Here is a 139,089-nt window from a genome sequence, read left to right as displayed (position 1 = left end):
GGAATTTCCACGTGAGGGGTTGATTTAAGCACTGTCGATAAGTTCGTTCGTGGTGGCACCTTTAGTACTAACAATTTCATAGGAAGGTTTTGGGAGAAGCCTTTGCTCAAACAGCATGTATGGGAGTATTCAACAAGCCGACAGGCGTGAGTAGCGGACAGGGTGTCTACTCACGAGTAAGCCAACTGGTGTCTACTCACGAGTAAGCTGAGCAGGGTCTACTCACGAATCAGCTGAGCGGGGTCTACTCGTGAGTAAGGCTACCAGGGTCTACTCACGAGTAAACCAACTCGCATGTATGGCAGCTGGGGTCTACTCGTGAGTCGCTGGGGGGGTTGGTCTACCCGTCTACTCTAACCTTTTAAAGGTATTTCTTACATCCATGATTTTTGCATCTGCGTAAACACAGTTCTGCGTAAACACAAAACACAAAGCCCAAAATGATCTGGGGTGCTTTTTGACCTGTTCCTGCAACCACTGAGTATTTTCACTGGTAACTAAAAGCTGAGGGGGCCTAAGACTGAAGACGTGTGTAGCATTTGAATGAAGCTCCCCCCATCTTGTTTTTTTACATTTTACACGCTTATTATCCCAGCTGATTTTCAAGTCCAGCAAAGGGGGCTTTTCTCTCTGGTGCAACATGCCTTATCTGTTCAGAAACTTCTCGTTTTATCACCACGTGTAAGCTAGCACATGGAAGTTTTTTCTATTCTTATTCAGTTGCAAAAGCAGGAGAATTTCCCTGGGATTTCCACGTGAGGGGTTGATTTAAGCAGTGTCGATAAGTTCGTTCGTGGTAGCACCTTTAGTACTAACAATTTCATAGGAAGGTTTTGGGAGAAGCCTTTGTTCAAACAGCATGTATGGGAGTATTCAACAAGCCGACAGGCGTGAGTAGCGGACAGGGTGTCTACTCACGAGTAAGCCAACTGGTGTCTACTCACGAGTAAGCTGAGCGGGGTCTACTCACGAATCAGCTGAGCGGGGTCTACTCGTGAGTAAGGCTACCAGGGTCTACTCACGAGTAAACCAACTTGCATGTATGGCAGCTGGGGTCTACTCGTGAGTCGCTGAGGGGGGTTGGTCTACCCGTCTACTCTAACCTTTTAAAGGTATTTCTTACATCCATGATTTTTGCATCTGCGTAAACACAGTTCTGCGTAAACACAAAACACAAAGCCCAAAATGATCTGGGGTGCTTTTTGACCTGTTCCTGCAACCACTGAGTATTTTCACTGGTAACTAAAAGCTGAGGGGGCCTAAGACTGAAGACGTGTGTAGCATTTGAATGAAGCTCCCCCCATCTTGTTTTTTTACATTTTACAAGCTTATTATCCAAGCTGATTTTCAAGTCCAGCAAAGGGGGCTTTTCCCTCTGGTGCAACATGCCTCATCTGTTCAGAAACTTCTCGTTTCATCTCCACGTATAAGCTTGCAAATGGAAGTTTTTCCTATTCTTATTCAGTTGCAAAAGCAGGAGAATTTCCCTGGGATTTCCACGTGAGGGGTTGATTTAAGCTTTGTCGATAAGTGCGTTCGTGGTGGCACTTTTAGAACTAACAATATCACAGGAAGATTTTGATAGAAGCCTTTCCTCAAATAGCATGGAGGGGATTATTCAACAAGCCGACAGGAGTGAGTAGCGGACAGGGTGTCTTCTTACGAGTAAGCCACCTGGGGTCTAGTCACGAGTAAGCTGAGCTGGGTCTACTCGTGAGTAAGGCTACCAGGGTCTACTCACGAGTAAACCAACTCGCATGTATGGCAGCTGGGGTCTACTCGTGAGTCGCTGAGGGGGTTGGTCTACGCGTCTACTCTAACCTTTTAAAGGTATTTCTTACATCCATGATTTTTGCATCTGCGTAAACACAGTTCTGCGTAAACACACAACACAAAGCCCAAAATGATCTGGGGTGCTTTTTGACCTGTTCCTGCAACCACTGAGTATTTTCACTGGTAACTAAAAGCTGAGGGGGCCTAAGACTGAAGACGTGTGTAGCTTTTGAATGAAGCTCCCCCCATCTTGTTTTTTTACATTTTACACGCTTATCCACGCTGATTTTTAGGTCTAGCAAAGGGGGCTTTTCTCTCTGGTGCAACATGCCTCATCTGTTCAGAAACTTCTTGTTTTATCACCACGTGTAAGCTTGCACATGGAAGTTTTTCCTATTCTTTTTCAGTTGCAAAAGCAGGAGAACTTCCCTGGGATTTCTGCGTGAGGGGTTGATTTAAGCTCTGTCGATAAGTTCGTTCGTGGTGGCACCTTTAGTACTAACAATTTCATAGGAAGGTTTTGGGAGAAGCCTTTGTTCAAACAGCATGTATGGGATTATTCAACAAGCCGACAGGCGTGAGTAGCGGACAGGGTGTCTACTCACGAGTAAGCCAACTGGGGTCTACTCACGAGTAAGCTGAGCGGGGTCTACTCATGAGTAAGCTACCCGTGGTCTTCTCACGAATCAGCTGAGCGGGGTCTACTAACGAGTAAGCCACCCGTAGTCTTCTCACCAATCAGCTGAGCGGGGTCTACTCGTGAGTAAGGGTAGCAGGGTCTACTCATGAGTAAACCAACTCGCATGTATGGCAGCTGGGGTCTACTCGTGAGTCGCTGAGGGGGTTGGTCTACCCGTCTACTCTAAAGGTATTTCTTACATCCATGTTTTTTGCCTCTGCATAAACACAAAACGCAAAGCCCAAAATGATCTGGGGTGCTTTTTGACCTGTTCCTGCAACTACTGAGTATTTTTACTGGTAACTAAAAGCTTAGGGGGCCTAAGACTGAAGACGTGTGTAGCATTTGAATGAAGCTCCCCCCATCTTGTTTTTCTAATATTTTACAAGCTTATTATCCAAGCTGATTTTTAAGTCTAGCAAAGGGGGCTTTTCTCTCTGGTGCAACATGCCTCATCTGTTCAGAAACTTCTCGTTTTATCACCACGTGTAAGCTTGCACATGGAAGTTTTTCCTATTCTTTTTCAGTTGCAAAAGCAGGAGAATTTCCCTGGGATTTCCACGTGAGGGGTTGATTTAAGCAGTGTCGATAAGTTCGTTCGTGGTAGCACCTTTAGTACTAACAATTTCATAGGAAGGTTTTGGGAGAAGCCTTTGTTCAAACAGCATGTATGGGAGTATTCAACAAGCCGACAGGCGTGAGTAGCGGACAGGGTGTCTACTCACGAGTAAGCCAACTGGTGTCTACTCACGAGTAAGCTGAGCGGGGTCTACTCACGGGTAAGCCACCCATACTCTACTCACGAATCAGCTGAGCGGGGTCTACTCATGAGTAAGGCTACCAGGATCTACTCACGAGTAAACCAACTCGCATGTATGGCAGCTGGGGTCTACTCGTGAGTCGCTGAGGGGGGGTTGGTCTACCCGTCTACTCTAACCTTTTAAAAGTATTTCTTACATCCATGATTTTTGCATCTGCGTAAACACAGTTCTGCGTAAACACAAAACACAAAGCCCAAAATGATCTGGGGTGCTTTTTGACCTGTTCCTGCAACCACTGAGTATTTTCACTGGTAACTAAAAGCTGAGGGGGCCTAAGACTGAAGACGTGTGTAGCATTTGAATGAAGCTCCCCCCATCTTGTTTTTTTACATTTTACAAGCTTATTATCCAAGCTGATTTTTAGGTCTAGCAAAGGGGGCTTTTCTCTCTGGTGCAACATGCCTCATCTGTTCAGAAACTTCTCGTTTTATCACCACGTGTAAGCTAGCACATGGAAGTTTTTTCTATTCTTATTCAGTTGCAAAAGCAGGAGAATTTCCCTGGGATTTCCACGTGAGGGGTTGATTTAAGCACTGTCGATAAGTTCGTTCGTGGTGGCACCTTTAGTACTAACAATTTCATAGGAAGGTTTTGGGAGAAGCCTTTGTTCAAACAGCATGTATGGGAGTATTCAACAAGCCGACAGGCGTGAGTAGCGGACAGGGTGTCTACTCACGAGTAAGCCAACTGGTGTCTACTCACGAGTAAGCTGAGCGGGGTCTACTCACGAATCAGCTGAGCGGGGTCTACTCATGAGTAAGGCTACTAGGGTCTACTCACGAGTAAACCAACTCACAGCTGGGGTCTACTCGTGAGTCGCTGAGGGGGGTTGGTCTACCCGTCTACTCTAACCTTTTAAAGGTATTTCTTACAGCCATGATTTTTGCATCTGTGTAAACACAGTTCTGCGTAAACACAAAACACAAAGCCCAAAATGATCTGGGGTGCTTTTTGACCTGTTCCTGCAACCACTGAGTATTTTCACTGGTAACTAAAAGCTGAGGGGGCCTAAGACTGAAGACGTGTGTAGCATTTGAATGAAGCTCCCCCCATCTTGTTTTTTTACATTTTACACGCTTATTATCCCAGCTGATTTTCAAGTCCAGCAAAGGGGGCTTTTCTCTCTGGTGCAACATGCCTTATCTGTTCAGAAACTTCTCGTTTTATCACCACGTGTAAGCTAGCACATGGAAGTTTTTTCTATTCTTATTCAGTTGCAAAAGCAGGAGAATTTCCCTGGGATTTCCACGTGAGGGGTTGATTTAAGCAGTGTCGATAAGTTCGTTCGTGGTAGCACCTTTAGTACTAACAATTTCATAGGAAGGTTTTGGGAGAAGCCTTTGTTCAAACAGCATGTATGGGAGTATTCAACAAGCCGACAGGCGTGAGTAGCGGACAGGGTGTCTACTCACGAGTAAGCCAACTGGTGTCTACTCACGAGTAAGCTGAGCGGGGTCTACTCACGGGTAAGCCACCCATACTCTACTCACGAATCAGCTGAGCGGGGTCTACTCATGAGTAAGGCTACCAGGATCTACTCACGAGTAAACCAACTCGCATGTATGGCAGCTGGGGTCTACTCGTGAGTCGCTGAGGGGGGGTTGGTCTACCCGTCTACTCTAACCTTTTAAAAGTATTTCTTACATCCATGATTTTTGCATCTGCGTAAACACAGTTCTGCGTAAACACACAACACAAAGCCCAAAATGATCTGGGGTGCTTTTTGACCTGTTCCTGCAACCACTGAGTATTTTCACTGGTAACTAAAAGCTGAGGGGGCCTAAGACTGAAGACGTGTGTAGCATTTGAATGAAGCTCCCCCCATCTTGTTTTTTTACATTTTACACGCTTATTATCCAAGCTGATTTTTAGGTCTAGCAAAGGGGGCTTTTCTCTCTGGTGCAACATGCCTTATCTGTTCAGAAACTTCTCGTTTTAGCACCACGTGTAAGCTAGCACATGGAAGTTTTTTCTATTCTTATTCAGTTGCAAAAGCAGGAGAATTTCCCTGGGATTTCCACGTGAGGGGTTGATTTAAGCACTGTCGATAAGTTCGTTCGTGGTGGCACCTTTAGTACTAACAATTTCATAGGAAGGTTTTGGGAGAAGCCTTTGCTCAAACAGCATGTATGGGAGTATTCAACAAGCCGACAGGCGTGAGTAGCGGACAGGGTGTCTACTCACGAGTAAGCTGAGCGGGGTCTACTCACGGGTAAGCCACCCATAGTCTACTCACGAATCAGCTGAGCGGGGTCTACTCACGAGTAAACCAACTCGCATGTATGGCAGCTGGGGTCTACTCGTGAGTCGCTGAGGGGGGTTGGTCTACCCGTCTACTCTAACCTTTTAAAGGTATTTCTTACATCCATGATTTTTGCATCTGCGTAAACACAGTTCTGCGTAAACACAAAACACAAAGCCCAAAATGATCTGGGGTGCTTTTTGACCTGTTCCTGCAACCACTGAGTATTTTCACTGGTAACTAAAAGCTGAGGGGGCCTAAGACTGAAGACGTGTGTAGCATTTGAATGAAGCTCCCCCCATCTTGTTTTTTTACATTTTACACGCTTATTATCCCAGCTGATTTTTAGGTCTAGCAAAGGGGGTTTTCTCTCTGGTGCAACATGCCTTATCTGTTCAGAAACTTCTCGTTTTATCACCACGTGTAAGCTAGCACATGGAAGTTTTTTCTATTCTTATTCAGTTGCAAAAGCAGGAGAATTTCCCTGGGATTTCCAAGTGAGGGGTTGATTTAAGCACTGTCGATAAGTTCGTTCGTGGTGGCACCTTTAGTACTAACAATTTCATAGGAAGGTTTTGGGAGAAGCCTTTGCTCAAACAGCATGTATGGGAGTATTCAACAAGCCGACAGGCGTGAGTAGCGGACAGGGTGTCTACTCACGAGTAAGCCAACTGGTGTCTACTCACGAGTAAGCTGAGCGGGGTCTACTCACGAATCAGCTGAGCGGGGTCTACTCGTGAGTAAGGCTACCAGGGTCTACTCACGAGTAAACCAACTCGCATGTATGGCAGCTGGGGTCTACTCGTGAGTCGCTGAGGGGGGTTGGTCTACCCGTCTACTCTAACCTTTTAAAGGTATTTCTTACAGCCATGATTTTTGCATCTGCGTAAACACAGTTCTGCGTAAACACACAACACAAAGCCCAAAATGATCTGGGGTGCTTTTTGACCTGTTCCTGCAACCACTGAGTATTTTCACTGGTAACTAAAAGCTGAGGGGGCCTAAGACTGAAGACGTGTGTAGCATTTGAATGAAGCTCCCCCCATCTTGTTTTTTTACATTTTACACGCTTATTATCCCAGCTGATTTTCAAGTCCAGCAAAGGGGGCTTTTCTCTCTGGTGCAACATGCCTTATCTGTTCAGAAACTTCTCGTTTTATCACCACGTGTAAGCTAGCACATGGGAGTTTTTTCTATTCTTATTCAGTTGCAAAAGCAGGAGAATTTCCCTGGGATTTCCACGTGAGGGGTTGATTTAAGCACTGTCGATAAGTTCGTTCGTGGTGGCAACTTTAGTACTAACAATTTCATAGGAAGGTTTTGGGAGAAGCCTTTGCTCAAACAGCATGTATGGGAGTATTCAACAAGCCGACAGGCGTGAGTAGCGGACAGGGTGTCTACTCACGAGTAAGCCAACTGGTGTCTACTCACGAGTAAGCTGAGCGGGGTCTACTCACGAATCAGCTGAGCGGGGTCTACTCGTGAGTAAGGCTACCAGGGTCTACTCACGAGTAAACCAACTCGCATGTATGGCAGCTGGGGTCTACTCGTGAGTCGCTGAGGGGGGTTGGTCTACCCGTCTACTCTAACCTTTTAAAGGTATTTCTTACAGCCATGATTTTTGCATCTGCGTAAACACAGTTCTGCGTAAACACACAACACAAAGCCCAAAATGATCTGGGGTGCTTTTTGACCTGTTCCTGCAACCACTGAGTATTTTCACTGGTAACTAAAAGCTGAGGGGGCCTAAGACTGAAGACGTGTGTAGCATTTGAATGAAGCTCCCCCCATCTTGTTTTTTTACATTTTACACGCTTATTATCCCAGCTGATTTTCAAGTCCAGCAAAGGGGGCTTTTCTCTCTGGTGCAACATGCCTTATCTGTTCAGAAACTTCTCGTTTTATCACCACGTGTAAGCTAGCACATGGAAGTTTTTTCTATTCTTATTCAGTTGCAAAAGCAGGAGAATTTCCCTGGGATTTCCACGTGAGGGGTTGATTTAAGCACTGTCGATAAGTTCGTTCGTGGTGGCAACTTTAGTACTAACAATTTCATAGGAAGGTTTTGGGAGAAGCCTTTGCTCAAACAGCATGTATGGGAGTATTCAACAAGCCGACAGGCGTGAGTAGCGGACAGGGTGTCTACTCACGAGTAAGCCAACTGGTGTCTACTCATGAGTAAGCTGAGCGGGGTCTACTCACGAATCAGCTGAGCGGGGTCTACTCGTGAGTAAGGCTACCAGGGTCTACTCACGAGTAAACCAACTCGCATGTATGGCAGCTGGGGTCTACTCGTGAGTCGCTGAGGGGGGTTGGTCTACCCGTCTACTCTAACCTTTTAAAGGTATTTCTTACATCCATGATTTTTGCATCTGCGTAAACACAGTTCTGCGTAAACACAAAACACAAAGCCCAAAATGATCTGGGGTGCTTTTTGACCTGTTCCTGCAACCACTGAGTATTTTCACTGGTAACTAAAAGCTGAGGGGGCCTAAGACTGAAGACGTGTGTAGCTTTTGAATGAAGCTCCCCCCATCTTGTTTTTTTACATTTTACACGCTTATTATCCAAGCTGATTTTTAAGTCCAGCAAAGGGGGCTTTTCCCTCTGGTGCAACATGCCTCATCTGTTCAGAAACTTCTCGTTTCATCTCCACGTATAAGCTTGCAAATGGAAGTTTTTCCTATTCTTATTCAGTTGCAAAAGCAGGAGAATTTCCCTGGGATTTCCACGTGAGGGGTTGATTTAAGCTTTGTCGATAAGTGCGTTCGTGGTGGCACTTTTAGAACTAACAATATCACAGGAAGATTTTGATAGAAGCCTTTCCTCAAATAGCATGGAGGGGATTATTCAACAAGCCGACAGGAGTGAGTAGCGGACAGGGTGTCTTCTTACGAGTAAGCCACCTGGGGTCTACTCACGAGTAAGCTGAGCTGGGTCTACTCGTGAGTAAGGCTACCAGGGTCTACTCACGAGTAAACCAACTCGCATGTATGGCAGCTGGGGTCTACTCGTGAGTCGCTGAGGGGGTTGGTCTACGCGTCTACTCTAACCTTTTAAAGGTATTTCTTACATCCATGATTTTTGCATCTGCGTAAACACAGTTCTGCGTAAACACACAACACAAAGCCCAAAATGATCTGGGGTGCTTTTTGACCTGTTCCTGCAACCACTGAGTATTTTCACTGGTAACTAAAAGCTGAGGGGGCCTAAGACTGAAGACGTGTGTAGCTTTTGAATGAAGCTCCCCCCATCTTGTTTTTTTACATTTTACACGCTTATCCACGCTGATTTTTAGGTCTAGCAAAGGGGGCTTTTCTCTCTGGTGCAACATGCCTCATCTGTTCAGAAACTTCTTGTTTTATCACCACGTGTAAGCTTGCACATGGAAGTTTTTCCTATTCTTTTTCAGTTGCAAAAGCAGGAGAACTTCCCTGGGATTTCTGCGTGAGGGGTTGATTTAAGCTCTGTCGATAAGTTCGTTCGTGGTGGCACCTTTAGTACTAACAATTTCATAGGAAGGTTTTGGGAGAAGCCTTTGTTCAAACAGCATGTATGGGATTATTCAACAAGCCGACAGGCGTGAGTAGCGGACAGGGTGTCTACTCACGAGTAAGCCAACTGGGGTCTACTCACGAGTAAGCTGAGCGGGGTCTACTCATGAGTAAGCTACCCGTGGTCTTCTCACGAATCAGCTGAGCGGGGTCTACTAACGAGTAAGCCACCCGTAGTCTTCTCACCAATCAGCTGAGCGGGGTCTACTCGTGAGTAAGGGTAGCAGGGTCTACTCATGAGTAAACCAACTCGCATGTATGGCAGCTGGGGTCTACTCGTGAGTCGCTGAGGGGGTTGGTCTACCCGTCTACTCTAAAGGTATTTCTTACATCCATGTTTTTTGCCTCTGCATAAACACAAAACGCAAAGCCCAAAATGATCTGGGGTGCTTTTTGACCTGTTCCTGCAACTACTGAGTATTTTTACTGGTAACTAAAAGCTTAGGGGGCCTAAGACTGAAGACGTGTGTAGCATTTGAATGAAGCTCCCCCCATCTTGTTTTTCTAATATTTTACAAGCTTATTATCCAAGCTGATTTTTAAGTCTAGCAAAGGGGGCTTTTCTCTCTGGTGCAACATGCCTCATCTGTTCAGAAACTTCTCGTTTTATCACCACGTGTAAGCTTGCACATGGAAGTTTTTCCTATTCTTTTTCAGTTGCAAAAGCAGGAGAATTTCCCTGGGATTTCCACTTGATTTGCACGATATTGAAGAGGCCTGCATAAAAAACAATACATTGTGGCACACATTCAAGATCCTAAGACTTCACAACAATATAAGATCAAAAGACCCAGAATTCAGCAAGTGGCTAATCACAGTAGGCAACGGAGAGACACCACACATTGAGGGATTACAAGAAAACATCATTGAGATCCCATCAAGCTTCATATGCAGAACAGATATCGTGTGAGAAATTTTCGGAGAGAAAATACAAGTGAAGAACATCCAAGACACAGCAAAAAGATCCATCCTATGCTCAAAAAACAGTGATGTGGACAGCATCAATGACCAGGTGCTCCGCATATTAGAGGGTGAACCAAGAACTTATCTCAGTTCAGACTCCATAGATGACACCACTGAGGAAGATGCCAAAAACTACCCAGCAGAATTCCTGCATGACCATACAGCCGCAGGAATGCCAAAACATACACTCACCCTGAAAGAAGGCGCGATAATAATGCTTCTAAGAAACCTAAACACAAAAAAAGGCTTATGCAATGGTACCCGCCTAATTGTCACAAACCTGGAAAAGAATATCATAATAGCACAAGTTATTACAGGCTCAGCACAGGGAGACATGGTCTTCATCTCAAGAATTGATTTGGCACCAACATGCACGGACCTGCAATTCACCTTAAGAAGACGACAATACCCTGTAAAATTAGCATTTGCAATGACAATAAACAAGTCACAAGGACAAACCCTGGAAAAGGTCGGAATCTATTTGCCTGAACCCGTGTTCAGCCACGGACAATTATATGTCGCGTTATCAAGAGTGCAAAGTTTTAAAGACGTCGTGGTCAGGGTGCTGGAAGGGCCAGAACAAGGAAGACTAATACCAGACTCAGAACAAATATTCACCAAGAATGTGGTGTATAAAGAAATACTATAAGGGCGGAGGGGAAGAAACCAAGAAAAATAAAGAATATTTATTACACAAAACATAGCCTCATAGACTCATAAGTATGTGAAAACAAAATAAGTGAGAAGAAAGAACAAAAAAAGAAAAAGAGAAAAGTAAAAAGGGGCAAGGGAGATGTAAGAGGCAAGGGAGAGGAAAGTAAACAAGGGCAAAAAGGAAAATAAACAGGGGCAAGGGAGAGAAAAGAGGTGGGGGGAAAGGGTCCAGAAAACAAAAACCAAGAGACAGTGAGGAGAAACCAGAGAGAGAGACAGACAGACAAGGAAGATCAAGAAAAACCCCAATGGAAACAAAGAAAAAAAAAAGGGGGGGGGAGGGAAGGCTAGCGCCCGTTATTATAATGGGCTTAAAAATACTAGTGAATGAATAAATAACCTTGCCTAAAAGCCAGGTTTGTTAAGGGGGTTCAGTGGGTGGGGAGTGGAAGGATCTGCAAGGAGCCTAACCCTGCTTGGGGCTGGTGTCCCAGGCAGGGTTAGGCTGGTTGTGAGAACAGCCTCATTAAATACTTCCAGAGGTAAGGTTAGTAATGTTGTTCATTTATTTAGTTTACACATGAAGCTTGCTTGACGTTTGCAAACTCATTCAGAAAATGGGCCAGATTCTCCTTAGAAAATACTGGCCTGATTCACACAATCGTCTGAATCTAGGTGTAATGTGGGTTACAGACATTCGCGGGGTGGTGTGAACCCACACCAAGGTTCTCAGATTTGGCTCAGGCCGTTGACCACCTTAGCCTGGGTTGACAGAATCGCGTCGATGTCAGTAACCCACATTAAACGTAGATTCAAATGATTGTTTGGATTAGGCCCCTGTCTTTTGGGATTAGGCGAAAGCTTTCAGTCTGCTTTCTAGGCTAGTTTTCCCATTCCTGTCCAAGACCGTTTGGCAGGAAAGATTGGGGTGAAATCTGCAGGGGAGGTCCAGTTTCTGGCCAGGAAGGAAGCTCAGGTGTTGGCCTGGCTCCTAGGAGGATGGAGGAGTCTCCTCTCTACCTGTCTGCTCTGGCTTTTGCTGCTTGAGCTGGGGTAGAGGAGTGAATGAATGAGGATTTTTTTAAACAACAGAGGCCTTTGACAGTAATTAATTCAAGCTTTAATATACTATAAGGCTATATGCATGATCATTACTGGGGTGGGAAAGCTGGTGGGGGGAGGTAGGAGTGGACCTATATTCCCCCCAGATGATCATTGATGTTTCCTCGCATACCCACACAATCTGTGCTGCTCTGGAGACTGGAACTTGTTTTCCTGGCCTCCAGGAATCCCACAATGCACCACAGAGGAGTAGAAGAGTCGGGCATTCTAGGCACCCAACTCTGTGTACGCTTGGGGCTATGTGCAGCCTGAGCACACAGATTATTGACTACGATGAGGGAGTATTAGATCTTTTGAATATATTTTTATATTGTATGTATTTGTGTGTATACTTCTTTGATTATTATGTATGTATACTCTAAATTTTGGTCTGTGATCATAAATAAACAAAACTGAAACTGAAACTGAAAGAGATGACCCCAGAGCTAAGGGCATAGCTAGGGGAGGTGGGGTCCGTGTTCTCCCCTCTCCCTGGCGGCCCCTCAGAGCGAGGGAGATAATGAAGAAAATAGGGAGGGGTGCAGCTGGGGGGCCCTCAGGAGCTGAGGGGCCCAGGGTCTTTGAACCCATCCGCTCAATTATAGGGACACCCTTGCCCTGGAACTAGGGTGAAGGGCACGCTGGCACCCTTTAACGAAGGTAAAAGCCTGGGTACAAAACCCGGTCTTGGGGGGGAGGCAGCGCCGGGATCGGCCTCAATCCTGGCCTTGCACACAAGCAGCCCTACCCAGGTAGAGCTTCCCTAATCTGGGTAGGGCTGCTCGTGTGCACAGCCCCTATGACTGTTAGACTTTGCTGTAAAGTTCCAGTCTCGTGGATGGGGAAGCGGGAAATATTTGGGGGAAATATTTACATGAGCCCTGTGACTTCATGCAGGAAGGTTGGTTCCTCCGCCATCGAACAACTTGCTTTGAGTCAGCCGCTGCTGAGGACCCAGACCTCAGTATCACCCGAGCGCCAAGAAGGAGATGGGCATCAGCAGAGCCCCAATGCCCCTGACCCCCATTTGAGAGTCAACAGAAGTCTGTTGAGCTTGCGCCCCCCCCCCCCGGAATCGGAGGGCTAGCACAAAGCTTAATTGCATCACGAGCACTTTAATGGTTACCTTGAGGTGACAGGCAATGGAAAGCATGATTAAGGACTGCCGGTCTCTGCAACCAGGACGCTGGGTTCCAAAGCTCTGCCTCCAGGGCACGCTCTCTGCCGGGTGCCATCTGTTCAGAGACCGCTGCATGCTGCAGAGTGTTCTGGGAAGTGTTTTAGAACATAAGAACAGCCCTGTGGGATCAGGCCGAGGCCCATCCACTCCAGCATCCTGCCTCCCTCAGCAGCCAATCGGGTGCACTCAGGAAGTCTGCAGGTGGGGTGACGGAGAAAACCGCCCCTCCCTTGGTGCTTCCTAGCACCTGGTGTTCAGGGCCCCCCTTCTGATCCTGATGGAGGTATATAGCTACCAATGCTAGCAGCTGCCGATAGCCTCATTCCCCATGAATTTGTCTAACCCCATTAGCTCCTCCCACCTTGGCTGTGTCTTTCCCGAACCGACTCTCAATTAAATTCATTGGTGCCCCAAATTTCTGGTATTATGAAAGAGGAAGAAACCCCCTCTCCCAGTCTATTCTCCCTTTGCCATTCATAATTTTATGAACCTATTCATGTCCTAGCCACCTAATGGCTCAGCGGGAAAGTGACTTGCCTAGCAAGCCAGAGGTTGTTGGTTCGAATCCCCACTGGTATGTTTCCCTGACTATGAGGAACACCTCTATTGGGCAGCAATGATACATGAAGGTGCTGAAAGGCATCATCTCATACTGGGTGGGAGATGGCCATGGTCAACCCCTCCTGTATTCTACCAAAGAAAAACCACAGGGCTCTGTGGGTGCCAGGAGTCGACACCGACTCAATGGCACACTTTATCTTTTATTCATGTCCTCCCTTATTCACCTTGTTGCTAAACTAAAAAGACCCCCCACGCTCCCCCTAATGGCACGCAGCGGGAAATGACTTGAATAGCAAGCCAGAGGCTGCCAGTTTGACTCCCCACTGGTGAAACACCTATATTGGGCAACGGTGATATAGGAAAGTGGTGAAAGGCATCGTCTCATACTGCGTGGGAGGTGGCAATGGTCAACCCCTCCTGTATTCTGCCAAAGAAAACCACAGGGCTCTGTGGGTGCTAGGAGTCAACACTGACTCAACGGCACACTTTACCTTTTACCTTTACTTTCCCCAGGTAGGGAAGGTCCTCCAACCCACTGATCTTTGCATGTGCCTTTCTCTGTACCTTTCCCAGCTCTGTCCCATCTGTGTTGAGATGGGCAATATGCAACTTTCGAAGCTGTCTGGCCATCTCTCTCTCTCTCCCTAGCCTGCAATAGTTAAATGGCATCATTATTTCGATTTCCTCCTTTGAGAAATGTGTGCTTTCAGTTTCCTGGGGTGTGTGGGGGATGAGGCACTTATCTACGCTTTCTAAAGTGCTTTGAGCTCTTGAGGGGGAAAACCTCGACATGAAGACAAAGGGCAGATTTTTAGTGCCAGTTGTTGTTCACAATAGCTGGAGCCGCTGCAAGAGTCCTAAGGGTTCCCATGCCCTCAGCTTGGCGTTGTGCCAACACACTGGTCACCATATTTCCTTGGTCTTGGGGAGGAGAGCTGGTCTTGTGGTAGCAAGCAGGAATGGTTCCTTTTGCTAAGCAGGGGTCCCGTGCGGCACTACGGGTAGTGTCTGTCGGAAATCTCCTCCAAGTAAAAATAGTTTACCACCCATGGGTTTGTTGTTCTCCATGATTTCCTTCATCAGTTTGTCTACTGTTGTTATTGCTTGAGTGGGTACCATCGTTGACTCATCCCAAATGATTATTCTGGCTTTTTAAATGTTATTTGCATCTTGGGAATTGAGGCGCATGTTAGACACGGAGTTTTCCAGTATTGGTACTGGCAGTTTGAATTGTGAGTGATATGTTCTGCCTCCTTGTAGAAGGTTTGCTGCTATCCCTGTGGAGGCTACAGGGAGCGCGAGTTCACTCCGGCCACGAATTGTGTTGAGTATGGTTTTGTATAAATATGTCTTTCCACTGCCTCCTGGTCCGTCAAAAAAAAAAGCAGTGGTGTTCAAGCTCATCGTTTTGGCTAGCTGTTATAATTTCTTCCATGGCTGCTCTTTGCTCATCATTGAAGGTTTCTGACATATGTTCTGCTGTTTGTTTTTCATAGGCTTGGTTGTATGTCTCTGTAAGATGCTCGGTATTATGCTTGTTGTATGTCAGGCCATAGTCTGTGCATCTCTTTCCATGGATTGTTAAAATTTTTGCAATTTCCTGGAGGGCGAGGTCACGGCATACTGTGCATTCTTTATTGTGCTGTAGATGTTTATGGACATAATCCTCGATGAGGTATTCTTCATATTTTGTAAATAGCTCCTGCATGTTTTGGAGGGATGCAAAGACACAGATGTAGGCAAAGAGTTCTCTGATTTGCGTGGGCATGTTGTATTGTGCTGCATCTTCGAGTGTGCTTTCCCACACTGTTTCATCGTTTATGAGTCCTCTCGCTTTTGCTGCTTCTTGGAAAGTTGGGTATTCAATTCCATCCACGCTTCTGAGGTTTCCATAGGATGTTGCTCCTGACACATGCAGCAGTAGGAGGCGCAGGCAATAGCGCTCCTGGTCTGTTTGCAAATTTGCAGAATACATCCTCCCAATTATTTTTTCTGCCCCACGCTGTCTAATTTTCCATGTGCTGTTGGCTTTGTCAAAGACATAATATACTGGGATGTCTGTGTATAATATGTGTCTTGCCTTCTCATCTTGTTGGTTTAATTTGAACCATGCTGTCAGTTGTGTTTCACGGCTTGCTGCTCTGTCGGTTGCTGCGCCAATGTCTTCTGGGTTGAAAATTACTGCTTGTTCGTCTGGGAGATGCACTGCCAGTCTGTGTACTGTATGGGATTGGTAATGCATCTCGAATCCATTTAGTCGCCATGCTGCCTCTGGCGCGCTGACATACCTTGCATCCATGTAGGTTGTGATCTCATCATGGTTCAAAGTGTCTGGTTCTAGGATTTCTACTTTTGCACAATCGTGGCCTTTGTATACATATTTGAATAGGTATTTGACGCTCCTGACTGATGAGCAGACTTCGACATTAATGTGGCAGTTATACCTTAGGGCCAGAAATGGATTATATGGCACAACCCATCTGTTATCTATTGCTTTTCCTCTCTGTTTTTTGCTGTTTCCGGTGTTTCTTCTTCTGTATTTTGGGTATCCGTTGATGTTTGCAATAGTCTGTTCTTGGTACTCTTTTGGGAATTCTTTTGTGCATTTTTCATTCGACATACATGGTGAATGTCGATTGTGAGTACCGCATGGACCGTGGATCATATGCTTTGTTACTATTTCATGCAGGCGTGGTGTTGTTTCGATGTTTGGGAGTTCTGCAGATACTATGTTATCGATGGATGTTTCTGTTTTTGGCTTATAGTGTTCAGTCAGGATGAGCAATATGTGGGCATGTGGCAAGCCTCTTTTTTGGAACTCTATGACATATACAATGGCTGTTGGTGGGCCAAATATATGGTTTTTGCAGATGTCATTAATTAGGGATCTAAGTTTCAGGTGGAAGACTCTTGCCACTATATCTGGTCTTGCTGCAGCAGTTTGGCCTTGTTCTAGGTTGTCTTCAATTTCATTCCACTTTGGGTTGCATGTCATTGTAATGAAGAGGTCTGGTTTTCTGTATTTTCTGACAATAGCCATGGCGTCCTGATAGTTCTGCAGCATGTTTCTTGGGCTACCTGCAAATGAGGACGGCAAAATAAATGTCTTTCCTGGAAGTTGGCCTGTTGTATTGGCTGTTTTGTTTAAGTGGTCCATCAATCATGAGTATTTTTCGACTCACAATTTTGGCTGATTGTGTCGCACGAAATTGAGTCTGTTGGCCTCTGTTTTTATATATGCATCAACCATGTATTGCTGCATAAGGCGGCCTGCATTTAGGAAGGCGTTAAAGTTGTCTCTGATGGATAGACGGTGGCCATAGTACTGCATCTGGCTGACTCGTACTCTTGGTGCACATGGTTGCTTTGTTAAATTCTTTAAGGCTTGTGGCCTAAGTTGTAAAGGTATGTCTATCCCCCAGCTTTGTTCTCCACTGGGGAATAGTAATGGGTATACCATGGGCTCTAGGTTGGGATCAAGGACTTATTCTCTGTGTAATGTTATGGTCTGGGTTGCCTGCTCTAGGTTTACAGTGAATTAGTAGGTCTCTTTCCAGTGGTGGCTCTCCGTCATTATTCTTGAATATAAATGCGACCTCATTATGCTGCGGTGCATTGTAACGTCTTTGGTCATTTTCTCGGTCTTGGACTATGGTCATGCTTACTTCCCTAAGTGCTTCGCCTGCCTGTTCTGCATCCTCCTGACATTCTGTTTCTACTTGGTGTAGCATCTTGCAAGCCTCAGCAAAGGGATTGTTTTCTGCAAAATGTGTACTTAGAGCTTGCATAAGTTGTGGGTTGATTTTTGTGTTGGATTTATTATGTAATCTTCTTTCTGCGGCCTTTGTGGGGTCTAAGATGTATAGTTGCACATATTGTCTGTCTTGGCCCTGCTGTGGGTGCAGCATGCCTGTTCGGTGGCAAATGGTGCCGTGTATTCGGAAGCAGTACGGCCCATGGCCTGGTGGTGGCACTATGTTTGCTCCCATGGAGGCAAATGCTAGGGCACTGTTTAAAGATCTGACATTCTCCATGAAGTTTTTGCTGTGTTCATGTTGTCCCGTCATTAGGTGCTGGATGAGTGTGTTGGTTTTAATAGGGGGCAGGCTTACTTTTCCCTTTGAGCAGTATTGTGTGAATTTGCGGTCTGTGGGCCTTTCTCCTTCGAAATGCTTAGCATTGCAGAATTCGCATTTCTGGTCTAGGTTTCCACATGTGTGTGATTGGATGTTGTCTTCCTGGATGTTTGCTATGTTGTTTATTGGTATTGTTGTGTTTATTGCCGCATATATTAGTTGTTGTTGTTGTTTATGTTGGCTCAGGGTGTTTTTTTCTTTCCTTTGTTTTTTTTTTTCTGTCTGCGTCTTGTTTGCGTTGTAATTGTTGCTCCTCTGGAGTCTGCTTTGCTCTCTTTTCTTTTCATCTTTGTACGTTTCTTTGATGTTCTTGTTTCCTCTCCTCCATGGTTTTATGTGCTCTTCTTTGTTTCGCTCCTGTTTTTTTTTCTTTTTCAGCTGTTCCTGGTGTTCTGTTGTCTCCCTCTCTCTTTGTTGTGTGTCTATGATTTCTTGTTTCCATCTCTTGGGTTTGGGTTCTTGGTCCTCTCTCTGTGTTATGTCATTGTTTATGATTTCTTGTTTCCGTCTCTTGGGTTTGGGTTCTTGGTCCTCTCTCTGTGTGATGTCATTGTTTTTGTTCTGCTCTAAATTTGGAAATGTGTGTGTGGCAATGTTGTTATTCATTTTCATTGTTATGTCAATTGGAGTTGTTGTGCAGTACGGGTTTTTTTCGTTTTGGTTTATTGTCTGTCGTAATTGTTGCTCTGCAGCAGTCTTCAGTCTTCTTCTTGCTCTTTCTGCTGCTGCATGTTGCTTTTGCTTTAGTTCTTGTTCCTGTGGACTCTGCTTTTCTTTTAGTGCGTTGCGTCTTTCCTTGGCTTTGTCCTGTTGGTATTGTTTTTCCTCTGTTGTTCTGGTTGCTCGTCTGTGTTTCTCTCTTGCGGCCTTTTTAGTTGTATGCTGCATCTGCTGTGCTATCATTTCTTCCTCTGTTGTTTGTTTGTTTTTGTTTGTTTGTTTTGGTTCTTGAGGTTTGACATGTATGTCCTGTTCTTGGTCTTTGTTGGCCATATTTGTTCTTTTTTTTGGGCTTGTGTGTTTCTTATATCTGGCTTATTTGTAAGTTCGCTTATTGAGTTTCTTTATGGTTCTGTAAGTTGTAGTTGTTTTTTGTATGTTTAATACGTTACTTCTTTGGCTGCTGGTTTCTGCTGTAATTGACTTTAGGGAGGTTTTCCCTTCAGAGTTATCTTTTTATTATAGGCTTGGTGTACTCAGCACAGCAGTGTCAATTTATTTCTGTTTGGTGATGGGGTTTTGTTTTTGTTTTATTTTATAATTGATTATTGTGATAGTTGGTTTTTTTTCTTGTGTTTTTTTGTGTGGCTCTGATTTATTTGGGTTGGTAGGCAGAGTCAGTTGGGATGTTGGGGTGGTATGTCTATGATATCTTTCGCCTCACCTGAGCATGTCAAGACTGCCTTTTTCTCTGTCTTGCCAGCTCTTTGGTCTTTTGTGGAGTAGGGCTCTTTTTTGGAGTTTGTAGTTTGTTTTGTCTTCTCTGATATGTTGCTCGTCTGCTTTGTGCTAAGTGCACTGAAGGAGTCCTCTGCTGATGACCGTTAGTCTGTCAGTCTGTGTGTGTGTGTGCAAATAACAGTTCCCCCCCCGCTCGTGGCTGTGAGCTGATTTTTTAATTGCGGGGGGGAAGAAACGTGGGGACCGTCAGTGGCCGTTGCTTTATCTTGTGTTTTTTTTCTGTGTAGTGTTGTGTTTGGGTTGTGTGTTGTGCTTCCTGTCACTGTTGGTTTATTTTGGTTTGTTCTGGGTGTTGGTGTAGTGCTTAATGTAACTGTTTTTGGTGCTGGTAGTTTGGGGAAGGTGAATGCTTCAAAGAAGAGTGGAGGTTGGGAAAAGAGCTCCTCTCTATGCTAGGCTGCTTCCCAGACTGTTGTAGTGGACGCAAGTGACGCAATAGGCTTCCCTCACATCCATGCTGGCAGTCTGGGCAGAGGCTTACCACAGGGAGGAGCTTTTTTTGTAAGCTCTGTAGTTTTTTGGGGGGTTTTTTTAGTTGTTGTTTTTTTTACGATCGCCGTGGGCTGCAGTGGGGTAAGTTGGGGTTGGGCAGCTGGTTGGGGGGGAGGGCGATAGGCGGGGGCGGCGCAATGAGCAAGGGCTTTTCTGGCTGCTTATTTTGGGGGGGGATGCGGGGAAGTTGTTTTTTGCCGTCTTGGAGGGTTCTGGGTGGCGCGGCAGGCCTCGTTGGCAGCTTCGCCGCCACCTCATCCAGCTTCCCCATTTTCTGCTGTATGTGCTGGCCGCCGCCATTGCCCCTGGCTTTTTTGGGGCGGCCGCCTCTGGTTGTGTTGTTCTGCTGCCGCTGTCTTGCCGTTTTCTTTCTTGTCCGGTTGCCGCTTCTTCGGGGTGGCCATTTCTGGCCGCCCAAGGTGGTTGGTGGGTGCTGTCGCTCGTTTGTCCCTTGCCGCCGCTAATGCCGCCGCTAATGCCCTTGCCGCCACTCAGGCTAATGCCTGGCTGCCAGTCTCCCTCTCCCCCGCATTCCCGGTTTCTTTGGGGCGGCCGTTTCTGGCCGCCCAAAATGGTCAGTGGCTTCTGCCGCTCGTTTGTCCCTTGCTCCACCGCCGCCTCGTCCAGTCTCCGCATTCCCGGCTTCTTCGGGGCGGCCATTTCTGGCCACCCAAGATGGTTGCCAGGTCCTGCTGTTTGTGCCTCCCTTGCTCTGTTCTGGGCGTGCGAACAGGCAGGCACGAACGCACGCTTGGTGTCCATCCACGGACGGACACCAAGCGTTTTATTAGAGAGGATTCATTCATTCATTCATTCATTCATTCGATTTCTATACCGCCCTTCCAAAAATGGCTCTCACACCCTTACCCCAGCTACCAGGTGCTGTGTTATTTCTCGGGCTGCAGGATCACAGAGACATAGATCGCCCGTCTGATGGGGGGATCCACATTGCAATACACATGCTGCACGTTGCATTGAGGGATGCCCGGAGGCCAGAATAACACGTTCAGGCCCTGGATCCCTCCGCCCTGCTCTGTGCTTCACTGAGCTGCAAGGAGCAGAAATGTCCGTGTGGGCGCGCAGGAGGCTTGATGAGAAAGGAACATTTGGTCATCTGGGGGGAAGGTCGGTTAAGTGTCGACTTCCCCCTGCACCCTCCCAGGACGATTGTGTGAAACACCCCACAGTATGGCTTTGCCACTCCTTTGCTCTCCAAAATAGTAGTTCTACTTTGTAGTAATGTGAAGGTCTGGACAAAAACGGGGGAAAGGGGACGCGGGGCTGGAAAAAACAGGGGTCCCCCCATTTTTCCAGAAAGGTTTGTGGTGTTTTTCTCTCTCCACCCCCTCAGCTCCACCCGCCCCTCCCCCCAGACTTTCATATCTCTATCCAAGCCATTGTCACAGAAGTGCTATCAAAGCTAAGTGCGCAATTTCCAGGGATTTTTTTTTGGGGGGGGGGTAAAGCAAGCCTGTTCTGGAGCTACATGCCTGATAAAGTACAGATGAGCTGATACGGAATTGCAAGAACCTTTCACGGAGTCACAACTCCAAGAACCTTCCAAGCGACCATATGTTCAAGCAATCGCTGAACAAATCTAGCTATTTGGAGCTATTTGGTGGATCTGAGCATTTCTAGGCTGTTGATTTTAAAAAAACAACAACCACACATTATCTGCCTTGGGCTCTAAATGGTGGGCTCCTCAGTTAAGCTATGGCCAAGGTGGATTTCCCAGCAAGGCTTTTGCCCATGTGGTTTAGGAGTGATTGAGGAGCCTGATAGTTATGTGTGGTTTTGCTTGCTATGCAGAGAGGAATTTTGGGGTGGGGGTGATGGCCAGGATGGTAGTCTGGAAATTGCAGTAAGAATTAAGATAATCGTTAAATCACTCCAATACAGTAAGTCTCCTATGCTGGTTGGGGTAGTGCCGGGAGAGCGGCCTTAGCCCATTCTCCCCACACACGGGCAGGGAGCTGTCCCTGAGTGGCCAGATCAGCCGCCCACACAACTGCCGGCTCCGTCACAGAACGGGCAGGGGGCAGTGGGGATCGGGGGCCAGATGTGCCTGGGTATAGATGGATGAGTGCTGAACATAACATGTGCCTTACGTGTACACAGGTGCAGTTATTCACATGTTACGTTGAACAGAGATACAGCAGGACACTTCCGATCTGCCCCATGCGTTGGAGGGGGACCTGAGCCCAGAGGCTCTCTAACCCCCGGACCTTGGAGACCTGGTCCGGTCCTCCACGGTCTGAGGGGGGGCTCCAAATGGCCAGGGCTGGGGGGCTCCAGCAGTCACACCGTACCCGCTCTACCTAAACTCCGTGCTTAAAAAAAAAAAGCATTACTGCAGCCGAGGGGTGGCTGAGGCGGGGGGGGGGGAGCCATCCTTGTCCCCTCTCCCCCAGTGGCAGAGTGATGCTGGGCCTGTCTGTTTGGGCCAGTGTCTTTTTCCAACCGCAAGGCTCCCCTTGCAGTTGAGATCATTGCAAGCCCGTGACATCATGGGCTTGCGATGATCTCTCATCGGGCTCAGTGCCACTCTGGCCCCCGCCACCACCGGGGTAGGGAGGTAGGGTTGCCATGTCCCCTGGAATTTAGGGTAGCACCCAGATTTGGGCTTCTCCCCCCAGCTGCTAAATTCCACCTGGATTTACACAGATTTCAAATGCGCTGCCCGGATGGCCCGGATTTTACTCTGGATCGGATCACATGGGAGGGCAGAGAAAGAGGGGGAAGTATAGAAATCTGAGTGGCAGCATGATTTGCATAGTATGCAAATTATATGCACAACATGCAAATTATATGCATAATATGCAAATTATGTGCACAATATGCAAATTAGGCCAGCGGATTTGGAGAACTTGAATATGGCAACCCGAGTGTGGGGGAGAGGGGAGGGCTGCTCCCCGCCCTGTGCAGCCGCCCCTCGGCCATGGTAATGATTTTTTTTTAAAAAAAAAAGCACGGAGGTTTTGCAGGGCAGGCATGCTGTAGGTACAGCCGTTTGGTCCCCAAAGGAGGTTGGGGGGGGCCTCACGTGGGGGGGCCTTTTGCGGCTGGGTGGTCTGGGTGCCCAAATTGCCTAGGTGCGCCCCTGCCTGAGCCCACATTCACTCTTAACATGAACACAGGTGTAGTCGTTCACATAAAAACATGTACAAGTATATAAGGATCTGCATACTTGTACAACGTAATGTGTGAAAAAGGCGACTGTCTTATAAACAAACTTAAAAACAAACAGAATGTCAGGAAGCCAAGTTGAATCCAGGACCACTTTCTAGCTGAACAGAAGGTTCTCAGGGTTGCTTCCTACAGAACAACATAAATTTCTTACAACCTCGGATTAAAAATCATCCATAACTGACAGAACAAGTGCAGCAACAGCCAGTCACTGTGTTAACACTTTCCCTCTAACTGGAGAGGGAGACGCACCGAAAGTGTCATTTCTTTCATTTAATTGATGCCACAAATGAAGGCTCAATGAACCCTTGTCAATCTCTTTGCGGTGACAGAATCCTCGTCAACAACTAATTGCACGATGCTTCCGAGCTCTTCTGGGGAGCTGGTGGACGATAAAGCGGCCTCTGATTCTCCTTCCTGAAGACCCCTTCCATCCGCGGCATGACTGATGGTTCTGTCACGGAAAGTCGGTAAAAAGCCGCTGATGCCGTCAGGGTCTCATACACCTGGGGAAGAAGTCAGTGGTAGGTTCTGACTCACTCTGATTCATCATTAGAAACAAGATAATACCACACAGCATTCTGCCTTTCCACACTGAACGGGCCTCAAAGCATGGTATAGGCATGGCAACATTAGCCCTCTACAGATGTGGTTTTTAAAAAAATAATTTTTTTAAAGCTCTACTCGCGTACAGCTGTCATAGGACATAGGGAGCTGCCATATACTGAGTCAGACCATTGGTCTATCTAGTTCAGTATTGTCTACACAGACTGGCAGCAGCTCTCTCCAAGGTTGCAGGGAGGAACCTCTCTCAGCTCTATCTTGGAGATGCTGCTAGGGAGGGAACTTGGAACCTAGATGCTCTTCCCAGAGCAGCTCCATCCCTGAAGGGGAATATCTTGCAGTGCTCACACTTCTAGTCTCCCATTCAAATGCAACCAGGGTGGACTCTGCATAGCTAAGGGGACAAGTCATGCTTGCAACCACAAGACCAGCGGACGTCCCACCTCCTGTTGCAGTGATCACTTCTCCTTCCTCTTCCTCCCATGCTGCTCATGGATAGGTGGTGGCCTGAAGAGGCTGACCATCACAGAAATGCCTGCCATAATGCTTATGGGGTTTGCTTCTCCAGAAAAATACCTGTAACCATGAAGACCAGGGTGAGAAAAAGATATTTCTATTTGTTACCGTATTTATCCGAATCCAAGATGAGGTCCCCCCCCCGCAGTTCTGTTGAATGGGGGGTGGGGTTCATCTTGAATTCAAAGTCCTATTTCTTTTGGGCAAATACAGGTATAACCTGCATTTAACCTTTATCTTTTAAGGCACCACCTTAAATTCAGAGTCGCCTTCTATTTGGGTAAATACTGTACAACTATATTATTAGATTATTATATTTCTGTTTGCTAATCAACAATACATTGAGAGAGAGAGAGAGAGAGAGAGAGAGAGAGAGAGAGAGAGAGAGAGAGAGAGAGAGAGAACATAGATAGTTCTGTATAGATATATAAGAATATCTTTGATATTATTTCAAGAAAAAGCTGGGAATGTTATTACCCTCATGGAAGCCTAAGCAGCACACCTGTGGGCAAGAGGGAAGTACTGGAAGACTCAGGGTAACCCATGGATGCACCAGTTTCACAAAAATCTGAAGAAAAGCCTAAGGTGGGGGACCCAAAACTGCCCCTATGGCACTCAATGGAGCGGAATGTTCACAGACTCAGAGGGGGCAGACTAATGAACAGTGGTGAGGAGCAGGGGCTTGAACAAAGAGAGTGGGCGATTTCTCAGCTTAATAATAATAATGCCACCATCACCTCTGTCTGTCTGAGAGCTGCTGTGGTGATTCCTGAGCCCTGTTCTCTGGTTCAAACCCCTCGGCGCATTAAACCAACAGCTGAGCACATTTTATGCAAGCATCAAAGACGGCTTTGAGGCTTAGCAGGGACCTGAGTGGCAAAAAGGAAGCCAGGCAACCTCAGAAGGCTCCTCCGTGGCTTCACTTATGACCTTCCATCCGACACGCAAAGCCAAGCGGCATTTCACGTATCCAACGTCTCTCCAGAGCTGACAAATCGAGGAAACCAGGAATCCAGTCACGCTCTGAAGAAAGCAAAGTCGGGGGGATTAAATTTTCATCCGGAAAGGGGAGCACTTAAGTGTTGTGATAAGAATTCCCTCTCACGGTTCTGGAATGGAGTGCAGACGTCCAGCAGGGCCCCAACGGTACAACGTGGTGCGGTCATAACCCGAAGAGCGATGAGCGTGCACTTTTGACGTGACAGACCCAGCCACACTTGCTGGCTGGCAGGCTGGGAGGAAAGGAGGCCCTGGAGAAGGAGCATCATTTCGGAAAAGCTAAGCAAGGTTGGGCGTGCTGTCCTTAGGCTTTTCCAACAACCTTTTTTCCTAGGGATGTCGACCAGCCAAATCATCTTTCGCTGAATGGGAATTTGCTTCATAATCAATTGAACGTGCATGCATTGGCATATTGGCATAGTATAGGTGACTTCCTGAGATGTTGTCAGAGGCATGAGAGTCAGGATTGTCTACACTGACTGGCAGCAGCTCTCCGAGGTTTCAGGCAGGAGTCTCTCCCAGCCTCACCTGGAGAGGCTGCCAAGGATTGATCCTGGGAGCAGACGCTCTACTGCTAAGATGCAGACATCCCATTGAACAAATAATAACATCCATTGTTAGGAGGAGGGCGATCCTTAATATTGTGTGTCTTGTTCCTTATTACCATAGCACACTAAAATAAAAATAGCTGCAGAAATATAAACCCGTGCACCCTGAACTTGTGAAGAGTATGCCAAACCTTCCCCCTGCCCCTGCTAAATTTTGCACTTAAAAAAAAATAAAATTCAAGCCTGCTTCTGTCTGCATAGATAGACGCTTGGTCCTTGGCTATGCTAGAATGTGACGGAATGTGGGATGGGCAGGACAGAATTTTGGGGATAGGCTTGTGTTGGGCGAGAGATTGTTCCTAGAGCAACATCAGTGACCTGCAGTGGGGGCTGCCAACTTTGAACCCCTAGAGGTTGTTGAACGACAACTCCCATCACCCCCTGCCGCACTGGCCTTTGAGGCAGGGGTGATGGGCGTTGTAGTTCAACAGCATCTGGGGGTTCAAGGTTGGGAACTCCTGACCTACAGCCCTCCAAAGAGAGGCACAGGCCCCCAAAAGACAATCAACATGTCGACATGGAGGAATCAATCAGAGGGAAAGAATGGAAGGGAGGCAAAGCAAAGAGGACTGTGCCGAGTCAGATACACCAAAGAGGAGCAACGTCTACTCCGACCAGGGAAGAGCCGTAGGTCAATAGTAGAGTACGTGCTTTGCCTGCAGAAGGCAAATGTTCCCAATTCCTAGCATCTTAGAGCTGGGAAGGAGCCGTGTCTAGGGGGAGCTGCTGCCGGTCAGTGTAGACCAGGGCTTCCCAATGGTGGGTCCCCAGATGTCATTGGACTATAACTCCCAGGGGCCATTTGGGTTGGGGATAAAGGGGAGTTGTAGTCCAGCAGTACCAGGGGACCCAAGAATCCCTGGTGTAGACAAGACTGGGACAGTTGGCTTGGTGGCCTGGTGTGACCGCTTGATGGGTCCCTAGTGTCGGTAGGGAATGAGCCCCTGGGATTCCAGGCCCAAGGATCATAGGACAGACGCATTTGAGGAGGGAGCTGGAGGGAGGGAGAGGTGGCCACACACAGATGTCCTTGGAGTGAGTTCGAGCCATTTTTAAAGTCTTTCAAGGCAGTGGGGTGTGGGCATAAGAACGTAAGAACAGCCCTGCTGGATCAGGCCCAAGGAAGCCCATCTAGTCCAGCATCCTGTTTCCCACAGTGGCCCACAGGCAAGAGGGGAGGGCGGCAGAGGTGCACCTAAGTAAATTTGGAGCCTGGACCTAAAGGCCTTTGGAGTTCCACCTCCAATCCTCTGCAAATTAAGCATCATCATGCTTAGCAGGGCGACCACACCACCTGGGACAGATTAAAGAGGATTGGGGGGCCCCAGGGGCCGTGGAGGCCCCGGACTTGTGGTAGCAGGCATGACTTGTCCCCTTAGCTAAGCAGGGTCTGCCCTGGTTGCATATGAATGGGAGGCTTGATGTGTGAGCACTGCAAGATATTCCCCTCAGGGGATGAAGCCACTCTGGGAAGAGCAGAAGGTTTCAAGTTCCCTCCCTGGCAGCATCTCCAAGACAGGGCTGAGAGAGATTCCTGCCTGCAACCTTGGAGAAGCCGCTGCCAGTCTGTGAAGACAATACTGAGCTAGATAGACCAAGGGTCTGACTCAGTATATGGAAGCTTCCTATGTCCCTATGACTTTGGCTCGGAAGTCCAGAGGTAAGAGTGCCTCTGAGGGCATGCCCTTTCTCCTGCTGTTGCTCCCCTGCAACTGGTATTGAGAGACATCTTGCCTCTGAGGCTGGAGGTGGCTTACAGGCACCAGACTAGTGGCCATCGATAGACCTGTCCTCCATGAATTTGCCTAAGCCCCAAAGCTTAGAGAAGTTATCCGAGCCGTGCCGAATTCCTGTTATTCTCCTCTCTGCCTCCCGGTGAGGCCTCAAGTGCCTCTCCGCTCTCCGTAGCAGCACGTTAGAGTGATTGGCAGGTCCCCCATGTGTGATTCTGAGTCACCCAGCATTACTGATCTCCTTTGTTAGGGATGACTCGGAGCTGCCTACAGACAGCCGCTCAGGGTGCAGAACAAAGGCAAGGAGTGAGCCGAGCTCAGGAACAGCACCTGGCATTGCTATCGTTACCGGCATCAACTGACGGCAATTAAGTCAATCTCAGAGGCTCACCTCCCACCAGGCCTGGGAGTCTGTACGTGAGAACCTGATCCACGTGGAGACGGAAACGGAAAGGCGGGACGAGGACACAGACACCAGAGGGGAGCGACATTAAACCAGTATTGTGGTTTGACATTTAGTCAACTACAGCGGGGGGGGGCATGGATTGGGGCCACAGAGGGCTGGGGAAGAGTTAAAAACCACCGGACTCCCCTTTTGTGGTCCCAATCCAGAGAGGGCCTTGATTCAGCTGCTGTTGGCTAAATATCAAATGACAATCCCAGTATAATGTCCGTGAAGTCTTCTGATGTCAGTGAGCCCGTCCCGCCTTCCTGTTTCCATTGCAACATGGAGCAGGTTGGAATTTTAAGTAATTGTATCATATCTGTATTGGTGTTTTTAAAAAAATGTTATTTGTTTATTTATTTAATTAATTATTTCTATGCCGCCTAAAACTTGCGTCTCTGGAAGTTTTATAGTGAAAGTCATTGAAAACATCAAATCACTACACAGTCAAAACCATTTAAAACATTAAAAATTTAAAAACCTTTAAAACCCAGTATTATTTTAAGAACCATTTGAATTTCAACCTTTCCTTGAGACATATAATATAAATAAATAAATATGTTATGTTGTGCTTGTCTTTTAAATCTTTGTAGTCAGATCTATATTTTTATATGTTTAGCATAATATTTTAATTGTGTGATTTTTATAGTCTTTTTAAATGTTTTGGTATGAACCGCCTTGGGATTGTTTTAATGAAAGGTGGTATACAAATTCAACAATAAATATAAATATGTTCAGGTGGTGTACAAATAAATTATGTCAGATAAATAAATAAATAGGGCAAAACTAAGACTGTCAGAGTATTGATGCTTTAAATGTCACACGATTTTCATTGCTAATTAATGACTGCCATGTGGTATATGTAATATGTTGCTTGCTTCAGGAGCTGGTCTATGACCATAATAATAAACTATACTATACTATATATTGTTTTATTTATTTTACAAATTTCTATACTGCCCAAAACTCACATCTCTGGGTGGTATCTCTATGTACAGTAGTGTAGTGTAGTGTAGTGTAGGATAGGATAGGATAGGATAGGATACTGATTGGCTTACAAAAGAAAGCACTACATCTATGTCCCACATTATATTTATTCCCGACCTTTCCTCACGGAGACCATAGGTAATAGCCTTACCTATGGTCTCCGTGAGGAAAGGTCGGGAATAAATATAATGCTACAGCTCACAATTGCTGCACGTGAACTGAAGACATGACCTCTAATACACTCAACACATTCAAGAGCTTAGAACATAGGAAGCTGCCTTATACCGAGTCAGACCCTTGGTCCATCTAGCTCAGTATTGTCTACACTGACTGGCAGCGGCTTCTCCAAGGTTGCAGGCAGGAGTCTCTCTCAGCCCTCTCTTGGAGATGCTGCCAGGGAGGGAACCTGGGACCTTCTGCATGCAAGAATACATACCCTGAAAGGGGATATCATGTGCTCACACACATAGAGGTCATTCACACAGTCGAAAACTGTGTTCTACCCGGGTTTGGTAGCTGTCCCTAATTTGGGTAGTCTGGAAGCAAAGTAAGAGGAAAATCTGAATAGAAGTGACTATGTGGACGCAAGGTAGGTGAAGAAGCTACCCAGGTTTTTCTCCTACCTTGTTTCCACACAACAGAAAATTGGGAGCACACACAGCTCCCAAACCCAGGTAGAACACAGTCTTTGACTGTGTGAATGATCTCATAGTCTCCCATACAAAAGCCAACTGGGGTGAACCCTGCTTAGCAAAGGGGGCAATTCATGCTTGCTCCCACAAGGCCAGCCCTCCTCCCCATGACCCCTCCCCTCCCCTCCCCTCCCTGGAGATGCTGCCAGGGATTGAAGCTGAGACCTTTGGCAGACACTCTTCCACTATGGCTTTTGCCAAACCCCCCCTAACGGAGCAAAGAGGCACCTTTCCAAGTGGTGATTCTCTTATTTTTAGCAGGGGGAGAGCAACTGGCCCTGTCCAGCCCCAGCACAGCATCCCTCCAGCGGCTGTTGCTGGAGGCGGGTCTATCTTATGTTTCTTTCTTTTCTTTTTTTCAGATTGTGAGCCCCTTGGCGACAGGGAGCCATTTTATTTTATTTTATTTTATTTTATTTTATTTTATTTTATTTTATTTATACCTGTGTGAACTGCTTTGGAAACTTTGGTTGAAAAGCGGTATATAACTATCCACTGTATCTATTATATTAATTCTTAGCCGGTGTGTGTCCTCCTGGATTTGGCAGCGGAACTCTCGCGAGAGTTCCTCGCATTGGGCGAGAGTCGGGGCAAAGAAAAAATGGCGGCTGCCGGGAGGTGGTGGCAGCGGGGAAACCTGGCCTGGCCAGGCCATGCCATCTGGGGTAAGGGGGGGCAGGCGGCGATAGCAGCAGCAGCAGCAGCAAAGCCCGGCCTGCTCGTGGGAGGTGGGAGGCAGTGAGTTGCCAGATTGGCTCCCTGAGACGGCCGTCACGGCAGTACCAGGCAAAGGGGAGGCAGCGGCAGTGGCGGCGAAGCCCGGCCTGGCCACCGGGGGCAGGGGGCGGCATGCCAGGCCGGTAAGATAAGAAAGCGGCGGGGAAGCAGCAGAGAGACTACAAAGGGGATGAGTGGGAAAGAGAGAGTGCTGAGTGGGGCAGGAGGAAGGGGGAGGGGGCAAGAGAGTGGGGCAGGAGGGAGGGGAGAACAGCCAGCCCCAAAGAGCACCCAGATGCTCTGTGCAGGTAGGCTAGTTGCATTGTATTGTAATGGCACATTGCCTTGGAAGACGAGCAGAACTGGGCAAACTACCATTCAGGAAAACGTGTCCACACCAGTTGCAGACCGAGGACATCATTGGGTGGCCCCTATTCCGTTCACCGCTGCCAGCCCCCACTGTCCCAGCCACGCCCCCTGCGACTGACATCATAGACATTAACAAACGGGCCTGCGTGCCTCATTTGCAAGTACATTTTGGCCAGTGCTGCATTCGTGATGTGCCCGGAAGCGCCTCTCCCTGCTCGCAGAAGCAAAGAGACACGTTCCCAGACAGGCTGGGAACCCATGTGGCTCCATTTTTGAAAGGCTTCAGCCAACGCTGGGTTCCCAGACTGGCCGGGAATGGGTCTCTCTGCTTTTGCAAGCAGGGAGAGGTGCTCCCGGCTGCACGGAGAATGTGTTGCCAGCCGAAATTTACTTACAAATGGGTTGCACGTCCCTATTGGCTAACATGGCCCCACCCCTTGCATCTGATGCCAGATACAGGGTGTGTGGCTAGGGCACCAGGCGCGGCCACTGAACAAAACAGCCCATGTTCTTTGAACCGCCCTGCACAATGGTGGCTCCACCCTGGTCCACACCAATGATCTTCTCACGCAAGAAACCCTGATCAGCTTCCACCGATCTCCAAGATTTCCTGGAAACAAAAAAGCCCCTGCTCTAACCTTTTAACCACAAATCCACCTGAAAACACCAGCAATAAAAAATGAGTGTATTGTAGATGAAATTTTGAATTTTGACCACCAGCAAACAAAAACTAGTTATTGTAGACGGAATTGGTACATCAATCCAGAACCCTAAGCAAATCATCATCTTCAGCCATTTTCCTTCCTCCTTTGGGTTCACGGCTGAAATAATGTTAATTTCACACCTGCTTTTTGTGAAGTCCATGGCTGACCTTTCCAAAGGCTTCTAAAGTTGGGAATGTCTTGCCGAGATGGGCCTGCAGGCCAGCAGATGGAAATGAGAGAGAGAGAGAGAGAGAGAGAGAGAGAGAGAGAGAGAGAGAGAGAGAAGGCGAGAGGGATGGAAAGGAAGGACTCAGTGATGAATGATGCGAGATTAAAATAGCTCTCTCGCCCTGGCTTCAGTTGAATATGAAGCTCCTGGAATGATATAACAGATGTTTAAAACAGATTGAAATGTCACACTCGGAATGGAGGGTGGAACACAATGTTATCAGCTCCTTTCCTCCTTTCTAATGAGCCTGTTCCTTTTGCCCAACTTGCAAAGTGAGGATGATGCCACTGAATGAACGGCCAAAGTTGAAGAGAGCAAAGCCAGTTCATGGAAAAGCAGAAGAGGGCTTGAAGATCAAGATAAGCGTTGGGTAGATCTCTGGGGAGACTATTGCGATCCAGACAATGTTAACGCTGCCGTGTTCAAAAGAGCCAGATACTTCCTCTTTGGCCCAAATTAAGGGACCTTGGAGAAGCCGCTGCCAGTCTGTGAAGCCGCTGCCAGTCTGTGAAGCCGCTGCCAGTCTGTGAAGCCTTGGAGAAGCCGCTGCCAATGCTGAGCTAGATAGACCAATGGTCTGACTCAGTATCAGTGAGGCAAGTCTCACGACCAGTGAGACTCGCCGAAATGAGTTCTGCGGGGAGAGCGGGCTTAGCTCCCTGGCAGCATCTCCAGGTAGGGCAGGGAAAGACTCCTGCCTGCAACCTTGGAGAGCTGCTGCCAGTCAGTGTAGGGAATACTGAGCTAGATGGACCAAGGGTCTGACTCAGTTTAAGGCAGCTTCCTATATTCCCTGTGTCTCTCTAGGAGCAGGGAGGATGCCATGTGGGAGAACTTCCATGAAAAAAGACTGTCGTCCATGCTGTAGGCCTGTAGTTCAAGCTAAAGGCGTGCAGGATGGAAGGGCGTGAGGAAGGACCTGAGCTCAGTGGAAGAGCATCTGCTTTGCGTGCAGAAGGTCCCAGGTTCAATCCCTGGTGGTGGCATCTCCAGGCAGAGTTTGGAAAGACTCCTGCCTGCAACCTGGGAGAGCTGCTGCCAGTCAGTGTAGACAATGCTGAGCTAGATGATAGTCTGACTCAGTATAAGGCAACTTCCGATGTTCCTGTGTTTCTAAGCAATGTGGGGAAAGCAGCTCCTTTCAAAGCTGGCAAAGGTCAGATTGGTCTCAAAGAGGTGCTCTGATGGCGGCAGCGGCGGCAGAGGGGTTCATCTCACCTTCTCGCTGCAGCCCCAATAATATGCCACCTGAGGCAACTGCGTCATCTTGCCTCATGAAAGGGTGACCCCTGCCAGAGATACCTCTAGGTATGCTTAGTTGAGTTACTTGCATCTCTGGGTGGGTTCAGACACTACGTAGAACCGCAGTTTGTTTCCTCAAACCTTGGTTAGTTTGTACGTCTGAACCCACGCCAGTCACCAAACTCCTTTATTTCAGGAAGTCAAACCACAATCTGAATCCATGGCTTGAAGATACAACAACAACAATTTATATACTGCTTTTCAACAAAAGTTTCCAAAGCAGTTTACATAGAGAAATAATAAATGCATTCATAAATAAATAAGATGGATCCCTGTCTGCAAAGGGGTCACAATCTAAAAAGAAACACAAGAGACACCAGCAACAGTCACTAGGTACTGTGCCGAAGAGTGGATAGGGCCAGTTACTCTCCTTCTGCTAAAAAAAGAAAAGAAAGAAATACCACATTTAAAAGGCACCTCTTTGCCCAGTTAGCAGGGCTGGTTTGTCCTAACTATGGTTCTTGCATGATGTCTGAACCCACAATGATGATTTAACCTCGGTTCGGCGCCAACCTTGGTGTCATATGTAATACGTGAAGCAGACTAGCCTCTGCTAGCAAACTAGAATCATGGTTATTCTCCACACTTTCTCGTAAGCCAGCTGAAAGAGAGTGAAATAGAAGTATCAGAACTCTAGGATGAACTTTGAGCAGTAGGGAATTATGAACAGCTCATGCTGGGAAGCCCTTTCAGGTGCTTGAGAGTGAGACATCCACGCAAAATGTCAAAAAATATTATTAATCATTATGGGCACACGAGCCAGCAAAAGTGAAGTACTTTGAAAGCCTGCTGAGTTAAACAGGAGAGATTAAAGCAAATTTGGATTTCTTGTCATTTCAAAGCATATTTGAGAACATAAGAAAATAGGAACATAGGCAGCTGCCATATACCGAGTCAGACCCTTGGTCTATCTAGGTCAGTTTTGTCTTCACAGACCGGCAGAGGCTTCTCCAAGGTTGCAGGCAGGAATCTCTCTCAGCCCGATCTTGGAGAAGCTGCCAGGGAGGGAACGTGGAACCTTCTGCTCTTCCCAGAGTGGCCCCATCCCCCAAGGGGAAGATCTTCCAGTGCTCACACTTCTAGTCTCCCTTTCATATGCAACCAGGGTGGACCCTGCTTAGCTAAGGGGACAAGTCATGCTTGCGACCACAAGACCAGCTCTCCTCTCCCTCTCCTCTCCCATAAGAACAGCCCTGCTGGATCAGGCCCAAGGAGGCCCATCTAGTCCAGCATCCTGTTTCACACAGTGGCCCACCAGATGCCGCTGGGAGCCACAGGCAGGAGTTGAGGCCATGCCATCTCTCCTGCCATTCCTCCTCTGCAACTGGTACTCCGAGGCATCTTGCCTCTGAGGCTGGAGGTGGCCTGTAACTACCAGGCCACCTTGTGGCAAAGATCTGAGTGATCACTCCCACAGTCCCACCCACACCATTGGGACCTCATTCCTTACTGGGATGAAGTCTCAATGCATGGAACTGAAATGCATGCATATCCTTCCCCCATTTAGCCCTGCTTCCCTTCCTTCTGTTGCTTGCCTCCCCTAGTGGTGTTCTTATGCCTGGACCTCGGGGCCAACGTCCAGGGCCTCCACACCCCCTGGGCCCCCCCTCAATCCTCTTGTCCTGGATGGTGTGGCCGCTGCTGGCTCGGTGGCCGAGTGTGATTCTGACCTGTGCCGGGTGCTTTAGAGACATGGGGCTGGGCGGGGGGAGCAAAAATCCTGTGTGTGGCTATAGGGAGATGATGCTTAACTTGCAGGGGGGAGGGCTCCAGCAAGTGTGGGGGGTGGGTGGGTCCAAAGGCCTGTAGGGTCCAGGCTCCAAAAGTACCTAGGTGAACCTCTGCCTATATTGGTTTGTAAGCTACTTGTACTTGGGCATGGATTTACCCTCTTCTATGGTTATATAAGTGCCAGGGAGGGAGGGAGAGGGAGAGGAAGAAGGGATGGGGGGGGGAGAGAGAGAGAGTTCCTGTAAGGTTCCATTCTGGCTCAGAATTGTCAACTCTGACTGGCAGCAGCTCCCCAAAGTTCTAAGTAGGAGCCTTTCCCAGCCCTACCAAGGCACTTTCCAAATTACACCCTGCAATGGGGTCACGGTGGATCTCGGAAGTTGCTTCCACACTTCCTGTGCTGTGACACCGCAGTCCCTACGTGGACAGCAGGGTGGCATTCACATTTCCGATGCCTTGTTCCGCATTTAATCGCTGTGAAATCGTGCTATGACGTCGTAGATCCAGCGTTAAAAAGTTGCTGGTTTTTTTGCGGGTTATTAGCTTCCGTGAGACGGCTCCGCCTGGTGTTTACGTTTTGAATGCGATTTGCCTGAATGGAGGCATTTTGCTGCTGTTGAGCAGCTCTTCTGGAAAGAACCCTGGAGATGCCAGGGATTGAACCTGGGACCTTCTGCTGCTCTACAGCCCCTCTGCAGAACAATATACGAAGCTGACAGATACAGAGCTGAGACCATTGGGCCATCCTACCAAGAACTGCCTGCACTGACTGTCAGCAACACTCCAGAGAATGAAAGATGGCTATTTCCCAGACAAAGATGCCAGGTATCGAACCCGGGACCTTCAGCATGCAAAGCAGATGTTCTACCACAGAACTTCAACTGCAGTACAGATCCAGTTTGCAAGATCCGAAAACGCTATGCACATGATGAGATTTAGCACTGAGTTTAGCCAAGCAAGTTTTAAAAGGAGTTTGTTTTCCTTTTTCTTCTTCTTTCCGTTTAGGACCAAGCCAGGAATTCCCTCGGCAGCAGTAATTCAAATCTGGCTCCCCCAAATACAGCTTTCCAGTAAAACATCTGGCTGTAATGCGAGGTCAAACAGGCCCAATATGGACCAGGGTTTTCGATTCTGCCTGCACAAAGGTCATCCACTGGGAACAGACCAGCCCTTACGAGGCATGTCAGAAAAGCTGGGCAGGAAAGGAAAAGATCAGATTTCATAAAGACAAGGCTCGCTCTCTTATTGTTTCTAAAGGAAGACCGAAGACCACCCTTGTTGCTGCACAAATGTCAGGGCCCAAGGGACAGATTCACTTAAAAGCATTTCTAATTTGTGACCTTAAGTCTGATCATGGCTGTTTCTTTACAAAACACAGAAGAGATGGGTTCAGATCAGGACTGTGGTGCGTAGGGAAGGAGGGTAAATCTTAATTCCTTCCCCTGCACTGTTATCCCACTGAAAATTACCCTCCCCTCAAAAGCAGTTTCGAGTAAAATCGCTTTGATTCAAATTTGAATAGATTCGGTCGAATTTGTTGCACATCTCTAATATCTACAGGGTACCTGTAATGCTCAAGCACCCACGTTTCTCACAGTGGTAACCTCTTTAAAAGAAGGGTTAAAAGGGTTAAAAACAACCCCAATGCAAGCCATATATTAACAACTTTACATTATATCAACTCATCAGTGTAAGGGGATTAAAAAGAATTGTAACCTTCCAGATAACCCATCAGTAAAGATAAAAGCATGTAGGTGAGAATTAAGAATCTGCATTCTGCTAGCATCTACTAACAAAACTCTACAGTTAATTATAAGTTCAGCTGATGATCTGGATGAATACAAAGTGTTCCTAGATTGAATGGTATTTTTTAAAAAGCACAAAAGGGAAAAATGTTTTCCGATATTCTACTTGTGAACAGAATCAAGGAACATTTTCTGGGTAGGACTGAACAATCTGGAACAAAATGAAAGCAAAATGTTGCCGTATATCTACAGTCAAGATCAGTGGGTCCCAACCTTGGGTCCTATATGTTGTGGGACTACAGCTCCCATGACCCCCAGCCACAATAGCCTTTGGCCATTGTGGATGATGGGAGTTGTAGTCCAACATCTGGAGACCCAAGATTGGGAACTTGTAGCCAAGATCAATCTAACCTTTATCACAGGAATTCAAACTGCACCTGAAACTGTTTTGAATCGTAGTTTGTATTTTTTTAATTTTGTGTTGCAATGGTTTGCCATGCTTTATGTGTTTTTATTGGTTGTTTTTAACTTTGTGTTGTTGTGAGCTGCCCAGAGAACAATTTGTGAATAAGAATTTTTATTGAGAAGTAAACCAAAGAAGACAAAAGACAAGTCACCATAAAGATAATACAAAACAAATCATTTTTCGTAATGAAAAACCTCATTTTTCTAATTAATTACAGCAGCAAAGACAGAGAACAATTTGTTATGGGGCAGCTTATAAATAAAGTGTAATACTATTACTATTAATTTAATCTGAACCCCAAAACTGGTTCAAAGAGGACTTTTCAGTGAACTGGAGCTGAACCCAAACCTAACAAATCTCTTGGTTGTCTTGAACTGGAACCTGAACCAAATCCCTTAAAAAATGTAATAGTTCAAAATAAGTGATTCAGTAATCAGGCACTCAAACAGGGATGGTCCCCAAGGTTGCAGGCTCTCCCCACAAACTATTTCCCACCCCCTCTTTAACTCCCCCACCCAGCAGACAGGAACTTACAGCAAAGTGTCAGACAATAATATAGTCATAGTATCTAGTGGTCCTATAGCTTGAATTAATTATTTTTAAAGGCCTCTCATTTTAAGAAGCCCCATTCACTCACCCCTATACCCCAAGCAGCAGAAGCCAGTGCAGCCAGGAAGTTTGACACACAGGGCTTTTAAAGCCCTTTAATTTGCATCTCCTCCGTAATGGAGGGGCTGCGTCCACATTTCGGCCAGATTCACCCCGAAGTCCCTGTGGGTTATTGGGGAGCAGTTCACACACAATTCGGGTTTTTCACTGCATGTTAGAGTGTAGCCCGATTTATATCTGGGGTAAAAAATCCACTCTTTGCTTCGGTTTTTGGGGACAACTTCAAGTTCTCAGTAAAGCCTCCCAGTAAACTCGTGGGAGTTTACTTTGATTTGTCACAGAACAAATCCATCCAGAATTTTCACTCGAGGCACAAATGACCAGGTTCAAACTATCATACTTTAGACACATTATGTGAAAACCCAGCTCCCTTGAGTCGTCCATAATGCTGGGGAAAGCTGAAGGAAAGAGAAGAAGAGGACGACCAACAGCAAGTTGGACGGACTCAATTACGACAATAATGAATGCACCACTGAGAGACCTTAAAGGCCATTTTGAAGACAGATCATCCTGTGTGCTTTCCAGACTAGCTGCTCAACAGCAGCAAAATGCCTCCATTCAGGCAAGTTGCATTCAAAACATAAACAGCAGGGGGAGCCGTCTCGCAGCAATGGACAACCTGAAGAAACAGTAATTTCCTTACGCCGGATGTACAGCATCCTAGCTCTGTATTGCAGCGATTAAATTCGAAACAAGGCATCGGAAATGTGAACGGCACCCTGCTGTCCGCATAGGGACTGCAGTGTCACACCGCAGGAAGTGTGGAATCACACTTCCGAGATACGACGTGACCCCGTTGCAGGGTCTAATCTGGAAAGCGCCCTGGAGAGAATCTATCAATGTGGTTGCTAAGAGTCGACAACAACTTGATGGCACTTAATCAATCAGTCAATCAAACCTGTGGTAAAGCCTGCTGTGTGTAAAAGCTTGTGGGGTGGGTACAGGGTAGGCTCATCTCTCTTGCAGATTCCAGCTAGGGAGCTGAAATCTCTCCACCGCGGTTGCAATTTGTGATCGCAAAGCCCCAAGAAGAAGCTGCCTACTTCAGTTACGAAGTAGTGCAGGGCCTTATTGTTGCAGTTCATCAAGAACAAGCATGGAGATTGGGTAGGACAGAGTAAATAACATTTATTAGGTTAAGTACATTTGAGAGAGGAAAGACCTATCCTAACTATGAGCTACATTGTGAATAGGAGCGGGGAGAGAGAGATGCTCCCATCTGCTCTCCAAGGAGGAAGGAAGTAGGGCTGACTCGCTACATGAAGTACTGGAGGAGTCAAGGCAGGGGTCATAGAGTAGAGGCAAAGCAGGGACAGGTAAGGGGACCCTCACTAGTGACCTCTACTCCCAATGCCCCTAGTGGCCATTAGGATTGCTGGCGCGAAAGGTCAACACACACTGGAACTCCGTCTCCAACAACCCCAGCCTTTCCTTGCCACATGGTCTTGGGTAGGAAGAGGAAGCTAGCCTCAAAGATTTGGCCTAATCCAAAAAACACAGCAAAGTTGTTCACACAATCACTTACTGGTTGCACATTCGCTTCCGAGTTCAATTTAAGGTCCTGGTTCTGACCCTCAAAGCCTTGGCACCTGTCTGCCTACAGACCTTCCTCTCGCACCTAGTTACATCCCATCCAGTTAGCTCATCTCAGATGGCCCTTTTGTCGGTTCCTGATTTCCGAGAGGTTCAGGGCTCTAGGACCCACTAAAGGGCCTTTTTGGTTGCTGACCCGCTTCTTTGGAACTCTCTTCCCCTTCAGATTCGTCTAGCCCATTCCTTACTGATCTTCAAATCTCTATTGGAGACTTTTCTTTTTTCGCCCGGCTTTTGCCCTGTCATTGACTTTATTTGCTTTTTGTTAGTTACTTTAGTTTTTAATTTAGAATGTAATTTTTAATGTTGCCTGGTTTGCATGTTTTTGTGCACCGCCCGGAGTCTTTGAAGGGGGCGGTATATTAAATGTTTATAATTAATTAATTAATTAATTAATTAGCCTTGCCACTGGGGAGGGCTAGCAGGAAGGCAGGCTCCTACCTGCTGCCTACAAAAGTGCCAAGACAGGAGGCAGAACCAGGCCTGTAGCCAGCCTCAAAAAATGAAAACAGTCAGTGAGGCTAGGGAAGAAAGAGAATTCTTTTGTGTGGCAGGTACACACCATGTCACCAGCTGGCTACAGGCCTGGGCAGAGCTGGGATTCGGAGGACTTCCTCCTCCAGCATCCGACAAGAAGCGCAGTGCATTGGGGGATTTCCCCGCTGCCAGGAGGCTTGACACACAGAGCTTCTGCCCCGAATCTCCTTCGGAAGAGAGTGTATGCATTCACACGCCAGCCAAACTCACTCTGAAGTCCCTTGGAGATCCTTGGGCCCACTCCACATACAAATGCTGGTTTTAAGCTTTTTCTGAAAATGCCAGAGCAAAGGGGAGAGGCACTGATGTAGAAACATTCGCATGATAAGAGGGACGCTCTCTTCAGAAATGCAAATCTATCTCTGCAGGATCCCTCTCTCCCCCCCCCATTGACTAGGAAGGAAAACACTGACGCCTGCCATGTGGAATTGCAAAAACAAAGCCCGAGAGCTTCTTTAACAAGGTAAATCAACTAACATGAAATTGCTTTACCTCTGTGAGTGTTTCATGTTTAGCAAAATCTTCGCTTATAATGTTCTGCGCCAGCCCTTCACTCCCCCAGATTAATTATTCCAGAGTCGCCCCCACTTTCAGCTTCCCATGGTTAGGCTTTATTTCCCTGTGTTATCCTGTTGCGTGCATCGTGTTTTAAACCTTACATAGTCGAAGAATAAACAGCGTGGGAAAATAATAAATATTTGCTCTCAGGTTACATAGTAATTGCATGCCATGCGCTACAAGCAGAAGAGCTTGACGTTACTCTGCATCCGCTGCGTCTGCATCGGTTCAAGGGGCCACTTGGAACTTATTAACTTGAACTGGAGAATTTTAAAAAGAATAGCAATGAACCTGAGATAGGATCCTGAGACAGGACCCAAATGTTCAGTGCTCTGCCTAGTGTACAGGCCAGCCCTGAGATGAACGGATATGAAATGGAAATTTCTCTTTCTTACAGCAGTTACAATGGCATCAGGACAATTTCCGCATGTGTCACATGATCATAAGAACATAAGATCATAGGAACAGCCCTGCTAGATCAGGCCCAAGACCAATGCATCCAATCCAGCATCCTGTTTCCCACAGTAGCCCACCAGATGCCTCTAGGAAGCCCACAGACAAAAGGTGGATGGCATGCCCTCTTTCTCGCTGTCCTTCCCCTGCAACTGGTATTTAGAGGCATCTTGCCCCTGAGGCTGGAAGTGGCCCACAGCCACCAGACTATTAGCCACCAGACCTGTCCTCCATGAATCTGTCTAAACCCCTTTTAAAGCCATCCGAGCTGGTGGCCATCTGAGCTGGTGGCCATCGCCACATCCCATGGCAGAGAGTTCCATAGATTAATCATGTGCTGCGTGAAAAAGTACTTCCTTTTGCCGGTCCTTAATTTCCTAGGCTTCGGTTTCTAGGGATGGCCCCTGGGTTTCTAATGCTGTGAGAGAGGGAGAAAACTGTCTCTCTGTCTACTCTCTCTACTGTAATTCCTGCAGAAGGAAGCGGGAAGATTGTGCCGAAAAAATCTGAATGATCAAATTAAGCATCAGGCTTTGGAATGCCGAGAGAGAGAAAAAAACATGGGCCTCCATCTCCCTTCAAAGGAGAGACAGTTCTTTTGCTCTGTCCATACTAATGGGACCTGCAATGGATGCACAGGCAGAAAGAAGAGCCCCGTAAGCTTTTTGCCTCCGTAATTAGGTGATGCGTGGCTTGTTGCTTTGTGTATATGGCCACTGACCTGCTAGCTTGAGGCTACTGTCATGTACAAAGGGACGGCTTATTGTCAAAGGAGGAGCAGCAACCAGCCATGGAGGAGCGAGGTTCAGGCCACAGAGTGGAAAGACAAAGATTTGTTTCCCCTTCTGTAATAGAAATGGCTAAAAATAGCAGCTCCTCCTGCCTGAAAATAGCTGTTTTCTCAGGGAACAGAGATGGGTCCAGCTGAAAGGAGTTGCTATTAATGTAAAATTGCCCCTCAGGCCAGCTCCTGGCAGCGGGGGGTGGGGGGTGGGGTGCTGTGTACACCAAATTCTACAAAGACCCATCTGTACAAGGAGGAGAGATGGACACCTCTCACTTATCAAGCTGTCCTACAGGCTCTCTCTCGGGATATCATGTTTCAGGAAGCCATAAATTATCCAGATCCGTCACAGTGTCAGGAAGTATTTTTCTGCACGTTGAGCAAAGACGAGTCCGAGGGAAGCCATCTAGACCTGATCAGTGCCTGGATGGGGGGCTATGTAGGGATACCTGTATGCCACAGGGAAACATAGGAAGCTGCCATATACTGAGTCAGACCATTGGTCTATCTAGCTCAGTATTGTCTTCACAGACTGGCAGTGGCTTCTCTGAGGTTGCAGGCAGGAATCTCTCTTGGCCCACTCTTGGAGATGCTGCCAGAGAAGGAACTTGGAACCTTCTGCTCTTCCCAGAGCAGCTCCATCCCCTGAGGGGAATCTCTTACAGTGCTCACACTTCTAGTCCCCCATTCATATGCAACCAGGGCAGACCCTGCTTAGCTAAGGGGACAAGTCATGCTTGCTACCACAAGACCAGCTCTCCTCTCCAACCTCCACCTTTAGGCTCCTGATGCAAGGATGGTGGGATATAAATGAAATAGCAGAAATAAGTAAGTAAGTCAGTAACTCAATATTTCCAAAAGAGCTGGAAATGTTATGATCTTTATCTGAGGATCCTGAGGAGAGCTGGTCTGGTGGTATTGTGCCTCTCTATGCCACCACCTCCCTTTCCTCCTTCATCACTACCTACGCCTCTTCCTCTTAGTTTTTCCTTTTTCCTTTTTTTAAGGAAAAGATCACTGCCACTGACGCTGCTGTCATCCTGGTAACCCCCCAATGCCATCTGGAAATTGGAAGACATACACGCTTCTGAGTATCACAGAACCTTTCATCCAGCAAAAAGAGCGGCGACCCAGCACCCCAAACCAACATCCACATGTTCTATTAAACACACACTGAGAGTGGTAGTCTGTGGATGTTGCATAACCAATCCTGATTACTCCCCCAGACCGTTTATGCAACGAAATAGCGACAAAACCAATGATTATCTTAAGCGATCTGTGGGCCATGATATGTACAAGTCAATTAACAAAGCACACAGATTTTCAGATTTGGACGATGCCTTCCACCCAGCCCTCTCTCTGTGGCTTTCTCCTGAAGCTGCAACATGCAAACCCCTCCCCCCAAAGTGGAGAAGAAGATTCAGTTCTGCTGTCAGTGAAGAACTTGCATGTTTGATCAAAGAGAACACACCTCTCCTAGTTTTAGATTACATGCACTAGTTTTTAGATAACATACTCCCAACCAGTTCCTTTAAAAATTCAGAGGTGGTGTTATATCTCATCCCTAGGGTTGCCAGCTGACCAGGAAATAAATGCTTGGTTGCTCTTCTACCTTTAGCAGCACCTTGGTATGAACAATTCAGCAGCTGAAGCTCTTGAGAGCAGGGAGATAAATGATTTCTAAGTACGGTCCTAGAAGCAGTGAGCTCAGCCCTAGAATCTTCTTTCGGTACCAGGACTTGGGAAGTGGGGAAAGAAGGGGACCTGAGAGTGCATACTCTGTAACATCCCGCTGATGAAAATAGGTACATGCCTGTGAAAGTGTAACGGGTGTGGCTAAGCAACCTGGAGGCATGGTGTATGCCATTCTGACCCATGTCACAAACGGGAAAAGGTAAAGGTAAAGTGTGCCATCAAGTCGATTTCAACTCCTGGTGCCCACAGAGCCCTGTGATTTTCTTTGGTAGAATACAGGAGTGGTTGACCATTGCCTCCTCCCACATAGTATGAGATGATGCCTTTCAGCATCTTCCTGTATCACTGCTGCCCAATATAGTAGCAGGAGGGATATGAAACAGCAACCTTCTGCTTGTTAGTCAAGCATTTCCCCACTGCGCCACTTAAAGCAGGTAGTCAGATACATGTAGGGCACATAATTCCAGGTGCCCAAAGCAGATGAACCAAGCCCATATCCCCCAGCATTTTGCAGATGGAAACAGGGATACGCTTGGGATAACCAATTCTCACACCAAGGATTATTGACCAAGCTCCCCACAGATGGTGTGCACTGAATAGTGCATTTGTGTTGGGCACCCATTTCCATGCAGGCACACCAGAAACATGATGCATCCTAGGGACATAGCAAGCTGCCATATACTGAGTCAGACCCTTGGCCCATCTAGCTCAATATTGTCCACCCAGACTGGCAGCGGCTTCTCAAAGGTTGCAAGCAGGAGTCTCTCTCAGTCCTATCTTGGAGATGGTGCCAGGGAGGGAACTTAGAACCTTCTGCATGCAAGCAGAGCATCTTCCCGGAGCAGCCCCATCCTCTACGGGGAATATCTCACACTGCTCACATATGTAGTCTCCCATTCAAATGCAAACCAGGGTGGACCCTGCTTAGCAGAGGGGACAATTCATGCTTGCAACCACAAGACCAGCTCTCCTCCCACCCACCCACATGGAGATTGAATGTCTAGACTCTGGGGTGGAAGCACTATGTTAAAATGTTAACATATAACTCATTTTAAAAACCATTTTCGACCAGTTAATTCTTAAAATATTTATTATTACTATTACTATTGTTAAGATATTATTAAAATATTAAAATAAGGACAACATAGGGACAGTGGTTTACCGGGGACAGATCCCAGAAAATAAAGTTTGTACCTGTTCAGTAGGTACAGAAGGAGATTTTACTTACTTATGACAGTTACAGTATATCCCTCTCTTCCTCCAAGGAGCTCAGAGCTGAGTACATGGTTATGCTGATCCTCACAACAACCCTGTGAAGTGGGTTAGGCTGTGAGGGACGTGACTGGCCCAGAGTCACTCAGTGAGTTTCATGGCTGAGCCGGAATTTGAATTCGGATCTTCCTAGTTCTAGTCAAACACTCTGAGCCAGCTGGGGTGGTTGGTACCATCTGGGGGGGCAAATGCTCCTTGTGAGTTTTGACAAGGTCGACACCCCTAGAAAGGGAAAATAGGCGATAGCATTGCCAGACTTTCAGTGTGTTCTCCTGCTTTTATGATCCTGACGATCAGGCCTGCAGTGCAGCCACATTTGCAATGGTGTTTTAAAAGCTTTTAGAAGTTTTTAAAACTCCTATTAAAGTTTAGCAGTGTCGTGGGAGGGATGGAAATGACAATGGTCAGGAAAGGAATGTCCCAAAGCTTATTCCACGGACAGAGTACTACTATTTGTTCATTGTTACCCTAACCCAGACCCTTTCCTTTGTGCAAAAATGCCAGCAGTTTAATGTACCCTAATGGTTACACATTATGCAAAACACATTACACAAAGGCCCAGCTCCCTGGAGAAGTCCGTAATGCTGGGGAAAGTTGAAGGAAAGAGAAGAAGAGGACGACCAGCAGCAAGGTGGATGGACTCGATTATGACAGCAATGAATGTACCACTGAGAGACCTTAAAGGCCAAGTTGAAGAGAATCTATCTATGTGGTCACTAATAGTCGACACTGACTTGACGGCACTTAATGAATCAAATCAATGGTTTGGGGACCACCAGGTAGGAGGGGACAGGTCCATGATGGAGGACAGTTGTCGATGACCCCTGGAACCTGGAGCCAGCCCTGTCCTTGTTTACAAGCCTCATGGCGTTATTTCTGAAACCTCTCCGGACTCCAGAGCAACTGCAGAGCGGTTTCAGAAGCGTCCCTTTTGCTAAACAAGCCTGACCCCTGCTGGGGTGCCTCTGAAATGTCTGCCCATGAGATGCCACCCATGGCTTCATTCAGCAGATTAAGAACATAAGAACAGCCTTGCTGGATCAGGCCCAAGGAGGCCTTTCTAGTCCTGCATCCTGTTTCATACAGTGGCCAACCAGATGCCACTGGAAGCCGACAGGCAGGAATTGAGGGCATGCCCTCTCTCCTGCTGTTCTTCCCCTGCAACTGGTACTCAGAGGCCTCCAACCAGTAGCCGTTGATAGACCTCTCCTCCATGAAGTTATCCAAACCCCACTTAAAGCCATCCAGGCAATTGGCTGTCACCACATCTTGTGGCAGAGAATTCCATCGGTTAATTACGCGCTCTGTGAATAAGTACTCCCTTTTGCCGATCTTCCATTTCTTGGCCGTCAGTTTCATGGGATGACTCCTGATTCTATTGTTATAGGAGAGGGAGAAAAATTTCTCTCTATCCACTTTCTCCACACCACACCAGGCATGATTTTATAGACCTCTATCCTGTCGCCCTGCCGTCATTTCTTTATCTAAACTTCAAGGATGGAGACGGGTAGACAGACAGGCTGGTTAGTCTGACTGAAATAGACAGACAGGTTGATTAGTGGGACTTAAGTTAGTCAATTGCCTTATTGAGACAGACAGACAGAAATCCAGAAGTATTTCTTCATGGAATAGAGAAATGTGTCATGGTGAACCGATGCTTGGATTTCAAGCAGGACTTCAGCGAGTCCTGACTAATAGCCCAGTGGGCTTCTAGGGTAAACTAATTGCAATAATTGGACTAATAGCCCAATTGGCTTCAATTAGTCCTGCTGTCTAGCGCAATTTGGACGGCGTTGCCCATTCTGACTCTCTGCTGTGCCATGAAACTCTGGTCTATATCCAGTCCTAGTCGCACGTAGGGCTAGCAGGACTCCCGTGTCTGCGCTCGGCCGGCCGGCCGGCCGGCTGGGTTTGTGGCAACGGGTCACCCGCAAGCGCGCGCGCACACGCTCGGGCCCCCTCAGCTGCCAAGACCTGCTCACCATGTCGCCCGAGGAGAGGCTGACCTCCTTCCCGTCAGCCCACCACCACCGCGCATGCGCAACTCCTCCCCCCAGCAGCCCTTGCGGTCGAAGCTCGCCTCCGAGTCCTCTCTGGCAGCAGGTTTCAAGATGGCGGACCGACCTGGTAAGTGGGAATTGGGGGAGGCGCCAAGGTGACCCGGCTCTGTGGGGCCGCCCGAGTGGCGCGTGGGGAGCCCCCGGCCCCGGTGGCGAAGCGCTCAGGCCCCGCCCCATGGGGTGCCGCCCCCGTGAGGCTCCCCTCCGCGGAGGAGGCCTCTGGACAGCTTCGTCCTTCTCTACCCCCCCCCTCCATTGCATCTCTGGGGCCCAGAGCCTTGTTGCCCCCCCCCCGGTGCTGGACCTAGGGGTGGGGGTGCTTGTGGAAGACGCCCTTCCCATAAGATAGGGCAGGGCCCCCCAGATACTGTTGGACCACTACTACCACTCCCATCATCTCCTGCAGAAGAATTGGCCCGGAGTCTCCAGGAATGCGCCTCCAGGTGACCCTTGAAAGGGAGCCTGGAGATGTTAGTGGCTTGATATTGGGGCAGTATTGCGTTGGGGGCGCAGTTCCCTCTTACAAGGATCCCCAGATGTTGTGGACTACAATTCCCATAATCCCCAGCCAAAGGCCATTGCAGCTGGGGGTGCTGGGAGTTGTAGTGAACATCTGGGAATCCCTGTTAGAGGGAACACTGGTTAGAATCCCTACTCTTCTCCCTCCTCTTGCAAATATTCATAGCCGACTTCTCACAGTGGTTTTGCTGCTAGCTCTTTGGGTTTTGGCAAGGACTTTCCCCAGCCCTAAGTGGAGATGCCAAGGCTGGGACCTTTTTACATAGGAAGCTGCCTTCTACCGAGTCGGACCCTTGGTCTATCTAGTTCAGTATTATCTACACAGAGTGGCAGTGGCTGTTCCAAGGATGCAGGCAGGAGTCTCTCGCAGCGCTATCTTGGAGATGCTGCCAGGGAGGGATCTGGGAACCTTCTGCATGCAAGCAGGCAGGTGCTCTTCCCAGAGTGGCTCTATCCCGAAAGAAATATCTTACAGTGCTCACATGTCTCCCATCCAAATCCAAACCAGGGTGGACTCTGTTTAGCAAAGGGAACAATTCATGCTTGCTACGGCAAGACCAGCTCTCCTCTCATAGATGAGATTTTGCATGCATTTTTCATGCATGCAAAATCTTTTGTGTGCCAATACATAGAAATACTCACTTCTTCCTATGTGAAGTAGAGTATTTCACATAGATTCTATCAGGCTGGTCACTACTGTTACCTGCATATTGCAGACTGCAGTCGGCTGAGGCTGTGTGGTAGAGCATGTATACAACCACCTAGGTCAGGAGTTGCCAGTCTCATCCCCAGATGTTCAGTTGTAGCTGGAGATGGTGGTCCCAGAAACATCTGAGGACCCAAGGTTAGTAACCCCAGCCCTAGTGTATTAATAGTGGAGGCAAGATTTGAATCTGACATTTTACTTTACACCTGTCTTTTAGCTGTTTTGCTGCACTGCTACGTAACTCTGTCCCCTCATTTGTTTTCAATGATGAAAATTATTTTAAAACACTGATGCATCATGACCTGTGTTTGCTGTAACAGGGATTCCTAGATGCTATTGACTACAACACCCATAAACCCCAGCCAAAGGCCATTGTAGCTGGGCTTGCTGGGAGTTGTAGTCAACAACATCTGGGAATCCGTGTTACAGCAAACACTGAACATCAGTATATATTTATTTAGCAGTAAGAGAAATCGAGAGTCTTTCCATCTAAGCCAGGGATTTGTAACTCAAGATCAACACTTCATCCCCAGAACTATGGTAACTCTTAAATATCATACCAAATATCTTATCTTGACACTCTCCCCCGAAGTGGAACCTCCCCACCACCTCCACACTTTGTGACAGGGTTCTCTTTTCTAGTACCTGTCAGAGATTTGAAGCTTCTGGATGTGAAACTGGGGCAGCTACCAGGCTGGTTGGCAACACGAGATTACACCCCTACAGGGATTTTTCTAGGTCTCCGACGAGGTGAGTGCTGGCAAGAAGTCAGCTGTTGGGCATATATTCCTCTGATGCTGTTTTGCAGGATCCATAGCCGTTCCCTAGTTCATCTGTTGGAAGACAGTAGTTGGCATTTCCATGCCTGTGTCTAAAGCCTCACAATTTTGGTGTCAGCTACAGAACTATTCCTTTTCCATAAATATTCTTTTAGTCAATCAAACACCTTGTCATAGGAACATAGGAAGCTGCCTTCTGCCAAGCCAGACCCTTGGTCCATCTAGCTCAGTACACAGACTGGCAACAGCTTCTCCAAAGCTGCAGGCAGGAGTCTCTCTCAGCCCTATCTTGGAGGTGCCATCAGGAAGGGAACTTGGAACTGTCTGCTCTTCCCAGAGCGGCTCCATCCCCTAATATCTTACATTGTGCACACATGTAGTCTCCCATTCATATGCAACCAGGGTAGACCCTGCATAGCAAAGGGGAAAATTCATGCTTACGACCGTAAGACCAGCTCTTTTTAAAAAAGTAAAAAATATAAATATATAAAATCAAAATCCACCCAGCCACAACCTATGTGCAGGTCTCGAGTCATATCACTGAACTTGGTGCTTTGCAGCATGATCCAAAAATTTACTTAGGAGTAAGTCCCATTCAATGCAATGGAGCTTCTGAGTAGACAGGATGGAGCTGCTAATCTGTTTTGTCTTGCAACCCTGAACCTCTGCATTATTATCTAGAAGCAACTTCCAGTGAATTTCTGGACTTGCTCTGGTGCTCATAGTGCTGCTACCTTGTGCAGGCAGTTTGAGGAAAAGTTTGAAACTCTGCAGAGGAGCTGCTTAAGCATCCCAAATAAGACTTGAGCCCTGTTCAGATATATTGTTCCTGTGTCCAGATGTCTGTACCCTTGCACATGTTTGTGAGAATGACTGTACCTGTGATGTGGGTTCAGGTAGGAAGTGTACCTGCAAATAGGGTTGTAGTGGTGGAGGCTTTTATGAATATTGGTGTCACCATTCATCCCTCGAATCTGGCCAGTGCTGTGTATTCTAGGTTGGCTGTGGCTCTCCCAAGATTTCCTACAAAGGTCTCTCTCAGTCCAGCCACCTTAGATTCTTTCAGCTGGAGATGGCAGGGGTTGAACGGGGTCCTCCACGTGCAAAGTATTTGCTCTTCTACGGAGCTGCAGTCCACCCTGACTTGGTCTCCCTTTTCCCCTGCCTTTCAGTGGATGTGTTAATTCCTGTAGTATGGCCTCTTCAAATCTGTAGACTTTATCTCAACAGCTGTTGCTAGCAGGTTGAAAAATCATCTGGTCACTGTTAAGAGAAACCATCAGCTCAGCCTGCATTGCTGGGCACACTAAGACTCGCTGAGTCTCCTTACTTTGAATTGTTAATGGAACTGTTGCTGTTGCTAGGGTTGTGCACGGAACTGGCAAGGGGAACATAGGATGCTGCCATATACTGAGTCAGACCATTGGTTTATCTAGCTCACTATTGCCTTCACAGACTGGCAGCGGCTTCTCCAAGGTTGCAGGCAGGAATCTCTCTCAGCCCTATCTTGGAGATGCTGCTAGGGAGGGAACGTGGAACCTCGATGCTCTTCCCAGAGCGGCTCCATCCCCTGAGGTGAATATCTCGCAGTGCTCACACATCAAGTCTCCCATTCAGATGCAACCAGGGCAGACCCTGCTTAGCTATGGGGACAAGCCATGCTTGCTACCACAAGACCAGCTCTCCTCATAAAAGGGCCTCCAAACAGGTTTGTGCACATCCCTTCTTGTGCACCAGAAGCCCTTCTGCATTACATAGGACACTGCCTTCTTCTACTGAGTCAGACCACTGGTCTATCTAGCTCAGTATTGTCTACCCTGACTGGCAGCGGCTTCTCCAAGGTTTTCAGGCAGGAGTCTCTCCCAGCCCTACCTGGAGAGGCTGCCAGGGATTGAACCTGGAATCTTCTGCAGCTGCTCTTCCACTGAGCTACGGGCCCAGTACTTTTATCCCTTAAGATAAAGGTGGAGCCTTGAGTAGCTGTAGGCTAAGAACATATTGAAGCCGAGTCTGTCTTCTCACTCCACTAGGTCATGACCGATTTGTCAAGAAGTATATTGATGTGAAGAAAACCAGCTTTGCTGGGATAGCCATAATGCTAACTAGCTACGTGGTCCTGAGTTACGTTTGGAACTACCAGCATCTTAGTGAGTAAAACCTGGCTTTGTATGCTTAAACTGGGTGGCCTTGGGATTCTCTCTCCACTTAACCTACTTCACAGGGTGGCTGTGTAGAAGCCCACTCCGTCTGCTTCCCTGAACTACTTGGAGGAAGGGTGGGATGTAAATATGAGAAATTGATATTTTAAAAATCTTATGCAGGAGAGGAGAATCTTTAAAGGCCTTCTATATGTGACATTCCCTTTGTCTAACAGTTTTGCAGAAAACATTTTTTTGTCAGTTTGGTGTCCATCCCCCTGGATCAGCTAAGCTACATCTGCCAAAATTCCCTCTTAAAAATTACAGGAGCCCTGTCCTCCTATATATTATTATCATCTACATTTTATATCCCACTCTTCCTCCAAGGAGCCCAGAGTGGTGTACTACATATTTATATATTCCTATAATACTATATATTACTTACTATATATGGTAATCTTAGGCTAAGGAGATACCTAGAATTGGGTCCTATGTTGCAATTTGGATTAAATGTGTTGAGTCCACATGATAAGACTTGAAAAGGTTGAAGACCACTGAATTGATGAGCTTTTAGAGAATTGATATATTGCTTACCTTGATTAAAACTAGGGTTTCCTAATGGGACGCATGAGAACCTCTATACAGCAAGATGCCCTTTGGAACTGGAGGAAACTGGTCAAGAGACACCAGTTGGTCCTTGCTACAGAGGCAGAGTGGTGCACTTCAGGTGGAATTCCACATCTTGTGGAATAAGATGGAATTGAGGGAGATCTGAAATCTATGATGAAAGACTTGGCAACACTGCTTCATCACTTTACCCAAATAGATGACAATTCTGAATTTCAGATGATCCTCTTTTTAAAAATACAGGTTATACTTGTATTTACTTGATAGGAAGAGGATCCTGAGTCTAAAGTGAACCCAATTTCTAAAATCAAAGAACTTAGGGATTCAGGTAAATAGATTTATATGGCCACAGTGTGACTACTAAAATGTGCCATGATAGCTAGCTAACGAAACTTGTATTCGGGAAGCCTCTAAACACCAAATACTGGGGTCAGAACACTCATGTGGCTTGCAAGCCTCTGGCTAGTTACTGTTGGAAACCAATTGCTGGCCTGGATGGACTCTTGGCATACTCCAGGGGGGCTGCTTTTGTCTGTCGGGTTTCGTCCCTCCGTTGCTATTAGCATAGTAAGTTTAGCACTTCTTGCTCACAATTAACTGTGTTTGCTACTGTGACTTAAAGAAGCCTGATACTTGGTCAGCCCAGTACAGTACTTGCAAAGTAATCTTTGGCATAAGGCTGCACTTCTTGTATACATAACTTCTGATATGCATGTACAACTTGAGCAAACTGGTTTGTTTTAATTATTCAGAGCATGATCGCATGAGGAAGTATCACTGAGACTCAATGGACCAGAAGACAACCAAGTTACTGATTAGTGAAGAGTCCTGGGAGATCTCTTTAGCTGAAGGCTTCTTAGCCCTTAAATACTAAACTATCTTCTGGAATTGCAAATGTATTGTGACCAATAAAATGCTCACTGTCCATGTGAATGGTGTAAACTTCTAAATGCTGCAAGGCCACAGGACGTCTCTATAAGCTCTTATTTTAGAACTGGCAAAACAAACTAATCTTGTATTTAAAGGGAGTACACCGGTTTTTACAAGGGTGAAATAAGCTGGGGTTTTCCCCCCTTTTACTACATCTAATTCAGAAGCAGGGATATGCCTCTACATACTTGATTTGTGAATTTTGTTAGAGTGCTACATGGAGTTCCTGCTCTTCTTGGTTATAAGTATGTAAAATGCAAGTCTGGAGTCTAAGTCTCCGTACTTTACAAAATGCAAGGCTTAGCTTCTTTAGATGCTTGTCACAGTGGGGGCTTTTCCCCATCCACCCTGGTAAACTTGCTTGATGTAGCAGAATGTAGTATAGATAACTGGTGTCTTCCCTCTAGGCAGTCTTCTAATTACAGTAGCACAAGCTTCTTCCCTGGGTGGTAATAGAGTTACTACAAAGTGGTATGGCTAAAGAATAAGTGTTTTTAGCAGGAACAATTAATTGCTCATCAGACAAAAGACTAGTCAAACAACTAGACAGGTTGGGAACTGAACATAGTCTGAATGAAGGCAAGCAGGGTAGATTTTGTCCTTGGAGCAATTCCACTTAGTAATTCTAGCACTAATAAGATTACTTATGCAGCCTATTTGTTTTTTTGCCTGCCTCTCCATTGGTGCCAGTTCTTGAAAGACCTGTTGCTCACTCTAAGATAATAGGCACTCTTCTAAGAAAATTTCTTTTAATCAATCCTGCCTTTCACACAGGACTCCACTTGCATTCTTTCTAGGCACATTTCCCCCCCACCCCAGTCACATTTCATTATTAAGATTGCAATAATCCAACTCACTCCCCCCCCCGCCCCCGAGCAGTACATCTCTGTTTAAAATGGGGTGGGGTGGGGAGTAGAGGTTGTTAGGCAACTGTAGCAGGCCTGCAGTGAGAGTTAAGGCTTGCATTGTATGGCAGAAGCATTTCAGTGTTGCCCTCCGTATGAAGGAGTCCTCTGGCAGAATGGGTTTCCTTAAGCAGTAGCAGGAAGGTGGGATCAAGAGTCTAGAGAGATACAGGCCATTTTGTAACTTAGGGTTTTGTACACAGTAGCTTAACTCCCCCAGCTACGAGTGCAAAGACAGACCTTTCTAAAAGCTCCTTGGCTTCTCACCCACAGCCTTTTCACCTTTGCCTAGGCAGTCAAGGAGGAAGGAGCACTATACCTTTGACTCCAGTTTAGACAAAGACACAAGTCCACTCCAACTCCTTACCCCTGCAAAACATGGGAGAGTGGATGCTATGGACAACCTGGCAAACTCAACACCCACATGATAGACTGAGAAACGCTCAGCCCAGACACCTTATGGAGAATATGGAAGTGGAGAGCTTCATCTTAACAAGTACAGAATGCAGCTCACAGGTGTGGCGGGCAGTATCCTGCACACTAGGGTCCAAGGACTACCGAAGAATTGCAGAACAAGAGTAGTACCTGTGCTGAAAGCTGCCTTGAAGAAGGCTCCATCTATTTTGGGTCAGCCCTACTTCCCCTGGGCTTTGCATAAAGGAAAATGCCACCAAGTTCTCTTAAGATTAAAACAAACAGTGAAATACGAAGGTGTTGCAGGTCAGTAGTTCTCAGCTGCCCAGTGCTGTCCAGTATAGGCATTGTAAAAAGGCGAGCAACAGTTCACGATGGTGCAAGGCACAACTCTCTGCCCGCCATGTGTAGAAGAGAAGGGCTAGGTAGGCTCCTGCTGGCTCACTGTCCACTAAGAAATGCCAAGTGCCCTTTGGTGCATCTGTTGGCATAGTGTCCTTTTTCACCACACTGTAAGGAGAGAAGAGAGACATTAATACGGCTACATAAAAGCAGCAGCTTTGGATAAGAACTTGATTATGAATGCCAGCACTGAGAAGAGTGAAATCCTGCCTCCTTCCTGGAGCACTCCCAGACGGGGAGTTGTATATCCTGTATCAGAATGGCAAGGAACACGGGGAAGACATCGATCCTTCCCCATCTAAAGAAGTGTGTCCCTCATGATGATGAACAGGTCTCGATCTATCAGCCATTTCCTCAAAGGCTTAGTAGATTTTTGCCAAGCCTTGGAGATGGCATTTCTTCTTTTCCAATGTACTGGCATAGAAGCAATCCCATCTTCACCACTGGGCAACCTGTCCTCGCTTCTCACCCCTTCCAGCCTCAAACCCCCACCCCAAAACCTGATTCTCAGTTCTGTTGTACTGGATGGAAGCAGAAAAGATGAAACACAGCTATGAGTACTGACATGATGTGATTAATGATCCCACTGGCAGGAACTGGGGTCTAGGATTCCAGATCCTCCTCCTCCACCACCCACCCACCCCCTCCAACTTGCCTTGTAGCAGGTAACCTGTTCCAGGGGCCGAGGCCCTCTGTTGCCTATGCTGTTGTTCTGAGGCTGCATCACGCCAATGACCTGTGGGGTCCTCTGTTGGTTGGGAGACGAGTTCTGACTCGTTAACTGGATCAGGGATGACGACCTCTGGAGTGGTGGGTTGTTGTTTTGCTGAAGCGGGGGGTGGGGGGTGAACAGCACACACAGGTGAATGGTCAGCTTTTCTGACACACACACAGGCAAAATATCAGTCATGAAAACCTAAAAGACCTGGTCTGGGCCCCAGATCTTCCCACAAACCCCATCACTGGTGACTCCAGCCCAAGATGCCATGGAAACCAAGGGAATCATCACCCCCAATTCAATCAGGCAGTTCACACAATCATAATCAGGGTAATCCCTGATCATCATCATCATCATAATAATATCATAATAAGAGCCCCTAGTGGCGCAGTGGTAAAACTGCCGCCCTGTAACCAGAAGGTTACAAGTTCGATCCTGACCAGGGGCTCAAGGTTGACTCAGCCTTCCATCCTTCCGAGGTCGGTAAAATGAGTACCCAGAATGTTGGGGGGCAATATGCTAAATCATTGTAAACTGCTTAGAGAGCTCTGGCTATAGAGCGGTATATAAATGTAAGTGCTATTGCTATTGCTAATCGGGAAAAGAAGCCGCCTCCCCGAATCTGTGAGCTGCGTGTGCTTCCATTCTTTGAGCCTCTCAGTTAAAAGCAAGAGCAGAAACACTGCCCGTGATCCTGTGCTAAACAGCAGCTTGGTTGGGGGAGCTCCTTCCCACTCAGCAGCTGTACTCAACTGCTGAATGAGGCGGGAGGGAAAGTCCGCCAACCCAGTGGCTGCTTTGCACACAATCACAGAAGGCGCCTCCTACCTTCCTTTTTATGAGTGCATGATCACAGACCTGAAAAGTACACCGCCCCCAAATTAGGGTAGGAAGCTTCTCCTACCCTAATGATGATCATGTGAACTGCCCTACCATGTGTAAGTTCAGAAAACTGCTTGACATACACACACCAAGTATCCCCCAAGGTAGCAATGCTCCTCTTAGCTAAGGCTTTACGCTGCTGAACGTGTGCTCCATGTAGCACAGAATTGCCCAAACCATAAGTCAGAGCTGTACTAGTGTGGTGCGAGAGAGGCTCCAGAAGGGATGGATGCAGCTCTGGTGTTGCTCAAGACATCCCCACAAGATCTCCTGCCATTAACTAGCCTCGCCTTTTGAGAAAACAGAGAGAAAAGCTTCAGGTTCTGCAAGTGGACTAAAGCATTGCTCTGAGGTCTGGAGAAGCCGCCTACCTTTTGTTGTGGTTGTGTGGGCTGAGGCAGTGGCGGTTGCTCTGTGGTTCCCATGGGAAGTTCAAATCGAGGGCTGGTTAAGATACAAATTGGGACACGTCAGGAAATACAGAAGGGGCAGCACTGACCCTCAGACCACTGATTGAAATCTAGCACTAGCCAAGGGTTACCTGCGCCATAAGCTCCAGGGCTCAGTGCAAGACTGAAGTGAGAAAATGTTTTTACTGGAGTTTGTGTTTTAAGTAGCAAAACATAATCAGAGGCAGTTATGAAGTTCTAATCTTGGGAAAGAGTGGGGGAACACCACACCCTCTCTGGCCAAGCTACTCAGGGATGTGATGACGCCATTCTTGCAACAACATAACCAACAACGGAGAGAGAAGAGACAGCACATTGCAACGATTCAAAATATATCAAGAGAATTTTAAAAAGTGTCTTTAAAAAAAGAAGAAAATGAGAACCAACAACTCAGCGGGGTTATGACTGATTGCAAGACAAATGCACCTGGAAAAAGAAAGGCAATGGGAGACCATTGTGGCGGGGGGGGGGGGAAGCGCATGGCAGCTACAGTGGCCCCTGTCCAAGGTCACTGTGGCTAGCGGGGAGGGGAGCTGTTGCCCACTCGCATCTGAGGACCCACGTTTGAGAACCTACGATCTAGCCCTTAACCTAGGGTAGGGATGTGCAAAAAATCTGGCTGAATCAAATTCAAATCTATTCGACTTGAAACCTATTTGCACAGAATGGGATCTGTTCGAATCGATTTGAGGCAGATTCAAATCAATTCGAACAAATCCCATTCTATGTCAGCCATTTGGAGTCACACTGATTTGAATGCGATTAGAATTGGAATCAATTTGGTCCTCCATCATCCCCAGCCACAATGGCAAAGTCCATTGTGGCTGGGGGTGATGAGAGATCTGGGGAACCCAGCTTGAGAGCCCCTGCCCTTAAGCTGTTACTCCAGCAGGTGTGCCTGTCCCCTCTTCTCTGCAGCTGGCAGAAGCCCTGGATCTGTTTGAGGTGCAGATGCTGCCAAGCTACTCAGGGATGTGAGGGCACCATTTTTGCAACACCACAACCAGGAAGAGCGCACCCTGTCAGCTGGGGACAGATGCATCTTGCCAGCAGTCCCAGCCACATCAAGCTGCACTGTCACTGCACAGTGTGCACAAAGCTGCCCTGGAAGTGGCCATTTTGACACAGTCTGGTGCACTGCGGGAAGCAAGGCCCCTCTGCAAGGCCCCACCAAATCACTGCACATCATGGGCAGGGCATGTAGCAAAAACAAGAGGGCAGCAGCTAGCATGGTCTGGCCTCAACCAAGCCATTCCCAGGATACACACTGGATGGAGAAGGGCATGTTGGCTGAGCTACTGTCTTGTGATGCTTCTAAACAGGTAAACTTGCCAAGATGTGCACGTCAGTATAATGGGGTAAGATTCCAGGGGAGGCGCAAGACCGTGGGAACCATCCGGGAGCATACTCACTGCATGAATTTGCAAGCCGGTCCTTCTGGACAGAACCCAACCAGGTAATTCACACAAATAACACGTCGGGTGTGCCTGTGTCTGCAGAGAGGACCTGCAATGCAAAGTGTTATGGTCACCTCTCTTAATACAGAGACACAGGATACAAAACCTTTGTCCCACACAAGCCACAAAAAGTTCCTTTTGGTTTCTGAACCTTCAGCCACAGGCAGATTGCACATTTCCAGACATTTCTCTACCATCCCGAGTAAAGGAAGCTTTCCAAAAAGGAGAACAAAAAGATTCTCAAGCAGCCAAACCTTCTGCCAGACACCAGGCTTTATGCCACTCTGGGCCTTCCTATACTACAAGGCATTGTGGCTTTGAGTTACGATGTATAAGAATTACGATTTTGAATTACAATTATACAAAAAGATGTTGAGAGCCAGCACAGGTCTGGGAAAATGTTACCTGCCCACCAAGAGCAACATGCTGCTGTGTACGTACCATGTTTACAAAAACCGCGATCATACCAAGGGCAATCTTTGATCTTAGACTCCGGGTCAATGTGCAAGAATGGGCATTCTTTGTTGCTGCATTCCCCTGTAGCAGATAAGCACACGCTTTAGTGGACTGAGCAAGAGAGGAATGGTATTGTGCACCAGGAACAAATAGTTTCCCCAGAACAACGACGCTAGGGATAGCACAAGACATCATTAATGGGGGAGGGCGGGCAAATGACTGAACAGTAATGCTCAATGTTAGACTGTGGGATTCGGGGTGTATGTGTGTGCGTGCATGTATGCACACATGATTTTGCCCTGTGAGAACTCAAGGGGTGTGTGTGTATGTACATACGTGTTTACACACACACACACACACACACACACACACAGAGAACTTACTGTGCCCAGCAAATACATTCAGATCCATAACCTACCAGTTCTACTCTACCACAAAGCACATCAAGATACCTGGTGATATAACCTGAACAATCTAGGTTAATACTAAAAGGACCACTAGGGGCACAAACACAAAAAGACTGACACATCTGTATGGATAGCCAGTGCAGTGGCCAAGAGTCTGGTGTGCAGCTCAGAAAGCCCTCAACTCAAATCTCTCCTCTGCCATCAACTTGACAGATGGCTTTGGGCAAAGCCCCTCCCAGCCTCAGCCCCCTTCAAGGACAAAGTGGGGGAAAGGATCCCATCGCTTTGCCCAAATCACATTTACATGGTACCAACACAAGTTACACCATGCCACAGTTCTCCTTACCGAATTTTGAATAGAAGTAGCACTCTGGCATCTTGGTCATGTCATATTCATGCAAGAATTCACACTGGTCTCCCTTCTTGCACAGCCCTCGTAGCCAGTGCTTGCAAACCACCGTCTTTTCACCACTGATATGCCGGAAGGGGCACATCCCTCCTACAATAAGCAAAAGATGGGAGAACTCTTTCTAAACAAGAACAGTCCTCATCTGAATGATGGGGAGAAAGAGCCTTTGAGCGTACACTACAATATTCAGCGCAAAAAACCAGCCATGTTTGTCTCATGGTTATGCCACAAGCTCACAAGGTTATAGCTAATCGACATGTTTATCTGCATGCAGGTAACCAACAAACAGGCAGACATCTCTCTCCTCTGCAAGCTCTTCTCAGCTGCTAAGATTACCAAGAGTAGTCATAATGCCAGGGGAGATCCTGATCTAAGAGCCACGCTTGCTCCTCAAAATCCCAAGACCATCTGGAATCCCAAGATCCAGGAAGGACTCAACTGAAGACCCACCATCTGAGGAGATCCCACTTGTAAGATCCTGGGCAGAGACTTAACTTTTGCTTAGTTTAAGCAGTGCAGACACCGCCGCCACCAAACACTGAATACTGCATCACAATAAAGTAGTGACAGAGGTAAGATCACAAGTTATTAACTGGCTCTCCTTCAGCATTTTCTAGTATAGGCTATTTACAGGGGTGGCTTACCTTTCCCACAAGCAGCTTTTAAAAAAAATTCACAGACCGCCGCTCCCGACTCTGTGGAGAGAGATGCACAATGAAGCTCCAGATACTCCACAGTTCTATGGTTTTTGTTTTGTCAGTATCATCATTAGTTACACACAGTCCAACATGCCCAGCAGGTCCGCTGCTCTTCTCTTAAGGGTGCAGATGGAAATTCACCGAGGTCAGTTACCCAGCAAATGCGATTCAATGTTGGCAAGTATAAAGTGATGCATATTGGGGCGAAAAACCCCAACTTCACATATACGCTGATGGGGTCCGAGTTGCCGGTGACTGACCAGGAGAGAGATGTTGGGGTCGTGGTGGACAGCTCATTGAAAGAGTGCATGGCAGCTGTGAAAAAGGCCAGTTCCATGCTAGGGCTTGTTAGGAAGGGGACTGAAAATAAAACTGCTAATATCATAATGCCCTTATACAAATCTATGGTGCAACCACATTTGGAGTACTGTGTACAGTTCTGGTCACCATACCTCAAAGAGGACATTCTAGAACTGGAGAAGGTGCAGAAGAGGGCAACCAAGACAATCAGGGCCTAGAGCACCTTCCTTATGAGGTAAAACTACAGCCCCTGGGGCTTTTTAGTTTATGAGAGGTGACATGAGAGAGGCCTATAAAATTATGCATGGTGTGGAAAAAGAATTTTTTCTCAGTCTCACATAACACTAAAAACAAGGGTCATCCCATGAAACTGATTACGAAGAAATTTAGGACTGACAAAAGGAAGTACTTTTTCACACAATGCACAATTAACCTACTGAATCTGCCACAAGATATGGTGACAGCCACCAGATGGCTTTAAGACGGGCTTAGATAAATTAATGCAAGAACAAGTCTATCAACGGCTACTAGTCTGAGGGCTACAGGCCACCTCCAGCCTCAGAGGCAAGATGCCTCTGAACATCTGTTGCAGGGGAGCAACAGCAGCAGGAGAAAGGGCAGGCCCTCAGCTCTTTACTGTGGGCTTCCCAGAGGCATCTGGTGGGCCACTGTGGGAAACAGGATGCTGGATTAGATAACCCTTGGGCCTGATCCTGCAGGGTAGTTCTTACCCACAGCTGAGCTGATTTTTCAAACACTGGTTTTTAGAAGTCCACATGCAGAACCATCACAGCAGTAAGAGGAATTGCCAAGAAAAAATGCCCAACAGCAGAGCTCCTATGCACATACACATAATCCAGAAAAGCTTTCCCCAGCATTTTTTTTAATTAACTAGGCCAAGGTAGTGTTTTGTTTAACTCAAAAGCTCATGTGTACCCAACACATTGGCCCTAAAGAAGAGGGTTTTGCTGTCCCTGAAAATTTAGAAGACAATCCCCAATCCTTTCCTGAACTGAAGTGAACTACTGTTAGGTAGTATCACTGTACTTATTTCTTACATTTTAATTTTACATTTAAATGGTCACTGAGTAACACACCATTACCATTATTCCCCTCCCCCCCACCACCCATCCTGACATGGATATGTGTATCTGCCAACTGAGGATGAAACATTATGCTGAAATACATTTTACTTTTAAGATGTTGCAATAGGCTATATGATTGATTGATTAAGTGCCATCAAGTCGGTGTCAACTCTTAGCGACCACATAGATAGATTCTCTCCAGGATGATCAGTCTTCAACTTGGCCTTGAAGGTCTCTCAGTGGCGCATTCATTGCTGTCGTAATCGAGTCCATCCACATTGCTACTGGCCGTCCTCTTCTCCTCCTCCTCGATACAGTTACCCCTCAAGAGGAGGTCCCACTTAAGTTAAATGATTTTCAGTTAGTCATAACTAATTTGTCTCATTGTTTTCCATGGTGCTTAGTCATGACTTAACTAGTCTGGATGCTGCCCAACAATAATTATAGTTTTCCAGTCCAGTTTTATTGTTCTCTCTTACTTGAAACATACTGTTTAAAAATAAGTGATTAAGGTTGATTCCAGCTTTGAACCGGTAGAATAAAGGTCTTCCTATTTTGTTTTATTGCAATTCCTTACTTGAAACATAATATTTTGTGTATATGTATATACATAAAAAACACAAACACACGTATGGATTCCACATTTCAACAAGCAAAAGACTAATCTCTGTCCTGTAATAAAAGTTCTCCTGTTTATCATTGCTAGAAGCATAATGTTTAAAAAACACAGTCCCAGACTAGAACAGGTGGAAGATCAGCCTTAAATAATAAAAGCTTTTCTTCTTTTACCATCATTCCTTACTGAAAGCATAGCATATCTTTCTTTAGAGCAGTCTCCCGGTTTCTATAAGTGAAAAACTAGCCACAAACTGTAAAATAAAATGGGGTGTGTGTCATCATCATCCTTTCCTCAAAACTGTGTGTGTGTGTGTGTGTGTGTGTGTGTGTGTGTGTGTGTGTAAGAGAAGCCCCAGGCTTGACCAGCTGCAGGACTAGCCTACTAAAGAAAGTTCTGTTTTGCTTTATTGCCATTCCTTATTTTTAGCACAGCATTCCAGACTGTGCAACCCTAGGGCTTGGCTCCAAAGCCACCCTTCACTTGGATCATTATCCCAAGTAATCATGTGATTTTAAGTGTGAGTGAGTCTGTGTGTGTGTGTGAGTGAGTAAAAACCGCTTTGGAAGACTTTTGTTAAAAGCCTTTATACCTTTTGCTAATGGCATATAAATAGCCATTTGACAAATAGTCAAATAGTATTTGAAGGTATTAATGTTTTATGCATTTTATCTATTTTATTGTTGTTGTTGTTTCCCTTCTTTTTCTTGTATTTATGCTGGCCTTGGGCCGAAATAAACAAATACAATATAAATAGCGGTGGTGGTGGAATGAGGTTTGTATTGCCTTTTGACTTTTGTAAACCGCCTGGTGGGATGCCTTGAGAGAGGCGGCATAAAAACTGAACAGTTTTTTTTTAAAGTAAACACGAGGCTTAACACTGAACTTAAGAAGGAGAGAAAGGCAGCGAGCCCCAAGCCCTGAGCACGGGCGAGGCCGGCCTGCCCCCCACAACAACCCCTACGTACTGTCCATGCCCGGGAAGGGCAGCGGCTGAGCCCCGAGCTGCTGCTCCACCGCGATCTCCAGCTCGAACTTGATGTGGTCCACGCTGGCGATGAGCTCCTGCATGATGGCGGCCGGGCCGGGAGCGACTCAAGCGGGAAGGAAGGAGAGGAAACCCCCCAAGACCAGGCCGACCAGGCCCTCCTGCCTCTGCCACCCCTCAGACCGCGCGGGAAGGACTTCCCTCCGGGCACCCGTCCGAGCGCCGAAGGAGAAAGAAAAACCGACGCGGGTGAGAGGAGGAGCGCATGCGCCCAGCCGGCGGCTCCGCCAATCAGAGCCCCATTGCCCTCGCGGGGGACGCTGGGAGCCCCGAGCGCGCGACGGGCCAGGGAGGTTCGGCCCCGCCCCCTTGTGGGCGGGGAGAGAGCGGACGAGGACGGCGAGACTTCCGTGCCCGTTTTCAGAACAGAGGTGCGAGTTCGTTGGTTCGAGACGGGCGCCCTGGTTGGCTGCTCGGCTGCTCTCTTTCTTTCTTGACTGGCAGCGGTTCCTCCAAGCTTCCACCTGGCAGGAGTCAGCTCTTTCCAACCCGACTTGGGGATGGACCGTGGGGGCTTCGCCTGCCAGGTAAGTGTTCTGCCGCTGAGCTGCAGGAGTCACCCACCACCAGCCTGCGCCCCACAAGTGATGCTGCCTTGTAGAGTCAGGACCGTGGTCCCTCCAGGCCAGCACAGTCAACCCTGACTGGCAGTGGCTGTCTGGTTCCAGTGCTCAGAGCTGCTGGCAAGAACGTGCATTTCTGTGCATGTGCAGGGATGTGGATGATGCCTGTTAGCACGGCTGGTTCGGGGACCTTCCTTCACTGTTTTTTCAAGTGGGGGCCACTTGGTTGAAAAACCTTCAAGGTGAGAGCTTTCCCTATAAGAACAGCCCTGCTGGACCAGGTCCAACTAAGGCCTGTCCAGTCCGGTCTCCTGTTCCCCACACAGTGGCCTCCATCTTGTTAACTGCAAATCAGACATCTGGCTCTACATACGAGCATAGCTGCTACTTGGGGAATTACGTCGATTTCTTTATAATAATGCTGCTGAGGAAGGCCCATGATAGGCCGCAACGCATTTGGCTACGGTAGAAAAGGAAGGACATTCCCGATAGATGATCTCCAATTGTTGTCAATGCCCCTTAAGATGCAGAATTCACATTGTCATCTGATTTAAGGACAACTGGATCCTCCTTCTATTCATATTGGACTTCCGGATCCCTAGAAGGTTGACTTATGAAGGATTGACTCGCAAGTTGTATAGTCATTTTGAGGTTCTCAGCAGCAAGGTGGATTAGCACTAGCAATAGCACTAGCACTTACATTTATATACCGCTCTATAGCCGGAGCTCTCTAAGCGGTTTACAATGATTTAGCATATTGCCCCCAACATTCTGGGTACATTCTGGATTGTTAATTCTCACTTTACAAATCGGTTGCTCTACATTTGTTTCCTATTCTTTCGTGTCTACATTTTTATATATGTTGTCCACATTAATGTGTTAGAAGAGAGTGTTTGTTAAATATTTATCTTTATATTAATTTTTAACTTCATGGTATTTGGAGGAATTGCATACTTCCACCATTTAGAAATTAGATAGATTTTAATGCTCCATGCATATTTTTAAAATATAAGTTTTTAGGCTGTGTTGTGGTGGGTTCTTGTTGGGTCCTTTCCCACAGTGACCCACAAGAATGATTGATTTATTATTTGACACATTTGTGTACTGCCCAAAACGCAAGTCTCTGGGTGGTTTACAAAGATAAAAATGAAAACAGCAGATAAAAAGATTAAAACATTACACCAATTAAAATTTAAAACATTAAAACAATTAAAAACAATTAAAACAATATCTAATTAAAAGCTTGGGTGAACAAATGCGTCTTGACTGCCTCTTTAAAAGTTGTCAGAAATGGGGAGCAGTGTTCTCTCTACTTTTTTTCATCTGTGTACGGAATGAATTTTGTTCTGGGTGGGCAGTATCAAGGCAGTGTGCGCGCGCATGCATTCAGAGTGGGGGCCTTCCTGATTCAACCTGAGCGGGACCTAAATTGAACCAAGTGGACATCCAAAAACTTGTGAGCACGTGCACACCTTAGAGGAAACACTGATGGGGAGGCTCTTATTTTAGCAGGAAGTGTGTTCCAAAGCCTGGGGGCAGCAACAGAGAAGACCCATCCCCGAGTAGCCACCAGATGAGCAACTGCAGACAGACCTCTCCAGATGATTGCAATGGGCAGTGTGATTCATAGCGAAGAAGGCATTCTCTTAAATACCCAGGGCCGAAGATGTTTAGGGTTTTATAAGTTATAACCAAAATCTTGTATTTTGCCTGGAAACTTATTGGTGATCAGTGTAGATCCCAGATGCCTCTGGGAAGCCCACAAACAAGAGGTGAAGACATGACCTCTCTCTTACTGTTGCTCCCCTGCAACTGGTGAAGGGTAAGCATCCAGGACCAGAAGGTCTGGGGGATGATGGGAGTTGTAGTTCAATAACAGCTGGAGTGCCAGGGACTGCCTACCCCTGGATTATACCTACAAGCTTACTTATATTAGTTCTATATTTCAGGTGATGGCAGCTTAATCGGATGATAAACAGAAGGAAAGCAGTGGACCTGCTATCCCGTCACGTCACGATGACAGCGCATCTGGTATCCCGTCACTTCCAGACGGGTGCATTCACCTTGAAAGGTTTTTTTAATACTCCGGTGTGTCCCACTCACAGATTGTGGTCCATCCCAAAGAAGCACTCTGTGTGGCCTAGAAACTCACAACATTTGCTCAGATACCTGGGTTCAAGGCCTATTAGCTCGTCCCGAGCGGTCTATAAGTTGGACAACAGGGATTTACAAAGGACTCGGCCTGCCAGCTCCTCCAAAGCAGTCAGCGCAGAGGATGAGGAACCAGATGACGATGAAGGTTTTGGGAAGCTGTCTCAAAATTTTTCTTCCAGACATTTTTTTCATAAAGTGAGAGTCGACTTCCAGAACATACAGCTCCAAATCCCGGAGGAAGAGTCGGAAGTGAAACTGAGACGAGGCCGTAGGAACACTCCATACTGGTATTTCTTGCAGTGCAAGGCGTTGATAAAGGAAAACAAGGTCATTTTTGCTGCTGCCTTATATTGAACAGTAATGCATGTGGTCTAATTGTTTTGCATGGGGATAGGAAACCAGAACTATAATTTTAAGATAGCACTGGCAACCCAGTTGGGCTATGCTATACGATCTCATTTGCTATGCTTTTGTCCCCAATAGGAACATTTTATATGAAAAGTTATATTTCTATCCCATCAAGGTTCAAGGTGGCTCGCAGTGTGAATCACAAATTAAAACATTTTTAAAAGAGAGAGAGAACAGACAACAGATGGCAACGATTCAAAATAAATCAAGATAACTTTTTAAAGTGTCTTTTAAAAAGGAATAAAATGAGAACCAACAACTCAGCGGGGTTATGACTGATTGCAAGACAAATGCAACCGGAAAAAGAAAGGCAATGGGAGACCATCGTGGCGGGGGTGGGGGGGGGCATGGCAGCTACAGTGGCCCCTGTCCAGGGTCACTCTGGCTAGTGGGGAGGGGAGCTGTTGCCCACTCGCATCTGAGGACCCACGTTTGAGAACCTGTGATCTAGCCCTTAACCTAGGGTAGGGATGCGCAAAAAATCTGGCTGAATCGATTCAAACTTGAATCAAATTCAAATCTCTTCTACTCAAACCTGCTTGCACAGAATGGGATCCGTTCGAATCGTCTGACTTCTAATCACATTCGAGTGAATTCTATTTGAGCTGAGTCAAATTCAAATCGATTCGAACAAATCCCATTCTGTGTCAGCCGTTTGGAGTCAAACTGATTTGAATGCGATTAGAATTGGAATCAATTTGGTCCTCCATCATCCCCAGCCACAATGACAAAGGCCATTGTGGCTGGGGGTGATGGGAGTTGTAGTCCCAACAATGTCTAGGGACCCCAGCTTGAGAGCCCCTGCCCTTAATCTATTACTCCAGCAGGTGTGCCTGTCCCCTCCTCACAGTTGTCCCCTCTTCTCTGTAGCTGGCAGAAGCCCTGGATCTGTTTGAGGTGCAGATGCTGAAGGAGAACCGCCTGCAACCAGAAGAGAGCAACTACACAGTGCTGATTGGCGGATGTGGCAGGGCCGGCTACGTGAAGAAGGCCTTCCAGCTCTATAACGATGTAAATATCTGAGGCCCCATTTCATTCCGATACGGCAGGGGCGAATTGCTGTCGAATCGGAATATCAAACTGGGGACCTTAAAAATTCTCTAAGATAATGGGCCAGTTTGGACTATAGGGGAGATGTTCAACTTTTAATTTTATTTATTTTATTGTAAGTATGCTGCCGAGTCGGTGTCGATTCTTGGCCCTGTGGTTGTCTTTGGTAGAATACAGGAGGGGTTTACCATTGCCTCCTCCTGCGCAGTATGAGATGATGCCTTTCAGCATCTTCCTATATCACTCTTGCCTAATATAAGTACCAGCGGGGATTCAAATCGGCAACCTCTGACTTGCTAATCAAGCCATTTCCCCGCTGTGCCATTAGGTAGCATTCTCTTTTTAATGTGCTTTTAAGTGTGTGTTTTATTCACTGGGTTGTGTTTGTGAGCCACCCAGAGAACAATTGGTATGGGTTATAAAGTTATAATTGTATGTTTAATAATATGCAGAGTCCTCACATCTCTGGTGTATACAGCTGTAGGAATGATGGTGTTCTCAGTATTCTTAAATAAGAGATATGTCCGATTGTTTCTCTGGGAGACAGATGAAAAAGCGTGGCCTGATGCCCACGGATGCCACATACACAGCCCTGTTCAACGCTTGTGCCGAGTCGCCCTGGAAAGATTCGGGCCTGCAGAGTGCACTCAAGCTATGGCAGCAGCTCCGGAGAAAGAATCTGGAGCTGAATCTGGCAACATACCACGCTCTGCTGAAAGTCTGTGCCTTCTGTTCAGATCTCAGGATGTGCCTGGACATATTAAAGGTAAAGAGAACCTTTGGGTCTGGCCTGGTTGCCTTCCACAAGTCAAGTTGAAGGCTCTTAACCCGACTGCCGGGATTGTGTGCCGCCTCGGACTGCATGCAGCCCATGGAGACACAGACGGGTGCCTAGAGTGCCCATCTGACGGGGAATCCCGCAATACGCCACACTTGGCGTACAGTGTATTGTGGGATACGTGGAGGCCAGGATCCGTGTTCCCTCTAACAGGGCTTCTCGGATGTTCTTGACTACAACTCCCAGAATCCTCAAGGAAAAGAAATTGCAGCTGGGTATTCTGGGAGTTGTAGTCAACAACATCTGGAAATCCCTGTTAGAGGGAACACTGGCCGGGGCGATGCGTCCCAGCCTCCAGAGATCCACGCTGCGTGGATCGTGCTGGAGTGCGGTTTGTGGGATGCTTCTCTAAACTTAAAAAAGAATTCAGATGGCATAAGGCAGGGGCTCTCAAGCTCGCATCCCCATATGTTGCTGGACTGCAACTCCCATCATCCCCAGCCACAATGGCCAAAGGGATGATGGGAGTTGTAGTCTGGCAACATCTAGGGAGCATCTTCTCCGGCTTGAGAATCCCTGGCAGAAAAGAGTGAAGCTGCCTGACGTGGCTTCAATCAAAACATTTGGGCGTCTCTCTCCTGTGCAACACCTTCAAATTTACGACACATATTTATATATTGATTGTCTACAAAAGTTCCCAAAGCGATTTACATAGATATAAATAAATAACACATTTGATAGTGTTGATGTGTGTTTTCCTTTCACTAATTTAACCTGGAAATGTGGTTTGTGGTGTTTGTAGCGGGTTTTTGTCTGTTTGTTTGTTTTTCAAGAGATCTGCTTAGAACAATTATATTATTACTACCCGCCCCCTCCACTCTTTTCTAGGAAATTGTCCAGAAAGGCCATAAGGTCACCACAGATACTTTCAACGTTCTCCTCATGGGGTGCCTAACAGATAAAGAGAATGGCTTCCGATACGCCTTACAGGTGTGTTTGCGATCTTCCTTCTTTCCAGTGGAGCAAACCCACCAGAGAGTTTCCAATTTGCACTGAAATTGAAGCATGTGGTTGATTGAGTTAGGCTGTTCTTTTCATCTGGCTGTGATCCTTGATTGCTCGTGTGTGTGTTACAATTAGAGACCTACATGTTTCTAGAACTAGGGTTCCCCCAACCTTGGGTCTACAGGGTTGGAACTACAACTACAATAATCTCCAGCCACAATGCTCTTTGGCCACTGTAGCTGGGGATGATGGGAGTTGTAGTCCAACTACATCTGGGGACCCAAGGATGGGAAACGCCTGTTCTAGATCATAATCCTCATGATTATGCCGTTTTGAAATTTGCCTTTTGGGGAAAGAAAAAACAACGTGTTTCCTTCGAGATAATCACAACTACGAAGGCCACTGTAGCTTAACATGTATATATTCAAATGCTTTATTCCTAGTAATTTCAGATTCTCACATATTACCCAGCTGATGGTTGGGTTGACACTGGTAGTAATAGAGAGATGAATATGTTGTTCAAAGTGCCTTGAAGATGATGGATGAAGAGTTGGGGCAGTGTCCCTGCCATATGAGGGATTGGGACCTTACTCATAGGAACATAGGAAGCTGCCATATACTGAGTCAGACCATTGGTCCATCTAGCTCAGTATTGTCTTCACAGACTGGCAGCGGCTTCTCCAAGGTTGCAGGCAGGAATCTCTCTCAGCCCTATCTTGGAGATGCAGCCAGGGAGGGAACTTGGAACCTAGATGCTCTTCCCAGAGTGGCTCCATCCCCTAAGTGGGGGAATCTCTTCCAGTGCTCACACATCAAGTCTCCCTTTCATATACAACCAGGGCAGACCCTGCTTAGCTAAGGGGACAAGTCATGCTTGCTGCCACAAGACCAGCTCTCCTCTCCACCTACTCGTCTTGGTATACTCGCACTGCAGTAATAGTTGGTCTTATAAATGGAATCCTCTGGGAGGCACTGTAAGATTCAGCACTGAGTGAGCTGCAATAGTCCAGGAAGTAGCTGTGGAAGACCTACTTTTGAGTAAGCTTGTTTTGGCGCAAAACAGTCTCTGTCAAATTAGAAATGCTATAACTCCTCTGATCATCTCGGGTTCACACCACCTTAACTCTGCCCTAATTTGTCTTTCCTAAAACAGGTGTGGCAGCAGATGGTTAGATTGAACCTAAAACCCGACAGTTACAGCTACAACTTGATGCTCGGCGCTGCCAGAGACTGTGGCCTCGGCGACCCCCTCGTGGCTTCTGAGCTGTTGCTAAGATCCTTGGAGGGGAGTCCATCCGCCCCGAGGCTGATGTCTGGTCAACAGCGCCAGAAGGTGAAAGGCAAGAAAAGAAAGGAAGCAGATCCTGGAGTGGCAACGTTTTTGGATGTGGAGATACTGGAAAAATGTATGTTCCCGGAAAACGACAGAAAACCGGAGGCACCTTTTTTCAGCCAGGAAAACCAAGATGTGAGCCGGGATTGTGAAAAGGCAGAGACTGCTGAGAGCAGAGACAGTTTCTCTGCTGTGCCACATTCCACAATGTCCAAGGAGTTGGTTGTCTCGGAGAAAAGCCAACTGGCTCCACGCTCTTTGGAAACAAGCATGGTGTGTTTCTCTGAGGACACGATCCCCAACTTGCTGGACATGCAGGTTCCGAGCAATGTGATTTCTTTAGGGAGTGTGACCACAGCCTCAGACAGACTGGCTCTGATGGGGAACATGGAAGGCTTCCTAAAGAAGATGAAAGACGACAAAGTGGCAGCTAATATTAAGACCTTTACGCTGCTCGCTGAGGTAGTGGAGCCCAACAGCCAATCAGAAGCTTCCTTATTGGCTGTGATGGATGAGGACAATGTGAAACCAGATGTCACCTTCATTAATACCTTGGTGAGGAAGAGGAGCAAGCAAGGAGACCTAGCGGGAGCAAAGGTGAGATCTTGGGCATGGCCGTGCATATAGGCCACGATTCCACAGGTGCGCAGAGTGTAGAATTCGCAAAACAGAAGGACCTCAATATTCACAGGGGTTCCGTTCCATGCTACAACCGTGGATATGGAAACTGTGGATATTGAGGCAATGGGAAATTGGGGGTTAGGTTCCCGGTCACCGGAAAACCTCACAAAAACATCTAATTGTGGGGGGAGAGAATACTACTCCCCCTGAGTCACACCATGCCGCCAAATCGGCCGAAAAATCACTGCCCCTGTTTTTTAAAAAAGGCTCTGAAAAACAAAATGGCGGCCAGAAATGACATCCACAGTCATTTCCAACCACCTTGGACCCACCGCTGTGTGAGGTCAACATGATTTCCCCCCACGTATGTTGAAGTTGGGTGTCTAGTACCCGACCACGAATCTGTGGATGTAGAGCCTGTGGATATCGAGGTCCTGCTGTATTCAGTGTCCTGAAAACTGCAGCTTCCATTTGCTCTCACAAAGCAAGCTTCTAATCCTGATGGCTGCACAATATGCTTGAGAGCATGGAGGCAGCTTCTGTTGAAATCTCAGCAGCCAGAGAGGCATTGGAGTTCTCCAGTGCTTGGGGGTGTGGCTTCAGTGCCTTGCATAGCATCTTGGCCCTCCCCATGAGCAAAACTGGGATAAATTGTGCTAAGTGGGAAAACTTCCATAAATTGTGGCTGGGGGTGATGGAATTTGTAGTTCAGCAACATCTGGAGGCCCACAGGCTGGGGATCCCTGAACGAAGCAAATGAAACATTATGCAGATTTGTTCAATTTTGCTTAGTTTATGTACTCTGCTGCAATCAGTTCTTGGCACAGCATACAGCTTTCCTTCTGTACCTTCCACAGAGCCTGCTGCCAATTCTAGTGAATAAAGGATTATCGCCCAATCTACATACCTTTTGTAACCTAGCGATAGCTTGCCGCAGACAGAAGGACGGAGTGCAGCTGCTCTCGGATTTGAAGGTATAAAATGCTCTAACTTCTGGAGCAACTTGGAGGGTGATAAACATTGCAACTTTGATGTCTACAATTTCCAAGGAGACTTTAGTTAATATAGATATATTTTGGTTTCCCCACCTGTTCTTACGATTAGCGACTACCACAGTCAGTTGACTGATTGGCCCATTGTGTAGTATTTCCTTCCTCTGTCTCATCAGAAATTTGGGGTGATCTTTGTGTTGGCTCTTGCAGTAGTTCAAACATTTTTGTGACTGCAGTAAACTGACTTGTAGAACCAGAGCTTTTTTTAAGAAACAAAAAACATTTAGCAGAAGTGTGTGTGTGGGGGGGAAATAAGATGATGAAAAGATTGCAAATCAGATTACAAGTAAAACCTCCACTTTTAAAGTGTTCTCTTGGTTAATTTTCATGAATTTCTGTTATGTTAGTTGAAACAGTGATGTGTTTTTCATACGGAGGGTAAGAATTTCAGAAGACTGTAATCATGAAGAACATGTAACAAGAAATGTAGGACTGACAAAAGCAAGTGCTTTTTCACACAACTTATAATCAACCAATGGAATTCTCTGCCACAAGATGTGGCGACAGCCAATAGCCTGGATGGCTTTAAGAGGAGTTTAGATAGATTCATGGAGGACGGGTCTATCAATGGCTACTAGTCTGAGGGCTATAGGCCACCTCCAGCCTCTGATGACAGTTGCAGGGGAGCAACAGCAGGAGAGACGGCATGCACTCACCTCTTCCCTGTGGACTTCCCAGAAGCCTGTGAGGAAGCAGCAGTGTGTGGCAGGATGCTGGACTAGATGGGCCTTGGGCCTGATCCAGCAGGGCTGCTGTTATGTTCTAAGTTGACTTGTAAAGGGGGAATACAGAATTTGAAGCAGAGGTGCTGAGTTCTGCTTCTAATACTAGTCAAGGGCTTTTCCTTGAGCATCTAAAACAAGCTGCACAACCTCAGCCCTCCAGCTGTTGTGGAACTCCAATTCCCATCATCCCTATTGGTCACTGTGGCTTGGGATAATGGGCAGTGTAGTCCAACAGCAGCTGGAGGGCCGAAGCTGGATGCCCTTTCTCTAACGTAACCCAACCCTGGACTCAAACCCGAGAATCTAGGTTTTATTTCTTATACTCAATGCACAAGACAACTTTCTGCAGTAGTTTGCATTCCAGATCTCAAAGCCAGTCCACATGTGATAATTGGATTTGGGGTATTGAGGTTGGCACTTAAGGGATCCCCTTTGTATTCTTGCACACCTGTAGATATGAATTTCTGTTCTTTTGAGATCTTGAAATGTTTTGGACTGTGTCTTTCAGCAGTGTGGGATCAGTCCAAACACACACATCTACAGCACGCTGATCAGTGGAGCCGTGAAGAGGCTGAACTACACCTATCTCATAGAGATCCTAAGAGACATGAGAAATAACCAGGTTCCTCCAAATGAAGTTGTCCTACGTCAACTGGAGTTTGCAGCACAGTATCCTCCAGAGTTTGACAGGGTAAGGTATTCTGTCCTTACTGCAACAATACCACAACTGCTGCCGCCACCCCCGGCCTAATTTTTAACAGTTAAATCAGGTTAACAACCTGCAATAGGGTGGCTGATATACAGAACAAGGATGCACAGATGGAGCAAGAGAGCAGCCTAGCAGAACTTCTTAGCTAACTACAACAGGGAAGTGACAAGTTCCCTCCCTGGCAGCATCTCCAAGACAGGGCTGAGAGAGATTCCTGCCTGCAACTTTGGAGAAGCTGCTGCCAGTCTGTGTAGACAATACTCAGCTAGAGATCTGACTCTGTATATGGCAGCTTCCTATGTCCCTAATATGTCACAACCCTAATATGTCCCTACCTTGAGGGTTGTGCAGCCTTCAGGGACATATTTTCAAGTGGCACAGAGAGGGCTTCCTGAGGAAGGGGAGGGTGTCAAAAATTGCAGTTTCCCCACTCCATCAATGCAATTAGCTGGGAAGTTCCAGTCTAAGATTGCAGCCAAAGTCTCTCTTTCTGGAAGGAGAGAGAGATATAAGCACAGAGTTGGGCCTTGCCTTTGTAAGAATGATACTGTGACACTAGCAATTAATTAATCCCTTCCGTAGAGAAGATGAACAATTTCTAGAAGATGGTTGATTGATTATTCTGACCAGTCTAGGGGCCAGGGTGTTATCTAACTATAGTTTAATTCCCTCCTGCCTTATTGGACTTGGAAACAAACCACCTCTTTCAAAAGTGTTAACTCTGTTCCTTTTCTTTTGGGCAGTACAAAACAAAAGACCATTATCTGGAGAAAATTGATGGTTTTCGAGCCTATTACTTCCGCTGGCTGAAGTGGATGGCAGCAGAGGAGACACCCCACCCTTGGGCAAAATACAGGACTCCTAAGCAGTCACAAAGCAAGGAGACAGGCAGTTCAGAAGCTGCACAAAACCACAGCAGCCGGATGGGACAGTAGTATAATAAAGGGTGTTTATTTCCAGCATTGCTTTGGAGTATTTTTTGTGGTCCCCACCCTCCAACATTCCTCATGCAGGCAATATTGTTCAAAATGGTAGCTTTCCCCCCCCCCAGCTTTCTCATTTTCAGAACTATGCATTTCATGCATGTGTGAAATAATCTCAGCTTTCATTATTTAGACACAGGTTTCTAGTCCCAAGGATTGTGAAGAGCAATCAGGTTGCTGCTATCTCCCCACAACAAACAGCAGTGCTGTAACTGTATATATAGGTCACAGTATATATGCACCTTTAGTCCAAATATATTTTAGAAGAGGATACAGAACACACACTTGCTTTTGTTTGTCATGGGGCTGATTTTCTCAGAAGCAACTACATAACACTTGAAGCAGCCTTTGCTCTTTCAGCTATAAGGAGACTATGTATGGATTTGTCATCTATTTAATAACTCCATTCTACAGCAAGATTATTCTTTTTTAAGCCATAGAAGATAGACAGAAGTGGCCACAGAACTGTTCCTCTCACCTGCTTTGGTCAGGCAAGGCTTTATTTTAAAATAAAATGGTTACACAGATGAGCTAACACACACTACTGCATTAACTGTTTGGGCTGCTGCATTGTCCAGCTGCTAAGGAGATCCACTCACTGCAGGGTTTTCATGAAAGACAGAATTGTAGCTCTTATGAACAGTCATTGGTGTACAGTCCGCAATTTGAGAACCCTTCAAAAGGGTAAGGTTACTTTAAAAAGCTTCATCCAGAGCAGCCTCTGCATCCACAATGAGTACACTCAATGATTCTTCCCTGTGAAACAAAACAAGCACATTAGTCACAAAAGGTCTGACATGTACACACAAAACAGATAAGACCGAAAGTTGCTGGTTTAGAAGAGCAGACCGTTCAGAATGGAGCATTGGTACTCACCGTGAAGGCTTCTTCTGGCTGCCGTTGTAGAGGACAACTCCCTGGGTTATCATCCCATGCTCGCTCCAGGGCAGGACGTATGCTAATTCTAAAGCTATAAAAGTAGCCGGATGGTAACCCCACCCAGTTCTTGTAGTCAGCCAAGCTTCGAACGGAAGGCAACCTCAATAACACACATATATGAGTAGAAAAAGAGCTAGTAAACGGAAACAGGTAAACCAACAGGTAAACAAACAGGTAAAAAACAACAACAGGTAAACCAACAGGTAGAAAAAACAGCAGGAAGATAGAGCCCCATCCCCCCAGGAGTCTGGGACCGCATAGGGAGGGTCGAGTTGTCCTCTACAACGGCAGCCAGAAGAAGCCTTCACGGTGAGTACCAATGCTCCATTCTCGGCTGCCGTGTGAGGACAACTCCCTGGGGACATACCAAAGCCAGGTGACCCAGGGTGGGGGTCCCAGGCTACTGAGGGGGAAGGACATGTTGCAGAACCCTTCTGCCAAAGGCAGCCTGAGCGGAGTGCATAGTGTCCATCTTGTAGTGCCTGGTGAAGGTGGACGGGGACGCCCACGTGGCCGCTCTGCAGATCTCCTCCCACGGGGCATTGGTGGAAAACGCTGCTGAAGTGGAGGCCGCTCTAGTTGAATGCGCCATGATTCGCGTGGGTGGAGGCAAGTGCTGGGTCTCGTATGCCAAGGAGATGCAGGCCCTGATCCAACGACCGATGACAGCTGAGGAGACCTTTTGGCCCATGGAGGCCGGTAGGAAGGAGACGAATAACGAGTCCGTCGTCCTGAAGGAGGCAGTTCTTTTAAGGTAGGTCTTTAAGCAGCGGCGAACATCCAACTTATGCCACTCCTTCTCCCTGGGGTGGACGGGCTTGGGACAGAAAGAGGGCAGGACCAGGTTTTGAGACCTGTGGAACATGGAGGCGACCTTAGGGAGAACTGAAGGGTCCGGGATTAAGGTTACTGAATCGGCAGAGAATATACAGAACCTGGGGTTGGAGGACAGTGAGGCTAATTCTGAGATCCTCCTGGCCGAGGTGACGGCCACCAGAAAGGCCAACTTCAGAGAGAGAAGGCGTAAAGAAATGGACCTAATCGGTTCAAATGGAGGCTTGTGAAGAACCCGCAGGACTTTGTGGAGGTCCCACGTGGGGAACCTATGTACTACAGGAGGGGATGTTAGCGATGCTCCACGCAGGAAACGCTTCAGGTGGGCATGGGACAAGAGAGGCTTGCCCTTGAATGGTAGCAGGAGAGGAGCCAAGGCCGAAGCGTGCCGCTTGATGGTATTGGCCTTAAGGCCCTTGTCAAGGCCGTCCTGTAGGAATTGTAGCAGCTCGGGTAGGGAACATGCCCTCGGAGTCAGGTGTCTGTTTCTGCACCATCTGAGGAAAACTCTCCAGGTGCACTGGTAAATGCGGTGAGTGGAAGAGCGTCTGGAGGCCATCAGTGTGTCGAGAACGCTCTGGGAGTAACCGAAGCCCCCTAGCAGCTCCCGTTCAAGTGCCAGGCGGCAAGCTGGAACCAGGCGGGATCTGGATGGAGTACTGGGCCCTGCGAGAGCAGGTCTGCGGAGATGGGAAGCAGAACTGGAGGCCCGGTTGCGAGGTTCAGGATCTCTGGGAACCACGGCCTGCGGGGCCAATGAGGGGCCACCAGAATCACCCTGGCCCCCAGGAGCCGAATGCGCCTGAGAAGTCTGGCCAGAAGCGGAAGTGGTGGGAAGGCGTAGAGGAGGGTCCTTGGCCAGGGAGCCGTCATGGCATCTGTCTGTTCCGCCTGTGGGCACTGGAACCGGCTGAAGAACCGCGGAAGTTGGGCGTTGCTGGGAGAGGCAAACAGGTCGACTTGAGGGGTTCCCAGTCTTCTGGACAGGAATGAGAAGGCTCTGCGGCTCAGGGTCCATTCGGCTGGGTGGATGTCCTGCCGGCTCAGCCAGTCCGCTTGTACGTTCAGTTCTCCCTTCAGGTGGACTGCTGATAGGGAGGACAGGTGAGATTCGGCCCAGCGGAGGAGCAGAACTGCTTCCTGTTGAAGGGAGCGAGACCTGGTGCCGCCTTGCCGGTTGATGTGTGCTTTTGCTGTCACATTGTCGGTCTGGACCAGGACATCCTTGCCCCTCAGTGCAGGTAGGAAGGCTTGAAGGGCCAGGCGAATCGCACGGAGCTCCAACCAGTTCATGCTGTGGCCCGACTCCTCGGGGGACCATCTGCCCTGGGCCGACTGAGAAAGGCAGTGAGCTCCCCATCCCCGAAGGCTCGCATCCGTGGTGATGAGAATTCGAGGGAGATCCAGAAAGGGCTTGCCGGCCTCTAGGTTTCTCTTGCAGAGCCACCAGCGGAGCGAGGAGCGCACTTCTGGAGACAGTTGAACCCTCCTGGACGACCTGGAGGAAATGTCCTCCTGGAAGGGGAGGAGAAACCATTGGAGGCAACGGAGATGCAACCTTGCCCAGGGGACAGAGTCGATGGAGGAAACCAGTAGACCCAATAACTGAGCCAGCTGAAGGACGCGAGGCCTGCTGGTCGCCAGGGTCTTTGATGTCATGGACCAAATCTTGAGTCTGCGTTCCTCTGGAATAAAGAATCGGTCCCTTTGGGTGTCCAGGACTACTCCTAAGTGCTGGAGACGGAATGTAGGCGACAGGTGGCTCTTGGCGTAGTTGACCTGGAAGCCGTGGGACGTCAGGGCCTCTAGGGTGATCTGGACGTCCCGTTCTGCATGGTTTCGCGACATCACGATCAAATCGTCCAAGTAAGCCGAGAGGCGGACCTTTTGCAGGCGGATGTAGGCTACTAGAGGAGCCAGCACCTTTGTGAATGTCCTTGGGGCCGAGGAGAGCCCGAATGGGAGGGCACGATACTGATAATGTGCTCCCCTGTAACAGAATCTGAGGAGATGACGGGATAAAGGGTGAACAGGAACGTGTAGATAGGCCTCTGTCAGATCCACTGATGCCATCAGGTCCCCATGTTGTAGGCTCTCCGCGATAGAGCGGAGAGTCTCCATACGGAACCTGCGCTTGCGTACCCATCGGTTTAAGGATTTTAGATCGAGGACCGCCCTGTAGGAGCCGTCCCGCTTGGGCACGGTGAATAAGATTGAATAAAGCCCTTGACGGTGCTCTTGAGGGGGAACTGGCTCTATGGCTGCGATGGCTAACAGGTGGTCTATGGCCTGTTGAAGGATTCTGTGTCTTGTGGAAGAACGAGAAGTTGGGGTGGGCCGAAACCTGTGTAATGGGGGGCCTGACAACTCTATTAAGTACCCCTCTAAAATTGTTTTCAGGACCCATTTGTCTGTGGTGGACGCCTCCCAGGCATGGTAAAAGTGGGAGAGGCGACCTCCTATCTTTAAAGAGTCACTGTGCTTGACGTGGTTTAAACTGCTGGCCTGGCTGGGCTCTCGAATTGGACTTGGCGGGGAAGTTACCCTTTGGCCAATTGGGGCGCCTAAATCTGTTGTCTCGCTCGTGGGGGCGAAAGGAGGGGCGAAAGGAACGAAATTGGTGCTGCTGAGGCTGACCCCTACGAAAGGGGCGCCGCTCGTCCCTCCTGGCTGTGCTGGGAAGGGTCAGCTTTCTATCCTTGGATTCAATGAGGATGTCCTTAAGGGCTTCATCCCCAAAGAGCTTAGTGGCTGAGAAGGGGACTGCCGCTAAGTTGGCTTTTGATGCTGCATCAACCTGCCAGTGGCGGAGCCAGAGGGTTCGCCTAGCGATCACATTAGTAGCTGTAGCTCGGGCCCCGAAACGTACTGCATCCAGGGTGGTGTCAGCAATGTAGGCTTGTGCCTTCTGGAGCTTTAGGGCAATCTGGCGGGACCTGGCTGGATCTGGGGGAGGCGACTGAAGCAACTCATCGGTCCAGAGCAGTGCTGCCCGAGAAATGATGGAGGCGGCTATGGAGGCTCTGATAGAAAGAGAGATACAATCGTTATTTCTCCTTAACTGTACTTCGATTCTCTTTTCGGCGGGATCCTTCAGCGTTGACTCTCCATCTCGTGGGAGGACCGCACGAGAGGTGAGGGCTGAGACGTGAGCATCTACTGGAGGCGTTTGGAGTTGTGCAGCTGCTGAGGGGATGAACGCGTAGTGCTTATTAGCTAAGGAAGAGACCTTCTTCTGGACCGCTGGTGCTTGCCACTCCTGCTGGAGAACCTCTGAGAAGGTATTTGGCAAGGGAAACAGGAGCTCTGGTGAAGAATGTGTAGGTAATACCAGAGATTCCTTGGAGGGAGCAGCCCCAGGATGCAAACCCTCAATATCGAGACCCAGGGTGCGCATGGCCTTAACAAACAATGTGGAGAAATCGTCAGATGGAAAAAGGCGCTTAAATTGAGGGGTGGATTCCTCCATCCCTGCCTGTCCATCAGACCACTCCCCTTCTTCCCTGGAATCGTCCCCCAAGTCTGCCAGATCAGGGCAAACCCCCTCTGTAAGGGCAGTATCAGCTTGGCCCACGGGGGAACGAGGCAGGGCAGGGACCCTCCCTAGGTGGGTAGGGGACTCTGGGCCCGTGTCTTCTGAGGAGTGGGCTGGGGCAGGGCGTGTGGCAGTGGGGCTGGGCTCCCTACGCCTCTTCTGCTGCCCCTTGCGGCCCTTCCGCCTCTTTCTGTGGGATTTCCCATGTGGGGTGGAGTCAGAATCGGAAGAGGAGGGGGAGGAGGGGGAGGGCGATCGCCTCCCTCGCTTACGGCCCCTCTTTCCCGCCTTGCGCTGATGCAGGGCTTGCGAGAGCAGATCACTGATCCAGGCTTTCCAGCTCTCCGGCATCTCTGGCCCTGGGGCTGCAGAGGAGGGGGGAGGGGGAGGGGGAGGGGCCGCTCCCTGGTCTCTTGCCGGGGCCTGCGCTATTGGTACCAGCAGGGGGGGGCTATTCGATGGGGAAGCCTGAATAGGGGCCATGGAGAGGGGCTGCCTGCTCTCGGGAGCTCCCGTTCCGCCAGGGGACTGCCGCTCACACTCACCCTCCTCGGTCTGTGCGATGCCCTCCTCCTCCTCTCCCGAGGAGCTGGTGGCCTCCGAGGAACGGGCCGCTGTGAGCAGTTCCAACACTTGGGCTCTCCTGCGCCGCCGCTGGGCCCTCGCCTGCTCTGCCTCCTCGAGGGACGAGCCAAGATGGCGCCCTTCGCTCTGTGCGCCCGCCCGCGCACCGGCAGCAGCATGTCGGTCTTTCCTTGAGGCGCCCGCCCCCGCAGAGGGGGGCGGTGCTGCCGAAGTGCCCTCGCCCGGGGGGGGACGCGGTGGTCCTGGGCATGGCTGCAGCGTGTCTAGCGGCGGCCGCGCTCGCAGCGGAGCGGTCCGCCTTTGCTGCTTGGGTCTTTTGCCTCTCCGCCCGTGATCGGAGTCCCTGCAGGCACGGCTGCGGCTGCTCCATGGCAGAAGGGGGGAGAGGAAGGGGGAAGGTCTGGACAGTAAGCGGGGAGCGGAGGACTGAGTAAATAGGCTGAGCAAACGAGCGGGAGTGGGGTGGAGATTGAGGCTCGGCAGGGAACCCTTTTCGAAGAAATGCCTTTTTTTTTTTTTTTTTAAAGATGAGGGAGAGGGAAGGAGGGCAGCCGAGGAGCCAAGGAGAAGGGAGAGGCGTAAGCAGAGGAAGGAGCAAGTTAAAAGGAGACTTATCTGAGGAACGAAGCAAGGCTGAGTATCCTTTCCTGGAGCGTTAGCAGGACGAAAAGAACTGGGTGGGGTTACCATCCGGCTACTTTTATAGCTTTAGAATTAGCATACGTCCTGCCCTGGAGCGAGCATGGGATGATAACCCAGGGAGTTGTCCTCACACGGCAGCCGAGAACATGCAACAAACTGATCAAGAGCGCTCATTTTCCATTGCCCTTGTTCTACATATGTTTATTTATTTGATTGATAGATATACTGCCCTTCCTAAAGTGGCTCAGGGCAGTTTATGTTAAAATCAAAACCTAATTAAACAGATTAAAATTACAATTAGAACTAGATAACATTTTTTTAAAAAACAGGCTAAAAAGATGGGTCTTTAAGGCTCTCCTGAAGGCCTCCAAGGAAGACAATCCGCTCATATCCACGGGGAGCATGTTCCACAACCTAGTGGTGACAAGAGAAGGCTCTATCCCAGGTCACCACCAGATGAACTGAAGACTGCCGCCTCCTGATAATCCTGAAGACTGCCGCCTCCTGATAATCTTAATGAGCAGTGGCGATCTTGAAGGGAAAGGCGCTCTCGCAGGTAACCCAGACCTAAGCTATTCCAGGCTTTAAAGGTAATAACCAACACTTTGTACTTTGCCTGGAAACATATCGGCAGCCAGTGCAACTGTTATGTTAACAACATAGGGCACCTCACAAAACATTGTGCAAAAATTGTGCAGCCTTTTTATCATCCCTGCTTTCCTCCTTAAAGCAAACATTCTTAACAACCTGGAATGTAAGAACGCCTGTAGACATGACAGCATGTCTTAGAGTTCTAGCTCAGGGTTTCTTAACCTTGGGCCCCCAGATGTTATTGGACTACAACTCCCATCATCCCCAGACATGGTCTTTGAGGGCCCAAGGTTAAGAAACCTGCTCTAGCTGGTCAACGCTTCAGTTTGTCCCCTATGGCAAACAGCTATACACCTCTCACTTGGATTTTTGGAGGCCAGAACATTGCAGCAAAGGAAATCTTCCTACAAACCAATTGCCATACCAACTCAAAGGGGACACTTGAACAACATGCTTACCACTTCCAGCTTGCTTTTCGGCACTCGACAGATGCAGTTGGTTCCGAAGTTGGTATCACGGGTCTGGATACAGCGCAAGCAGCAGAGGTTTTCGTAACCTTGTTTCTTCCACTTGGCAATCAAGTTTTTGTCTGCATAGCCTTCTCTGATGCAGTACTCATACAACTCTGCACAGGGAAGTGAGACAAGACAGTGAAACATCATATGCTCTTTGGTGGCAATGAGTTAATGTGTCTCTCTACCTGAATTTCTTAGCTCAAATATAATTTCCACTCCTCTAATCATGTAACTAATTGAAACAGGCACCAGTTTCCAAACCAAAACAATGGTAATTTCCACCAGAATACTGAAGATACTGGTCTTACCTCTACTAATGGCTTTTCTCTTGTAGAAGAGATCAAATATGTAACGTGTTTTCTGGTGATGAATTCTGAAGATAGGCCAGAGCGACTCTACTTTCCTCTTCCCCTCATGTGGTTCAGTCTCAGCTGGGGTGGGGGGAGAAAGATGAAAGAAAGGTGGGTTTTGCCAGCTAAGTTAAATATGCATCATACATCTTCCTACAAACCAAAAAACCCATTAATAAACCATGATAATCCTTTGGAGAAGAGAGACACTTTAATTTCCCCATCAGTGGATTTTTAAGCTGAATGTTTGTTTGTTTGTTTGTTTAAGGTGGAATCTCAGATTCATGTCGGGCCATAAATCACCTTGATGAGGATTCACACAATGACACCAACAACAGTAACACACATTAAATCTAGATTCAAATGACTCTGTTAACCAGGCCTTAGTTTAATTAAAATATGCCCTATACCAAGCTACACTATTGATACATCTAGCCCAGCGTTGTCTGCTCCGACTGGCTTCAGCTTTCCAGTACCTTGGCCCCCAAATCCTTTCAAGTGGAAATTCAAGGGATTAATCCTGGGACCTTCTACACACAACATTTCTGTTCTACTACTGAAAGTTGGGCTTCTCCATTGGCAAGGTAAGCATGAAAATGCAACTGACAATGAAGGGCTTGGTCCTAGAGAAGTCAGAGTTCAAAATCCTAAACAGCTACTGTTTTATAGGTAACTTCATATTCACAGCACAACCAACATTTCACATCACTCATTCACCTTCTCTCATTTTTTGATCCAGTTCATCTAAAGTTGGTTCAATCAATTCCCAACCATCAGGAGGAGGTTTTCTGCTCCTCTTCACCTTGGGCATTTCCTCAGGCAGAAAGACAGATCTGCATAAGAAAGAAGAGTTATGATAGTATCTGAATTTGTACTGGCACTAACAAAAATAACCTTAGAGTGACACGTTATACTTAATAAATGTTCCATTTATACTCATTAGCTTGACCTACATTTTCCCCATTTGACGTACAATTGGCAAGGAATTTTCTGTTAAAAGAAAGATGTCTTATACCCACTAAAATATGGAGCATAAAAGCACCACCAACCTGAAATATATCTCATGTCCAAATAGCAAGGTGATGGTAGCATGGTTTGGGTGGCAGCCATGTAAAGGAGGACAGGGTCAACTCACTATGCAGAGGCAAGAGAAACAGTACCTGGCAACTGTTCTCTTCTAAACAATCACAATAAGACCAGAGTCCTCCTTTGCATCTTGAATTACCTGAACTGACACAGGGAGGCAGGAAAAGAAAACAACACATATACCTGTCTTCCCAGTCATCTCTCAAATACAAACATGGCAAATATTTATATACCACTTGTCAACCATAGTTCCCAAAGCAGTTTACACAGATATAAATAAATAAAAACAGCTTCCTCTTCCTGTTTGGAGCTTCCCTGTTAGGACTCACTAGATCTAAAACAAAAAACAAAAAAACCCACCATAAGATAGACACCAGCAACAGCCACTGGAGGAATACTGTGCTGGGGTTGGATAGGGCCAGTTGCTCTCCCCCCTGCTATATACAGAGAACCACCACTTTAAAAAGGTGCATCTTTGCTCAGTTAGAAGGGGACTAACTCTCAATTCTCTTTATACTGCGAGCTCTTTGGGGACAGAAAAACATCTTATTTTTCTTATTCTTTTTCTATGTAAGCTTTGAGAACCTTTTTGTTGTTGAAAGCGTTATATGTCAAGATAAAATAAAATAAAAATAAATAACAAAACTGTAAACTCCAATTCTTCTCCCAGCAAAAATCTCCTCTCTAAGAAAGGCCCTCTTCCCAATCCCCCCAGCGGCTTTAACTACCACCAAAGAACAAGGATAGTGTCCCCACTTTCCCCACCAAGCAGGCAGGTGCCATACACACCTTTGAGAGCTACTTCACAGGCAGCAATTCAACAGCCCTTTCCAATCAGAAAGCTACCACTGCCTGTTGGATTTCTGCCTGCCATGCAGCTATGGTGGTGGGCACAGAAGAGCTCTGAACTTAAGATAGGCCCACCAAAGAAGAGGACCCGCAGAAACCATTCCTGCGATCTGCCTCCACACCCCGTTCTACCAACAAAACAAAACAAAAAACCCGAAAAAGAGCCTTACGCAGGGAAAACCTGTTTCTTCTCTGCGGGCTTCCGCCTCTTCGGAGATTAACGTCGGCTCCCTATGACGTCACGCCACAGGAGAGGTCCTTCTTCCCGCCCGTGTCGCCTTAAAGGACCTGACTAAGCAGCCGTGATCTTACCGAATGCCTGATCAGAACCAGCCATGGAAGACGATGGAGCGCGAGTGAGAAATCATTCTACAGTACTCCCAGAGAGAAGAAGCTCCATGTACAATCGGTGCGTGGTGACCACGAAGCGAAGTTATCTCCTTTTTAATCAGGCACTGAGAGGACAACCCCAAACCCGGCGTCCTTTTAGGCAGGCCGTAGTAGACCCGCCAGCGGGCATAACCATCGAGGTAAGAAAATACCAGACTCACCAATCCAATCGTCTGGATGGAAAACTTCCGGGTCTACATTGAAATTGCGGTGGTGTTGGGAAGTAAGACCTGCTTCTTGAAAATAATGGAGAAATAAATTATTGGAGTGGCTCTACTCAGGCCGCAGCGTCTCTACTCAGAAACGAAAGGCAGGAGTTGATGATCTTTCTTACTAATGAACTGTATTAAACAAATGTCCTTTCCCCCACAAAAAATCATACAGTTTAAAACAGAGACGTGTGTATATATGTATATATAAAATCTTTTTGCATGAAAATGTTACCAACTATGTATGTTTAGCTTTGAGAAGAGGAAACTAAGGGGAACTATTATAGCTATTTTCAGCAGATATTTGACAGGCCTTGAGCTAATCAATATTTTCATGTGGTGGCTAGCTTTGTTTTGCATGCAGAAGGTCTCAGTCTCTGGCTTCAATAGCTACTAGGACTGGTGGCTATAGGCCACCACTAGCCTCAGAGGCAAGATGCCTCTCAGTACCCGTTACAGGGGAGTAGGAGGAAGGGCAAGCCCCTCTCAGCTCTTGCCTGTGGGCTTCCCAGTGGCAACTGGCGGGCCAGTGTGCAAAACAGGATGCTGGACTCGATAGGCTTCCTTGGGCTTGATCCAGCAGGGCTGTTCTTCTTATGTTGTTCTTATCTTCAGGTATGGCTGGGAAAGATTCCTGCCAAACCCTGGAGTGCTGCTGCCAATCAGTGTAGACAAAACTGAGCTGCCGGGGGGGGGGTGGGGCGGAGGGGGAAGCAACAGTCTGAATCAGTAGCAGACCGTTTCATGTGCCCATAGCTCGACGCTAAAACAGCTGTTTAGCCTGCGGGACGCTTCAGCCTGTCGCACTGCCAGAGAGGGCTGGGAAAGAGCCCCGCCTGTCTGAGCTGCTGCCAGTCAGAGCCGGGCAGGCAAGGCAACCCCCTGCGCTGGAGAGCCCAAGGCTCTGACGGGCAGAAGCAGGCCGCTCCCGGCATGCCGGTAGTTGAGGATGCGCGTCTGGCTCTCATCTTTGCCTACCTCTAGGACATGCCCAGGCTGGGGGAGGCGGCGGCGAGCCTCCGCAGAGGGGGGTGTCACTTCCGCTTCCGGGTCAGCGCCAGGCTGGGGAGAAGCGAGGCAGCGGGGAGAGTCGCTTGCTGTCGGAGCCGCCATCGCCCTCGCCATGCCCAAAGGAGGTGAGGGGGGGCCGGGAAGGGGGCGCGGCGGCCGCTCGGGGCCCTGTGGCCTGGGCGGCAGGGCGGGGGGCTCCATCCTGGGGTTCCCCCGGGGGGGAGGCGGGACGAGGCGCAGGCTTTGCCTCCACGGGGCTGGGCTTCTGGTTCCGCCCGCCCTCCAGCAGCCCCGGAGCCGCCGGCGGGGGCTCCCTTAGGAGCAGGGGCTCTCACGCTGCGGTGCCTGGATGCTGTGGGACTACAACTCCCATCACCCCCCGCCCCAGTAGCCTTGGGCTCCCCGGATGTTGTGGGACTATCACCCCCAGCCACAGTAGCCGTGGGCTCTCAAAGACCACTGTGGCTAATTGGGCTCCCCAGATGTTGTGGGGCTACAACTCCCATCACTCCCAGCCACAGTGGTCTTTGGCTCTCATGTCTGGGCTGCCCAGATGTTGTGGGACTATCACTTGGGCTATCGCCTTGGGCTCTCAAAGACCACAGGCTAATTGGGCTCCCCAGATATGGGACTACAACTCCCATTACCCCCAGCCACCATGGCTGCTGGGGACGATGGGAGTTCAAGTTCAGCGTCTGGGGATACAGGGTTTGAGAACCCCAGCTTTAGAGGAAATCCTGGGTTGTGTAGTGGCGCGGAGGTCTGAGGGGGAAGGGCCCGGGCTCAGGAGCAAGACGCCTGCTTTGCACCAAGAAAGTCCCAGGCTCAGAGCCTGCCATCTGTCTGGTTGGGAAAGGCCAACTTGGGGCTGCAGCTCTGGAGAGCTGTTGCCAGACCGGGTGGAAAGAGGTTGGCTGTGGTTCCCGGGGAATGGCATTGTGGTTCAGTGGCGAATCATATGGAGACGGTCTTAGGTTCAGAAAAGCCTTGTTGGATCAGGCCCGAGGCCTCCTTCGTCATCCTGTTCCCCACAGTAATAGGTTTGTTTTATCTATCTATTTCCCACAGCGGCTTTCCAGATGCCTCTGGGAAGACCACAAGCAGGAGGTGAAGCCATGCCCCCTGCCCTGCCATCGCTCCCTGCCACTGGGATTCGGAGGCATCTTGCCTCTGAACCTGGAGGGAGCCTATAGCCTCTAGGCAGCCCTTGATAGACCTGTCCTCCGTGAATTGGTCCAAGCCTCAGTTAAAGCCAACTAAGCTGATGGCCCTCTCCACATCCCATGGCAAGGTTCAGGTCGAAAAACCCCGGCTGAAACCCGGGGGATTTGCTATCAGTCAGTGTAGATAGGCTAACTCTTGTTTCCCATCGGACGGGGCTGTGGTTGCACATCGAAGGTCCAATCCTTGCAAGGCTGGGGAAGAAAACCCCTGGCTGAAAACCTGGAGAGTTGCTGCCAGTCAGTGCTGGAGGTATGGAGCTACGTGGCCCGTCGACTGGAGCTGGAGCTCAGTGGTAGAGCATATACAGTGGTGTGCAGCAGGTCCCAGGTTGAATCCACAGCATCTCCAGTTAGGCCTGTGAAGCACTCCTCTCTGAAAGCCTGGAGATCGACTGCTGGTCTGTATGTCATGGCCTCATATGTCCATATATATGTTTATAGAGCTGAGCTTCATTTCAAGGCTGGAGAGAGATGTATAGCACCCTTGGGGCTATACAGAGTCAGACAGGAGGGGTAAAAGCACCCCAGACTGTACCAAGTCCCAGGAGGGTTTTCACATCATGTCAAAAGAACTCCAGGTGTGTTACTGGGCCTTGGATTAATTTATTATATTACACTTGTATCACATTCTGTATTACATTTATATTTCTGTAGAGTTCAGGGTGGTGCATGTTGTTCTTCTCTACCTCACAACAACCCTGTGAGGTTGATAAGACAGACAGTGACTGGTTACCTAGTGAGCTTGTTGGCTGAGTGTGGATTTGAACCCAGGTCTTCCCAACCCTAGTTTGACACTTTAACCCCTATATCTCTAAAATGATCTGAAAGCAGGCCATCTTCTCCTGTATGAACTTGCCATTCCTTTAAATCAAGGGTTCTCAATGTTGGGTCTCCAGATGTTATTGGACCTCAACTCCCATAATCCCCTGCCCCAGTGGTCTTTGGCTGGGGATTATGGGAGTTGACATCCAATAACATCTGGGGACCCAACACTGAGAATCCCTGCTTTAAATAATAATCCGAGGCCTCGTTTTTAGGTTCCTCTGTTTTCCAGAGATCGGTTCTTTCTGTCTTTCAGAGGCCAAGGCAATACTTACTTTTTCTAGAGCATTCTGTGCAGTGTTCCCTGTAACAAGTATTCCCAGATGTTGTTGACTACAACTCCCATCATCCCCAGCCAAAGGCCATTGCATCTGGGGATGCTGGGAGGTGTAGTCAACAACATCTGGAAATCGCTGTTACAGGGAACACTGATTCTGTGGGTGTTCCCCTTACTCAAGAGGATTGCTACATTACTGGTCAGCAGTATTTCCTGTAACAGGGATTCCAAGGTGGTGTTGACTACAGTTCCCAGAATCCTTGGCCAAAGGCCATTGCAGCTGGGGATTCTGGGAGCTGTAGTCAACATCTGGAAATCCTTGTTACAGGGAACATTGCTGGTCAGGAATTTTTTCACTCGTCGGGCATCATTTTTCACTCGTCGGGCATCATTTTTCACTCGTCACAGACTAGTAGACTAGTGGATTTCCTGAGCCCTGCGCATGTCTGTTTAGGTGAATGTATGTAGATTAATTTATATCACTGTTTGAGTCTGGGTTACTTGCAGGGACACACAAATTTAGGCCAAGCTAACTAGCCAGCCATGATTTGTAGTCCCCACCAATTGCCTCTCTTCCCTCGGGTCCTTTTCTGGCACACAGGCAGAGGACTGAGGAGAGAAGCTGGTCTTCTGTCCAGTGTTCCCTCTAACAGGGATCCCCAGATGTTGTTGACTACAGCTCCCAGAATCCCTAGCTGCAATGGCTTTTGCTTGGGGATTCTGGGAGTTGTCTAACAACCTTTGGGGATCCCTGTTAGAGGGAACACTGCTTCTGTCCTTTGCACTGGGATGTGGAGGGATGGGAAGAAAAAGCAGAAATCCTCCTGTTCAGAATGGATTCCTGCTGTTTCTGACCATCTGAAAAATGGCTGTGGCAATTTGGGGAAGAGCTCTGTGTGGTGCTGGGTGTCCGGCTCACCAGAGGGCTGGGGGCATTTGCCACTGGCAAGCTGGTGAGTGGATGAATGAACCCTCTTCCAACGATTGAGTCTGTAGTAGGCATGTAGTTAAAAACCTGCACCTCATTCTTGAAAAGTAAGGGATGCATGTGTGAAAGGAGAGTCCTACTAGTTTGATCCCCTGCAAACTGAGCAAAGAGGCCCCTTTTTAATGTGGTGGTTCTCTTTATTGAGCAGGGGGAGAGCCACTGGCCGTATTCACCCCCAGCACAGCATCCCTCCAGTGGCTGTTGCTGGTGTCTATCTTATATTTCTTTTTAGATTGTGAGCCCTCTGGGGACAGGGAGCCATCCTATTTATTATTTCTCTATGTAAACCACTTTGGACACTTCTGTTAAAAAGCGGCATATAAATAGTTGTTGTTGCTGAGCTGGGGCCCTGGAACCCGGGGCAAAGGAATACAATAACCTGGAAAGGAGCGCGTCAGCTTGGTTTTTCGAAGAGGGGGATGTGGCCAGGCTTGTCTCACCCGAGCAGGGAGGCTGCCCGTATGACAGTGTGGTTGATTTCTGGGGAAGGAAGCCGATTGCTGGCAAGCCAGCCTGCCGCTGAGCCACACCCGGCCTGGACCATTTCTAAGGGATGCTGCCAGCCTGCCTGCCTTTGGGGAGTAGCCGCCTTCCTGTAATCCGTGATTCCCAGCCCCAAGCCCTCGGATCCTCTGATGCACAAAAGGAAGCAGGAACACGGCAAGGTTTCTCCGCCAGGGCTGGGGACATCTGGAGAGAAATTCTGAGCTGCCTTGGCACTCTCCGCACCACAGATCTGGCGGATCGTCTGTGAGTGAGGCTGGTGGTTAAAATATCAGCATGCCAGGCGGCTGGGTGTTAACCCCGCACAGCTGGCTGGGGTGCCAGCTGGCTTTTTGTACAGCAGGAGGGGTTCTTTTTACTTCGGAGCTGGTGAGGAGTGCAGATTCTTGGAAGGTCAGACTAGAAAGGCCATCTAGTCCCAACCAGGGATTCCCAGCTGCTGCTGACTACAGCTCCCATCACCCCCAGCTTCTGTGGCCTGGAATGATGGGAGTTGTAGTCACCAACCTTGGGGAATCCCTGTTACAGGGAACATGGTTCCCAGTCTTGGATCCCCAGGAACTCCCAGCCACAATAGTTTTGTGTACTGTTGTGGTCCCGACCTGGTGACCCGCGGCAGGGAACTCCTGATCTGGCCCACCATCTGTTTTCTAACCTGCCAAGTGCCTCTGGGAAGCCGCTAGCAGGACATCAAGGCAATGGGAGGTCAGCTTCCTCTGAGCACGGAGGCTTCAGGCGACTAGCATGAACCTAAGAACAGCCCTGCTGGATCAGGCCCAAGAAGGCCCATCTAGTCCAGCATCCTGTTTCACAGTGTGGCCCACCAGACGCCTCTGGAAGCCAACAGGCAGGAGTTGAGGGCATGCCATGTTCCTTTCCCAGTTGTCCTGTGGCTTCTGCACAGCTCTGCAGATGCTAAATGTGTTGATCTCGTGAGACTTTGCTCTGGCTCCAGGGACCACCTGTCAGCCCTGCTCCTTTACCTACCCTCCTCACCCTATGCTTAGGGCAAGCTTGTAAACATGCCTGTTTGCCTGTGGCAAGTAGAAATTGCCTCCAAGTGACCTGGCAGGAAAGCTTTTATACTTTACAAGGCGGGAGCCGATTTGCATAGACAGATAGAACTTTAGATGGCTTAGATTTCCACTCTCAGGGACAGATGCCGCTGGGTCATTTAAGGTTGGAAGAGCAAGCCTTGCTGGAACCACACCTAAAATTATTCCAGTTTCCCACAAGAGGTTTTATCCAAATGATTCTGGGAATTCCAAACGGGCTTCCCCTCCAGCCCATTAAAAGGGACTCGGACAACTTCACGGAGGACAGATCTCTCAGTGGCTACTAGACTGTTAGCAATGCCCTGCTAACTGAGTAGAGGGACACCTTTTAAAGTGGCAATTCTCTTCTATTTAGCGGGGGGAGCAACTGGCCGTATCCATCCCCAGCACAGCATCCCTCCAGTGGCTGTTGCTGGCGTCTGCCGTTATGACTGTGAGTCCTTTGGGGACAGGGGACCATTTTATTTAAGTATTATAACCCGCGTTGTGAACTTTGGTTGAAGGGATATATCACTATCCATAGTAGTAGTAGACAACGACTGGTGGCTCTAGGCCACCTCCAGCCTCAGAGGCAAGATGCCTCTGAATCCCAGTTGCAGGGGAGCAACAGCAAGAGAAGGGCATCCCCTCACCTATTGCTTGTGGGCTCCCCAGAGGCATCTGGTGGGCCACTGTGGGAAATGGGATGCTGGACTAGATGGGCCTCCTTGGACCTGATCCAGCCGGGCTGTCCTTACCACTCCCTTGTTGTTACTGTACCAGCAGCTGGTTTCCAGATACACTGGAACACGAAGAGTCATATACTGCCTCTGAACATGAAGGCTCTCCATGCATGGTTGCAGACAGCTGAGAACACCAGGACAGCCAGGGCTGCTTGAAACCACTTGCTCAGCCCACTCTTTCCTTGCAGGTAGAAAAGGAGGCCACAAGGGCCGGGCCCGGCAGTACACAAGCCCCGAGGAGATAGACGCTCAGCTCCAAGCAGAGAAGCAGAAGGCCAAGGTAAGCGTTCCCCTGGTAGAGTGTGGTGTCAGAGCATCTGTTGTGAGACAGGAAATAGTCCCCTGGCTTAAATCTAGCCTCTGCCACAGACTCGCCACCTATCCTTCAACTTCCACTTCCCTTCTGTGATGTGGGGGTGATAACTTTTTTTTAATAAGAAGAAAGAAGCTTATTGGGGAGGGGGGCAGGGAAGGTTTACAAAATGTAAACAGGAACATAGGAAGCTGCCTTATACTGAGTCAGCCCATGAGTCCATCTAGCTCAGTATTGTCTACCCAGACTGACAGCGGCTTGTCCAACGTTGCAGGCAGAAGTCTCTCTCAGCCCTATCTGGAGATGCCAGAGAGGGAACCTGGGACCTTCTGCATGCAAAGCAAATGCTCAGAGTCTAGGGCATGAACTAAACTGCAGGGCACGCCCACTGAAAAGCCCTGGTTCTTCCTTCCAAGGGACCATCGGAATGTGTGGAATTTCTGAATGGCCAGTGCATTCCATGGCCATTTGGAAGGGGAACGGAGGAAGATGCCATATACTGAGTCAGACCTTTGGTCCATCTAGCTCAGTATTGCCTACACAAACTGGCAGCGGCTTCTCCCAGGTTGCCGGCAGGATCTCTCCCAGCCCTCTCTGGAGATGCTGCCAGGGAGGGAGCTTGGAACATTTTGCGTGCAAGCATGTGGGTGCCCTACGCCTGAGCTATGATTCCATCCCCTTAGGCAGGATTTCTTATCCTTAGGTCCCCAGATGTGGTTGGACTACAACTCCCATCATCCCCAGCAGTGTTCCCTGTAACAAGGAGTCCAAGGTGTTGTTGACTACAGCTCCCAGAATCCCCAGCTGCCGTTGGCTGAGGATTCTGGGAATTGTAGTCAGCAACATCTGGGAATCCCTGATACAGGGAACACTGCTGGGGATGATTGGAGTTGTAGTCCAACCACATCTAACCCTGTAAGGGGAATCTCTTTCTGTGCTCCCATGTAGTCTCCCATCCAAGGGCAAACCAGGGCAGACCCTGCTTAGCAAAGGGGACCCTTCCTGCTTGCTGCCACAAGAGCAGCTCTGCTGCCTGGACAGAAGAGGTACCTGGTAAAGTGTTGACTACCTTCTGTGTAGCAGAGGGAGAACAACTGGCCCTATCCTACCAGGGGCTTTTGCCACAAAGAGCAGAGCAGGTGGGGAGGATCTGGTGGGAGGAGGCGCAGCAGTCCTTGGCGTGACGCTTCTCACTTCCCCAGGAGGAGGAGGAAGAGCAAGAGGAAGGCGGCGATGGGGCCACGGGAGAGCCCAAGAAGGAGAAGAAATCGCTAGATTCAGATGAGAGTGAAGAAGAGGAAGACGAAGACTACCAGGTACCAACAAGGCCCGTTTCCGATCTCGTGGGGGTCAGTGCACATTGGACCTGATTCTTGATGGGTTCTTCATTGATCAGGTTCCTGTTGGTGCTTCATTACTACTACTAGGAGGAGGAGGTGGAGGTGGTGGTAGTTGGTTAGTTAGTTAGTTACTAACTATTAGTTACTAATAGTAGCTATAAGTTACTATTATTAGTGTGGTGGTGGTAGTTACTATTAGTTATCATCAGTAGTTTGGGGGTGCACGACATGGCTGGCGGAAGCGGGGGTCCATCTCCTAAGTAGCTTGGCTAAGGAGAATTCATCCCTGCCCCGCCAAATCTGAAGAAATTGCCCAGCCTGGTTTAGGAGATATAAGTTCTGCTTCAGTGGGTGGTTGTTGTTCCCAAACCATGATGCTCTAAACCAAGAGTGGCCCACCCGAGGCTCTCCAGCTGTGGGACTACAACTCCCATCGTCACCAGCTGCAGTTGATTGGGGTGAGGGGTGATGGGTATTGTAGTCCCACAGCTGGCAAACCTGCAGTCGGCTGCCGCCGCTCTTGAGTTTTGCACCTCACGTTAACTTGCGCCTGTCCCGTTCTTCGATTTCAGCCAAAGCACAAAGGAGTGGAAGGCATGATAGATATAGAAAACCCCAACCGTGCCGCACAGACTGCCAAAAAAGTCACCCAGATAGATATGGAGAGCCCTCGGGAATTGTCGCGGCGAGAACGGTAAGAGCTCTCCTCCTCCATCAGGCAGTGCTTCTCGAAGTACCTCCTGCGATGTGCGTTCAGGTGGCCTCCGGGATCAGAGCAAAAGGGGCACGTGGACCCTGGAGGCCTCTTCCAGAAGAATGGGGAGATGGCTTGCGTCTAAATTGTACTGAACCATTTGATCCTCCATAGTGATGGAGAGAAACAGCTGAGTGGAAAGCTGTGTGCACCTGGGGAAAGCTACCCAGGTGCCTTCCCCTTGGCCTTCACAAGCATTTAGCACCAACCTCATGGGGGCGTGCAGAAGGCGAGTCACGAAGAACAAGCCAGCTGGAACAGCCGTGTGCACTAAAGCAGTGTTTAAAAATGGCTTCGTGGTTTAGGCCGAGTTTTATATGCTTGCTTCTTGGGCAGTGAACTCCCCAGACAGTGGCTTTTCGGACCGTTACCTCCCTGTCTGAAAAGGAGGCAGTGGAGTCGCTGAATGTGGGTCCCGGGGGTGGTCCGAAAGTTGTGGTCATTTTGCTGAGCCCATTTATTTATTTCTTGCAATTATATAGTGTCACATATACAAATCTCTGGGTGGTTTACCAACTAAGTAACCTAAACAATTCTTGATCTAGTCACTGCCTGGATGGGAGGGTGATTGCTTATTGCCTTGATGGAAGGAAGGCAAGGTATAAAAATGCTCCATAAAAGATGCACTCTTCACTGCCTCAAAAGTAATTTTTCTAAAAATGCATTGTTTCATAAAATACTTGGGTAACAACAAATGGAAGCCAATGGGATATGAAACAAACTTGGCAACTTCAAAGTCATAATTAATGTTTTTCCGGTGGCTTTCCCTAGGCAGTATGTCAGAGAGTACACAGGTTTGTTGATTTCCAAACAGGAGGGTAATAAAATATAAATATGGAGAAAAGAGCAGTTCTTGTGGTAGCAAGCATGACTTGTCCCCTTAGCTAAGCAGGCTCTGCCCTAGTTGCATATGGATACTAGACGTGTCAGCAGTGTAAGATATTCCCCTTAGGGGTTGGAGCCACTCTGGGAAGAGAAGAAGATTCTAAGTTCCCTCCTTGGCAGCATCTCCCAGATAGGGCTGAGAGAGATTCCTGCCTGCAACCTTGGAGAAGCCACTGCCAGTCTGTGTAGACAATACTGAGCTAGATAGACCAATGGTCTGGCTCAGTATATGGCAGCTTCCTATGTTCCTTTGGTAGGATCTGACTAAATATATAGGTCCAATTAGGTAACAGCTCAAATCACAATCACCTTAGGGTACTAGGAAGATGTGCCTAGTAACATCTTCAGAGAAAAGGCACGTGCAGATTTTTTGCAAACAAGGCAAAATTGCGTGGGACATTTCCCCAGACATTTATCAACTTCGAAATTTTGCAGACATCTCTGTTAAGGACACATAAGAAAATTGATTCTGCAGCCTAGTAGGACCTCTGCCAGTATATTAGCCTAAACTCATTATGCCCCCTTTGCGGGGTTGAACCACGCAGCTCGCACCTGAAGCCGGTGCCCACCAAGACTCAGTCCTCAGGCCAAGAGTCCCTGCCAGTCCTGCCGTATAAGATCCTTTTCCAGCTGGAAATGCCAGGGACTGAAGCTGGGACTTTGGCACGCAGCACGTATCGTGCTACTGAATTGTGCCACCTCCCCACTCGGGTTGGAAGGGCCCTCTTTTCAGACTCTTGGCGGTGTAACTTTGGGAGTTTGGGGAATCTTGCACTAATCATTGGAAGATACCATGTGCCTAATCAGAGTTTAGGGGTTTGGGGTATAGGGAGACGTCATGGCACGCTCCATCCCAAGCACCCTGGAGGGCTTGGGGCATGTTGATAGGCTGCTTTCAACACCCAAGGGTGCCTCTTGAAAGGTGCAAGTACCCATCTGAAAAGAGAAGAGAGCGGGGAAAGGCCATACTGTCATGGCAGGGCATCTGCTTTGCATACAGGAGGTCCCAGGTTCAGTCCCTGGCAGCATCCCCAGGTAGGGCTGGGAGAGACTCCTGCCTGAAACATTGGAGAGCTGCTGCCAGTCAGTGTAGACAATCCTGAGCTCTTTTTTTTTTTTTAAACTGACTCGGTATACGGCAGTTTCCTTTGTTCCTATGCCACTGCTGTGCATAAATGCCCTAAAGCTCCAGTTTGTTCACTTCATGTTCCTCCGTTAATAGGGAAGAAATCGAGAAACAGAAAGCAAAAGAAAGGTACATGAAGATGCACCTCGCCGGTAAAACGGAACAGGCCAAGGCGGATCTTGCCCGACTAGCCATCATCCGGAAACAGAGGGAAGAGGCGGCCAAAAAGAAGGAGGAAGAAAGAAAAGGTAAAGAGACACCTCTTCTCCCCCCCCCCCCACCACCAAGCCACCACTTACCACATAGAGCCAGGTTGAAGACAGCATGGATATTGGCCACTAGGTGCTGGTACCTTACAAGGCTGTGGTGAAGATGATTGAGATAATATTCAGAGGTCCTCTGAATGTTCAGAAAGCAGGGTTTCTCTTGGAAGCATGTTATTTGCAAAGGAGATCAGGAGGAGCCCACATACCCCCCCCCACCGCCCCCACAATTTTTTAGAGTGTGAAAAGTTAACCCATTAATCTTTGCACCTGAAGCTTTTTCTGCCCACCTTTCCCTCCGCTGGCCTCCACAGTCCTTGTGCACCACCTCTGGCTTCCTTCCCTTTGCTGGCCATGACACAGTATGATGCAGTCACCACCCGGGTGCCTGTTATCGCTGGGATAGGCTTGGGCTGGGCAAGTGAGCTGCTTGTGTCTCGCTGCAGCCAGTAAAGCAAGGCAAGTTGGTGGCAACAGGTGGAGAGAACTCAGGAAGCTGCCATATACGGAGTCAGACCCTTGGTCCATCTAGCTCAGTCTTGTCTACCCAGACTGGCAGCGGCTTCTCCAAGGTTTTCAGGCAGGAGTTCCCCTCAGCCCTGTCTTGGAGATGCTGCCAGGGAACGGGACTTGGAACCTTCTGCATGCAAAGCAGATGTTTAGGGAACCTATTAAAATAAATGCCCACTGAAAAGCCCTGATTCCTTCCAGAGGGCTGTAGGAATGACATTGGCCATTTGGAAAATTCAATACGTTCCATGGCCATTTGGAAAGAGGACCATAGGAAGCTGCCATATACGGAGTCAGACCCTTGGTCCATCTAGCTCAGCATTGTCTACCCAGACTGGCAGCCGCTTCTCCAAGGCTCCAGGCAGGATTCTCTCTCAGCCCTCGCTTGGAGATGCTGCCTGGGAGAGAACTTGGAACCTTCTGCATTTGAGCAGGCAGGTGCTCTTCCCAGGGCAGCCCTGTCCTGGAAAGGGAATCTCTTGCAGTGCTCACCGGCAGACTCCCATTCAGATGCAAACCAGGTCAGACCCTGCTTAGCAAAGGGGACAGTTCATGCTTGGTACCTCAAGCACAGCTCTCCCACCCCCATAGGAGGGGTGTGTGTGTGAGAGAGATCCAGTTCCAGCAAATTTCAGACCTCTCTCTCTTTCACGTCCCAAGCAAAAGACGAAGCATCTGTCACAGGCAAAAGGCTGCAGTCGCTGTCCCTAAACAAGTAAGCGTGGGCGGTGCGAGAGGAGGAAATTTCCCAGGAACTGTGCCTGGCTGGTGCCCGCCGGCTACTCTGCCACATCACACCCAGAGAGGCCGCGTGGAGAGCCCTGCAGGATCGGCGTCATCTTCACCTCCAAGAGACCCTGACAGCAACATGTTTGTCTTCATCTGGGCACAGAATTCCATTGTGGGGGGCGGGGAGGGGGGGCTGGGTGGCGGGGGAGCTATTAATCTTTTGGTGCAGAAATACACGGAGTGGCAATTCTCCGTTCTAACCGTTTCGGGGCAGGTTGACAAACCTGAACGGTTTTGCTGTGTTTAGATTTAAGATCACATATCTGGGGCAGGGAGGGGGAGGGAAGGGCAAGGGGGGTTGCTTCAGCTAGACTGCAGGAAAGCAGTGGGGGGGGGAGGCGTGAAGGTTGTAGTCCTGACAATACAGGTGCAGACCTGAAGTTCTGGGTTATTGTGGGGTGTGTATAACAGGCACAGAAAGAGGAAAGCAGCCTCTCTGTACGGCTATTTTGGTTTTTGTTCCCATTTGACAACCTTCCCACTGCCCCCCCACCCCACAAAAAAAATCATTTCCCTTTTTTTAAAAGCCATCCTTTCCTTCTCCTCTGAAAAGGGATAGTGACTTTTTAACTGTAAAAACCAAACACACCCACCCACAACTCTTCCCCGACTGCAAAACCTGTTGGAACAGATGCAAATTGGAAGCAAAACTTGTATATTTGGCAGAAATAAAGTTTAAATTATCGTAAGTGCTTCGTCTTGGGTTTTGGAGACGCGGCTGGCCCACAGCCACCGCTGCCGAGGCTTGAGTCTCCGCTTGATGAGACGAAAGCCTGTCGAGACCGTGAACTTCCTTCTCCTCAAACAGAGGACACTTTGTACACTTTTCAGAGCTTGACCAAGGGGCCCGCTTCACTTGTGCTTCTTTGGGGGCGGGGGAGGGACTGAAAAATTCATATATCTATTATATTAATTCTCCTGGGTGTGCCTTGGAATGTGCATCCCAGAGCCCAACGGATTGACTGAGGCGCACCCAGGAGGATTGATTACTGCTGGGGCGGCCCGGCTGTGGAGGCCAGAGGTGGCGGGCCCAGTCTGGCCATGGAGGCAAGGCCCAGGGTGGGGGAGAAAGGGGGGGCAGAAGTGGCAGTGTGGAGGAGAGGTGGCTGGTCTGGAAGCAGAGACCGGGGCAGACGCGGGAGGAGAGGTACCCGCTGGCCCCAAAAAGCGCACAGATGCTCTGTGCGGGGTCAGCTAGCATAACAAGCAGATGGTTGCCGGTTTGAATCTCCACTGGTACTATATCGGGCAGCAGCGATATAGGAAGATGCTGGAAGGCATCATCTCACACTGCGCAGGAGATGGCAATGGTGAACCCCTCCTGTATTCTACCGAAGACAACCACAGGGCTCTGTGGGCGCCAGGAGTCAAAATCGACTTGATGGCACACTTTACTTTAGCCTGACCATCTCGGGGGAAGAACACAGTCGTGACTTTTGGTGGCGTCCACCCCCTGGGGATGGAAAAAGAGGTGACTACCAGTAGCTGAATACTTAAATTGGGATCACCAAGGGAGGGAGTGGTTGCTCCCCCCACCACCACCTTGCAGGCTTCTCTGATGGACCTGGCTTGGTGACCAAATGAGGCCGGATGCTGGACTAGATAGGCCTTTGGCCTGATCCAGCAGGACTCTCCTCCTGTGCAGTGGTACTTTGCAGGGGCAAAACAGGCTGCAGCTGATAACACTGGGCCATAAGATACCAAATCAGGAGTGAGAGCCCAGAAACACTCCCTTAAGTTGGGGGTATGCATACCACTCGACTGGAGGAAAGAAAAACCCCTTTCAGTTTTGGTGAAGCTACTCACACCACGCATCTTTCTTTGTACAGAACTTGGTTTAATGTTTCTCCACCCCACGCTTCCAGTTTCTCTGCCCATGAGGCACGTGAGATCTGCGAGCAGAAGAGGCGCAAAAGCACGCCGGGTTGGGGATTGTCTTCATAAATGCACGGGATCACAGCAAGGAAGCAGGCAGCTAAGCTGGTGGGGAGGAATGCTGAGGGACCCGCCCTTTCCGGGGCAGCGCCTTCACTTTATGCGGAGGCCCTTCATCGCCCCCTCCAAGCTCTGAAAGGAGAATACAAGTTATTGGCAAGAGGAAGGCAGACAGCCAGAACTGAGCTAGGCAGAACAATCCATCCTATCAGCCAGGGCAGTCCTCCGGGGATGCACAGTTAAGGAGACTTGTTCGTCTGGGTGGCAGAAGGGAGAAAAGTGCTCTCACCCAATGAAAACCCGTATCTGCACCCCATCAAAATAGACAGAACTAGTTAGATAGTGTGCCATGCAGTTCTGAGGATGTTTACTCCCACTGCGTTCCGTAGGGCTTCTTCACAGGTAAGATCACTGGACTGCAGGCTTGCATAACTTAAATATCTAAGGCGCAAAAAGAATTGGCACGTTGATGTGTGTAAAACTTAAATGTTCTGGAAAATTTGAGTTCAGAAGCAAAGTTTGGGCATCCAGACACTTACATTCTGAAGATACTGTTGACTGTGTGAGAAATCTGTTCTCTGCTCCCTATGGGAGGCATACGGGTTGTTAGTTTCACCTGTTCCCCGTATTGCTCACCTTGATGTCCCAGACACTCATCCCTCCGTCCATGCCTGTGGTGCAGAACTTGGAACAGTTGCCTTTCCCACCGGCAATCACAGATATTTGGCTATGAGAGCGGGGAAAGACATTGATTAGAGAATAGTAGCTAGACTGGATACAGAAAGTTCAGGTCATATGGTGATGCTTTGGGCTAAGAGCAGGGCCTTTTCGGTAGTGGCACGCTTCCCGATGAAACCATTCCCAAATAGGCAAATCTGTGAAGCTGCCTTGGACCAAGTTGGACCATTATTCTTTCAGCTTACAATACTGTGTACTATGACTGGCAGCAGATCTCCAGGGCATGCATTTATTTAATTTTATTTATTTATTAAATTTCTATACCACCTGATACGTACATTTCCCATCCCATCCCAATAATTTTTAAAAGCAGATGCTGGGGGTTGAATCTGGGGCCTTCTGTAAGCAGACCGTGCAACCTATTATTGACCCGCTACAGAAAAAGATGTGGAGCATATAACACTGACACACCTGCAGCTGCCTTCTGCCGAGTCAGATTGTTAGTCCACCTAGCTCAGTATTGTCTACTCGGACTGGCGGCAGCAGCAGCAGCATAGGTTAGGGTTGAGGGATATGTTAAATCCACCAACCAGCCTCCCCTTCCTGGGTGGTTTCATGACTGGGTTGTTGCAGCAAGGACGTAGCACCACAGGACTCGCTGAATGGTACTTTTCCTCTAAGAAGAGGAATCAAAGACTGAGAATAACTGGCAGTTTTTTGCTGATGGTTGTATCAATTGACATCTGCCTTGTTTGCCATGGTTTCAGATGGAGGCCCCCTCCACTACAACTCCCATCACCCACAGCAGCCAGAGGCTATTGGAACTGGATGATGGGTGCTGTAGTCCAGCAACATCAGGGCACCCAAGGTTGGGAACCCGGGGTTTGGGGGTGGTTAAGGAAGGGCAAACTGACCAGCACAAATGCAAGGCTCGGAGAACAGGTGCCAGAAATGAGGAGCTCGGCTTTGAAATTGCCTTCCCTGTGTTCAAGTCGGCATGTCTCTGAGCCCCAAGAAAGGCCTTGCCCCCCAGCAGCTCAGGTTCTGCAAGACCTAGCCTCTTTGATTTGCCGGGCAGCTGATCCAAGGGGCTTGCCTGATACTGTTCTTGTGAAGCGTGTCCAGGGTGGAGCTGTTGGTGTCCGAGCTGGCCTTCTTGTCCAGGTTCTGGAAGCGCTCGCGGGCAGAGAGGCCACGCTGGGAGCTCTGCTTCGGGATGTCCAGTTTGGCTCCAAAGCTCAGCGTGCCCTCCTGCTCGTCGTAGGTGAACAGCATCGGGTAGCAGTCGTGGCCCTGGGGAGACACACGCCAAGGACACTCCGCTCACTGAGGTTTCAACAGTGCTTGTCCGGTTTTCCTTTGCCGTTTTAGATCAGATTGCCGGCCTCTACCTTGTCCTAGATCAGGGGCTCCCAACCTGTGGTGGTCCTCCAGATGTTGCTGAACTACAACTCCCATCATCCCCAGCCACAGTACATTGTAGCTGGGGATAATTGAGTAACCGCTGGAGTACGACAGGTTGGGAAGCCCGGGCCTAGACCAGCCATTCGAAGAGAGAATCTCTTCTCAAATGAAATCGGCCATCGGCAGTCTTTCAAAGAATTTTTAACATCTCTCTCTGATCATTTGGGAGCATCTCTTAATTGATCAAAATGTTTTTCATTGGCTACCACAGCAGATCCCAGCCTTGGGTGGCCTACAAAGCCCATCATTCCTGGCCTCTGGCAGAAGGCCAGACCTGATGGGAGTTGTAGTCCAACATCATCGGTTGGAAACCTCTGGGCTGGATTAACTAATTTTAACGAGCTAAAGGTTGCAGCTCTAATTTTTAGACACATGTCCACCACCCCACAACAGGCTCCTTTCCCATATGTAGAAGTTTCTAGTTTCTTTTTTTGTTGTCGTTCTTATTAATAGCAAAGCATTCAAGCACACAATCCTCCACCTTCTCTTGGAAGTGGCACAGCCCAGGGAGGACCGTACCACATGAGATGCCTGCACATTTGAATTGTCCGTGAATCTTCACTGTGTTATTAGGCCATTGGACACGGCTAGTGGACAACTTACTGCGGCCACCAGGCTGTTCTCTGTGATGAAGGTCACGGCCAGGAGGGGCAATGTCTCCGTGGACAGGGAAGCCGCACTGAAATGGAGAAGAAGGCAAGAATGGTGAGAGCTGTTTTACCACCCTCATTGGAGCTGGACCAAGTGCAAAATCTGGCTAGTATCTTGACCAATTCCCCGGTACGCTTTCTTTTAAAAATCTGAAGCTGAAAACGTTACACACGGATCGGTCGCTGCCATCAAAAGAAAAGAAGAACACCACGCACAAACATCAGTGGGAAGTTATCTGCGAGATGACAAGGCTTGAAACATGCACGCTTGTGTCTCCAGATCTGTTCAAGGGAACCTAGGAAGCTGCTGCTTACTGAGCCCGGCCATTGCTCCGCCAAGCCTGCTATTACCTGCTCTGACTGGCAGCAGCTCCCCAGGCAGGAGTTTTCAAGGCAGATGCTCTCCCACAAAGCTACAGCCCCATCCCATGCCAGTGGGAATGGTAGAAATCATCATCCCCAACACTCCACTTACGCGGGCTTCTTGTTGGCGTCAGCGAGGCAGATGGTGCTGTCGTGTCCCACCCAGGCCACGCGGTTGCCACTCTCGGAGAAGCAGATGCTGTGCACCCAGCCACAGCTGTGGCTCGACTCGAACATGAGCTCCCCAAACGGCATCTTGGAGCCCCAGGGGGTGGGCGAGGGCCGCTCCTCCACCTCTTTGATGTAGGCAGAGAAAATCCTGGGGAGAAAGCAGAGCGTGCATGCGGTCACTCCGCGGAGAAGAGTCCATAGGGACGTCGGAGGCTGCCTTTAAACCCAGCCAGGCCGTCGGCACATCTGGCTCAGTATCATCTGCACAGGCGGGCAGCAGCACTCCAAGATGCTCCTGGAGACACTGGCAGGGGTTGAACCTGGGGCCATCATGCGGGTCCTACGGTGGTCTAGTGGCAGGACCTGCTGAAACCAACGACAGGGAGTGCCCACTGAAATGCATTGACTCCTTCCGCATGGCCGTGGAATGTATTGAATTTCATTTGGAAATTCTATGCATGCCTATGGCCATTTGGACGGAACCACTGCATTCCCTCAATTCTACATGATCAGCTTAGTGGACTACAAACTGAAGAAGCTGCATCTTGACCGAGTCAGGCCATTAGTTAGCTCAGCATTTTAGTCTACCGCACTGACTGGCAGCAGCTTCTCCAAGGTTTCAGGCAGGAGTCTCTCCCAGCCCTGTCTGGAGATGCCAGGGAGTGAATCTAGGACCTAGATGCTCTTCCACTGAGCTATGGCCCCACCTCCAAGGGGAACAGCTTGCAGCCCTCACATGTAGTCTCCCATCCAAATGCAAACCAAGGCAGACCCTGCTTCGCAAAAGGGACCATTCCTGCTCGCTGCCACAAGGCCAGCTCTCCTCCAAGATGCAAAATCCAGCATTCCACAGATGAAAACAGGGACCGTCCTGGATCCGTATTCTCACACCAGCATCATCCGCACAAGTGCCTCTCTCCCCCTTAAATACTGCTGAAGGTTTGTCTCCATCTGCTGGGTGAATTTACCGTCTGGTTGTCTGCCCTGCTGTGGTTTCCAGAGGAGGCATTTTTGCCGAGTTTAAACGCAGGGATATTTATTCAATCACACAAAAGAGCTGATGGCAAATGCGTCCAGCCAAGATTTACTATCCGGAAAGGAAAGGACCGGAAAACAGAAAGTAGTTTCAGAGTCCCATATCAGATTAAGAGGACTGTCCTAATGGCACAGCGGGGAAATGACCTGCCTAGCGAGCCAGAGATTGTGGGTTCAAATCTCCGCTGGTCTGTTTCCCAGACTAGAGGAAACACCTCTATCGGGCAGCAGGGATCTAGGAAGATGCTGAAAGGCGTCATCTCCTGCTGTGCGGGAGGAGGCCATGGTAAAACCCCTCCTGTACTCTACCAAAGAAAAACCAACTCAGGCACACTTTACCTTTTATCTCGGGAACTAAGAACATACTGTATTTACCTGAATACAAGATGACTCTGAGTTTAAGACACTTTTAAAAATACAGGTTATACCTGTATTTACCCAGAAGGAAGGAGGCCTCTGAATTTAAAACAACCCTCCAATTACTAATGTCAGGGAACTTGGAAAAAACCTAGACTCGGAATCAGGTAAGTACAGGATAAAATTGTGTCGGACCAACCATTGGTCCAGAAATGACTGAGACCATTGACTGATTGTGGCTTTCGCAGCCCTAAGAAGTCCTTTCTCCAACCCCACAACCCAGGGTCCTTTTAACTGATGATGCCAGGAGTCGAACCCGGGACCTTTGGCGTGCAAAGCAGGTACTCCACCACTGAGCTGGGGCCCCATCCCCAAGGGCCCCATTATTAGGCTCTGTTTCAGCAGAAGGCAAAGGCTTTATGGACGAGGAGGGGTCTGAGGAGCGAGTCTAGCCTTTATGTATTTATTTATATTTATACCCCGCTCTTCCTCCAAGGAACTTAGAGCAGTGTACACAGTTATGTTAATCCTCACCACAACCCTGTGAGGCAGGTTAGGCCGAGAGCAAAGTGACTGGCCCAGAGTCACCCAATGAGTTTCATGGCTGAACGGGGATTTGAACTTGGGACTTCCCAGTCCTAGCCCAACACTCTAACCCAGGGCTGCTCAACTTTGGCCCTCCTGTTAGTCTAGAATTCCCATAATCCCTGGCTATTAGCCACTGTGTCTGGGGATTATGGGAGGAGTAGTTCAAAAACAGCTGGCGGTGGGACTAAGTTGAGCAGGCCTGCTCTAACCACTGCATCGCACTGACATGTCTACTCCGGCATGGTCTAGAGCAGGTCTGCTCGAACTAGGACTCCAGACGCTTTTGGACTACAACTCCCATAATCCCCAGCCACAGTGGCCAATAACCAGGGATTATGGGAGTTGTGGGCCAAAGTTGAGCAGCCCTGGTCTAAAGGCATGCAACGCAGCGGGCTTGCCGAAGCTAAGCAGGACTGCGTCTGGTCAGTGTCCGAATGGGAGACCACCTGGGAAGCCGATGCATGCCACCTTGAGGATGGAAGAAAGATGGGAGGCCAGTATAAAACCAGACAATGCTCACCTGCATTTGAAATCGCAGGATCCGGCTGCCAGGAGGACATTGTTGGGATGCCAGTCCAGGCTCAGGATGGTCGACCGAATGGGCTTCTTGATGTGTTTGCAAACCCACCTGGAGAGACGGCAAATAGGAGAGAGCTGAGGCAGAACAGAAACAGGTCCTATCACTGCAAGGAAACCTCTCTCAGATCCCGCAGGCACATGACCCCTCACATGAACCCAAAAGGGCTGGCTCTCTCTCTCTCTCTCTCTCTCTCTCACACACACACACACACACACACACACCCCTCCCAGGCCCTACACGCTCAATCTTTGGTGTGGGTTAGAAGCCCTGCCACAAGCACATGTGAATATAGCTGGGAAGGTTAAAGAGGGGTTAATGGATCTGCATTAAGCGGTTTTGAGTGTGCCCCACACAGTTCCCTCCCTAAAGGGGCACCTGCATATCCAACCTCTGCCAGTGGCTAATATTTAGGAGCATAAGACACTGCCTTCTACGGAGTCAGACCCTTGGTCCTTCTCGGTTGAACTGTTGCCAGGGACACCTCTGGGGGTTATCCTTTCCCACTAGCTCCAAGGCAGGACAGATTCGATTGGTTGTAGAAATTTCAGCCACGCCTCCTTGGTGCTAGGAGGATAACCCCTCCCAGTTCTTTCTGTCCTCAGCAAGCTCCATGGCAGCGTTTTTCTAGCTCTCTCTATTTTCTGCTGATATTACTTCTCTAACTACAGTATTCTGTTCTCCAAATCCTTTTTTTTTTCTGTCCCTGATCTTTATTACTTGCTATTATCTGAAAAGAAAAGAAAAGAAAGAAAACCGCCCTTCTTTCGTCTGTTTCTCTCCCCCCCACACTTCTCCCCCCCCTCATCTCCTCTTTCCTCTCCGTTGCTTGGAGCCAGTCAGAGAGGGACAGAGCAATTTCTCCAACAAGGGGAAGAGTTTGAATGTTTTCGGCCTGGGAGGCTTCAGGGCCGTTTGTAGGCCCCATTGGCGCAGGCTGCTGCAGGCCCTGCATAGCAAGGCCGCTTTTCCGACCTCCCGAAAACCTCCTGAAAAATTCGCCAGCAGTGAGTTGACAGTCCGTGATCGGCCGTCTCTCATCTATGGGCCACGGAGTCCCCCCTGGAAGGGTGTAATTTTACCGCGTCGGTGATGGCCGCTCTCGAGCCGCCCATCCCGATTGTCGAAGGGGCCGCATCGAGTATCCCGCCTTCGGGCTGCGAGACTCGCTCTACTGCGGCCCAGCGCGCCACGCTGCTGCAGGCAGCTTGAAGTGGCTGTGAAGAGCGCTTTGGGAGGCTCCCTATTGCCAACGCCCCACCAACCTCAGAAGAGATTAGGCGGATTGGCGAGCTGGCTAGCAACCTGACCGGCAGGGCAGCGAGGCCATCACAGGCATCTTCTGTTCCTAAGATGGCGACAGTTGCGAAGGATCCCTCCATTTTACCTGAAGGAGCCGGTAATGTAAAAGGGAGACAGTCTCTCAAAGGGCGGGAAAAGCCTAAGACTGTGACTATGTTGTTTGGCCAGCAGGGGGAGTCTGCTGCAGAGACGGGGCCTAAAGCATCCTCCAGTTCTAACTCTGCTGTTTTACCTAAGTCTGTGCTGCCACCTGAGTAGCTGGCATGGTTTCGCAATGCAATCATTGGCACCATCTACCAGGTTAGGCCCCCTAAGAGGAGTGAGAGATCCACAAAGGGGAGAAGGCATAAATCACCCAGTGTGAGCTCCTCACCTAGCGAGTTTGTCAGTCCTTCTCCCAAGAAGGCCAAAAGCAAGCTTAAGCATAGTTCTCTGGGCAAGTTGTCTGGCAAGGTGGCACGGGACCATTCCTCTGATGCTTCTGATCAGACTCTGGGGGCCCTAGGGGTTTACTTGCACCTCCCCCCCCCCAAAAAAAAGTCATTGCAGACTCAGAGAGGCCTAATCTGCCTTCTGACCCTGAAGACCCAATTAAGGCAGGAGGAGGTTTTGATCCGGACCCAATGGTCTGGAGGGGAGGACACTGGTGATGCCTCAGTGTCACAGCACCTCTTTGTGGCAGAGGACTTCAGCCCACTGATGTTCAGAATTATTAAAACAATGGGACTGAGGCTGGGCAGAGTTTTGACTCTTGTGCCAAAGGGGACTTGGTCTTTCCTAGAGCACACCCCAAGGACAGGCTGATGCCCATGCCAGAGTTGTTTGTGGATGTAGTCAAACAGGAATGGTTGACACCAGCTTCCAGCTGCAAGGCTGTGTGCATGGCTAACAAACTTTATTCTTTTCAGCAAACCACTACAGATATGTTGAGGACACCAAATGCGGATGCCCCGATTTCGCAATTGGTGTCGGATTCCTTGGCATCTCGAGAGGGTGAGTTTTCTCTAAAAGACATAGCTGACCAGAAGGTCTAGCTGTCATTTAATCGTGTCATGAGAACGTGTGCCTGGTGGTCCGTGCAACAGCGGCAGCATCCAGGGCAGCCCGTGACTCCTTATTATTGGTGGTCAATCTTCTGAGTGATCCTCCAGGGGACCCAGTTAAGATGTGACAGCAACTATTCAAGATCCAGAAGGCGCAGGCCCTTATAGCCGATGCCACTCTTGATACGATTAGATTCTCAGCGCAAGAGGCGGTTTCATCATTTGTTGGCAGACGCCACTTGTGGCTCAAAATTGGACAGGTTGGTTCTACCTCTAGGCTAAACCTTGCTACCGTCTCTTACGACAGCAAGAAGCTTTTTGGTGAGTCTGCCCTACAAGACATTCTTGTAGAATCGTCTGATAAGTGAAAGACAATGCCTTCAACCAATAAAAAGACTGATAAACAGCCTTTTAAAAGGCCCTTCCAATACAATCGGTCCTTTCATAGCTTCCGGCCCTTCAGGGGCCAGGACAGAGATACAAAATTCCAGAGGGGATCTTGGAATCCTCAGAGAGCACCCTTTAGAGGGTTTGGTACCTACAAACAGCAAGCTGCTCAGTCAAAGCAGCAAAAGCCACTACAATGAATTGAAGCATTTCAGGTTTGGAGGGCATTTGTCTCACCTCGCCCCAGCCTGGGAAGATTAACCTCAGACAACTGGGTTCTGCAGCTGATCCATCACAGCTACAGGATAGAGTTTCACTCCTCTCCCCCTGCTGCTTTATCCCCACTCTAAGGTCAAAAGCATTCTCAAAGCATTTGCCGATAGTCTAGGCAATCCAACTCCTCCTGGACATCAGGGCAGTGGAGCCAGTGCCTCTGGCACAGGAGGGAGAGGGAGTTAAAACAAAACAAACAAACCAAAACAGCAAAACAAAACACCTCTATCCTATTTACCGTCCCAAAAAGGGACGGTTCAAGGAGAGCTGTTTTAGACTTAAATTTTTTTGAACAGATGGGTCCACAGAACTCATTTCCAGATGGAAACTCTAAGAGCAGTTTCAGAGGCACTCTTTCATCTGGATGTGCTCGCGTCCATAGATATAAGGGAGGCCTGCCTGCATCTTCCTATACACCCGGAAAGCAGGCAGTACCTTCGGTTTAGATATGCTGGAAGGCATTTTCAATACAGCAGCCCCTCATGTCTCCACAAAGTTGTTGGCACCACTGGTGGCGCAACTCTGTCAGAAAGGGATAGTCAATTGTTGCTGCAGGCGAGATCTCTCCCAGAGGCAGAACAGGACTTGGTTCTTAACTATCGCAACACTCGAACCATGGTTTCATCATAAATGGAGAAAAGAGTCAATTGACGCCATGCCACAGGCTGCACCATTTGTGGGTAATCATAGTTACCTTAGTGGACCGCCTCTTGCTTCCACCAGACAGGTTACAGACTATCCAGACAGAGGTTCACCTGGTCCTAGTGAATCCAAGAGTTCCTCTGGCTTCCTTGTCAAGACTGCTGAGCTTGATGGTGGCCGCACCAGACTCAGTTCCGTGGGCTTGAATTCATCTGCACGACCTCCAGTGGTTTCTCCTACCCCACCAGAAGGCAATCGTAAGGAAGTGTAGACTGCTTATAAAGTTGCCACCAGACCTGCGTCACTCTCTCCGCTGGTGGATCAACTCCAACAACCTGAATTGGGAAAAGACCTTCTTGGACCCACAGATGTTCATCAGAACAACAGACCCAAGTTGACAGGGGCTGGGGAGCCCACTGCCTCAACCAGTTGGCGCAGCAGCTATGGAACACGGAGGAGCGTTCTCACAACATAAATTGGAGGGAACTCCATGCAATTTGCCTAGCGCTACTAGCATTCCAGGAGATCATCCAAGGCACTGAAGTATTTGTAAAGACCGACAATACGACGGCAAAGGCATATGTAAACAAGCAATGGGGGTCCAGGTCATCTCACCAGGAGGCTGTCCTTCTGCTGTCTTGGGCAGAGAGCAACCTTCCTTCCCTGATGGCACACCACATCAAGGGAGAGCTGAACCTGTTTGCAGACTGGTTAAGCTGGGCTGACATCCAACTGGGGGAATGGGCTCTAAATCCATCAGTTTTAACCCAGATAACAGGGAAGATGGGCATGCCCGAGGTAGACCTCTTCATGACTCCGAAGAATGCACAATCCCCAGCGTTTATGCCTAGATTTCCATGCAGGGAGGCGATGGCAGTGGATGCCCTATCCAGTCTATGGCCAGACGCTTTCCTTTATACGTATCCTCTGACACCTCTGTTGGCCAGAGTCCTGCAATGGATGTGTCTTCGAGCAAGAGTACTCTTAGTGGCACCATTCTGGCCCAGGAGACCCTGGTTTCCAGAGCTCCTCCATCTGGCGGTGGAGCCACCTTGGGAGTTGCCTCAGACCCCGGACCTGCTCCATCAGGGTCCAGTTTTACACCCGGATCCATGTTGGTTTCGGCTCATCGTTTGGAAACTGAGTGCCGAGTCCTGAGCCAACATGGCTACTCGGAGGGAGTTCTCAGCACTATGCTGGCGTCGTAAAGTCCATCGACAGAGAGAATTTATCAATATACATTGGGAGCACTCCTTCGCTGGATGTCTCGCAACTCCGTTCCGAAGGGCACGGCTAAGTTATATCATCTCCTGCTCTTCTTACAAGAAGGGTTCAAGAAGGGACTATGTCCGAATACCCTGCAACGGCAGGCATTGCCGTTGATGGAGTTGCTCTCAGTAGAAAAGACAAAATGTCTCAGTCACATCCTCACCAGCGTAGTTTCTTTGAGGTGCCTCGCTGATGTCACCTCCAACAGTGCATACGTTACCCTCTTGGGAACTACATACTGTCCTCAAGGCATTGCAAGCTCACTCCTTGGAGCCTTTGGCAGCTATTCTGATCAGGATCTTACAGTTTAAATTGGCCTTTTTGGTGGCCATCACTTCAGCAAGGCTCTTCTCGGTGCTGCAGGTGCTGTCTGTAAAACAAGTCACATTGTATATTTCAGAAAGAGGCCATCAGGCTCATTCCAGACCCCTTCATGAGGCCAAAGGTGGTGTCCCCCTTCCACCCATCGCAAGATGGGTTCCTACCTTCATTTTGCCCCAATTTTCCATCAGTCTCAAGATGTTTTCCTCCCTTCTTTTTGCCCGCGCCCGGTCCACGAGAAGGAAAAACTCTGGCATAACCTGGATGTCCGGCGCTGCCTCAAGAAATATATCGCCCGCACCGCCTCATTCAGAAATACGGACCAAATGTTCGTCTCCTTCCACCCGAGATCAATGGGCTCGCCCGTATCAGCACCTACTATCGCACGATGGATAAGGGCGTGTATCTCGCTGGCGTATGAGACACTTCGCTTACCCCAGCCTTCAGGCATCTCGGCGCACTCTACCAGGGCGGCCGCCACCTCAGCCGCCTTTTCAACTAATGCCCCAATCCAGGACATTTGCAGAGCCGCCACTTGGGCCAATCCCTCTACGTTTACTAAGCACTACAAGATCGAATCCTACGCCGATATTCAGGCGTCCTTTGGAAGAAGGGTGCTTCAGCAGGTTCTCCCTCGGGAGTAGGCCGGAGCGCACCCGCCCTCTGCGTTGGACAAGCTGTGGTATGTCCCAGAGGTGTCCCTGGCAACAGTTCAACCGAGAACGGAGCATTGGTGTTCACTTACCGTGAAGGCTCCTTCTGGTTGATGTTGCCAGGGACACCTCGACCCACCCAGTTTGGCGCTCCTGGCCTCCTCCCGTGGAGAGTCCCTTCTCAGGCCTCCCTCCGGGGTTCGCAGGGTATACCGATCCGCTCTTTGCCTCTAGCCCAAGAACCCTGTGTGCTGCTCCAGTCTGGTTGTTTTTCACATGTTTATTTATTGTCCAGTCCGTCTTTGGTGTGTACCAGTATTTCTCTCGGACAGCAAGAACTGGGAGGGGTTATCCTCCTAGCACCAAGGAGGCGTGGCTGAAATTTCTACAACCAATCGAATCTGTCCTGCCTTGGAGCTAGTGGGAAAGGATAACCCAGAGGTGTCCCTGGCAACATCAACCAGAAGGAGCCTTCACGGTAAGTGAACACCAATGCTCCGATCTAGCTCAGTATTGTCTTCACAGACTGGCAGCAGCTTCAACAAGGTTGCAGGCAGGAGTCTTTCCCATCTCTACCCAGAGATGCTTCCAAGGGCTGAACCTGGGACCTTCGACATGCAAAGCAGATGCTGTTCCACTGAGCTGTGGCCCCCTCCCCTAAGGGGAATATCTTACAGTGCTCACATGTAGTCTCCCATCCAAATGCAAACCAAGACAGACTCTGCTCAGCACAGGGGGCAATCCATGCCCATTACCACCAGATACGAAAGTTTGGTTGTGGTCTGCTGAGCTCTTCCCCTAAGGTTTTCCACATTGGGTGGGGTGGGGAAGAACACTGGAGGTGTCTCTTTGCATGCCTGGACGCTCCCCAGTGGCAAAAGCTTTCTGCAGGTGGAAAGCTAGGGTATCAGGGACAATGGTCCTTGCCACCCATTTCACTGACATGCTAACTTTCTACACCCAGGGACTTTTTGATTGCCAGAGCCACCCCCAAGCCTGCAAACCCAACCCTACAGCTTGGCGGGGGTGGTGGTGGCTTGCATTTGCCGGGGGGGGGGGGCTCACCAGTCATTCTCTTGCTCAAAGTAGCAGATAGAGATGAGTCTGGAGCCGCTGCCGACAGCAAACTTGTTCTCTTTCGGGGACCACTTCACACAGCGGGCAGCACGGTTGATCCGCAGGATGACCAGCGTCGGCTTCCAGACGTTGCCCTTCAGGGTCCACACGTAAGCATTGCGGTCCGTCCCACAAGTCACGATGCGGTTGCTGTCAGGGGCCCAGTCGATGCCTGTGGAGGGTGCAGAGATCAGGCTGGGACGGGCTGCCGTCAGAGACCAACGCCTTTCCAAGGGCCAGTTGAAATCAGACCTCAACACGCTCGGGTTTTGCCCCAGGGGGGAACACAGGAAGCTGCCATATCCTGAGTCAGACCCTTGGTCTATCTAGCTCAGTATTGTCTTCATAGACTGGCAGCGGCTTCTCCAAGGTTGCAGGCTGGAGTCTCTCTCAGCCCTATCTTGGAGATGCTGCCAGGGAGGGAACTTGGATCCTTCTCCTCTTCCCAGAGCGGCTCCGTCCCATGAGGGGAATACCTTACAGTGCTCACCCACCAAGTCTCCCATTCATATGCAACCAGGGCAGACCCTGCTTAGCTAAGGGGACAAGTCCTGCTTGCTCCCACCAGACCAGCTCTCCTCTCCAGACCAGGGAAGCTTCCACTGGCAGGTGAATGCCGGAAGCACGGTCTTATCCGTGGTGGCACCTGTTCTGCGGAACCCTCCCCAGGAAGATACACCAGGCCCCAGCTCTCTGATCTTTCCGATGTGTGGTGAACTGGACCGGTGTCCTGGCCTCTTTGCTCAGCACGTCTTAAGTCAAGGGGTTTTCAACCGCAGGTCCCCAGGCTGAAGGCGGTTGTGTCTGGGGATGCTGGGAGTCGTAGTCAACATCACCTGAAATTCCCCATCACAGGGAACACTGCTGGGTTGGAAACCTCTGGCGTAAAGAGCCAGACTCCCAGCCTCAAAGGAAAACAAGAGAGGAGAACCTTTCTCCATGAAGGGGCCAGTAGAGGGCGCCCTAGTTCATCATATGTTCCTGAACACTTGGAACTCAAAGTGCAAACCGCTGTGGACCCTGCTTAGCAAATGGGACGGACCATTCATGATGCTCCCTTAGCCTGGGATTGTCAAACTGTGGTCCCTTCCTCTACAGGAGAGTTCACACAATATCGCCTTTCGTTCACGGCTCCCCTGTCTTTTGCCCTGTACTTAAATCATCAAAGGTATTAATGGACAAAACACAGGCTTTGTTGACAGCAGCACAGCTGGGCATAGCTTCACGCGAGGACGGTCAGCATGGGTTTAAAGCCCTCCAAGCGGGTGGCCATCACCCCGTCCCATGGCAGAGAGTTCCACAGATTAATGGTGCACTGTGGGGAAGAGAGGCAGATCTTGTTTTGTGGGGCGCATGCCTAGATTCAACAGGCCACGCCCCTTGCCTTCAGGTTTTTAAGGAACTGCTGAAGACCCATCACTTTAGAGAGGAGCCCCAATATTGTATCTGCAGCTTCTGTCTGGTGGGTTTTAATTTTTAGAACTCGTCATTTTAACATTTGGTTTTAACTCCTTAATTGGCAGTTTAAAACTGGGTCTAACTTTTTAATATGTAACTTAATTTTGGTTTTAACAGAAGCTTGTTTTTTAGATAAGTTTCCATTGATTTTTATCAAATTCAGAGTGTTTTTATTTTACTGGTTTGGGGAGCTGCCCCGAGCAGTCATGTGCTGGAGGAATATAAATGTTTTAAACAACAGACGAGGCAGAAAGAGCAAAGGGGGGCAGTCTTCCAGGTATGCAACACACACAATATCTACTGCGGGCTGAAAGACATTCCTGCAATTCCACAAGCAGCTGGAATAGGAAAAGCAAAAACTAGGGAGTGCAAAACGGTTTCCAGGAAGGATAGCCCTTGTGATCTCTTGAACAGCAGGAGTCACAGCTTTCTGGATTCAAAAGATGGGGACCTCCCGGAGGCCTCAGAGTTGGGAAGCTATTAAGGCCAGGAGACACAGAGACTTGACCCACAGGGTATAATCTTCCAGATGACTCAGGGCCAACAGGTGATCGAGGAATCTAAAGTTATGGACGTTGTGGAGGGAGTGGAGAGAGAGCAGTTCTTCTTCCGCTCTCACAACACTAGGACCAGGGGATTGAAAACTGATGGCCAGGAGGTTTAGGGCCGACAAAAGGAAGCACTTTTCCCGCACAGGGCATCGTTAATCTATGGAACTCTCTGCCACTGGATGTGGTGATGGCCACCAGCTTGGAGGGCTTTAAACAGACAAATTTAAAACAGACAAAGGAGCACGGGCCCATTACTGGCTACTAGTCGGAGGGCTATAGGCCACCTCCAGCCTCAAAGGCAGGATGCCTCTGAGTACCAGTTGCAGGGGAGCAACAGCAGGAGAGAGGGAAAGCCCTCACTCCCTGCCAGTGGGCTTCTCAGGGGCATCTGGTGGGCCACTGTGGGAAACGGGGTTAGGGCCTTGGGCCTGATCCAGCAGGGCTGTTCTTATCTTCTTGAAGCTCTCCTGTGAAGCCTCAATGGGTGCGTTAATCCACCCTTCAAGCATTCCCCTCACCTGTCACCTGCCCGTTGTGCTCCTTCAGCTCATGGGCTTTGTTCCACTTGCTCCCGTCCTTCTTGTAGATGTGAACTTCATGGTTGTTGGGACAGATGGCAAGTTCTGCAGAAAGAGAAGGTGGGAAAGGCATCAATCAAGTGGGCCCGGTTAGGATGCAAAACAAAAGGATAAGGCTGTCGCTCCGAGCATCTGCTTTGCATGGAGAAGGTCCCAAGTTCCCTCCCCGGCAGCATCTCCAGGTAAGGCTGAGTGAGACTCCTGCCTGAAAATTTAGAGAGCTGCTGCCAGTCAGTGCAGACAATACTCAGCCAGAGGGACCAAGGGTCTGACTCAGTAGACAGCAGCTTCCTACATTCCCATGCACAGCCCTTGCCACATCTAAATTATTTCCAGGTCCTCTGATAGCCACTGCGTAGTGGGATTTCCTTGGCACCCCAGGAGGGGGATGTGAAATCTTAATAAAAAGAGAGGCAAGCCATTGAAATAAGCCAGCACAGTGTAGGGGTTAAAGTGTTGGACTCGGACCAGGGAGACCCGGGTTCATATCTCCATTCAGCCCTGAAACTCCCTGAAACAACCCCACCCCCCCTCTCTCGCTCGCAATCTAACCCATCTTCACAGGGAGAAAAATAACCATGTACAACCACCTAATGGCGCAGTGGGAAGCCCCAGGGCTCTGTGGGCGCCACGAGTTGACACCGACTCGACGGCACAACTTTACCTTCCCTTTACAGCATCCTGAGTTTCTCAGAGGACGAGCAGGATAGAAATGCATAAATAAATACATAGGGATTTGTGTGTATATGATGTGCAGCAGGGCATGGTGGGAAGGGAGAAATGCATCTGCAGTCGTCCCTATCAGTGTCCCCTCCAACAGGGACTCCCAGATGCTGTTGACTACAACTCCCAGCATCCCCAGCTGCAATAGCCTTTGCTCGAGGATTATGGGAGTTGTAATCAACAACATCTGGGAAATCCCTGTTAGAGGGAACAAGATCACGTCCAGGGGATTGACAGCCTGGTGAACATGTGAACTGAGCCCAGGCAATGAATCACACGACGCACGTGTGAATGTACTATCACAGATCTAACACCAGCAGGACAGAGAGAACAGAGGAGAGCTGGCCCTGTGGCAGCAAGCTTGACTTGTCCCCTCTGCTAAGCAGGGCCCAGCCTGGTTTGCATTTGAATGGGAGACTCCACGTGCGAGCACTGCCAAATATTCTGCTTAGGGGATGGGGCCGCTCTGGGAAAAGCACTTGCATACTTGCATGCAGAAGGTTCCAAGTTCCTTCCCTGGCAGCAGCATCTCCAAGAGAGGGCTGAGAGAGATTCCTGCCTGCAACCTTGGAGAAGCCGCTGCCAGTCTGTGAAGACAATACTGAGCTAGATGGGCCAAGGGTCTGACTCAGCATATCAGTCTTGACTTCTTAGGTTGATAGATTCTAAACCTTTAATGGCCCCCCAAGTGGCGGGGGGGGGAAGTAGAAAGTCTGGACGCATGTCATAACTCTAAGACCCAGGAATGCTGAGGTCTTAGGGTTATGCTGAGGACGCCCCCTCCAGCCTCCCTCTCTGCAGTTCTGACCCCTGAAAGCAAGAACGCTCTTCATAGCTGGCAGCCATGATGCGGGTCCTCTCTCAGCAGCTCTTTTAAACCTCCACCACTCTGGTGGGAGTCTTGCTGGCCGTGATCTGACCCACAAACCATGTCCATATTCTCTCTCTCCCTCCCTCCCTCTCTTGGGCATCTATTCATGCTGTGAACAACTTGCTGTTCCCTTGAAGCCACCCCCCCCACCATTCCCAGGCGGCCTTGCTCCAAGAAAGGGGTCTCCATTCACGCAGCAAATCTCTCCCCAGTGAAGGCAGAGGGGGAACCCAAGTTCCACAGACCGATGGGAGCTGTAGTCCAACCAGAGCTGGAGGGCCCCCAAGTTGGACATCGGAATTTCCAGTGTTCACTCTCGGGCGGCGGGGAGGAGAGGATATTTCCGCATCAAAAGACACCAAACCCTGAACCCGGAAAGGAAGGACTCACGGGTTCGGTCTTTATTCCAGGCGTGGCAGCCGATCGGCTCGAGCAGGAAGCTGTGATAAGCCATGACAGGTTCTCCGCCTGCAACGGAAAGAAGAGGCAGTGGAGGGAATGCACTCTGCAGATGCTCAGATGTCCGCTGTTACATTGCTACTACTTGGTTTCCCCCAGTACCAATGCCTGGCATGGGAAATCCAGAATGGAACTCTGGGTCAGATTAAGCTATGGGTACAAGTTTGGCAAACAGAGAATGTTTTTTTTGCATTGCATTCCTATGTTTGTCTGCTCAATGGCACTTTAAGAGTTTGAGACATTGGCAAGGAAATATTTTTCTTCCTCCCATCTAACTCAGTATTGTCAACCCAGACTGGCAGCAGCCTCTCCAGGGTTGCAGGTGGGAGTCTCTCCTAGCCCTACCTAGAGATGTCAAGGTGAATATATATATTCACACACACACACACACACACACACACACACACACACACACACTTAAGGTCTCTTACAACTTTTAAAAAGGCAGTCAAGACGCATTTTTTCACCCAGGCTTTTAATTAGATATTGTTTTAATTGTGTTTTAAATTTTAATGGTTGAAATGTTTTAATCTTTTTATTGGTTGTTTTCATTGTTTTGTTGTAAACCGCCCAGAGAACTTGTGTTTGGGGCGGTATAAAAATGTGTTAAGTAAAATAAATAAATACACACACACAATATTTATATACTACTTAAAGTATGTTATATAAATATTTATATAAAAATAAAGGATACCAAATCCCAACAATAACAACTTTGAAAGGAAGGAAAAAACCATTCCTGAAGCATTGTTTATGAATCAGATTAATCCAATCATGAAAGAGGGAAATTGAAACAGATGTCATTAGCCAAACAGTTGTTATAAAATTGCCAATGGACCACTAAGTGCAAAACTAAGGATATTTGGATGGCATTATAATGTGTGAATCTGCCTACCTAAGCGGCATACCACAAGCAAAATTCTATAAAAGTTTTCTGGCCTACACTTGCCTGAATTTACTAATCGTTGATGGGTTAATTTCCCCTTTTAAAAATATGTTCCAAGCTTTTCACTAAGACTGAGGCTTCATCAGTTAGAAACAATGTTTAAGAGACGGTCTTCTGATAGCTGGGAATGTCCCCGAGTTTCTGAATGAGATACCCACCACAGCCTGGAGAAATTACCACCCCTCCAGATAAGGAAAGGGGATACAGAGACAGGAAGAGACACATCTTTGGAATTCACTTTCACCCAAGTTTGGCCAGGACAAACTTTGCAGTCGCTACAAAATAAATAGCAAGCTCTCTTATCCCTGGAAGGCAAGCGAACATTTAAGCAGCCAATCTCCAGCGGATCTTTACATCCCCAGCAGCCAATGTTGAAAGGAGCCAAGATCTCTTAATGAAATCTGTTGAATTGTTCTTCAAGAAAACTCCGCTGGTGCTAACATTTAAAAACAATGCAGAGGACAGTGGAGAGTCCTTCCTTCTGTGGGGAGGACCAAAATTCCTTGAAAGAGCCTCGGGACTTCGACCAGCAATGCCTCCAAAGGATACAAGTTTATTTTTTGTCCTCCACCCAGGCCATTCGGCTCCAAGCTGCTATTGAAAGGAAACGAGGCCGCTCTGATAACCTTTCAAAACAGGAAGCTAGTTCAGAAAAGAGAAAAGAAAGCCGCATGAAGGGCCGTCTCATTAGTTGGCAACTTTTCTGAAGCAACCGATGCTCTAGGATCAGAATTTAAAGGACAGGATGAACCCGAGAGCAGGGATCCTGTCCCTTGAACAGTTGCACGCAAGAGGGAATTTTAGCAGGTGCAGCTTCTCTTGCGACCGGAGAAAGGTGGCATCCGCCAAAACCCCCTAGCTTGCGCAGCTCTTAAGAAGGGGGTACGAACCACATGCTTTATCCCAATGTGTTCAGTCCGTTAGGGGATGCTTCCTGTAAGGAAGTACTGCATTTTTGATGCAGATGTTATTATTATTATTTTTACATTTATATCCTGCTCTTCCTCCAAGGAGCTCTTCCTCCAACTCATACTTGAGTTTCTCTTTCACAACAACCCTGTGAAGTAGGTTAGGCTGAGAGAGAAGTGACTGGCCCAGAGTCACCCAGCTAGTTTTATGGCTGAATGGGAATTTGAACTCGGGTCTCCCCGGTCCTAGTCCAGCACTCTAACCACTACATCATGCTGGCTCTCTGTTGCAGCTGATTTGGGGGATTATTCTTCTAGGATGTCTGGGGAACAGAGATATGAAAAGAGGTAAATTGTCTCCCTCTCCTTCCTGTAACACTCGTATTCGGGGGTCACCCAGTGAAACTGAGAGGCAGACAGGACATCAGGAAATACTTGTTCACTTCCACAAGAGAGTGGTGTGAGGATGGTCCCCGGCTTTGAAAGGGGCCGTATTCATGAAGGCAGGTCTTATGGTAGCAAGCATGACTTGTCCTCTTAGCTAAGCAGGGTCTGCCCTGGTTGCATATGAATGGGAGACTTGATGTGTGAGCACTGTGAGATATTCCCCCCTTTAGGGGATGGAGCCGCTCTGGGAAGAGCAGAAGGTTTCAAGTTCCCTCTCTGGCTTCTCCAAGATAGGGCTGAGAGAGATTCCTGCCTGCGACCTTGGAGAAGCTGCTGCCAGTCGGTGAAGACAATACTGAGCTAGGTGGATCAAGGGTCTGACTCAGTCAATGGCAGCTCTGGGACAGAGAGATTTAGCAGCATTAGGGCTGCCAACTGTCCCTCATTATGCAGGATGTCCCTCATTTCAAGGATGAAATGTTGGTCCCTATAGGGACAGCATTTGTCCCTCCTTTATGCAATAGCATATAATTCAATTACATATACGTCAATGATACACACAGCCTCTTGGTTACCACTGCATACACCTCCCAGCCATTCTGGGAGGTCCCTCATTCTGGCAATGAAGTGTTGGCCATGCTAAGCAGCTTAGCCGTAATGTCTAAATGGAACTTCCATGTTGAAAGGCAGTATGCCTCTGAATACCCATCGCTAGGGAGCAACTGTGGGAGAGAGCTATTCATTTCATGTCCCCTTTGTGGAATTCCCAGAGAGACCTAAACTGCAGAAAATTGGACGTCGGGCTAGGCAGACGTTTGCACTGCTCCAACAGGTCTCCCCTCTCGCTCTGCAAGAACCAAAAGGTGAAGACACTGGACACACCGGGTGTGTCTAATTTGCAAGAAGAAAGGATGGATGGTGCCGTAGTTCAGTGGAAGGGTGTCTGCTTGGCAGGCAGAAGGTCCCAGGTTCAATCCCTGGCAGCATCTCCAAGTAAAGCTGGGAAATGCTCCTGCCTGGAAATGCTCCAGCCACTGCCAGTCTGTGCAGACAATAGATGGACCAAGGGCCTCGCTCAGTACAAGGCAGACAGCCACGCATTGGTAGCCATCTTTCAGGCCGGTCTGCCATGATAACCGATTTCTCACTGAGGCAAACGGCTCTGCTCACAGGCGCCAGCAGGAAAACCATTGCTCTATCCCAGGGGTTCCCAGCTCTGCCCCACCCCTGGCCCCCACAGCTGTCGGGACTACAAATCCCATCATCCACTACTGCGATCATGTTCGGGGGTGATGGGGGTTGTAGTCCAACAACATCCAAAGGTTGGGCACCCCTGCTGCCCCCTATTATGCCACCCGAATCAGAACAGGCTCCTCCCTCCCAGTGCATATATTACTCGAGAAAGAGGAAGGAAGAAGGGAAATATTGCGGCTTCTCTGAACGCGAGGCCAAAATACCATATAAGGCTAGAGACAAACAGGCAGAGAGTGTCAAAGGTGGGACAGTAGCGGAGCTTTGCAAGCCGTGCGCAGACTCGATAGTGGACTACAACTCCCATCATCCCTGACCACTGGGCTGGGGGAGATGGGAGTGGTAATCCAACCACAGCTTGGAGGGCTAACGTTGCAGGCAGTCCTGAGCTAGACGGACCAAGGGGTCTGACTCCGTATAAGGCCGCTGGCTATGAATTTAAGGGAGCCGACACTTCATAAATTTTGTACACTGCCTAGAGATGTACAGATCAGGTGATACAGAAATATGATGGATAGATAGAGCCTCTAAGCCCAGTTAGCAAGGACGACAACAAAATACGACAAATCTTTATATACCACTTTTCAATCAAAGTTCTCGAAGCAGTTTACATAGATATAAATCAATCAATAAAATGGCTCCCTGCCCCAAAGGGCTCACGATCCAAAAAGAAACATAAGATAGATGGCAGCAACAGTCACTGGAGGAATGCTGTGCTGGGGATGGATACGGCCAGTTGCTCTCCTCCTGCTAAATAAAGAGAACCACCTCTTTAAAAAGGTGCCCCTTTGCTCAGTTATCAGGGGACCGATCCGTTAGCCTTTATGATGCTACAAGCCTCTTTGATACACAGCTCAGACAAGCCCCTCCCTTGACTTTCCAGCACTTGTTTACCAAACCAGAGAGAGTGCAAGTATTTTTGTACACCGAGGAAGCCGCCTCTGCCAAAATTTCAGCTTGGCTGCTGCACACAAACCTAACGTCAGAAACGGAGCCTGCCCCAGATCCACAGAGACACAGACATGCTGACAGTAAGCCACACAAATGACCCACACGGAGCGAAAGCAAGACGGAGGGAAACCTCCGTGTCTGGGGGCCCTGCAGCGATGAAGGCAGAGTTCTCGACGTAAGATCTCCGTGGAAAAGCAAGAAGGAAGTGGTGGCATTTGGGGGAAAGAAAGAGAGAGAGAGAAAGAAGGAAAGAAAGAAAGAAAGGGAGAAAATTATTTCTGTTCACTCTGAACCCGGCACAGTTCTTATCATGCTGTCACTCTGGCAAAACTAAAGTACATGCACAGCCAAGTTGGAATGAGGGTGGAGGAAATCTGGACATGGGCCAACAACTCCACAGAACTAGAAGAAACTTTGTCAGGAGCAAAGAAGCAGCCCTCTCCTGCCTGCAGGCGTCTCAGCCGCCACTCACCTTGAAGCCGGCCAGGGGAGAAAGGAACCAGCGGCGCTTGTCCTCTGCTGCCTGGAGAAGGAGGCCCTGGCTAGCTCACGGACTCTGAGCAGTCGACGTGAGCAGCCGTGCAGTCGAGCTGGCGTGAGAGGAAGCGCATAAGTCAGCGCGGCACACTCTTTCCCCTTCTCCCTCCGACTTCCCTTTTCGCCTCTGAAAAATGTAACCACTTCCTTGTGTGGGCGTTGGGGGACTGGAGAGAGAGAGAGAAAGAGAGGCCTGTTCAGTCCCAGACAGCGAACCAGTCATCTTGCCCGAGGACCCAGCTGTGAGGCTGAGCTGTTTGCGTGCGAGAGAGTGCGCGCCAAGCCTTGGTTTTCCAGGCCTCTCCCTGAAAGGGCTGCGCTGGAAAAGCCTGCCTGGGAGGCTCCAGCGACAGAACCAGTTGACAGAAAACTCATTTTTGCTTGAGCACAAGCCTTTCCCAAGCTTTGCCCCCCCAGATGTCCTTGGACTATAATCCCCATCATGTCCAGTCACAATTATGGGAATGGTCCGAATATGATGAATACTTACATACTGCTTTACAACCAAAGCCCCCAAAGCAGTTTACATAGGTATAAATCAATAAATAAAATGGCTCCCTGTCCCCAAAGGGGTTGCAGTCTAAAAAAGAAACATAAAACAGACACCAGCAACAGCCACTGGAGGGATGCTGTGCTGAGGACGGATTGGGCCAGTTGCTCTCCCCCTGCTAAATATAAGAGAATCACCACTTTTAAAAAGGTACCTCTTTGCCCAGTTAAAGCCACCTAATGGCAAAGCGGAGAAATGACTTGACTAGCAAGCCAGAGGTTGCCGGTTCGAATCCCTGCTGGAATGTTTCCCAGGCTATGGGAGACACCTATATCGGGCAGCAGCGATATAGGGAAGATGCTGAAAGGCATCACCTCATACTGTGCGGGAGGAGGCAATGGTCAACCCCTTCTGTATTCTACCAAAGAGCTCTGTGGTCACCAGGAGTCGACACCCACTTGACGGCACACTTTACCTTTTGCCCAGTTAGCAGGGACAAAGATGCCTAGTCCATCACCATCCGAGTACCCACCTGGGGTTAGCAAAGCAACATCCAAGAGGGAGAAGCGACAGAGGTTTAGTTGGAAGTGCAAGCCCACCCAGCATATTTACTCAGAAGTAAGTCATACTGAGTTAAATGGGACTTCCTCTCAAAAGGTGCACCTACGTAATTTTGGAGCCTGGACCTAAAGGCCTTTAGAAGACACACACCTGCAAACTAAGCAACATCACGGTCTGCTGGGCGACCACACCACCTGTGACATACTAAAGAGGATTTGGGTGCCCTCAGGGGCTGCGGAGGCCCTGGGCTCCGGCCCCAAAGTCCAGGGGTAAGAGCGCCTCTGCTTACTCTCAGGAAGGGTGTGGAGGGCTTTGCAGTCTCTGGAGCAACCTGGGAGGGTTCGCTGCCGGATTCAAACCAGCTGCAGCCACTTTCACTTGAAACCAAAAGGTCAAAGCTGCAACCTCCCCTCCCACCCTGGCCTGGAGGAACCCATTTAAAGAAAAAGTCTGGCGCAGAGAGAGGGGTGGGGGCTGGAGGGCAGAACAGAACAATAAATAAATACTTGTATTTTGTACTGTTTTCATGCTAGTGTTCTAATTTAATTTATTTAAAGATCAGATTTGTTTATACATATTTTTAGCTCAATATTTTAATGTGTCTTTTTAATAATTTTATTGTGAGCCGCCTTGGGATTTTCTTAATGAAAGGCAGGGTATAAATTTAACAATCTAACAATAAAAACAGAAGGCACACAGCCCTCCCCTGGGATCTGGGAAAGTGCCTGGAGCCCCCTCCTCCTGCTGTAGGAAGGTTCAAGAAAGCCCTGCACAGATTCCTTACAACATTCTAGCCCCAAATACCTGGAATCGGCTCTTGGAAAAGGCTGGGGGTCACCGTGGGGGGACAGCAGCTGCAGCCCTCTTGAATGTTCAGAGTGGCAAGGATTGATTTGGGTGGGAACCAATAAATCCAGGGTGGCATCAAGCAGCCAATATGTGCTTCTGTACAAGAGATGGAGTGCACTCACACTTCAAAAGAATCCTTTACAGGGATTCTGTAAAGGGCAGTTTGGAACCACAGAGTGGTATATGATATTTGTTTGTGTGTGTGCTGATGGAGCTCATACCTGTGCATTCTGGTGATTAGAAATGGATCTGCTGATGTTCTCTTTCCTCTGGCAAATGTCAAAAGGCCTGGACCCTGATAGATGCACCATGTTCCGCTCTGGACTCCTTGGAGGCAGAGCGTGATATACATGTTAAAATATATATGCATACACATAAAAACTTACATGTTGCCATTCGAGAGAGTCCAGAGCAGAACATGGTTATGTTCCGCACAACAACCCTGTGAGGTAAATTAGGCTGAGAGATACATGACTGGCCCAGAGTCACCCAGTGAGTTTCATAGCTGAGTGGGGATTTGAATTCGTAGTTGTAGTCCAACACTCTAACCACTACACCATGCTGTGCATACACACTCGTTACCATTTTCATTGGTGTGATTATCTGAAATATTCTGCTGCATCAAAACTCTAAAGCAAAGTCTGATTGTTGTTAAATGTGGAACAAACAATGATGGGTGCCAATTACGTTTGTCAGTTTCAAGTTATTCAGAGACAATTGTGGGTTCTTTTTTCGTGGAGGGGTACCCACACATTTGTCCGTGTGTGTGTAAACCCATGACGCGAGTTACCCTTCTCATAACTGCAACACGAGAGAGAAAACGTGTATAAACACACACACACTCAATCACAATCTCTATGCGGGTCCCAGAGCTGAAGGTTTGTGACAAAAGGGATACACCGGTTTTAAAAGCCTGGTGCTTGGAGGGAAGTTCACGCAGCTGAATCTCAGGGAGGATGCCAATTTCCCAGCAGCCACAAACACCATGCCAGAGTTTGTCCCTCTGCAAGCACACTCACCTCTTTGCCCAAGGAAGCCGCTTAGCAAGGATCTGCTGGTCCTGGGCCCACCGGGGCTCACTTCCTCCTTCGGCCTGGCCCTGAAATCCTCCCTGCCCTGCTCCGCGACAGTTATGCAATCTCACAGCCGGAAGCCGCGATGGCTGAACTGGAGGCCGCTCCTCTGTTGATCCATCCCTTGGGCTGCTTGACTCGGGCAGGGATTGGCACGCCAGGCGGCAAGGGAAAGCGACCGGCGGTGGGCAAACTGCTTGGGTGCCTCACAGCCTTGCCACTCCCGAGGAATAAACTTCATAGCAGCGCCTGGTTGCAATTTAGCCGGGAGCTCTGCTGGCCTGTTTCTCATACTATATTTACCTGAATCCAAGACTAGGCCCTGCCCCCCACCCCACCCCACCCCCAGGTTCTCAGGTGTTAAAAACCAGGGGGTCATCTTAACTGCATAGTCCTCTTCCTTTGAGGGTAAATATAGGTATCACCAGGATTTAACATCTGTTTTTAAAGGGGCTCATCTTAAATTCAGAGTCATCTTGTGTTCAGGTAAATAGGAACATAGGAAGCTGCCGTATGCTGAGTCAGACCCTTGGTCCATCTAGCTCAGTATTGTCTTCACAGACTGGCAGCGGCTTCTCCAAGGTTGCAGGCAGGAATCTCTCTCAGCCCTATCTTGGAGATACTACTGCCAGGGAGGGAACTTCTGCTCTTCCCAGAGCAGCTCCATCCTCTAAGAGGAATATCTTACAGTGCTCACACTTCTAGTATCCCATTCCTATGCACGGTCCCATAAATTCTCTCTCTCTGGGATATGACCCTTGTGGCAGGGGCTGATGGGAGTTGTAGTCCAGCTACATCTGGGGACCTCCCTTTGAGAACCCTGGCCTTGCAGAGTTGTCTAAGGATAATCAAATAACCCACCAGATCCATGCGATTCACTACACATGATAAGTTCTCTGAACACTTGGAAGTGCTATCAAAAGCTTGATGTTATTTATTTATCTATTACATTTATATCCCGCGCTTCCTCCAATGAGCCCAGAGTGGTGTACGTGGTTGTGTTTATCCTCACAACAACCCTGGGAGGGAGGTTAGGCTGAGAGAAGCGTGACCGGCTCAGAATCACCGTGAGGTTTCTTGGCTGAGTGGGGATTTGAACTCAGGTCTCCTAGTCCAACACTCTAACCACTACACCACACTGGCTCTCATGTGGTGTAGATTCAGATACAGATTTGTACTTAAGATTCATATCAAATGGGGTGCAGGTCCATTTTCTCCACTTGCTGAGCCCTCATTTTGTATCTGGCTCTGATCAGGGGACCTTTCGATTTGTCGTGTGAAAAAAGAATACACAAAACAGCTCCGACAAGCCAGAAATCTGCTCCGCAATACGCGACCCAAAGCCTTTCCAACTTTGATTTCTTTATTTTTTATTATTTATTCAATTTCTATACTGCCCTTCCAAAAATGGCTCAGGGCGGTTTACACAGAGAAATAACAAATAAATAAGATGGCTTCCTGTCCCCAGAGGGCTCACAATCGAAAAAGAAACATCAGATAGACACCAGCAACAGTCACTGGAGGTCTTGTGCCGGGGGTGGAGAGGGCCAGTTGCTCTCCCCCTGCTCAATAAAGAGAATCACCACATTAAAAGGTGCCTCTTTGCCCAGTTAGCAGGGGTTACATATTTAGAATATGTATTGTCCTCATTTCAACAAAGCGTTCCAAAGCGGTTTACATTGCAAAAGGAATTAGATGGTCCCCTGCCACCAGAGGGCTCGCAATCTAGAAAGCAAGCTAAGGGAGAAACCAGCAACAGCCACTGGGAGGGATGCTGTGCTGGGACTGGAGAGGGTCAGTGGCTCTTCCACGCTACAGAAAAGGCAGCCATTGCTTGTAAAGATGCCTCTGGGCTCCATTAGCAGGGACTTCAGAGTCAGGACACGTCAAAGGCACTGTATTGGTCTTGGACCATTTCCCACACGACTCTCTCTTCTGCAGCAGGACACTTTTGCACCATGCAGATCAAGGGCAAATAGGGTCGCCAACTCGCACCCAACAAATTGCCCCGGGACCTTTCAGTCCTCTGCTGAACCAGATGATGCATTCGTGACTTCTCCCAGCTGCTTCTCCGCCTTTCACCAGCTCCAAAACCAAGGGGGAAACACAGGCCAGAGGAGACCAATCTGCGATGGTAGGTTCAAAAGCAGGAGTCTCCTGCTTTTTTTAAAAGCCTTCGGTCTCTGGCAGTCTTCGGTGCAGCGTAGACAGAATCGTGAGGTGTTGGACTCCATCATGTCAGTCTGCTCCAAAACAGGGTCTCCACTTGCTGCAGACTGGGGTGGGGGGACGTGGCAGAGTTCCAAGGGGGCAGCAAGGTTGTGCCGCTTCGGACTGCAAATGGGGAGTCGCGATTCTCCCTCGTTCTGACCCAGCAGCTCCCGCCGCCCACACAATCACGCTCTCCGCCTCCCACCTCAGTCTTGGCACACACCTGACCGACAGCTCTCCTGCCGAACCGGCTGGGTGCTCCTCCAATCCAGGTTTCAGCCCCAACGGGTGGAGCACGACAGGGCCATGGTGTGCCGCTCCGAGTGTCACCGGAGGCGGGTCGGCCCCAGCAGGAATCATTTGGCTCAAGGATGGGACTGGCGTTTTCCCTCCGGGTCAGGAGATGGTGGTAGCAGAGAGGAAGACGGCCACGCGCCACCTACCACCCCAGCCTCGTCTGAGAATACAGGCAAGCAAAGGTGTGGCAGAACAGTCATGGCTCGGATTCGCAGCCACTGGATGGAGGCCTAGAATGAGATCCTGTATTACTGTGCAGGGTCCTTTGGAGTCTTATCTGGTGGGAGGGACACTCTGTCAATAGCAGCCTCTGCCTTCCACCTTTGCGGGGGGCAGGGGAAGGCAGCGTTCCTTCACTTGAGGGTCTGGGGGTCACTAGTGGCCCACTTCAACCCTAAGTGCAGCCTCCTGACTAATTGTTTACTGGGCCTTTTCAAAGCTGTGGCTGAAACTGGATACTCCACACTGTCATAAGAACAGCCCTGCTGGGTCAGGCCAAAGAAGGTCCATCTAGTCCAGCATCCTGTTTCTCACAGTGGCCCACCAGATGCCGCTGGAAGCCCACAGGCAGGAGTTGAGGGCATGCCCTCTCTCCTGCTGTTACTCCCCTGCAACTGGTACTCAGAGGCATCCTGCCTCTGAGGCTGGAGGTGGCCTGTAGCCCTCCGACTAGAAGCTGTTGATAGACCTCTCCTCCATGAAGTTATCCAAACCCTTCTTCAAGCCATCCAGGTTGTTGGCTGTCACCACATCTTGTGGCAGAGAATTCCACAAGTGGATTATGCATTGTGCGAAAAAGTACTTCCATTTGTTGGTCCTAGATTTCCTGGCCATCAATTTCATGGGATGACCCCTGTTTCTAGGGTTATGGGAGAGGGAGAAGAATGTGTCTCTATCCACTTTCTCCACTCCACACATGATTTTATAGACCTCGAGCATGTCTCCCCGCAGTCGTCTTTTTTCTAAACTAATAGCCCTGTTGTAGCCTTGCCTCAGAAGAAACTGTTGTAGCCTTGCCTCAGAAGAAAGGTGCTCCAGGCCCCTGGTCATCTTGGTTGTCCCCCTGGCACCAGGTGAAGGCAACCATTCTCACTGTGCAATGCTGTGCCTTGCTGAGTACCAGGGGATGGTGGTAGTCCTTTAAGGGAGACAGAGCCCTCTTGAGCCTCTGCACTTCCTTGGAAGGTGTGCACGGAGTGCTGGGAACTGTAGCCCTGCCCGGCGCTTTCCCCACTGAGCTCCTGAGAGAGGGCTTTGTCTCTCTGAAACAGCCCTGCCAGCCCTGAGAACTGTGTGGAGGTCAGCACTGTGGGAAAGGGCTCTCACCTGGAAGGTTTCTTGGCCAAAGTGATCCCCGCTACCGACTGAATCGCACGGGAGTTCCATCCAATCCTTATCTGGACCCTCAAGACAGCCCTCTTCTGCCTTTCCATGAACTGGCTTTGCTCTCTTCAACTTTAGCCATTCATCATCGCTCCGCAGGCAAAAGGAAGAGGCTGGCTGGAAAGGAGCTGATCAGCACCATGTGTTCCACCCTCCATTCCTCCTGTGACACTGCTGGGGTGCTTCTGGGTCAAGGACGGGGAAGAGAAGGCAGCCTCAGGCCGAAGCCGCAAGGGCACTCCGTGCAAAGGTCTCAGTTCTCTTCCGACTACAAAAGGCAGCTGATCTGCACTGAGGAACCACACGACAAACAGGTCTGGCATTTCTTGTTTTAATTTTCTAGCAGACAAGTTTACACAAAATTCCCCTTTTAAGTTAGTGATCCATACTTCCTGCAATAAACTATTTTAAGGAGCAGCTTTGGTAAAGAATGGAATGAAACAACCAATAATTAAAAAAACAACAACCACCCCAACAAAAATATACCAGTCACAGCTGATTCGCAACACATCTCACCAAAATGGGGGGGGGATATGTGAGAGGGGGAGGGGGAAACCCAACAAGCTGTCGTGTCTTCAGTGCTTCGAAGTGACCCATCTTCACCATCCCTTTTCAAGTCTGTGCAGGTGCCCGAGTGAGTTGTCTGGCTAGAGAATGTAGAGCTGCCTTTACATGATCCGCAAACCTTGGATGGAAGACTCTAAAGTCTAGAGGCAGAGAGAGGGAGGGGGAGAGAAGAGAAGAGAAGAGAAGAGAAGAGAAGAGAAGAGAAGAGAAGGGACGTACACAAACATTAAAGCAGGGCTGTATTATATAAGCTTTGATTCCATGTGAGTGCAGAATGTGTCAAAATCCGGCTAAGAATCTCAGCTTTCACTTAAAAAAAATAAAAGAACAAAAAATAGAAGAACAAGAAAAGAGATAAAGTTTCTAGTCCTTAAGGATATGAAATATGTCTGAAAGCATGAAGGCAATACTTGCTCATGTTTCAGAAACAGGAATGCTGAATAAAATTACCCATGTTTGGGGTGGGGTAACCATATGGCAGCTTCAGGGTCCTGCTTAGCATTTTTGCTCTTCCCCATTTGTCATAGAATTTGACAAATTTGCCCCACAGGATTCATCATCATCCTGTCATTCATCACAGGATCCACACCCACTGGTGAGAGCAGGTGTTCTCAAGCTTGGGTATGTGAATGCTGTTGGACTTTAACTCCCATAATCCTCAGCTACAATGGCCAAAGGCATGATGGGAGCTGAAGTCCACCCTCTGGGGACTCAAGTTTGAGAACCGCTGAGCTAGATGGTAATGCCTGAAGAGAGCCGTTCATGTGCATATTTGTTGCTGCCACCTTGTATAAAAACATTAGCATTCAGTTCCTTGGCTTGGAGGGCTTTTGCTGCTACATCGGGGGGACAGAAACCTCGGCTCTCCAGCTGTTACTGAACTCCCACCACCCCCAGCTGCAATTATTTTGGCTGGGGATGATGGGAGTTGTAGTTCAGTAACAGCTGGGGAGCTGAGGTTGCCTGCCTGCACGCTAGATTGTTAACATCGCAGCAAGAGACGAAGCGGGGGAGAGAGACCCCTGGTGGCCAGTCAATGCCAAGCAGCAAAAGGCTACGAGGCAGCAGAAGAGGAATTACAAAGCGCGCGGAAGCTTCTTCTCCAATTTGGTGCTTTAGTGGCAAACACGACTCAGAGGAAGCTGCCTTCTACTGAGTCAGACCCTTGCTCCATTTAGCTCAGTACTGTCTACACGGACTGGCAGCAGCTTCTCCAGGGTTTCAGGCAGGCGTCTTTCCCCGCAGTACTTGGAGATGCCAGGAAGCGAACCTGGGACCTTCTGCAAGCAAAGCAGGGGCTCTTCCGCTGAGCCACGGCCCCATCCCCCAAGGGCGAACCTTACAGCGCTCACACGGAGTCACCCATCCAAAAGCAAACCAAGCTGGACCCTGCCCAGCCAAGGAGACGATCCACGCTTGCTACCACAAGGCCGGCTCTTCCTCCCTCTTCTTTGGCCCCATGCTGCCAGGGAGGAAACGCCCGCAGCTGGCATTAAAAATGAATCCCCAAAAGATAGTGACGTCCGTGTGAACAGGGTGTCGGCAGAGCGGACAAGCGGAGCAGAGCCAGCATGAATGGAAAACTCTGTTCGCCAGCACTCGCCTCGTGGGATTATTGCTGCCACCCAGGTAGAGAGAGGCTGGAGGGCAAAGAGGGGATTAGCACAGTGCCTAAAAAGGATAGGAGTGATCCCATTAGCCAAATGAGTCTCGAGCGGCGCCATCTGCCAGGCCCAGCTTTGGGACGATCTCCCTCCCAAGTTGGACCGCACTCTCCCCAGATCCCTAATGCTAATGCAATTAACCCTGAAGCTGACCCATGAGAGATTAGCCAAGGGGCCGGCCTTGCGCCTGGGAAAGCGCATGCCAGGGCAGGGTACCTTGAAGTCCCAGATGGTCATGGCTCCATCGATGCCGGTGGTGCAGAACTTGCGACAGTCTCGCTTGTCCACCTCATAGATAGACACTTGGCTGCGAAGAGAAGAGCCATAGTTAAAATACTCAAAGGAGAGAGAGAGAAGGGAAGAACACACAGGGACACAGGAAGCTGCCATCTACTGAGTCAGACCCTTGGTCCGTCTAGCTCAGTGTTGTCTACATAGACTGGCAGCGGCTGTTTCTCCAAGGTGGCCGGCAAGGTAGGCGGCAGGAATCTCAATCAGTCCAATCTTGGAGATGGCAGGGAGGGGACTTGCAAGCTTCTTCAAAAGCAGATGCTCCAGGGATGTACTACAAGGAACGACAGGGAATGCCTAGTGAAGAGGCCAGATTCCTTCCAAAGGGCCTTGGGAATGCATGTAGTGCATTCTGGTAGTGGCTTCTCTGAGGCTGCAGGCAAGGGTCTCTCCAGTCCCTTTTCTTGGAAGCACCAGGGAGGGCACTTGGAGCCTTCTGCCTGCAAGCCTGCCGATGCTCTTCCTAGAGTGGCCCCATCCCCTGAGGGGAAGAGCTTGCAGTGCTCACACATCAAGTCTCCCATTCAGATGCAGAACCTGCTTGGCAAAGGGGACAAGTCATGCTTGCTGACACAAGACCAGCTCTCCTCCTCCAGACAAAACAAGGGCGGTAGGGTTGTTCCAATAAGCTCCAGAGGTTATTAACAGTGGGGAAAACAGAAGACAACCCATGCTTTTTGTCCTGAGCACAAAGGAGGAGTATGGTCTTCAATTTATCGCAGATCAGAGTGTGGGCAGATTGTGAGAACTGTGCTCCGGGGCAGCAGGCACAGTGAGTGTGGGCACCATGCCGGCCACCCAGGGAAGAGTTTATGGCAGCTGCCACTCTGTTGGCAAGACGACTCCAGGGCTTGCTGGATCGGCAGCGGCCTCGACACCTCCCTGCATGCAGCGACACGCTGAGGAGAGATCAGCTGAGAGGCGGCATCTGGTGCTGATGCGCACCGAGCAGAGGAAGAACCTCTCCAGGCAACAGGTGATGGCAACAGACTACACACAACTCCTCTGAGAGGGTCCCAATCGACTGCTGGAGGAAAGAGGAGGCTGGACGACGGTTCCCTCTAAGGCCCGCACACCAACTTAGAAGAGGAGAGCTGGTCTGGTGGGAGCAAGCATGACTTGTCCCCTTAGCTAAGCAGGGTCTGCCCTGGCGGCATTTGAATGGGAGACTAGAAGTATGAAGTACTAAGATCTTCCCCTCAGGGGATGGAGCGGCTCTGGGAAGAGCATCTAAGTTCCCGGTTCCCTCCCTGGCAGCAGCATCTCCAAGATAAAGCTGAGAGAGATTCCTGCCTGCAACCTGGAGAAGCCGCTGCCAGTCTGGGTTGACAATACTGAGCTAGATGGACCAAGGGTCTGACTCAGAATATAGCAGCTCCCTATGTTCCGTTGTTCAACTTCCAGCCCCTGCTTCTGCTGCACCCGCCACTGCCGCCCAACTGCCTGACACCCCGTTCCCCACCCCTGACTGGGAAGCATTGCCAAGCTTCCACCCTCTCCTCGGTCGGGTCGCCGCCGCCTCTCCCCCTGCCCCCCACCTCCAGTTCTCTTCCTCCTCCAGTCCTGGCTGCAGATCTCATGAGATCTGCAATGGAGCAGCCAGAGGAGGACAGGAGATGGCAGCTCCCCTCGGCAGCCCAGACAGAGACCAGAGCTGGGGGCCTGGGGGAGGAGGATGGGAGGCAGCCGTGGCTCCCTGCTCCCAGCAGCCCAGAGACTGGGCGGGTGGGGGAAGGTTAAAAATGTTGCACCCTACGTTTTGCGCAGTGCAACAATCATCAACTGGTGTCTGTTATGTGCGCGCACTGCCTCCATGCTGCTGCCCAGGACAAAACTCTTCCCGCTCACTAATTCTAAAAACCAGAGGGAACCCTGCGCTTGATTCGACAGCAGGGGCGTTGCAAGGGGCCTAAAAGACCCGCCCCCCGGCCCACAGCCCCCTTTATGATAAATAAACTCCATCACACCCCGCCCCCTCCCCTGAAAGGCAGCCATTCCTCTGCTGCTGGGATCACACAGGTCAGGCCTGGGGGTCAGGCCACCCCCTGCTCTCCCCACCCCCTGGCCCCCTTACGTGATGCTGTTCTGGTGCAGGGTCTCCAGAGTCGTGTTGCGATCCTCCGTAGTGGCTCTCTTGTCCATGTTGCGGAAACGCTCCATGGCCGAAATGTTGCGCTGGATGCTCTGCTTGGGAATGTCGAGTTTGGAGACAAAGCTGAGGGCGCCGCGGTCGTCGCAGTTGAAGAGCATGGGGCAGCAGTCGTGGCCCTAGAAGCAAGCGCCAAGCCGGGTGAGGCCTCAAGGAAACGCCACTTCCTTCCACGTCAAGATGTCTACCCGTGTGATATGGGAGAAGCAAGGAGACCCCGGCCAAGTAGGGCTCAATTCCGGCCCAGGCTCAGCTCCAGAGGCTGCCATTTAAACTCCAGAGCCACTTTCCCACTTCTGCTTGACTTTGAGTCTCTTGCTCTCAGATGATCCACCAATTTCCTCTGGCAGCCCATTTGCCTGGGCAGGGGTGAAGAAATGCTGGCTCGGTTTATCAGCCAAACAAAATATTCTACTCACTTTTTTCACTCGTCAGGCATCATTTTTCACTCGTCACGGACTAGTGGATTTCTGCAGCCCTGCGCCTGGGACTCCTCCCAGAAGACCCACGTGGCATTCTCGCATCTGTCTCTTCTTTCAAATCCCTCCTCAAAATCTCCCTTTCCCATGAAGCCTTTAAGCCACAGTCCTCCTCCTCCCGAACAAAGCCCAAGTGCACAGCTGTGTTTCTGCTCACCACTAGACAACCACATCCAGTCTGCTCAAGTCTCACCTTAAGGAAAGTCACAGACCCCAGTTTCCAAGCAGCTTTGAGCTCTCCCACCTTCTCTTTTCTACAAGTCGAGTCCTGAAGAGAAGGATGGTTTTCCTGCTCGGAATGAACTCCCGTGTGGAAAAAACCCTGAAAGCTTCCTCTGGATCACCAAATTATGTTTGTGCATGTTGTACATAGGAAGCTGCCTTCTATACAGGGCACTGATCCATCCAGTTCGGGATTGTCTACACCACCGGTAGGCAAACCCGGCCCTCCAGCTGTTGAGCTACAACTCCCATCATCTCGAGCCACAATCTATTGTGTCTTAGTTGTGCTGTAGTTCAACAACAGCTGGAGGGCCCAGTTTGCCCACCCTTGGTCTACCCTGACTGGCAGCGGCTCTCAGACTGCAGGCAGGAGTCTCTCCCAGCCCTACCTGGAGATGCTGCCAGGGAGTGAAACTAGGACCTTCCGCATGTAAAGCAGATGCTCTACCGTTGAGCTATGGCCTTAGTGATCATGTGCTGGGGAGCTGCCACTGGCCAAGGCTTTGCAGCACACACGCACTACACGTGAGCACAGTTACACACGGCTGCTGCACACACACCTTTCCCCCAACACACAGGACATCTAAAGTGACTCGAGGCTTGCGAATATCTGCACAACAACCAGTCTGCATTTGAGGCACTGGTTTTTGAACGGCGTTACTGGTTGGAAGAGCCAATGGCATAAAACGTCTGCTCTGTCCGATGCTGGCCTCTTCCTAACTGCTACACATCGTGACCACACAAGAGCGAGAGAGCAGGAAGGCACTTACAGCTGCAACCACGCTGTTCTCCGAGACAAACGACACACTCAGGAGTGGGAGGAACTCCGTTTTCAGTTGCGAAACCCTAAACACAAGGAGGCTTGTTAATCACACATTAATAGCACATGGCAGAATGGATCACTCAAGACAGTTTATCAGGATGGAAACGCGTAGTGCATGAGTCGCCAGGTTAGGAACATAGGAAGCTGCCGCCTGAGTCAGACCCTTGGTCCATCCAGCTCAGTATGGAGTACTCTGACTGGCAGTGGCTCCCCAGGGCTTCAAGTAGGAATTTCTCTCGGCACTAACAGCAGCTGCTGCCAGGGACGGAACCTGGGACTTGCTGAGCAGATGCTCTACCAGTGAGCTATGGCCCCATCCCTGTTACATTAAACGTTAGAAAGGACACATAATTTCTGGTGGTAGGCAGGGCATTAATTCCAGTCGCTGCTCCCCGAGGAGAGGGCTCCCCATTTCTTATCAGCTCTATCTCCCAGTGCCAGTGAGAGGAGACCCTCTTCTCTCCTAAGCCCTCTGCCTATGAACCAGAAAAGGTTCAGAGGGGACTGGAAGTGAACACAAATACTGGCTGGCTGGCTAGTCAGCCAAGCCTAAATTTGCAGGCCCACTATGGGATGGTAGAGGTGCAGGTCACACACACAGGAGAGCATGTCGAGGGGTCCTGCCTGTGGGCAGAAGGCTGGGCTGGGACGGCCACCTGCAAGACCACCAGCCCCAAGAGCCCAAAATCTCACTTACATCATGTTTTTGGAGGCGTCTGCCACGGACACGGTGCTATCGTGGCTGACCCAGGCGAGGCGGTTGCCGCTGGCCGAAAAGCTGACACTGTGGACCCAGCCGCCACTTCCGGTGCCACCGAATTCTGCCATCAGCTGCCCGAAAGGCATTTTCGAGCCCCAGGGTGTGCTGGCTGGTTTTTCATCCACTTCCTTAATGTACGCCGAGAACACTCTGCAAGCAAAAGGCACAAGAGGGGGTGAGGACACAGAACGACAGCAGTCTGGCATCAGGGAAATCCTCTCCCCACACACACCCCGGCAGACCACCTATAACTGTGGTGCCAAGACTAGGACCCCCAGAGGAAGAGTTCTGAAATAAAATCTTCATTGAATGGCCCCGAAAACCTTGTGTCTGTTCTGAGTAGGTTACCTGTAAAAGGGATAAAGAGAAGCCCATTTACGTCTCCCCTCCACAATGTCCGTCACCAAGTCTGGTAATCTGGTCAAGTGTCCATCGTCTGGGGGTGGGTCCTACATCCAAATTTTGGGGGTGGGTCCTACAGCCAAAGAAAATTTGCCACAGCCTGGGCAGGGGACACAATCCAATCTGGGCTGGGACTTTGCCGGGACAAAGGGTTCAAGGCCCCCTTTCCCTCATGCCGTGGATCCCATCTGTATCAGGGGCTCCATGCTGTTATTTATCAACACACACACACACACCCACACCCACACCCACACACACATACTTACTTATTGGAACATGAATTTCAACCTTTATTTCCCTTTACTGTGGTTTTCAAGCTGTCTGCCTTCAGAAAACCTTTTCCAAATTCACTTGTCTGCCAAGGACATACTGAACATCTGCCACAGAAACCCAGTGCATTTCAGAAGAGTTTGAGGCACATTCTGGAGCTCGCATCATGCAAGACGTCAGCTGGGCCTCACTTTTCCACAGGAAGCTGCCTCATTCCGAGTCAGACCCTTGGTCCATCTAGCTCAGCATTGTCAGCACTGATTGGCAGCGGCTCTCCACAGTTGCAGGCAGGAGTCTCTCCCAGCCCTACCTGGAGATGCTGCCAGAAATTGAACCCAAGACCTTCTGCATGCAAAGCTGATGCTGTGCCGCTGAGCGGCAGCCCCATCCCTGTTGCCTGGGCTGAACCGAGAGCGTGACCTTGAACATACCCAACACAGCCCTGAAGCTTCGCATTGCATTGAAAGCCCAGCGGCCGCCAACCAGCTATCTTGCAGGAGTCCTTGTCTGCCTTGAACTGATCGTCTTCTGAGGAACTCCCAATAAGCTTCCCAGGAATCCTCGGGCTCCCCGAGAAGAGTCTGTCGCGGACGTGACTCCTGCCACGGACGGCTTTCCCAGTGCCACAAATGCTCCGTTACGGCAGCTGGCTGAGACGCCAGCCAGGAGTGAGCCAGTGGCGGGCAGCTGTTCTCCCATCTGCACAGGGTATTAAATACTGCGGCAAAAAGGATTACTTGTTTTTACTCACAGTCAACAGCAACTAGGGGTCAGGACATGACCTTTCTCCCGTTAAAATCAAGCCAGGAGGAGAACCCCACCTTTCTGGTCCCAACACAGAGCCAGCCAGGGCATCAAGACACGAGCGGAAAGCAGCCAGCAAGCGGACAGGGAAGATCAGCAGGCGACGACTGCGGAGCACTTTCAAGGACCCAGAGGGCTTGGAAGCAGTGGTCCCTCTGATTTTCCCCATCTCTGGGCGGGATGAGTTTTGTTCGGGGCGGCAGCATCAAGGCAGGGTGCGCGCCCCTGCATTCAGAGTGGGGCCTTCCTGATTCAACCTGAGCGGGATCTAAAACTGACTGCGCAGACATCAGAAAACTTGTGAGCGCGCAGACGGGCGCACGCCTTAGAGAGAACAGTGGTTGGAGGGGCCTTTAGAGCTCTTCTAGTCCGGCCCTCCCCAGGGCAGGAAACTGCTATAGGATCCCTGACAGACAGCCATTCAGCCTCTGCTGGAAAACTCCCAGCAAGGAGAGCCCACCACAGCACAAGGCAGACTGTTCCTATATTGAACAGCTCCCACCGTTCAGAAGTTCTTCCCAATGTCTAGCCTAAATCTGCTTCCTTGTCATTCCAGCCCATGGGTTCTAGTCCTGCAAGCCACAGAGAACAACCCCACGCCTCCTTCTGCATGACGGCCCTTCCAATATTTGAAGGCAGTTCTCAACCTCCCCTCAGCCTTCTCTTCTCCAGGATAAACATACCCAGCTCCTTCAATAGCTCCTCATTGTCCTTGGCTTCTGGACCACTCACCGTCTTGGCGGCTCTCCCCTGAACCCATTCCAGTTTATCAAAGTCCTCCTTAAAATGCAGGGCCCAGAACTGGACACACCAAGCAAGGCCTGACCAGCAAAGAACAGAGTGGTAACTATTACTTCCTGTGATCTGGAATGGACACTCCTGTTAATGCAGCCTAAAACTTCATTCACCTTTTTAGCCGCAGCATCACCCTGCTGGCTCGTGCTCAATTTGCTGTGACACAAAGAAGCATTAGAAAGGGGAGATGTGTAGAAGAGGAGTGGCAGCCCACCTCTGCTGTTTGCCCCCCCCCCAATTCCCTCCCAGTGCTGTTTTTCAATGAGCTGAAGCCCCCTGGTAGTCAGCGCACCTTAACATTATTATTAAGCTAGTCTTTAATGCAACTAGTCATCCCTTGCCAACCACGGGTTTCCCAATTGTAGATTTGCGTATCCATGACTGGGAAACTCTGGCAGGTCTTGTCAACCATGACCCAAGTATCAGCGGTTTGGCAAGATATTCTGGAAATTTGGGGGGTTGGGGGGGGAATTCCATGGGTCAGGGGCCATTTTTTCTTCTTTTTGTGACCACGATTCCCCTAACCCCATTTCCCATTGGTCATAATGCTTTGTCACCCGCGAATTTGCCAACTGCGAGGTTTTCGAGGGACTGTACAATGTAACCAACTTTCCTCTCGGCATAGCACAGGCAATTTACTCAATTCTGCTTGGTGAAGAGCTCTGTGCCAACTCCCAGGTTTGCACACTTTCCCCAACAACAGTTCAAGCAAACAGGAAACAAGCCACTAGACGCGTTGAGGCAGTCAGACCACACACAACTGTGGGCAAAACTAAAGCCGCAACTATTCAAAAATATATATGGCTGAAGGACTGAGCAGCGGATGCAGCCTAAATTTAAAGAGCCACTCACAAAAGCCCATGGAGACGAATGCCATTAATGTATGGAAATAGGACACGGTAAGTTAAAAGCAGAAAGGGCTTTATTACGAGGCCTGAATAAATAATTTTGAACCAGGAGAGAAGCTGCAGGTGCCTACGATTATGAAAGAGAGAAAAGAACCCTTTCATTGAAGGTTTCTTTTTTAAGGCCGTGTTTCCCCACCTAGCCCCCACCCTCAGCTCAGACCCTGTGAATTCGAGCAGCTTTAATGCCCACGATGACAGTGATCCTGAGACAGCCTCCAACACATGCTGGGAGCGATAGGATGAAAGATCCACTGAAGGAGGCTAGGAGGCAACCGTCAAGAGCTGCCTCTTGAAAATCCCAGGAAATTCAAGGTTGCGTTTCTAATTAAGACAGGCACTTCAGCACATCACTGTTGAGAACGCCTTCTCTTCTGTGGAATCTCCCGCGGCATCCCTTGTGAAAGCCTCTATCAAAAGACTCGCTCCGTTCCTCTTTATAAATTTATAGCCTGCTTTGCAACCAGAGTCCTCAAAGTGCGTGGCTGCATCATAAAACCGAGTCGCAATGCCCACTGCAGAAGTAGCTTCCCAAGGGAAATCTGCCTGGCTCCACCATTAGCAATGTCCGGACCTGGTTATTTCATTATATTAGCCGGCCCACAGCTTTGGTGTAGGGCGTCTGCTCCTGTCCTTAGGATGATCGTCTTTTGCTAAGCACACTGCCTTTACTCTGTCCATATCCAGGGAATTCTGACTATAGCTAGGTAGATTGCAGATTCTAACACAACTATAGCTACGTTTCTTGTGGCAGCTATTAGAACAGAGTCAGAGATATTGAGAAAAGCCAGGTTGAATTCAGTTCAATTCAACTGTATATTGCATTAATTATGCATGTTTTTAAAATTGAACTTTGCTGTCTATCAATCAATCATCTTTATTACGGCCGAAGACCAGCACAGGTTAATCTGCTGTATAATTTGACTGGATTCACGATTTTTAGTTTAATTTAAGTTTGATGTTCAAACCAAGTGTTTATCATCATT

At 49.0% G+C, this 139,089-nt stretch overlaps 7 protein-coding genes and 2 long non-coding RNA genes across 17 annotated transcripts in view; 3 read left to right on the top strand and 6 right to left on the bottom strand.

Moving 5' to 3' along the window:
* Positions 1-22,881: 22,881 nt before the first annotated feature.
* LOC128336323 (uncharacterized) lies at positions 22,882-46,197 on the bottom strand. The gene is made up of 3 exons (XR_008311914.1): positions 46,154-46,197; positions 23,811-23,943; positions 22,882-23,309 (listed from the first exon to the last, which is right to left on the bottom strand). It is a non-coding gene; the product is annotated as an uncharacterized LOC128336323 (long non-coding RNA).
* ATP5MF (ATP synthase membrane subunit f) lies at positions 46,192-51,933 on the top strand. Of its 2 annotated transcripts, none has more exons than XM_053275728.1 (4): positions 46,192-46,298; positions 48,099-48,206; positions 50,266-50,382; positions 51,753-51,933. In XM_053275728.1, the coding sequence occupies exons 1-4, from the start codon at positions 46,208-46,210 to the stop codon at positions 51,779-51,781; spliced, it is 345 nt and encodes a 114-aa protein (XP_053131703.1). In that variant the 5' UTR covers positions 46,192-46,207; the 3' UTR covers positions 51,782-51,933. The 2 variants fall into 2 exon arrangements, with proteins under 2 accessions (XP_053131703.1, XP_053131702.1); XM_053275727.1 differs by having other exon boundaries at positions 46,201-46,298; positions 48,084-48,206.
* CPSF4 (cleavage and polyadenylation specific factor 4) lies at positions 51,722-62,432 on the bottom strand. 2 transcript variants are annotated; one of them, XM_053275720.1, is made up of 8 exons: positions 62,097-62,422; positions 59,074-59,124; positions 58,367-58,519; positions 57,599-57,694; positions 57,113-57,206; positions 55,623-55,695; positions 54,307-54,477; positions 51,722-53,759 (listed from the first exon to the last, which is right to left on the bottom strand). In XM_053275720.1, the coding sequence occupies exons 1-8, from the start codon at positions 62,197-62,199 to the stop codon at positions 53,691-53,693; spliced, it is 810 nt and encodes a 269-aa protein (XP_053131695.1). In that variant the 5' UTR covers positions 62,200-62,422; the 3' UTR covers positions 51,722-53,690. The 2 variants fall into 2 exon arrangements, with proteins under 2 accessions (XP_053131695.1, XP_053131696.1); XM_053275721.1 differs by lacking the exon at positions 57,599-57,694 and having other exon boundaries at positions 62,097-62,432.
* A 49-nt stretch (positions 62,433-62,481) lies between these two features.
* Positions 62,482-73,533, top strand: PTCD1 (pentatricopeptide repeat domain 1). Of its 2 annotated transcripts, none has more exons than XM_053275718.1 (9): positions 62,482-62,703; positions 64,689-65,220; positions 66,172-66,312; positions 66,899-67,117; positions 68,018-68,119; positions 69,288-70,064; positions 70,946-71,062; positions 72,374-72,556; positions 73,318-73,533. In XM_053275718.1, the coding sequence occupies exons 2-9, from the start codon at positions 64,708-64,710 to the stop codon at positions 73,507-73,509; spliced, it is 2,244 nt and encodes a 747-aa protein (XP_053131693.1). In that variant the 5' UTR covers positions 62,482-62,703; positions 64,689-64,707; the 3' UTR covers positions 73,510-73,533. The 2 variants fall into 2 exon arrangements, with proteins under 2 accessions (XP_053131693.1, XP_053131694.1); XM_053275719.1 differs by lacking the exon at positions 62,482-62,703 and adding an exon at positions 62,848-62,981.
* Positions 73,534-74,020: 487 nt separating this feature from the next.
* On the bottom strand, positions 74,021-85,116 carry BUD31 (BUD31 homolog). Of its 4 annotated transcripts, XM_053275724.1 has the most exons (6): positions 85,061-85,116; positions 84,035-84,109; positions 82,266-82,381; positions 81,507-81,629; positions 81,142-81,308; positions 74,021-74,313 (listed from the first exon to the last, which is right to left on the bottom strand). In XM_053275724.1, exons 3-6 carry the CDS (start codon positions 82,357-82,359, stop codon positions 74,263-74,265), a joined length of 435 nt encoding a protein of 144 aa, XP_053131699.1. In that variant the 5' UTR covers positions 82,360-82,381; positions 84,035-84,109; positions 85,061-85,116; the 3' UTR covers positions 74,021-74,262. The 4 variants fall into 4 exon arrangements, with proteins under 4 accessions (XP_053131699.1, XP_053131700.1, XP_053131698.1 ...); XM_053275725.1 differs by lacking the exon at positions 85,061-85,116 and having other exon boundaries at positions 84,035-84,229; XM_053275723.1 differs by lacking the exons at positions 84,035-84,109; positions 85,061-85,116 and adding an exon at positions 83,654-83,938.
* PDAP1 (PDGFA associated protein 1) lies at positions 85,088-97,353 on the top strand. Its single transcript, XM_053275722.1, has 6 exons — positions 85,088-85,218; positions 90,873-90,964; positions 92,200-92,313; positions 92,910-93,031; positions 95,199-95,350; positions 96,536-97,353. Exons 1-6 carry the CDS (start codon positions 85,206-85,208, stop codon positions 96,592-96,594), a joined length of 552 nt encoding a protein of 183 aa, XP_053131697.1. The 5' UTR covers positions 85,088-85,205; the 3' UTR covers positions 96,595-97,353.
* A 1,127-nt stretch (positions 97,354-98,480) lies between these two features.
* ARPC1B (actin related protein 2/3 complex subunit 1B) lies at positions 98,481-124,150 on the bottom strand. 2 transcript variants are annotated; one of them, XM_053276413.1, is made up of 11 exons: positions 124,028-124,150; positions 121,044-121,275; positions 116,060-116,137; positions 114,016-114,120; positions 111,438-111,660; positions 104,426-104,533; positions 101,867-102,073; positions 101,345-101,420; positions 100,374-100,570; positions 99,236-99,326; positions 98,481-98,731 (listed from the first exon to the last, which is right to left on the bottom strand). In XM_053276413.1, the coding sequence occupies exons 3-11, from the start codon at positions 116,121-116,123 to the stop codon at positions 98,693-98,695; spliced, it is 1,110 nt and encodes a 369-aa protein (XP_053132388.1). In that variant the 5' UTR covers positions 116,124-116,137; positions 121,044-121,275; positions 124,028-124,150; the 3' UTR covers positions 98,481-98,692. The 2 variants fall into 2 exon arrangements, with proteins under 2 accessions (XP_053132388.1, XP_053132389.1); XM_053276414.1 differs by lacking the exon at positions 124,028-124,150 and having other exon boundaries at positions 121,044-121,302.
* On the bottom strand, positions 107,424-110,813 carry LOC128336550 (uncharacterized). Its single transcript, XR_008312001.1, has 2 exons — positions 109,884-110,813; positions 107,424-109,768 (listed from the first exon to the last, which is right to left on the bottom strand). It is a non-coding gene; the product is annotated as an uncharacterized LOC128336550 (long non-coding RNA).
* A 4,137-nt stretch (positions 124,151-128,287) lies between the features above and the next one.
* The window catches only part of ARPC1A (actin related protein 2/3 complex subunit 1A), a 24,268-nt gene continuing 13,466 nt past the window's right edge, over positions 128,288-139,089 (bottom strand). For both annotated transcript variants that reach the window (XM_053276676.1, XM_053276677.1), the window contains exons 6-10: positions 134,865-135,077; positions 134,115-134,190; positions 132,569-132,762; positions 130,420-130,510; positions 128,288-128,679 (exon numbers count right to left, since the gene is read on the bottom strand). In XM_053276676.1, the coding sequence (XP_053132651.1) occupies positions 128,641-128,679; positions 130,420-130,510; positions 132,569-132,762; positions 134,115-134,190; positions 134,865-135,077 (613 nt within the window). In that variant the 3' untranslated portion in view covers positions 128,288-128,640. The remainder of the gene's footprint in view (positions 128,680-130,419; positions 130,511-132,568; positions 132,763-134,114; positions 134,191-134,864; positions 135,078-139,089) is intronic.

This window comes from Hemicordylus capensis, chromosome 13, assembly GCF_027244095.1.
Source record: "Hemicordylus capensis ecotype Gifberg chromosome 13, rHemCap1.1.pri, whole genome shotgun sequence".
Taxonomy (NCBI): Eukaryota; Metazoa; Chordata; class Lepidosauria; order Squamata; family Cordylidae; genus Hemicordylus; species Hemicordylus capensis.
The sequence above is the reverse complement of the archived record's forward strand: the minus strand, read 5'-3'. Positions and strand labels throughout refer to the sequence as shown.

Bases quoted from the DNA above. Each gene is read 5' to 3' on its own strand.
- ATP5MF (XM_053275727.1), top strand. From the start codon at position 46,208: ATGCGCAACTCCTCCCCCCAGCAGCCCTTGCGGTCGAAGCTCGCCTCC. The intron at 46,299-48,083 runs GTAAGTGGGAAT...ACTTTGTGACAG, and splicing joins CAAGATGGCGGACCGACCTG to GGTTCTCTTTTCTAGTACCT. The intron at 50,383-51,752 runs GTGAGTAAAACC...TTAATTATTCAG, and splicing joins TTGGAACTACCAGCATCTTA to AGCATGATCGCATGAGGAAG.
- CPSF4 (XM_053275720.1), bottom strand. From the start codon at position 62,199: ATGCAGGAGCTCATCGCCAGCGTGGACCACATCAAGTTCGAGCTGGAG. The intron at 57,695-58,366 runs GTAAGGAGAACT...TATCTGCTACAG, and splicing joins CTACTTCTATTCAAAATTCG to GGGAATGCAGCAACAAAGAA. The intron at 57,207-57,598 runs GTACGTACACAG...TTTGCATTGCAG, and splicing joins TCGCGGTTTTTGTAAACATG to GTCCTCTCTGCAGACACAGG.
- PTCD1 (XM_053275718.1), top strand. From the start codon at position 64,708: ATGATAAACAGAAGGAAAGCAGTGGACCTGCTATCCCGTCACGTCACG. The intron at 65,221-66,171 runs GTCATTTTTGCT...TCTTCTCTGTAG, and splicing joins CGTTGATAAAGGAAAACAAG to CTGGCAGAAGCCCTGGATCT. The intron at 71,063-72,373 runs GTATAAAATGCT...TGTGTCTTTCAG, and splicing joins AGCTGCTCTCGGATTTGAAG to CAGTGTGGGATCAGTCCAAA.
- BUD31 (XM_053275724.1), bottom strand. From the start codon at position 82,359: ATGCCCAAGGTGAAGAGGAGCAGAAAACCTCCTCCTGATGGTTGGGAA. The intron at 81,309-81,506 runs GTAAGACCAGTA...TTCCCTGTGCAG, and splicing joins GAGAAAAGCCATTAGTAGAG to AGTTGTATGAGTACTGCATC. The intron at 74,314-81,141 runs GTAAGCATGTTG...TTTGTTTCACAG, and splicing joins CGAAAAGCAAGCTGGAAGTG to GGAAGAATCATTGAGTGTAC.
- PDAP1 (XM_053275722.1), top strand. The intron at 90,965-92,199 runs GTAAGCGTTCCC...TCACTTCCCCAG, and splicing joins CAGAGAAGCAGAAGGCCAAG to GAGGAGGAGGAAGAGCAAGA. The intron at 93,032-95,198 runs GTAAGAGCTCTC...CTCCGTTAATAG, and splicing joins GAATTGTCGCGGCGAGAACG to GGAAGAAATCGAGAAACAGA.
- ARPC1B (XM_053276413.1), bottom strand. From the start codon at position 116,123: ATGGCTTATCACAGCTTCCTGCTCGAGCCGATCGGCTGCCACGCCTGG. The intron at 111,661-114,015 runs GTGAGGGGAATG...CACCCTCCACAG, and splicing joins GCACAACGGGCAGGTGACAG to GCATCGACTGGGCCCCTGAC. The intron at 100,571-101,344 runs GTAAGTTGTCCA...GTGTCTCCCCAG, and splicing joins AGAACAGCCTGGTGGCCGCA to GGCCACGACTGCTACCCGAT.